Raw genomic sequence first — 144,179 nt, forward strand, 5'->3', positions numbered from 1 at the left:
TCTTCAAGCATTTTAGGGTATTTCATTCTATTAATGTGAATTAACTTCATACAGGAGGCTCAATATATGTGCGAATCCCAGCTTTCAGCGATCTTATGACTCTGTGTAAGTAAAAGTTTTCAGTCGTGTGAGTGTATGTAGCGGGGTATGGCTGCAGTCCACGAGCGTGACAGTGTTAACACACAAACCATATTGTAGAATAAGGTGTACGCATCGGACCGATACAAAGAACCTCTATAGGAATATGTAAGTATCCTACTGCATAATATCCGGAACCAAAGAGAATCACGTCACCCCTCAACGTTGGTTGCCTATAAATGTAATTCCCACTGACTAGGAATTACCCGGTCCAGGCACAGAAATGTTTATTGGGGAAGCAGCTACGCTACGTTGTGAAAACAGCTACTCGCGCTTGAGAATACTCTGTGCAGATTTCCAACAGTCTGTATTTCAATATCTATAAACGGAAAGCACGCCGCTCCCTCCTCACAGCAGAAAAACCGCAAGAACGAAACGTTATTTGAGTTGACCTTAATTTCCATCCGGAACAGAAATTTCGATTATGATCCCGTTATTAGGTTTGCTACGTGGGCAGTTGCTTCAGTCTCTCTTCTGTTTGTACTAACATGCCATCCGCCTAAAGAATGAAAAATCTTGTGTTTAGGATGCGTATAGAAAATGTTCGTTTTAACGCAACCCGTTTTCTTATTCCTTAAATTCCGGATACGTTCATTCTTTTCCGAGATATGTTCCATACACCCTATCATTAAGGGGAACCTCCAGGAATGTGGAACGAAATATCTTTATATTAACAGCTAGAAGCAGCCACGCCAGGCTATCTGCAAATTATACTAACAACGTAGACTAGCAAATCTATGTACATTGTTTATTTCTTACTGAACGAAAATTGGTCACTCTCAGGCGGCATAACGCATAGCAAATTATTAACTGGGTACAGCTGAGTGAAACCTGACACGTGCATGGCTAAGGCACGGGTCCCCATATGCAGGTCAGACCAGGGCTAACCGAACGTTATTTCGTCGTGGACTGCTCCTGATACAAGGAGAATTACGCTACGACGGCGGGTCCTTACCAGTAAGTAACGCAATATTTTTTCTCTGAACACAGATTTTAATATACCATATTATATCCCACTCTTTTGGCTAAAAAGTCCGCCCCGATAGCTGAGTGGTCAGCGCGGTGGCATGTCATGCCAAGGGGCCCGGGTTCGATTCCCGGCTGGGTCGGAGATTTTCTCCTCCCAGGGACTGGGTGTTGTGTTGTCCTCATTATCATTTCATCATCATCAGTGGAAGGCAGCGGGAAACCACAACTGGAATCACTTCCCTAGACGCTCATGCGGTGGACCTCTCTGACAAGTCTTCCCCCATGACAAGACCTTCCGTAAGGCAGAACACAAAGTTAAAAAAAGTTTGGCTAAAATAACCCTATTATTCAACACAATCTCCGTTCAGTGCGACGGCCTCACGCCACCTTACTGAGAGGAACCACACTACTGGTCGATGTCGGAGCCAACGTCTTGCTGTATCAATAATCTCCCCATCATCCACCTAACTGCTCCCAGCAGAGTGCCCAACCAAACAGATGAAAGTCGGAAGGTACGGAATGCGGGCTGTTTGCTGTATGACGAAGAACAGTCCAATGAAGTTTTATAACCTCGTCTCGGGTGCACAAACTTGTTTGAGGATCTGCAATGTTACGGAGGAGGAGAAGTTCGTTTGTATATTTGTGGCGACGAACACGATGTTGTCGTTTCTTCCTTTTCATGAAGGTAGCACAACACACTTCAAAGTTGATCGATGCACCATGACAGAAGACATGAAGCAGAATAACCCCTTCAGAGTCCCAGAAGGCCGTCACCATGACTTTACTGGCAGAGGGTGCCGCTTTGAACTTTTCCTTCGGAGGAGAGGTGAATGTGAATGTCGTGTGACTAGGGTCTCCCGTCGGGTAGACCGTTCGCCGGGTGCAAGTCTTTCGATTTGACGCCACTTCGGTGACTTGCGCGTCGATGGGGATGAAATGATGATGATTAGGACAACTCAACACCCAGTCCCTGAGGGGATAAAATCTCCGACCTAGCTGGGAATCGAACCTGGGCCCTTAGGATTGACACTCTGTCGCGCTGACCACTCAACTACCGCAGGTGGACTTCGGAGGAGAGGAGATGTGGCGTCCATGGATTTTCGTTTTATTTGTAACGCGCAAACAATTCCGAATGTTCCAACAATGCAGGAGTAACAGCTGGGCACGGTCGGCAGCCATGCGGAACGTCGGGCAGGTTCGCGCGACTTTTTTGCGATGACAGACGCTTCGCTCAACGATTCACCGTGCTTTTGTCCACTGCCAGGACTCTGTAGACATTCTGCAAGCGCCTGTCAATACATGCGATGCTCTAGTTTTCCGTCAAACTCAATGACAGCGTTGTGCTTGGAACGCACTCCATTACAGACGCCATTTTGAAGGCTACGCACAGCACCGGTACGAGTCGGAACTACAGATGCTAAAGCAGGAATATTCCACGACGTTCCACAACTAATTCCACATTTTTTCACCCGCTATTACCCGAGAAAAAACTGCTGCTTTTCTTATTAAATGCCCCTCGTACGCTGCAGGGCCCAGCCGGAGTGGAAATATCAATGCTGCAGCTTGAAGGCAGTCATTGCAGCGTCGATGGCCCAGTTACTTCGCATCCGAGCCACAGACGTGCTCTCGCTCAGTTGATAAGAACCACTGCTTTAGCAAAATAAGGACGGGCCAAAACCGTATAAATACATATCATTTTTAATCGAAGGTATCGCAATCCATCACCCACCGGTCTCGAGGAAGAGACCAACATCGATCATGGAGTCCATGATTCTACACATCTAAGCGTCTGAGAGTCTACATGGCTCAACGAGTTACCCTTTCCACTCTCTGCCACTGCTAGCAACTGCCGTGCCAGGCCCTGTTCAGCTGTTGCCTGCCTTCCGACTGGACGTTTCAGGCTCTCGTCCATGGCCTTTCAGCAGCTGATCCAACGCCGCTTGAGCAGGCAAACACGTGGCTGCCAGCCACTGCTCGTGTCGGCAGACATTGCTATGGCTAACTGTCCCTTCATTACGTCCACGTCGTGATTTCGCATGGCACGGCGCGCCTCATCCGCGACTACACGACTATTTAGCCACCTCTAGGCAGCGCGCCTGCTGCAGAGGGACTTGCTTGTGTCTGAGACCTTGCTTTGCCATTGGCGTCATCGCCTCCTTATCTGCACGACACCACTGAGCCCCGTATTCATTAAAGCGCCTTGCTTCTTAGCTGTGTACGGCTTACAAAATGGTTCAAATGGCTCTGAGCACTATGGGACCCAACATCTTAGGTCATAAGTCCCCTAGAACTTAGAATTATTTAAACCTAACTAACCTAAGGACAGCACACACACCCATGCCCGAGGCAGGATTCGAATCTGCGACCGTAGCAGTCCCGCGGTTCCGGACTGCAGCGCCAGAACCGCTAGACCACCGCGGCCGGCTTACAGCTTACACACTGAGATAACTGGCCTCTCTGGACATGAACACAACTGTTGTAGTACTGCGTTATAGTACTGTACTTTATCAATGCTGTTGCACCGACGACATGTCGGACTTCTACAGCCCGCGTCACTACTACTCCACCTGGATGCTGGCCTACGGCACGGTTCCACCAGTTGCCATTGAGGCCTACCATCTCGGTCGCTATAGCGCTTAACATCATGTCTAGCACTGATAATGTCCTCGATTCAGCACGTTTCTTCAAGTATGCCATATCCAGCTGACGTCATTGATGATTACGTCCCGTTGTTGCTGTGTTTCACATGCGTTTAGAAACAGTCCTAGGTGTTTTCTATTGGATAAGTATCGCATGATTTCGTGTTTAAGTGGGGGAAGTATTCTTGCTGCCAAGTGAACACAGTTGTCGTCATGTTGCAAGATAGGAACTTCCACTCATCATAAATACGTAGAAGAAAGGGTCAAACTTCGTAACCGAGACTTTGAAGCAAATTGTAAAGGATGAGCCAGACAATAGGGGATTTTACTTTATTACATGAGCCTCAAACCGGTAACTTCGTTTTCCCATTACGGACAAGCCACGGCCGGCAGCGTTAGCTGCCTGTAAATTCTTCCGTCCCACGGTCTAGTAACAGGAAGTCAGCACCGATGAAGGGCACCTTGTTCACGCGCCTCTCTCATGTGCTGACGAGGTAACGCCGCCCCAGGCGTCGCTTAGCAGGCAACGCTCTGGAAAGTTCCATGCCGCCCGCACGGTTTGCTTGGTCCTGACCAATCAGGGCGGAGGAAGCCGCGTATGCGTCGAACATACCCGGCCGCCCGTCGCCGGGCCCGCTCTCTTGTATTCTTGCTCACCCGCGAGTCGGATGCGCGCCCTGTAGCACTGAACATCTCCCGCTTCTCCCGGTGCTGCGGCACTGTGGACTTAGTTTTGGAAGACAACAACTTTCGGTTGCTTCGCGAACAATGTTCGCCAAATTGTAAGCTCTGGCTCACCCTCACCTCCCTAGGCCTATGTGGCCCCTTTTCATCATGCTTTAGCCAATAAATGGCCTGTCTCTAAAAATTACCCTATTATTCCACAACGCCCACCGCCTGCCCATACCCGCCATCCTGTACAAAATATTCTGGTTCCTGCTCATGATAGCCTGAGTGACTGGGCCCAATTCGTAGTACTAAAAACACCCGAAAACAACAAGAATAAACTGAGTCTGAACTACATCCTCCAAAGAGATGTTTGAACCTCTAATGGGACCCTCTGTACACTTGCCTCTCAGCATCATTTGAAAAGAGGCAAAATCCCGACTCGCTGGATCACACTACACGCTTCCATCAGCTACTGTCCAGTTTGTATATTTCTAGCCTCATTAAAGACATGAAGTTGTATGTGCGGCTGTTTAGCACTGGGCTCTTGGGAGGTTCACAACTATAAAAGTCCTTTTGCAATTTCCTCTCCGGAAACTGATTAGGACGGATCACGATTCGCTGGCAGTAGCGACTCCTGTCGGGTTTGCAACCGATTGTAATTGGAAGAAATGAATTTACTCTCTGATGCCTGTCCGTTAGGATTTTATTACAACCACTGTTCTTACGCGTGTTTCATGACGCATTGTGGTACATTATTCTTTGTACACACAATGGACAGTCGGGTTTGATATACCGACAAGCCGTGTAATTTCATCCATGGTGTGGTTATGGGTAAGTCCAAAGAAGACGGTGTCCTTCTTCCATTCTGTCTCGGATCGACGTAGACACATCACACTGCGCCGATTCCACACAACCGACTCGTAGCACACACACACACACAAACACACACACACACAAACACACATCACTTCACTGAAAAGACCAGTTCTACACCATTAACAACTCTACAAACCGACCAATGTGCACTTTTAAATGGACAACTAATACCCTGGTGTGCAAAACTTCAGGCAGAAGTACCTTTTGCATCATGTGTCATTGACAAGTAACATACCTCCACGAAACGGGCCATACGTTGAAAGAACAGCCACACTGTAATACAGAAGGTGACATAAAGAAGTACGCTGTAAGGCGAACAGAAATGATGCTTTCATTCAAAGACAGTAATTCCATTGAAGTCACTGTAATTTACGATGGTCCCCTGGCCGTTACAGAAGCTGGAATGCGGTTCTCAATAGGGTGTGTGATCACTAGGGACGACAACGCATGCTCTGGAACTTGCTCCCATGTTGGCCACGAGGCTGCAAGGAGTTCCTGTGATAGGGCATTCCATTCCACCACCAAGGCGAGTAACACCAGCGGGGTGGTTGTTGGTGCCTTTGGATATGATGCGATACGTCTCTCCAACGCATTCCACACCCACTCGATGGGGTTTAAGACGGGGGAGCGTGCAGGCCAGTCTGTTCGACGAATATCCTCTCGTTCCAACAGCGGCTCCAATTGCGCAGTTAGATGCAATCGTGCATTATCATCCACCTAAATGAAGTCAGAGCCGAATGCAGCACTGGAAAAAAAAACGCACATGGGGAAGCAGTACGGTGCAACAATAATGTTGATGGGTGAGTGTGCAGTGTTAAAAGATTTGGAGGTCAGCACGCCCGTGCAACATTATGCCTCCACACACCGTAACGCCTCAACCACCAAAACTATCATGTTCAACAACGTTCTTGGTCCATTAAGTGTTCCTGCCTTTGCCATATGACGGAACGTCCAGTTTCATCGAACATGATCGTTTTGGTGGTCCAGGTGTGTGCGGAGGCATAACGTTGCATGGGCACTCTGACGGTCTGGACGTGTGTCTGTCAGAAAAAGGAAATTTGTAAGACTGGATGTCATGAACTGATATACATATATGACTTTTGAACAGTATTAAGGTAAATACACTGTTTGTTCTCAATCAAAATCTTTCATTTGCTAAGTATGCCTATCAGTAGTTAGTGCCTTTAGTAGTTAAAATCATTTATTTAGCTGGCAGTATTGCCGCGCGCTGAATTGCAGTAGTTTGAGTAACGAAGATTTCTGTGAGGTAAGTGATTCATGAAAGGTATAGGTTATTGTTAGTCAGGGTCATTATTTTGTAGTGATTGTATTGTATTGTATATAAACCGGGGACCTAGAAACGACGGAGAGGCTCCGACCCCGCCGCAGTCGCAGTGGTCCACAACCCCACGACGACTACCGCAGTCCACTTCACCCATCCGCCGCCCCACACTGAACCCAGGGTTATTGTGCGGTTCGGCCCCCGGTGAACCCCCAAGGGAACGTCTCACACCAGACGAGTGTAACCCCTATGTTTGCGTGGTAGAGTAATGGTGGTGTACGCGTACGTGGAGAACTTTTTTGCGCAGCAATCGCCGACATAGTGTAACTGAGGCGGAATAAGGGGAACCAGACCGCATTCGCCGAGGCAGATGGGAAACCGCCTAAAAACCATCCACAGACTGGCCGGTTCAACGGACCTCGACACAATACCGCCGAGAGGATTCGTGCCGGGAACCAGGCGCTCCTTCCCTCCCAGAAAGTCGTGCGTTAGACAGCACGGCCAACCGGGCGGGCTTTGTAGGGATTATTGAAAGTCAGATTGCGTTGCCCTAAAAAAAATATTGTTTGTCAGTTTACTGTTGATCAGAATAAGTAAAGAGAGAAACGTCTGAGTACGTTCAGTTTTGCTCAGCTGTTTGAAAATCAAATAACGTAAAAGGTTTACCAGCAATGTCATTCTTAATTTTTCTAAGGGGATGTTTCACACTGTAGTATTTCATCCGGCGACGTAGGTGTGAGGGAGGGAGGGATTACATGAGTTACACTATATACATTACTATTAGTGCAGTCTCACATGCAGATTAGCATTTATAAACTATTTGGATACAACGATAAATGAGGCAGACCAGCTGATATAAAATCATTGTCACAAAAATTAAGAAACAACTGCTCTCCTGGTAATTCTTTTCCATGAGATATGTAAAACCGATTCCAGTGGTTCACAACCGGCCACCAGATAGCGCTGTCCAAGCAGTTCACACACAGTCCCACGGTATAACCACTCATTACTGCTACGATACAACTTAACTATTACTGCTTATCAAATACCCATGCAAAGTGTGGTGTCACCGCCAGACACCACACTTGCTAGGTGGTAGCTTTAAATCGGCCACGGTCCATTAGTACATGTCGGACCCGCGTGTCGCCACTGTCAGTAATTGCAGACCTAGCGCCACCACATGGCAGGTCTAGAAAGACGTACTAGCACTCGCCCAGTTGTACGACGACTTTGCTAGCGACTACACTGACGAAGCCTTTCTCTCATTTGCCGAGAGACAGTTAGAATAGCCTTCAGCTAAGTCCATGGCTACGACCTAGCAAGGCGCCATTAACCATGTCTGGAGAGAGTGTCATTTGTATAGTCAAGAGCGATGTACCACAAGGATGAATTAAAGTTAAGTAAACAGACGATACGTACTTTTCTTTATAGCATTAATTACGTATCCTGTTCCAGAATTCACGCCAGTCGGCGTGAGTTGACGCGTGCCCTTTCGGTAACCTCACCTTGTGTCTAGACTGTCTTGTCTAGACACAACACAAAGAACACTTTCGCATCAACTTACTGTACATACTATGCATACTACACCTACTATACATACTATATTTATTATAAAGTACGTCACTTACAGAGTATAAACATCTGAAGCAAAGGCATTATCCAAAAAAATTGCTGTATTCTATAGGTGGTTTCCAAGCATAGTAGATGACGTATTTGATGCAGTGCTCTATAAATCCTGTGCGGCCTATTCACACACCATGATGGGTGTTGTGTATGTATTATGCTCGGATATTTCTTAATTTTTGTGACAACGATTTTGTATCAGGTTGTCTGCCTCATGTATCATTATATCCAAATAGTTTGTAAATGTTAATCAACATTCAGATATGTGATACTGCACCAATAGTAATGTATATAGTGTAACTCATGTAAGCCCTCCCTCAAACCTGTCATGTTATATCTTCACAGATCTGATGATGGCACCTTTAGTGTGTTGAAACCGGTTATCCAGGAAATAGTATTTAAGCGATGTTGGCTTTTGAATTAAGTCTACTACTAGCTGTTTTTACACAGTCAAAATTTACATCCGTTTAATATGAAGATAAATAATTATGCGGTATTTACATTTAAAACCCTGTAGAGTTATGGTTATATATATGTTGTAGCCCCTGAATTTTATGTCCTTGCAGAATTGACTCTTCTACCATCTTCTACCATTTACCATGAGTGAGTAAATATAGTGTGTTACAAAAAGATACGGCCAAACGTTCAGGAAACATTCCTCACACACAAAGAAAGAAAATATGTTACGTGGACATGTGTCCGCAAACGCTTACTTTCCTTGTTAGAGCTCATTTTATTACTTCTCTTCAAATCACATTAATCATGGAATGGAAACACACAGCAACAGAACGTACCAGCGTGACTTCAAACACTTTGTTGCAGGAAATGTTCAAAATGTCCTCCGTTAGCGAGGATACATGCATCCACCCTCCGTCGCATGGAATCCCTGATGCGCTGATGCAGCCCTGGAGCATGGCGTATTGTATCACAGCCGTCCACAATACGAGCACGAAGAGTCTCTACATATGGTACCGGGGTAGCGTAGACAAGAGCTTTCAAAGGCCCCCATAAATGAAAGTCAAGAGGGTTGACGTCAGGAGAGCGTGGAGGCCATGGAATTGGTCCGCCTCTACCAATCCATCGGTCACCGAATCTGTTGTTGAGAAGCGTACGAACACTTCGACTGAAATGTGCAGGAGCTCCATCGTGCATGAACCACATGTTGTGTCGCACTTGTAAAGGCACATGTTCTAGCAGCACAGGTATAGTATCCCGTATGAAATCATGGTAACGTGCTCCATTGAGCGTAGGTGGAAGAACATGGGGCCCAGTCAAGACATCACCAACAATGCCTGCCCAAACGGTCACAGAAAATCTGTGTTGATGACGTGATTGCACAATTGCGTGCGGATTCTGGTCAGCCCACACATGTTGATTGTGAAAATTTACAATTTGATCACGTTGGAATGAAGCCTCATCCGTAAAGAGTACATTTGCACTGAAATGAGGATTGACACATAGTTTGATGAACCATTCGCAGAAGTGTACCCGTGGAGGCCAATCACCTGCTGGTAGTGCCTGCACACGCTGTACATGGTACGGAAACAACTGGTTCTCCTTTAGCACTCTCCATACAGTGACGTGGTCAACGTTACCTTGTACAGCAGCAATTTATCTGACGCTGACATTAGGGTTATCGTCAACTGCACAAAGAATTGCCTCGTCCATTGCAGGTGTCCTCGTCGTTCTAGGTCTTCCCCAGTCGCGAGTCATAGGCCGGAATGTTCCGTGCTCCCTAAGACGCCGATCAATTGCTTCGAACTTCTTTCTGTCGGGACACCTTCGTTCTGGAAATCTGTCTCGATACAAACGTACCGCGCCACGGCTATTGCCCCGTGCTCATCCATACATCAAATGGGCATCTGCCAACTCCGCATTTGTAAACATTGCACTGTCTGCAAAACCACGTTCGTGATGAACACTAACCTGTTGATGCTACGTACTGATGTGCTTGATGCTAGTACTGTAGAGCAATGAGTCGCATGTCAACACAAGTACCGAAATCAACATTACCTTCCTTCAATTGGGCCAACTGGCGGTGAATCGAGGAAGTACAGTAAATACTGACGAAACTAAAATGAACTCTAACATGGAAATTAAACGTTTCCGGACACATGTACACATAACATCTTTTCTTTATTTGTGTGTGAGGAATGTTTCCTGAAAGTTTGGCCGTATCTTTTTTAACGCCCTGTATATTTGGCACGTAAGTGTAAGAATCCCTCCGTCACTCAAGAAGTTTCGGTTATCAATTGAGCACAATATTTGAACCTCAGGATTATGTAGAAATAAACTTTTTGTGACCTACGCTATATCGCCTGAGAAGGCATTTCTGCACCTGCCTCGGAAAGCTCAGAAAAATTTTCTGAATTCATGCTAAACTAACTATTTTAAATAATCCTGATAAGTATATCTCGTTCTAGCCCATACACTCAGGTCTTGCAACTCTCCCAGTGAAGATCAAGTTTACGTGCTGTTGCCAAAGAAAGTATTTTTTCTCTGCCCGCTTGTCTTCAAGTTTGTAAAAGACATCTTCGATGGCTGTTAGCGTCTCCCTCAGCCTCCTCTGCAACTACACAACCAATCTGACTAGTAAACTCTTAGCAGACAGTCTATACACGAAGAAATATTCACTGAAAAATCCCTATGTAAACAGATCTGTGACGTCTACAGTTCATAATCACTCTCAGCCAACATTATGACAAAGTAATTATTGCGAAGTTTGCTACAAAATGTCGACTAAACATTGACAAAATTTCCGGATGCTATATGTGAAAACGTGTAATTAGCTAATCTATTGTCAATTCCGGAAGACATGATAGCTAAATTAAAGTTTACTCACAAATATGTCACCAAACACCTTCTCATCTTTTGCGCTTTTCTACGAGGGTGGGCTGAAAAGTAATGCCTCCAAAATTTTTATGTGAAAACTCTTACAGATTTATGAATAGAACAAACATTTCTAACATTATACATCTTTATTCTTCATGTCTACAATTTTATTTCTCAACAGTGACCATTGCGACTAACACATTTCTCCTAACGAGACACCAGTTCGTTGATACCACCATTGTGTACTGTTTGACCTTTTTGACGGAACGACCACCACACGTCTTGCACCGCTTCGTCACTATCAAAGTGAAGTCCTCGAAGATGTTCTTTAAATATTGGAAATAAGATGAAAATCGAACAGATCCAAATGGGGACTGTACGTAGGATGGTCGATGATAGTGCACTCAAGGGCTCGGATTATTGCATATGTCTACTTTGGCATTGTCGTGCTTAAGGAGAGTGTGCTCCATGTGTGGACGAAATCTTCGAATTCGAAACTCTATTACAGCTCGGTGTTTCTCACGCATCAACATAGTTACATTACAGACCTCCATGGCCGGCCAGAGTGGCAGAGCGGTTCTAGGCGCTACAGTCTGGAACCGCGCGACCGCTACGGTCCCAGGTTCGAATCCTGCCTCGGGCATAGATGTGTGTGATGTCCTTAGGTTAGCTAGGTTTAAGTAGTTCTAAGTTATAGGGGACTGATGACCTCAGACGTTAAGTTCCATAGTCCTCAGAGCCATTTGATTCATTTGAACAGACCGCCATGTTACACGCTACAATTCGGATCCCTCGAGCGACGAGAATGCTGCAAATATGTAGACATGAAGAACAAAAATTTAGAATGTTAATAACGTTCTTTTATTTATAATACTTTAAGAGCTTTCACCTACAAATTATGGAGGCATTAACTATCAGCGCGCCCTGGTATATTAACCAACAGAGTTATTGTCCTCCGTATTTGCTTCATCTTGTGAAATAAGTAACGCTTCCGTTACATACGATCTACATCTACATTTATACACCGCAAGCCACCCAACGGTGTGTGGCGGAGGGCACTCTACGTGCCAGTCGCGTATGGTTCGCGGGAAGAACGACTGCCGCAAAGCCTCCGTGCGCGCTCTAATCTCTCTAATTTTATATTCGTGATCTCCACGGGAGGTATAAGTAGGGGGAAGCAATATATTCGATACCTCATCCAGAAACGCACCCTCTCGAAACCTGGCGAGCAAGCTACACCGCGATGCAGAGCGCCTCTCTTGCAGAGTCTGCCACTTGAGTTTGTTCAACATCTCCGTAACGCTATCACGGTTACCAAATAACCCTGTGACGAAACGCGCCGCTCTTCTTTGGATCTTATCTATCTCCTCCGTCAACCCGATCTGGTACGGATCCCACACTGATGAGCAATACTCAAGTATAGGTCGAACGAGTGTTTTGTAAGCCACCTTCTTTGTTGATGGACTACATTTTCTAAGGACTCTCCCAATGAATCTCAACCTGGTACCCGCCTTACCAACAATTAATTGTATATGATCATTCCACTTCAAATCGTTCCGCACGCATACTCCCGGATATTTTACAGAAGTAACTGCTGCCAGTATTTGTTCCGCTATCATATAATCATACAATAAAGGATCCTTCTTTCTATGTATTCGCAATACATTACATTTGTCTATGTTAAGGGTCAGTTGCCACTCCCTGCACCAAGTGCCTATCCGCTGCAGATCTTCCTGCATTTCGCTACAATTTTCTGATGCTGCAACTTCTCTGTATACTACAGCATCATCCGCGAAAAGCCGCATGGAACTTCCGACACTATCTACTAGGTCATTTATATATATTGTGAAAAGCAATGGTCCCATAACACTCCCCTGTGGCACGCCAGAGGTTACTTTAACGTCTGTAGACGTCTCTCCATTGATAACAACATGCTGTGTTCTGTTTGCTAAAAACTCTTCAATCCAGCCACACAGCTGGTCTGATATTCCATAGGCTCTTACTTTGTTTATCAGGCGACAGTGCGGAACTGTATCGAAAGCCTTCCGGAAGTCAAGAAAAATATCATCTACCTGGGAGCCTGTATCTAATATTTTCTGGGTCTCATGAACAAATAAAGCGAGTTGGGTCTCACACGATCGCTGTTTCCGGAATCCATGTTGATTCCTACATAGTAGATTCTGGGTTTCGAAAAACGACATGACACTCGATCAAAAAACATGTTCTAAAATTCTACAACAGATCGACGTCAGAGATATAGGTCTATAGTTCTGCGCATCTGCTCGACGACCCTTCTTGAAGACTGGGACTACCTGTGCTCTTTTCCAATCATTTGGAACCTTCCGTTCCTCTAGAGACTTGCGGTACACGGATGTTAGAAGGGGAGCAAGTTCTTTCGCGTACTCTGTGTAGAATCGAATTGGTATCCCGTCAGGTCCAGTGGACTTTCCTCTGTTGAGTGATTCCAGTTGCTTTTCTATTCCTTGGACACTTATTTCGATGTCAGCCATTTTTTCGTTTGTGCGAGGATTTAGAGAAGGAACTGCAGTGCGGTCATCCTCTATGAAACAGCTTTGGAAAAAGGTGTTTAGTATTTCAGCTTTACGCGTGTCATCCTCTGTTTCACAATGCCTTCATCATCCCGGAGTGTCTGGATATGCTGTTTCGAGCCACTCACTGATTTAACGTAAGACCAGAACTTCCTAGGATTTTCTGTCAAGTCGGTACATAGAATTTTACTTTCGAATTCACTGAACGCTTCACGCATAGCCCTCCTTACGCTAACTTTGAAATCGTTTAGCTTCTGTTTGTCTGAGAGGTTTTGGCTGCGTTTAAACTTGGAGTGAAGCTTTCTTTGCTTTCGCAGTAGTTTCCTAACTTTTTTGTTGTACCACGGTGGGTTTTTCCCGTCCCTCACAGTTTTACTCGGCACGTACCTGTCTAAAACGCATTTTACGATTGCCTTGAACTTTTTCCATAAACACTCAACATTGTCAGTGCCGGAACAGAAATTTTCGTTTTGATCTGTTAGGTGGTCTGAAATCTGCCTTCTATTACTCTTGCTAAACAGATAAACCTTCCTCCCTTTTTTATATTCCTATTAACTTCCATATTCAGGTATGCTGCAACGGCCTTATGATCACTGATTCCCTGTTCTGCACATACAGAGTCGAAAAGTTCGGGTCTGTTTGTTATCAGTAGGTCCAAGATGTTATCCCCACGAGTCGGTTCTCGGTTTAAATGCTCGAGGTAATTTTCGGATAGTGCACTCAGTATAATGTCACTCGATGCTCTGTCCCTACCACCCGTTCTAAACATCTGAGTGTCCCAGTCTATATCTAGTAAATTGAAATCTCCACCTAAGACTATAACATGCTGAGAAAATTTATGTGAAATGTATTCCAAATTTTCTCTTAGTTGTTCTGCCACTAATGCTGCTGAGTCGGGAGGTCGGTAAAAGGAGCCAATTATTAACCTAGCTCGGTTGTTGAGTGTAACCTCCACCCATAATAATTCACAGGACCTATCCACTTCCACTTCACTACAGGATAAACTACTACTAACAGCAACGAACACTCCACCACCGGTTGCATGCAATCTATCCTTTCTAAACACCATCTGTACCTTTGTAAAAATTTCGGCAGAATTTATCTCTGGCTTCAGCCAGCTTTCTGTACCTATAACGATTTCAGCTTCGGTGCTTTCTATCAGCGCTTGAAGTTCCGGTACTTTACCAACGCAGCTTCGACAGTTTACAATTACAATACCGATTGCTGCTTGGTAACCGCATGTCCTGACTTTGCCCCGCACCCGTTGAGGCTGTTGCCCTTTCTGTACTTGCCCAAGGCCATCTAACCTAAAAAACCGCCCATCCCACGCCACACAACCCCTGCTACCCGTGTAGCCGCTTGTTGCGTGTAGTGGACTCCTGACCTATCCAGCGGAACCCGAAACCCCACCACCCTATGGCGCAAGTCGAGGAATCTGCATCCCACACGGTCGCAGAACCGTCTCAGCCTCTGATTCAGACCCTCCACTCGGCTCTGTACCAAAGGTCCGCAGTCAGTCCTGTCGACGATGCTGCAGATGGTGAGCTCTGCTTTCATCCCGCTAGCGAGACTGGCAGTCTTCACCAAATCAGATAGCCGCCGGAAGCCAGAGAGGATTTCCTCCGATCCATAGCGACACACATCATTGGAGCCGACATGAGCGACCACCTGCAGATGGTTGCACCCTGTACCTTTCATGGCATCCGGAAGGACTCTTTCCACATCTGTAATGACTCCCGCCGGTGTGCACACGGAGTTCACATTGGTTTTCTTCCCCTCTCTTGCTGCCATATCCCTAAGGGGCCCCATTACGCGCCTGACGTTACATAATCATGCTCCATTTCACAGGAAGCGGAAGCATTTGTTAACCGTATGGGCCTGCCGTTCAAAAACCAAATATTTTGTGAAATTTTAATGCTACAAATTTTTCGATCCACTCGCTTTACTCGTAGACCATTTTTCAGTTGTTGAACGCATATTGATACTTTCGTGTCCATTCTTCTCGGAGTTATATTTTTCCTGTTCTTTGTCTTTCACTACGTTTAGTACTCTGATGCCGAACTGTAGCCATTGATTTACTGCCAGTTTATTTTCTTTATTTAACTTCCTCGTGGGTCTAACTTAACAATTTATCGAACGTCCCACACGTTGTGCGTTTGTAGTTCAGACATTATGAAATCAGATATAACACATAGCTTTATAACAGTGTAAATGTGTAAAAGACATGACGAAACATATGAAATAAAATTTTCAGGGAACGATAAGAAAACGAATGATGTGTTGAACACAGTCAGAAAAAATGTAAGACAGCCAGAACTTAGGACGACAGGATATAAGAAAGAAACTTATTTCCCTGGTGGCTCGGGTGGAAATGGGCACGTGCAGCCGAAAAATCTCTGACATCGGCAACGTGGAACTGCGACAGTTCGGGAGGTAAAGGGGCTGATGGAGTCACCACGCATCGTTGGCAGACGTTGACCCCCGATGGAAACGGAACGGATAGAGTCGTTTGCTTTTACATTCCCTTGCAAACGGGTGAGGTGGGACTTCTCCGGCACAAAGAGTCTAAAAGCACACATAGGACACTGTGAACTGTGTCTCTGCAGCACTGTGGGCGTTTCGCACCAGACGGTTTGTTTTCATTACGCTCTTAATTGCTTCAACTGAAACATGGTTCTCAAAAAAATGGTTCAAATGGCTCTGAGCACTGTGGGACTCAACTTTTGAGGTCATTAGTCCCCTAGAACTTAGAACCAGTAAACCTAACTAACCTAAGGACATCACACACATCCATGCCCGAGACAGGATTCGAACCTGCGACCGTAGCGGTCTCGCGGTTCCAGACTGCAGCGCCTAGAACCGCACGGCCACTTCGGTCGGCAAACATGATTCTCGTTTCCAATTAGATTTAATCAAGTTGAATGAGATAGTGTGATATTTAGTAAACCATCTTACGTGTTTCTCCACCGCGCCAAAAAGGAAAATCCTTTTATCAAACATGCGACCTATAACTAGCTAATACGACAATTGAATAATTTCCTGAAGCGATTATAAAATGTGAGAGAGTTAATTGCCCGAAATTAGAGAAGTAACAGACCGAAAGAACATTATAAAACTGCACTTCTTATTAATTATCAGCATCACATTTACCGGGATGGTTTGCATCAAAGCTTATGCCAAAGGTTACGAAATAAATCTTCTGCAATAACGATCACGTAATATTACAAGAGACTGTTTAGTGTTCTGTACGTTACGAAGAAAACCACTGTTTTATCTGATTTTTTAAATGCTTAACAACCGTCATTCTGAGGGAACAGCTCCAAATGATGACGATAAGGTCGTATTATTTTTACAAAAAAGAATTTCGTAATAATAATTTTCCTGTACAAGGGTAAAATATTTTCCTTGTCTCGAAAGCGAACTCATGGACTCCTGTGACGTAGTGTCTTTCGATCAATTAATACCGTGGTGCACTGGCTATTTCCAGTATCGGCTAGCTTCTGCGTTAACGGCAGTGGCACAACGCAGTCGCGGAACACATAACCTACTTTGTCATATGTCCTATCGGTCGCAGAATTAAATATTTTTATACTTTCTTCATCAAAATGATGATATTCACGGGGAAAAATACCGCGCGCCACTACGGTAAATTTTCAATCTAAAGAAGTCATACGTTTCATAAGCTAGTCGTTGGTTGGTATGTGTACAATTTTGCAGATTCCCTAAGTTTATGATGGTAGTTGGAGACACGATCGATGCAAGCCAGGAGAAACTATGGTACCCGTAGTTCTCTGAGACACAATTGGCAATTCTCGCCTATATTACCGATAAAAAATAGTTCAAATGGCTCTGAGCACTATGGGACTCAACATCTGTGGTCATCAGTCCCCTAGAACTTAGAACTACTTAAACCTAACTAACCTAAGGACATCACACACATCCATGCCCGAGGCAGGATTCGAACCTGCAACCGCAGCAGCCGCGCGGTTCGGGACTGAGCGGCTAGAACCGCGATACCACCGCGGCCGGCTATTACCGATACTTGTGCTATAATAATGAAGGATTGATTGTGTCTAAATGAACTGCTGACATACTTGTCAAGAGCTGCTGACTTTACAAAAACCAATATTTATACCATATTAAAATTAGGCTTTAAAAGTAATTAAAATTTGGATAGAAACTGTTGTCTTTCACTTTCTCTTTTTAGCAGCTATTTGTACGACTTAGTTGGAAATAGCTTTCAAAAAATGAGAGGTGTTGCAATATCAGCTACGAGAATCAGTCCAATGTAGATGACTTACTGATGACACGCTGTATAATTTATTACTAACTGAAAAGATAGTTAACAATACATTAAAAGAACCAAGCACCAGCTGTGACGGATATCGGATGAAGATGAATGTGGGGTAAAAACTAGAGCTATGACGTCAAAAGGCATTGATGGACGGCAAAAGTAAAAATTTGTATTAGGTAGTGGAACATCGATAGCTTCGGGTATAAGCAAGAAACCAGCAACATGACGTGAAAAAAAATTAAAACAAAATTTAAAAAACAAGCAGACGAGTGATATTGCAAAAGAAGGAGTATTTTCTCTGGGCCATTAAATAGCAATTTAAGGAAAAGATCAATGACGTGTTTTGTATGGAATGTTTCCCTTATGAGCGCTGTAGCGGGGAGAGAAGAAATTCATAGAGGCTTTTGAGCTGTGGATTTAGAGAAGAATGGCGGGTGTGAAATGTACAGCTAAAACAAGGAATGCAGTTGTGCTACACAGAGTGAATGTGAAATAAGAGAAAAAGAAAAGGAAAATCGATGGGACTCAGGATGCGGAGTGACTGCATAATAAACGGTGCACTAAAAGTAATAATGGACCACCGAAAGAAACAGTACCAGCTGATATCAAGAAAAAATGCATCATATGTAGCTTCGAAAGGGATAGTGGAAAAGAAAGATGGCTGAAGTTCTGAACCTGACTAACGCGCTTAACACATCACCGTCATACTGTGCTTTGCTATCACATATGTGAAAATCTCAGTTTATCCTGAACACATCACTTCTGTTACCGAGTTTAAAGCCTCAAACTGTCAAGTAATTTTGGTTCACGTAAGGATTTTGAGGCAGTAAATGTTCTGATTTATTTCAAATGGTTCAAATGGCTCTGAGCACTATGGGACTTAACAGCTATGGTCATCAGTCCCCTAAAAATTAGAACTACTTAAATCTAACTAACCTAACGACACCACACAACACCCAGTCATCACGTCTGATTTATTTCACTCAGCTACAAACGTGTAATAAGTGTTTGCGCCTCTTTATTATAAACAAGTCTACACAATCGTCTTGAAAATTTAATAGAAGTCCCGTTAGTTGCGTAAATTATATAAATTTTCCGGTCATGCCACATAGTGTACCTTGATGAGAGATGAGATTTCACAGTCTGATTATGTCAAACGAGATAAATTATAATTCACTTAAGATAATAAATTGTTAATGTTAACAAAGAGAATTCCGGGTTCCCTGAAATTAAGTAAATCTTAACTGTGAAAATACAGCCATGTAACAATGAGAAGGGGGCACAGTGAAATAGAGGCAGGAGCGTGATTATTTTATTGCTCAGTTTTGAGACACTGCTGAAATAATCAATGGGCAAATGAGCTTATATTTTTTCGGTATTCTCTCAGAAGCATCTCACCCTAACAGCTTACAAACTTTAAAATTGGTCGTGGTTAGAAAGCATTCAGTGTGCATAGTGAGAAACCTTCATTAACCACAGTGCAATTAAGTATGTGGTGTGTTCTCATTACGTATATAGTGTCGGATGTGAGAACATCACACAGCGCTATGCGACGTGAGTGTAAACGCAGAGAAATCCCGTGCGGGTCATGGTATGCGACAAAGCTTGGTTGCTAATCCATTATTACCATTCACAGCGGAGATCCATTAGCCGGATGTTCATAGGACGGCTGGAAATACTCCGCATCAGCGCAAATGGACATCGCTACTGAATTAAATAAGCGCTCGCTACCTAGGCACAATACCGCGCTGAAAATAGTAACGTGTCCGGCAATAATTGCGTTTTTCCCTATGTTAAATACTTGTCACTGACTTGCTGCTGACCCTCCCGGATATCCGAGCGCGTTAACGCACGGTTTCCGTGATTCGGGGAGACAAAACTGCCTCAGATCGAAACCGTCTCGCGGACTGGCGACGAAGATTGGTAAGCTTGACAGCCTGGATATGGATTTTAGGTGGTTTCGCACATCCAAGTACGTTAATATCGTGCTGGTACCCACTCCCGTCTCCGATACACGCTACTTAAACTTTTAGAATACGTTTCTCACACAGGGCCATGATATGAAATTTACTCAATCTGCAAACAGATAAATACACATATTTTTGCTCCTATCAGAAAGTTGTGACAGAAAAAGTGAACTAACGTGTTTCTGAGTTATGCACGAGAATTATATTCACGAAATTAATGTGTCATTGCAAGTCTTGTAGCCAGTCTTTCAACTGTCGTCTTCAATTTTCTGGAAGGTACCACAAATATTTACAGCGAGGAAGCTCTGTAACAAATATATCTGAAAAAGCCGTGCATAGAATCGCAGTTTGGGGAGGGACTTAGTACTCAATTCACACTTGAGCTGGGAACATGGGGTCAAAAATTTTTGTTCACCCCGACCTAGCGACCGTTTGTACAGCAGTTCGAACGTCTGTCATATGTGGCTATGTTGTGGTATATTAAGCAAGGCCTGAACGACGGATAGCAGCTAGCGCCTTAACAAATTGTGTGAATCGATTAATTACTTTTTCAAGAGATCTTAATTGGCCTGAAATTAATGTTCAGTTAATGCCACCATTTGCAGGTGTACCGCTAGGAATTTATTTCCAAAAACATTCTCCCTTGCTCGGATTTTAAGAGTAAAAACAGTCATCCTTAAACAACTCCAGACTGGAGAGAGACTAATGGATCAAATTTGGTCAAACGGCTGTTTATCGAACGTTGGCCTAAGACGAGTTTTAAATATTTGAAAAAATCTTCTTTCGTTTGGATTTTACGTACAAAACACACGTTTTCCTGGGAGGTTTCTGAAGTGCGCCATTTCTATACTTCTACGAATCGGTTCAAACTTTTCACGGTGGTGGATGAGTGCACAACACGAAAATGAAATTCATTACCGAATAATATTTGTCTGCTACGAAATAAGAGGTTTTAAACTCGCAGTAAATGTAGCACTTAAAGTTCTTTCTTACGAGAAATGAATGCGCGGAAGTGGTTTAAAATGAATCAAATAAATTAAAAAAAAAAGGATTCTTACGATATACTTGAAAATTATCTTTGAAAAATTTAGCTCTATTCGACTTTTAAGGACGAAAAAATCTTTTAGGCTCAAATTTTGTTCTAAAGTAGATAAATATGTGTAATTAATGGTTGTCCTGTTGTTTCATGAAAGATTTATCCGTTGCCTCGACATGAGGAATATGATTCGAAAGACAGTAAAAATCCTATACCAGATCGGTTCTCCCCCGATTCAACAACAATTTTCATCGGTTGCTAAGTTATGGCAATCTAATGTCGAAATTATGATAGAGTAAAAGTTGGGAACCAGAATAGAAAATGCTCCTATCTAGCACAAAAAAGGCGAATATGTCATGGGCAGAGTTAGGGATCTAAAAGAAGAGAACAAGCTTTTCGATTTATCTGGCAGCTTCAGAAACATTTAAATCAAACGATTTTGACATATTCGATCTCTCTTATGAATTAACCCTAGTTCCCGTCACAGCGAGTTCTTAGACTCACACCCTGTTACATATATGGTAAGTAGTGTAATAACAGACACAAATTTTATGTCCCTCTAGAAAATGTGATGCATCTACAATTGTAAAGTATCCGGGCGTGGGTGCATATATGATAGGAAATACTCCATGGGGGAGGGGGCGGCGGGGCATGCTAGACAACCTTTAATGACACGTTGTGTCATACTGCGTGACATGATAAGTACCATGTTGGATGACATGATGGCATGTGTCGTTTTATAAGACATGACATAATGTATCACGTTGCTCCACTTGACATCATGCATTATGTTTCATGACGTGGGAATTAACACTAAGAACAAAAGAGCGCGAATATGGCAAGATGTTCTGAGTCAAATGTCTTTGAAGCTTCGAGATAAGTCGAAAAGCTAGTTTCCTCCTTTTATATTCCTATCTCTGCCGAGGACATATTCGCCTGTTTTGTGCTACGATTGGAGTACTTTTCTTTCTGGTATGCTTTTTGTTGTTAGTAGCGCTACGCCATAAAACACTAAAGTAGTTTCCACTAAGAGCGATCAAAGTATTGACACTACCACCATTGCAGATATGCTACCTGTTTGTGCGATATCTGTGTTTAGAAGTTCTCCGTGAGTTTGCGCAAGTAGACACAAAGTTGCACTATGCTTGGAACGAAGTGTACTGTTAATGAGAATGGAATAAGATCAGGACCATCAGGGAATGTAAGTGGCTAAGAATAATAGTGATGTTACTGCAACGCAGAATAAAATGAGTTTAGTAGAACTATAGAACTGGAACTCTCTCTAATAGCGTAAAGACATTAAATAAACGATGTGCTCTGCCGTACTTCTGTCAGCAAGTGTCCTGAAGTAGACCACAACATTTTTTTGTGAGTGATTCGTCTATTACTTTCTTGTGCAGCCTCCACAGAGGGTAGCTCGACCGTCAGAAACGAAGAGTACGTTTTTCACGTTTTACGATATATAGTGCACCAAGAACGCTAAAAAAAGTAAATTTTGGAACGTATGAAACCCTGTCGATGGTTGAGCAGTGACTGTTACGTCAAGGTACTAGTGACAACTTTAGCTTCCGTTTAGTGATCTCACCTTGAACCACAACAGAACGTAGAAAGCTTTGTTAAATCAATTCCCTTCGCCTCTGGACTCATAGCGGATCATTAATTCAAGTGGAGAGAAATGTGGGGGAGAAAATATGCGGTAGTGTTTCTGAAGGATTTAACCTAACATCTACCTAAAGAATTTTGAAAAATCACAAAAAAAACCACATCAACATGATTGAATGAGTGTACTGTAGTGACAACAACTGCATGACAGTAGAACTGTCAAATGTGGCCAGTATTGCTGCTGGAAATAATACTCTTTCGTTTAATCATTACAGATCATATACCTCACTCATTCTATCAGATGGATTATGTGGTACGGTACAGTCTCTAAAAAATGGGGTCGTCATGGTGGAAGACTGGTTCAGTAACGAAATCCGTAATCGAGATGTGACCGCAAACACATCCGGGAAAGATACACAACTCAGTGACTCGTTTTAACCAACCAACGAACACCGTGGTAGCAGTACCACGTCATGAAAGTAACTTCCACCTGATTTTTCAATATCAGCCAATAAGACAATTCAGCTCTCAAAATTTTCCTCTCCAGAGATCGAAAGGTATAACGACTTCTGCAACTTTCTCACTGGTTTGTAGATTCACAAATATAAGTAAGTACAACAGAGCCCAAGTGGCAAACACCGGTGAACTGCACTTTTGTAAAGTTAGAGAAACAAATCTGTTCTTACAAAGTATATACACTTTCGTAGCGCTTAAGGAAAAAAATGTTCAAATGTGTGTGAAATCTTATGGGACTTAACTGCTAAGGTCATCAGTCTCTAAGCTTACACACTACTTAACCAAAATTATCCTAAGGACAAACACACACACCCATGCCCAAGGGAGGACTCGAACCTCCGCCGGGACCAGCCTCACAGTCCATGACTTCAGCGCCTTCGTCCGCTCGGCCAATCCCGTGGAGCCTGCGCTTAACGGTTTTCAAATGTAGAGAAAGCTTCTACTATGTGGTATGGCCGGAGGACCTAATACCCGAAGACTTGTTGCACACAAAGCAAGACACAACCACGAGACGCACAGTCTACTTTTAATTGATTAGTAACTCTCCAGTAAGAAGCATCTCTGATAATCTGAGTCACGGTTGTCACGCCATTTCTCATGCCATCATCTCTTCACTAGTAGCATGTTTACAGTAGCAATAAATTTTTAATACAACACATTTTTAAATCGGACTAAAAAATATAAAATAATTCCCCGTAGCCCCATACAGGTTTCTATTTCCATACAAATAGTCCGCCAAATTAGTGTGTGTCAAATATTAATAGCTATGACAGGAGCGCATGAAGTATATAATTAATGCATGAGTAGTTCAACTCCTAATTATTATCTACTGCATGCGCTCCACGTTTGTCGTTCAAATGGCTCTGAGCACTATGGGACTTAACTTCGAAGGTCATCAGTCCCTAGAACTTAGAACTACTTAAATCTAACTAACCTAAGGACATCACACACATCCATGCCCGAGGCAGGATTCGAACCTGCGACCGCAGCGGTCGCGCTATTCCAGACTGTAGCGCCTAGAATCGCTCGGCCGCCTCGGCCGGCCGTTTATTGTTATAAGTGTTACAAGCATTTTCATAGATATCGAAATTTCACGATCACAAATTTTCATATCGAATTGCATGGGGTTAGGAATCTGTATGAGGCTAGGAGATATTATTGTATACTTTTTAGTCCTATTTAAAAATCTATTACATTTATATTTTATTTTTATTTAAATAATTACTTTATGCTTTCTAGTCTTGTGTGTCTGAAATTTCTCAATGCATTTTAAAAATTTAGGTGACAATTATTTATACATTGTGCCGATTGTATTACCCGACCACTATATTATTGCACTTGATCTCCCGTGACGCAGAGTGAGGTGGCGCAATGGTTAGCGCACTGGACTGGCATTCGGGAGGACGACGGTTCAACCCCGCGTCCGGCCATCCTGATTTAGGTTTCCCGTGATTTCCCTAAATCGTCTTAGGCAAATGCCGGGATGGTTCGTTCGGAAGCACACGACTGATTTCCTTCCCCATCCTTCCTTAAACTGATGGGAGCGATGACCACGCTACTTGGTCCCCTCCTTCCAAATCAATTAATCAATCAACGTTCCGCGACCGTTATCAGAAAAACGCGGTGACGTTGCAGTGAGTATGTATTGTGGTGACTAAGGAAAATTTATCGTGGTGTGAACCTATATCGAGAGAGTTGTGCGTGTACTATCAAGTGGTTTAGCGTGTCCTCGTGAAAAATAACGATAAAAAATCGCGATAAGCTGACCGAAGCGCCGTCTTTTCCAGGTGCAATAATATTATTGTCAACTAACAGGTACATTCTTATTGTAATGAAGATCTTTGTCTCTCTGTAGTGGCGTCACCTGTAAACCTCTCGAGAGCAGTGTCAGAAGGTTGTGGACAGGATAGTATGTAGTGAGCCGCGAAGCGGCATATTCCGACAGTCACTTGTAATATGGGACCTCGTTAGACTAGGAGGCAATGGTAAGCGTGTTGTGGTTGTGTTCTGCCGTGCTTACGGTACTGGGACGCCGGCCGCTGTGACCGAGCGGTTCTAGGCGCTTCAGTCCGGAACCGCGCTGCTGCTACGGTCGCAGGTTCGAATCCTGCCTCGGGCATGGATGTGGGTCTTGTCCTTAGCTTAGTTAGGTTTAAGCAGTTCTAAGTCTAGGGGACTGATGACCGGATTTTAACTCCCATAGTGCTCAGAGCCATTTGAATCATTTTTGCATTTGAATTTTCTTGACGAATTCTACTTCTCGGTTAAACAAATTACTGATACAGTCCTTATACGTGGTGTCTCTATTTAGAAGTCGGTAATTATTCTTGTACAAGACGTGAAGCATAATAAGGCACTAATCTACGTAAGTTTAACTTTATTGTTTAGCGGACATAGTGCGGATAGTATCTCAAAAGTTGCTGTTTTAGTAATTTGATTTCCTTTAATCACGTGCTGAGAGCTTTTAGAAGATAAATGCATTTCCATTTGACAGTAACTTCATGGGATATAGTTTTAAATTCTGTGTGCTCCGGTTTACTAAAAACTGTAACTTGCTTAGTGTGAGTTAGCAAACATATTATGGTACCTAATAATAACATTGAAGAATTTACTTAAAATTTGTTGTTGTTATTTGGAGAGCAGTTTTGAGTACCTTTGGTTCATTATAACTAGTGTTGTGGAGCAATCTGATGGAATAATAAGCATAGGTCCAGAATGGTGCGATACCAATAGTAATGGTTGTTTGATGGCGGTACATACTTGTTATTTTTCATATGACGAAAGTTATTGTCTTATGTACTCTGCTATGATGGCCAAGCCGAAATTATGCATAGAATGTGGTTCCATGTTGAGGCTCTCCAAGCAGTTCGTAGCATCATTTGTTGTAGTATGACGCTGTGCAATTGTCTATAGTGCTTTCGTTGGGCCACTAACCCCAGTCGTCTAAGTTTATTTCACAACCTAATTCTATTTTCTTAAACTGTCAAATAGTAGTTGGTTCTTAAAATCAATTTATTACTTTTAAAATAATTTCTTCATTCTGCACCTGAAATTGTTATTAACTATTTGTGTTGGTTTGTAATTGTGCAAACTTTTGGCTGGCTATTAGACAGATAAAACTCATTTTAAAAATTTCTTTCTTTTTGTCAGATGTTTGTTTGTAATTAATAGATCATCCAAATTGTGAATGTGCACATTATTCACCCACACTTCACCCCATCCACCCCACTGGTCAATATACGAGTATATACTAGCTTTTTACCTGCTGCTTCACTTTGTGTATGTCACATATATTGAAACCATCTCCGCCCCCTCCCTATATCCAACTCTTATTGCCCACTCTCTCTGCTCAGCCATGCACACCTGCTCGCATACCATCTGGAATGCATTCTGTTACTGGCCGCACAAAATAACATTCCTACAGGACAGCCGAGATATCAGACGGTACCAAACTTTTTTTACTCGCACCCTGTAACAACAACGACGTTGTACTATTGTACATATAAATATTTTTTTTCCATCTGATTTTTCGTTAAACTAGTATAATTGATGTTCTGATTCCATTTCTTTTTTGTTTCATGTCATTGTGTTAATAAAACTGTAAACAAGTTTCAACGTGAAGATTAACGTTTATGTCAAATGTCAAGCAATATTGTAATAGATTTGAAATGTAACAAATGTTGAGACTGTTGTAAGATGTTTAAAAATTGTAACTGTGCGTCTGGTCCATACGTAGGCAATGTGTTACGATATGTAGAATGCAAAACCTCGGGTGAATACCCTGTCCGTAAAGGAGCGGTAAGAGGTGGATGGCAGGCGAGCGCGGGAAAATGCGCACGGGCACTGCACGGCACAACGGGCTCAGTAGAAGTTGGAGTTTGGCATTGGTCTGAGCAACACATTCTGGAGCGAGGAGGCTCTCCTGGAAGACGGAATTTCTCTGAGCCTCGGGTATGCTGTTCCTACACCCACACACCATGGCAAAATTCCATAGGCACTAAATGGAAAAGTATTACGACGCTAAGAAGAATTAAAGTGCCGATACGTCAAGAGCCATAGCTGTGGTTGTATGTGTGCTCTGTGCCTCGCCATCTCGCCGCTCGCCAACCGCCACATCGATACAAGCAGGTTGAAACTTTTAGTACTGTATTCGTACGGACCATAGAGTGAACTGTTCAATAATAACCTAAATTTTACCAGAACTTTCCCCTCATTTAATTATCCTCACAACTAACCTAGACAGGGTCCTTTCCAAATGTTGTGCAATCCGAGTGTCCCGAAATGAAAAATTAAATTTTGTGTTAAGAATAATTACTTGCAGATCTAGCTATGTTAGAATGGTGTTTAAAGAACTGTTTTGTTAATGAACCAGTAAATGAATAACGAAGGTCTAATGAAGTTGAAAGATAACTTTAATATTGATATAATAATGAAGTTTAATTATTTCGAGACAGGTATAAAGATATTTAAATGATTAGTAAATAAGATAAAAAGCGTAGTAACTCATATACTGGAAATCTTGAACGCATAATAATTTCAGTAATCAACTATTTTAATACAGTGATCATAACAGTTTCAGGGTGGCCCCCCCCCTTTTTTTTTATTCATTTGAATTCTGAAGTGTTCTAAATTGATTTGACCAGCAAAAGTTAAAGCCAATATAAAAGCCAAAATTTATCAGTGTTTTATCTTTATCAAAATTGACATTTTGTGTGTGACTCGAAAGTGCTATTTCTAGGGTAACCTATGCCCGATTTTAATCAGATCAATAGACAGTACGAAGTTTTGTAGTATACATTATAGTGTAGTGTTATGTATTTATGGTTTTTCTATATCAGTACAGAACGTGAAACTATCAGTTCAATAGATTTTCTGGTTCTAAAATTCTACTATATTATGCAGTGTTACTACGTGTTGTTTTGCATGAATATATACCAACTTGTACAGGGAAGAAACTCAGTTAATGCCTAATTAGGCTGGCGACCGTATTATTATCAAATTGGTGGCCTCTTTAGTATTTCTTTTGGTCCATTTTGACGTGTAATTGCATTTCGAACTTACTTGACATATCATTGTTATTACAGAGTGGGTGTAAGTCAGATTTGCCACCATTCAGGTACACACGGTCGATATCTATACAAAAATCCTTTCTCATAAGATGAACCCCGCTCACTTACTATAGTACGGGCTTTAACGAGTATTGTGTACCGCACGCGCACGTTACAACCCCCACCCCAGTCCAACAGACCGACAAGAAAGCGAGTTAATCTTGAACTGTCATCCAGTTTTAAGATAAAGTATGCTTAATATTTAAAGTCTCAACCTGATGAGGAAGTTAGTTTAAAATCAACTGCAACAATAGCACTGAAAAGATAGACAGACAGGAAAGAGATTTAATAAAAACTTGTTAAAATGCGTTTGCACCTCATGAACGCAAAGGAAAAAATTATGAAACAGCATCCGCGTAAGAGGAACAAATAATCTTCCGACAGACAGATCAGGAAGAGCCAATAGGGAGAGAGACGAATGGAGAGAGTGTAAATATTTTTCCTCGTATTGTTACGTTACCATTGCCTCTCTCAGATTTATATTGCTCAGGATGATACAACCAATGCTAAAAACTAGTAATGCAGTGATAATGAGGCCCATTACACGATAGTTTGTCCATTTCCTAAAGAGCTGTCTGCTTGGCAGATTTGTTGCAGAACGCAGCGTGCCGCCGACAGAGATCAAGTTAACAGAAACGCGGGCCCGAGACAACAGCGCGTCGTTGCTCTCTCTCTCTCTCTCCTCTGCTCCCAGTTCCAGGGTGGGCGGGGATTTCCCGACTGCAGTGCTGCCATCTGAGGCGCCACGCCAGCCTGCGGTAGCGCGGCGCGCGGCCAGCCCATAAATTATTAGCATCTCGGCCCGCCGAGGCCCACGCCGCCTCTTTGACTGACGAGCCCATTAAAGTTTGTGTGCCGTGCTGGATACGCCAGCATGCTATGCACGTTACGCCCGTCCAGTTCTCGCGAGTGCATTGCTTGTGTGGGTCAGGGAAAATTCCACAGCAGCTTTTCTACATACTGGCATAAAATTATTGCTTCATTTTCTTCTTCAGAAATGAACCACTGCACTGGTTTATCTTTCATCAGAACTGCCTTTACCTTTTGAGGAGGGATGTGATTGACTTAATGCTACTCCCTCTGGAAAATGTGGAGAAGGTGCCAGTAGTGAGAAATGAGTAGCACTATTCACGGAAAGGAAGGAAAAATGGCAGAAAGTAGATGACGACAATTTGGCAAAGGACTAGATAAATAAGGTTACAATAGTGCAAAGTGAGTATATTTAAACAAAGACACGTCGATGTCCTGAACTATGGGAATAAAGTGAAACCGGCTTACGATTTCGTGTGCGTTAGTCTGTCAATTCTTGGGTGATGCGGTTGACGATGAGAAGGACCACAAACGGAAATGTAAATATCGTATAGCATATCCTCTGGAGTGGCTTGAGACGCCTGTCGAGATCGGCGTTCTTCCTCCGTGTACAATGACCCTTTTCCTTCACGGTATGTGAGAGTAGCAACGAAATTTGTATTTGTAGACTGTAAGTGAGTGTAATGCATGTATATAGGACCACCAATCATAACAGATTTTTTGACAGCTGTAATGACTGCAGTGCCGAACAAACAGGAGTCCAAGAAATACAGGAAGTTCATGACAGTGAGCTCCATATCACATGCAACAGAAGTTACGAATCATGACCGAAAGATTGGGAAAAGTAATGCTAGAAGAATTTGGCTGAGAAACTGTTTGGTTCTAGAAGGAATACAGACAGAACAGGTAGTGTAGGACTCAAGTAAATTCTGAGAGGGCAGTTCAGGGGAGATTCTTACGCCCGGAAAAAGATTTGACGGTATGGCCCCGGATACGCTTGCAACTATAATCAGAGAAAAGAGAATGGAGGGGTAAAGCAAGCATCGCTGACGTTCATATTTAAACTAAGAAGCGTCAGGGGGAGCGAGGGAAAAGAGATAATAATAATAATAATAATAATAATAATAATAATAGTTTCGTGTTGCTCAATGACATGGTGCAAGTATCTCAACTGGACACATTTCAGCGATCTGTGTCTCCCGATCTTACCCCAGCTATCCAGATATGGAATGGAGGCTTACAGTTTAACGTGAAATCCGAACAACGTGTCGGTTCTGGCAACTCTTCGCAACGTTGAGAGGTGAAGTCTAGATAAAAGGCAGATTGAAAATTTTCGTGGGCCGATACGGATTCTATCGTGCTTCCTCTCCCTTTAGAGACAGACGCTTTGGCGCTTTATCTTTTTTCTGTGCAGATGTGTAACAAATTCAATCGATGAGAACTTCATGCAGATTTTTTATTACAGACGGTGGTCAGTCTCCCGACAGAATACGCTGATCGCCCTTGCCAGCATTAGACCACCAGACTCGACAAGGAAATGATTAAGACAAGGTTGCTGTCTCCTATCCTTCTCCGTCAGTGCTTAGAGAAAATGACAGAGCACTGATCACTAGATGAAAAAGTGATCAAAACTGAAAGAAGGGGAATATTAAAGTATTTGAGGTTTGCAGACGAGATGATCTTTCGAGAAAAAAAAAAATGGGACAGAGTTGTGGAAAGTACTGAATGTCACATAAACTCAAGTGAAGGGATATGGTATAAAAATCATTACAACGAAAAAGTAATAGCACTAGGAGGAAACAGAAGGGTAAAAATGATGCTGAAATAAGAAACATTAGAACGTGTGCAAAGCTTTTCATACCAAAGGAGTAGAACAGAAAGCGACGGAAAGCGCAACACGGAAATTAAAACAGGTGTTGCAATGGCGAAAGAAGCGTTTTGTAACAGAGTTTTCGGCCTCAATACGGAGCAAATAATGAGAAATAGTTGCAGTGAGATGAGCGAGGGAACTCAACATCAGTCCTGATGACAACGGAGTAGACGAAGTTAGGGAATTCTAATACGTTGGAAGCAAAACAACACACGATTACCGAAGCAAGGGGGACTTAAAAGACAGGTTAGCACAGGCAAAAAGGGCACTTCTGGCCACAAGAACTCTGCTAGTATCATAGGCCTTAACTTGAGGAAGAAACGTCTAAGAATATACATTTGGAGCTACGGACTGTATGGTAGCGAATCATGGATTATGAGAAAAACCGAAAAGAAAAGAATCTAAGCGTCTGAGTGAGATATGGTGCTACAAAAATAATGTAGAAAATTAGGCGAATTGATAAGTTAAGGAATGAGATTCTCTGCATAGAAACATACGGGAAACACTTAAGACGCAAAGGAATAACTTTCTTGGTACTACAGGTAGCCGTAGAGGGCAAAACCTGTAGAGGAAGACAGAGATTGGAATATATTCCACAAATAAGTGAGGACGTACGGTGTAAGTGCTACTCGAAGAGATCAGAGGAGAGGAATTTGTGGCGGCCGCATCAAACCAGTCAGAAGATTGTTGATGCAAAAAGGAAAGACAAAGGTTCTCAGAAACGACTAATGAAGTATTTTGTATGAAGCGTCCTCCTGTATGTTTCTGAAGTGTCAGGTATGAGGTAGAAACAAAGAGCAAGGCCGGAAGCTTTTGAGATGTAGAAGAGGCAGAGGATGGATAAGTAAGTTGGGGGTATAGGGTGCAAAATGAGGATATATCGAGAAGAGTAGGAGAGCAGAGACGGTTAATGTAAAAATATGTGGCTAGGCCGTATATTAGGAAAGAAGGAAAATCTTATAAAAATGTTCATAGAATGATATATTGAAGGGAAGAAGACGAGAGGGAGGAAGAGAGTTCAGATCCTGGATGATGTGCTGGACGGCAGTACATACAGCAGCATCAAGAATGAAGCGGTGGGCACCCAGAAATGAAGGGGTGAACGACCTACTAACAAAGCAGAGTCAACCTACTTGCCTCCATAGCCGAACTTTGGAATGTGTGTTAGTACTTAGACACTTCAATGTAGTAGGTTCCAATGCTTATGATGGACGTAATTTTGTCCTACAATGGGTGGGAAGCGTGTAACCACAGTTTGAATATGAGTAACAAAATGGTTCAAATAGCTCTGAGCAGTATGGTACTTAACATCTTAGGTCATCAGTCCCCTAGAACTTAGAACTACTTAAACCTAACTAACCTAAGGACATCAAACACATCCATGCCCGAGACAGGATTCGAACCTGCGAACGTAGTGGTCGCGCGGTTCCAGACTGTAGCGCCTGGAACCGCTCGGCCACTCTGGCCGGCAATATGAGTAACACTACGAGTAGCCAACTGGGGTACATGCATTCCACATCGGTTGTAACAAGGTATCAACAGAAAGGTCATACGGCACTCCCTTAAATTAACCATTCCAAATCCGTTAATAACGATGTCGACACTGTGCCCACGTGGAACAAAGGCAAACGAAAAAGAGAAGATGCTGATCAGTCTGATGGGTGTCGATACGAAGTCCTTGCTCCTCCTCGTGAGTAGCACGCTATATCTCAGCTTCGTGTTTTTTCCCCTCATTTCCTTTCATATTAATGTATAATAATCTGGTCGCAATACTACGCTACACATCAAATGATCATCCGCACAACAGTGGTACACCCTAACCAAAGAAAGGAAACGGTTTCTTAGAACATTAATGTAATTTCACGAGCAGGTGCTAAAATTAATCAGAAAAAAAAGTTCAAGTGTGTGTGAAATATTATGGGACTTAACTGCTAAGGTCATCAGTCCCCAAGCTTACACACTACTTAACCTAAATTATCCTAAGGACAAACACACAACCCATGCACGAGGGAGGACTCGAACCTCCGCCGGGATCAGCCGCACAGTCCAGGACTGCAGCGCCTTGGACCGCTCGGCTAATCCCGCACGGCTAAAATTAATCACATTGCGTAGTTGGATCTAATGACATGGCAACAATTATGCGACGGATATGCGTAAAAGCTTTACATAAACCCAAAAATAGTCTTCATAGCCCTACCAAACATACACAAGGTCCATGTGCAGAAGAGGTTAATGGGAAACAGAAGAAGAATAATGTGGAGGATTTGAAAATATTTACCGTAAACTGGTTTTCAAATGTTTCAAATGGCTCTGAGCACTATGGGACTTAACATCTGTGGTCATCAGTCCCCTAGAACTTAGAACTACTTAAACGTAACTAACCTAAGGACATCACACACATCCATGTCCGAGGCAGGATTCGAACCCGCGACCATAGCGGTCGCGTGGTTCCAGACTGTAGCGCCTAGAACCGCTCGGCCACCCCGGCCGGCAATTCACGTTTTCACGGCACTGTAAAACAATACAATTTTCTTGAACTTGCAGCCGCGAGCTTTCGGAAGAGTGATCTTCTGCCATTTAAAACGGCGTCATAAGGTCAAGATGCGCTTATTCGAAAGCTCGTGGATATACCACCACTTGACGCGACTGGAAGCTCGAGATAACTTTTACCATCAGTGATTAGAGGCACCGCCTTGTTGATGTACCAGTCCTTCTCTGCACCTCACCATCTGTACCATTTGGTTGGTGTAGCTGCAGTTCATTCCACTGACTGGACTTTGTAATATGGAAGTTCTGGGACTGGTTTTTGATTTTTTTGACCCAGAACTGCTACATGGAATTAGGTGTGCAATTAATTTATATTGTTCTCTTTGTATTTCAGCCTCTTTTTCCGCAGTTTCAGTTTACACTTGTACAAGTTATACAATTAGGTGACAAAAGTCATGGAATAGTGATATGCGTATACCATACACAGATGGACGAAGTATCGCGTACACGAGATATAAAAGGGCGGAGCATTGGCGGAACTGGCTTTCTCTGAATCAAGTGCTAAATTTAGGACATTCTGAGAACAGCAAACGCTAGGATGATAAGTAACGTGCCAGAAAGATAATTTTTTTCATTCTTTTCTTTTTAAAAATCTTTCAAATACAAACAATTGAAAAATCTTTTGTGAAATATCTGATAATAGCAAGAAATAAAATATGTTATAGAAACATTTTACGTGGCTTTGAATGATGCTGGAAAACAAATACAGCAAATGAAGGGATGTTAAATACAGTGTTCAGAAGAATCAAGGGATTGATTGATTGAGTGGGGTTATGGGACTAAGCGGCGATGTCCTCAGTGCCGGGAATTAGGGAAACACGTATGGCAATGTCCGGTATGTTAAATCTATTTTGATACAGGCCGTACCTGTGAGATTATTGCATAGCTTGAGATCTTCGATTTCAGTGTAGACAACAATTAAAATCATTCACCATATATTGGCTGTGATATTTACTGTAAATACTGAAGTCTCTCCACAACATTACATAACCTTCGAAATTTAGCAGGTACTGCTCATCACGGATTCATTTGTTATATTGAGGTACACAGATGGCAGCTGTCATTTGAAGACGTTTTATTCAATCCAGTACTTACAGTGTGACGTCTTAATGCAGTGCAAGTTGCCAGGGCGGTTTATTTGACCCAGGAAGGATGGACTTCCGGTTGTGTTGCTGCAGGTGCCAATACCTCTTCGAGTGTAATCCACAGCTTGTGGACACGCTATAGGGAGCTAAATCAGCGCATAAAGCGAGTCGGGCAAGGTCGCCGACGTATTATAACCGCAAGTGAGGACCGATATCTGGTAGTTACTTCGTTGCGGCGTCGTACGAATACCGCCAGATCACTACCAGCCGATCTCAGAAGGACCACTGGAGCTTCTACGTACGATCAGACTAATGAACCGGTTACGAGAAAGCGCCTTACGACTCAAAGGCCCCTTTCGAGTACCCTGCTTGACACGACAACGTCGCGCCACTCGCCTTCAGTTCTGCCGCTCCGATGTCAACTGGGAACTTCGTTACTGGAGAAACAGACGAGTCAAAATATCCTCTGACGGAAGGTAATGGGCGTGTTCGTGTGCTGAGACCCGTGGTGAGCGGTATCTGCTAAATTTCTAAGGTTGTGTGATGTTTTGGGGAGAGTTCAATATTGACAACTATGCGGTTTTTGTCGTTGTCCACGGTCGCCTTACCACCAGGCTGTACATCGAACAGCTTCTGTTGGACAATGTGGTGGCTGCTGCTTACGATGGTGGCCCATGCGGCGGGCTTCAGTAAGGATGTATTGCGAAGCCAGGACATTGAATTAATGCAATGGCCGGTGGTGAGCCCCGACATAAGCCCCATCAAGCATAAGTGGGACGTGTTTGACAGACGTGTTCGTGATTGTCCTGTTTCACTACAGACTCTCATTGAAGAATGGGGACGGATACCATAGGGTGACCTCCGTAGACTTACACAGAGCGTACTACGAAGGTGTAAGGGTAGTGACAACGTTCACGGAGGGTATTACACACTATCGAAACTCGCAAAATCCAATAAAAAGCATCAAGGACGACAGTATGAACGATTACTTCCATTTTGTTCTCGACACCTGTAGGACATTTTTGGTTCCTTTCATGCGAACGATACAAGATGTAATGATGTTCTGTTGTTTACTTAACTTCTGATAGGTAAGATACAACCTAGTAACATTGTATGTATTATATGTTAATCGGGGACCTAGAAACGACGGAGAGGCTCCGTCCCCGCCGCAGCCGCAGTGGTCCACAACCCCACGACGACTACCGCAGTCCACTTCATCCCTCCGCTGCCCCACACCGAACGCCGGGTTATTGTGCGGTTCAGCCTCTGGTTAACCCCCCCCCCTCCCCCCCTTCCCCCCCCAGGAAACGTCTCACACCAGACGAGTGTAACCTCATGTTTGCGTGGTAGAGTAATAGTAGTGTACGCGTACGTGGAGAACTTGTTTGCGCAGCAATCGCCGACATAGTGTAACTGAGGCGGAATAAGGGGAACCAGCCCGCATTCGCCGAGGTAGACGGAGAACCGCCTAAAAACCCTCCACAGACTGGCCGGTTCACCGGACCTCGACACAAGTCCACCGGGCGGATTCGTGCTGGGGACCAGGCGCTCCTTCCCACTCCGGAAAGCCGTGCATTAGACCGCTCGGCTAAACGGGTTGGCTTCTAGTAACATACCCAGTCAAGAGTTACTGTTCAATGGAGTCTGGCAGAAGACCAGCCATGTTCCCTTAATCTTTTTGATCCGTGTATTTCTCTCAATTGTTTTATTTCTTACTTTCACACAAATCACTCGAAGTTTTTCCAATTTTTAAAAAATTTTTCTTAGTGATAGTTATAGCTTTATGACCGCCCGACGTATAGGACACGATTCCAAAAATCTGTGCGTAGGGTCTCGGAAGCTCCGCGTCCAGTGTCTTAACCAGTGCGCAGAATTTTCCACTGTCGACATTTTTGTGGATTCCTGCGTGGCCACGACGGCGGTTAGCACCTAAAGGGAAATCGATGGAGCCATAGTGAGGCCGTAATGAAATTCCTGGCGGCCGGCGACAGCAGGCACGGCTCGCGCGCGCTCGGCCCTGCCTTTCAGCCTGTGGCAGTGGCGCCAGTGGTGGTACCTGGCGCCAGATTAGCGCCGCGCACAACACGCTGCATTCTCTTCGCGGCTGGTAATTAATTCGAAAGCTGCCGCCGGCCCGCGCTTTGTTGCCGCCTTTAATTACGGAGAAAGCAGTCTGCGGCTACTCGGACAGCCATCAGCCATTGACGTGCCAGCTTTTTACGATCTAACTGCAGCGCTCAATTGTGCACAGCGGGAGTCTGCCTTCGCTGCAGTGGGGTAATAGCTGAATCGATTATAAATTGTTCGACGACAAAATTCGGCATTGCACAGTATGTACACAGTCTGTTTATCCGGCCTTCGTCGTTCGGATCCTTTTTTATAAAAAAAAATTCTTATTTTATTTATATACACCGCAGTGATTTACCTGTAAATCAACACCTACACTTCACGAAGCCACCTTAGGTGTGCAGCGGAGGGTTCATTCTGTACCAGTGTCACATCCCTCCGGCCGGCCGAAGTGGCCGTGCGGTTCAAGGCGCTGCAGTCTGGAACCGCAAGACCGCTACGGTCGCAGGTTCGAATCCTGCCTCGGGCATGGATGTTTGTGATGTCCTTAGGTTAGTTAGGTTTAACTAGTTCTAAGTTCTAGGGGACTAATGACCTCAGCAGTTGAGTCCCATAGTGCTCAGAGCCATTTGAACCATTTCACATCCCTCCTTTCGTGAATTGAGCACGGAAAGAACTACACTAATGGCCATTAAAATTGATACACCAAGAAAAAAAGCAGATGATAAACGGGTATTCATTGGACAAATATATTATACTAGAACTGACATGTGATTACATTTTCACGCAATTTTGGTGCATAGATGCTGAGAAATCAGTACCCAGAACAACCATCTCTGACCGTAATAACAGCCTTGATACGCCTGAGCATTGAGTCAAACACAGCTTGGATGGCGTGTACAGGTACAGCTGCCAATGCAGCTTCAACACGATACCACAGTTCATCAAGAGTAGTGACTGGCGTATTGTGACGAGCCAGTTGCTCGGCCACCATTGACCAGACGTTTTCAATTGATGAGAGATCTGGAGATCATTTCTGTATCCAGAAAGGCCCGTACAGGACCTGCAACATGCCGTCGTGCATTATCCTGCTGAAATGTAGGGCTTCGCAGGGATCGACAGAAGGGTAGAGCCACGGGTGGTAACACATTTGAAATGTAACGTCCACTGTTCAAAGTGCCGTCAATGCGAACAAGAGGTGACCGAGGCCTGTAACCAATGGCACCCCATACCATCACGCCGGGTGATACACCAGTATGGCGATGACGAATACACGCTTCCAATGTGCGTTCACCGAAATGTCGCCAAACACGGATGCGACCATCATGATGCTGCAAACAGAACCTGGATTCATCCGAAAAAAATGACGTTTTGCCATTCGTGCATCCAGGTTCGTCGTTGAGTACACCATCGCAGGCGCTCCTGTCTGTGATGCAGCGTCAAGGGTAACCGCAGCCCCGGTCTGCGAGCTGATAGTCCACGCTGCTGCAAACGTCGCCGAACTGTTCGCGCAGATGGTTGTTGTCTTGCAAACGTCCCTATCTGTTGACTCAGGGATCGAGACGTGGCTGCACGATCCGTTACAACAATGCGGATAAGATGCCTGTCATCTCGACTGCTAGTGATACGAGGCCGTTGGGATCCAGCACGGCCTTCCGTATTACCCTCCTGAATCCACCGATTCTATATTCTGCTAACAGTCATTGGATCTCTACCAACGCGAGCAGCAATGTCGCGATACGATAAACAGCAATCGCGATAGGCTACAATCCGCCCTTTATCAAAGCCGGAAACGTGATGGTACGCATTTCTCCTCGTTACACGAGGCATCACAACAACGTTTCACCAGGCAAAGCCGGTCTACTGCAGTTAGTGTATGAGAAATCGGTTGGAAACTTTCCTCATGTCAGCACGTTGTAGGTGTCACTACCGCCGCCAACCTTGTATGAACGCTCTGAAAAGCTAATCATTTGGATAGCACAGCATCTTCTTCCTGTCGGTTACATTTCGCGTCTGTAGCACGTCATCTTCGTGGTGTAGCAATTTTAATGGCCAGTAGTGAAATTTTGATAAGCTCCCGTACGAATTCTAATCTCACCAATTTGATCTTCAGGGCCTTTTTCCGAGACAAGTGTAGGAGTAGGATACATTTTTGTTGACTCTTTCAGTAACGTAAGTTCTCCGAATTTTAACAGTAAGGCACACCGTGATATAGAACGTGGTCCGTTTCGGTAGCTGCGCGGCAAATTGCTAAGCGAGGGGGATACAACTTGCCTATTGTTCCTTTCGACAATACTTTGGATGAGCGTCTACAATACGCTTTCGCATTTACTATATCAACAAATCAAGAAACGTTCGGTTCTTCTATGGATCTTCTCTGTTTCTTTTCTCACTCCTATCTCGGAAGGTTGCCAGGCTGACGAGCAATACTCAAGGATTTAGTGAGCCACCTCCTTCGTGGGGAGACTGCACCTCCTCACGATTTTCCCAGTCAACCTCAGTTTGGCACGTGCGTTCCTACCATTAATTCTATCTTGTCACTCCATTGTAAATCGCTCGGAATGAATACTCCGCTATATTATAATGGATCCGACAATTTCGAGTGAGTGTTCGACAGTCCTGTAAATGAACACTACTTTGCGCCATAAAATCTAACTCCTTCATTCTGCCGAGTTTCGAAGCGAACAGGGTTACTCTCGTGACAGACTGAAAGTCTTAGTGGATCAGTAAGTTGCCCTCGGACGGCGTAATTCGTAGCGCGCTGCCTGCGTGTCGTATTGATCGGAGTTCGAATCTCGGTCAGACACATCGTTTTCCTTGTCACTTTATCTATCTCATACAAGAAGCAGCAAACGAAGATTTATTTCAAGTGTTAGTCTATGACATTGTCACTGAGGAGATACGGGGCCTGTTGATTTGATACACGTCTCGATAAAAATCCTATGTCAAGATCGTAAATTTCCCATCTTGATTACCAGTTTCGGCTCAATCAATTTAAAATCAAATCATTCTAAAATGTTATTCAGTGCTGAAAATCATTACACATCGTCGTATCCTTAAAGCTGAATCTCCCTACTTAAATAAACCACACAGTCATAAAGTAAAAAACATTAAGACGTGACACGATAGAAACATACAAAAATATATGGTGATTGATAAGAAAGACGTTACCTAAAATGAAAAATCGTAGTTGATTGTGCGAATTGACAACGTTAATCACTAATCAACGCATGTCTGGCAATGTGGGCACTGTAAGAATATTTGATTAGTGATTAAACACGTAATTTTCGTCTATATAACAAATTATGATTTTTCATTTTAGGTGAGGTATTTCATAGCTCTCAAGATTTATATTTCTGCATGCTTTTATTGAGTCACTTTTTAACGTTTTTCCCGTTATGCGTGTATGGTTTACTTAACTCGCACGAATAAGCTCCAAGAATACGATGTGTAATGACTGTTGCTCTCTGAACAAAATTTTAGATTGATCTGAAGATGACTCGTCAGTGAGCCGAAACCAGTAGTCAATAAAGAAAGTTTGCGATCTTCTCGTAGGGTTTTTTACACACATGTTTTTCTTTCAAGCGGTTGATGGCAACCGTATATAAATGTCATAATGAATAAATGTAAGCAAATATGATATCTAATGCGTCAGTGACAGTCTCTAAGACCACAACCACGGTAGCTACGTTACCACAGCGAAAGAAAAAAATTGTCGAAACGCTCTCATCTAGAACGCACAGAAATTCTTCTCAGGTTACGGATGCGGATGACATATCGCAGGAGACAGTACACGCAGATGCTAACCCATGTCATGGCGTATTTGGAGTGACACTCCAACACCACTAAGGCTGAAGTTTAAAAATAAACATTTGTCGAATGTGGTGTTGTCAAATGTCCTATTGGTTTTAAATTGAGCAATGAAAACCAAGTCTCTGTTACAAATTTGTAAATAGAAGTCAGTTTTTATTCCCTGTAAACTGGAATTTATTTTGATGCTGCTTAGGACAACAGAGTATCCTCTAGTCTCACACGATAAGGGTGTACGGGAATGTGCTGAAGAACGGGGAGTTTCAAAAAGAATGACCTGATTTCAAAACTCCATATTTATTGATAAAAGCAATACAGACATGGGAAGAATTCCAAAATACACACAAAATCTTAAAGTATTAGCTATGCTATTACACTTTCTCTGTGTGTCAACCAGCAGCAGCATGAGTAACATCTAGACGACACGTCATAAACTTTACACGACGTATCCAGTTTAAGAGAAGGTATGGCAGCTGCTATTCTGTTCAACACTACTTCTTTGTCACGAGGTAAATGGGGGATCAACACTCTTTCCTTCATATATTCCCCACAAGAACAAATCTCTGGCGATCTTGGAGGCTAAGAAAGAAGGGCAGTGTCTCGGGTTCCCGTGCGTCCTTCCAGCGTTGAGGCAGAGTGTCACTGAGAAACTGACGTCTGGTGTTGAGCCAGTGTGGTGAAGCTCCATCCTGATGGAAAATGAAGTCATCGGAGTCCTCCTGAAATTGTGGGAGAAGCCGACTGTGCAGCATTTGAAGGTACTATAGTTCAAGGCTGAGTAGGGCGCACGGAAGCCCGGGAGACTGCTCTGCATCAAGGCTGGCAAGATCGCAGGACAGTTCCACAGAAAAGTGTGTTCATCTTCCCTTCACCTCGTCACATAGAAGTGAAGAATAGAATAACAGTCGCCATAACTTCTCTAAAAGCGTACATACTGTGTCAACTTTATGACGAATTTAGTCATCCCCTAGATGTTGTTCGCGGTGCTGTTGGTGGACACATACAGAATTTGTAATAGCACAGCCAAAACATTAAAATTTTATGAGTGTTTTCCAATCCATCACATGTTTGTAGTATATTTTTATCAATAAATATAGGCTTTTGAATCCAGATAATTCTTTTTGAAACACCAGTATTCTTATTGCCTGAGTTATAGCGGGATTGACTTTATGGTATCAAAAAATAGATATATTTATTTTTACATTATTAACCCCTCCTCTAGGATGACTATCAAAGATCGCAGTGGTTAAGTAACCGATAGCTAATTTTACATTCGTTATTTAATGGCCTCTTAGTGTTTATATGTCAGATTTATTAATTTTCGCCACTTAGAACGCTAGATGGTGATTATCTGTTCCTGTGCTGGAGAAGTTGGCGGTCTATTATCTGGAATAACAATCTGTTTAAGAAGTTAGTGTCCTAATATTATACTTTCCTAATCAAAATTAACCACAACACTAGCTGTAAAACATCAATTAAAGTCCCCTTTCTAGGTAGCAGAGTACATTTGCAATAGCTTATCAGAAACTGAAATATACTGTATTAATGTTCTACAATAATATTTGTTTTAAATTTCGTTGTGAACAGGCTTTCGGCTTCCTGGACCGAAAACCTTAAGATGATGGTGTTTAAAGTGGAAATCCGGTTGACAATAAAATGTAAACAGAGTAAGTTCTTCGAAATACCGACGAAATGAATCCTGCCTCGGGCATGGATGTGTATGATCTCCTTAGGTTAGTTAGGTTTAATTAGTTCTAAGTTCTAGGCGACTTATGACCTCAGACGTTAAGTCGCATAGTGCTCAGAGCCATTTGAACCATCTGAAGCGACGAAATTTTCCGTGACTTTACAATAACTGCTCACAGATTTAGGATGTGTGGAGGCAGCCTTCAACTTTACTCATCTCCTTTGACAAGCTGTATTCCATGTTTCGACCTTCGATTTATATTTTAGCGGTTACAATAGCAATCGAAATTGTTGAAATTTATCAGGAGCGACCGCTGTGAAACTTAGATGGTTAGGTAGATGGCAAGGAAGGTGAACTACATCAGTTACATGACGCAGGTATCGCTGTGGTCCTACGTCACAAGAAGGAAGAAAGAGAGAGATGAGAGTCAAGATGATAATAAATTCAGAAGGAATTCTTCAAGTAACCAAACACAGGAATAATGAGGAGGAATAGAAGGTGGTAGATGATGGGAAATTACAAGGAAAGGGTTATAAAGAGCGTCAGCAGTCGTGTGTTATTGAATTTCCGTGACAAGTGCCAGTGTCGTGCAACTTTAAACTCATAAACATATTCCACAACATATGACGAAATCATAATTGATGAGGTGTGATAATTATGATACCCTACCGCGAATTACATGCTTGTTTGTAGGGGGTTACTCTAAGAATCTGTACTTTGAAACTGGAAACTTCTCATTATCTGCACCTCGAAACACGTTTTTTGGTGCAACAAGAAGTGTAAAAATAGATGGTAATATCAACCACGGTAAACTTCTTGGATGTATTCCACATGCCAGAATATGAGTACCGTGTGGTGCAACGACAAAGCAAACCTCTAACACGTCTTATATGGATATGGTGTCTGTCCTTTCGGACATGTCCGAAAGAACAGACACCATTGATGACCTACAGCCGTCTAGAACGAAATTAGAATTATATCAATACCTTCAGCGGCTAACGGGCGTTGATATATATCAACGGGGACAGATGTGCCCCGACCGGGAGTCGAACCCGGGATTTCCTGCTTACATGGCAGACGCTCTATCCATCTGAGCCACCGAGAGCACAGAGAATAGCGCGACTGCAGGGAATATCTCGCGCACGCCTCTCGCGAGACCCGCATTCTCACATTGTATGTCGACACACTACATTCGTAGTGTCCCACCCCAACACGCTCATTACTCGTGGAAGACATTCTTACAAAGTCCCGTAAGAGTTCGGGTAATATGTGTGCATCCGCACAGAAGAAGAAGGTCATGGCCGGTATTGCCAGACTGTATACTTATATGGATGTGGTGTCTGTTCTTTCGGACAGGTCCGAATGTAGTGTGTGGACCTACAAGGTCAGAATGTGGGTCTCGCGAGAGGCGTGCGCGAGATAGGCCCTGCAGTCGTGGTATCCTCTGTGCCCTCGGTGGCTCAGATGGATAGAGCGTCTGCCATGTAAGCAGGAGATCCCGGGTTCGAGTTCCGGTCGGGGCCCAGATTTTCACCTGTCCCCGCTGATATATATCAACGCCCGTTAGCAGCTGAGGGTATTAATATAGTTGTAATTCCTAACACGTCTGGTCCGTGCCCCTAACACCTGACTTTGGTAATGTAATTCTGAACTGACCCCACGGACAGGCGTCATTATTGAACCATGCGATAGAGCAACGGTAGTGAAGTCTCATTTTCGGCCAAAAGTGGACATATCTAATAGAGTCCTGCATGACCGAGTAAGCGAGCACAAAATACACTCCTGGAAATGGAAAAAAGAACACATTGACACCGGTGTGTCAGACCCACCATACTTGCTCCGGACACTGCGAGAGGGCTGTACAAGCAATGATCACACGCACGGCACAGCGGACACACCAGGAACCGCGGTGTTGGCCGTCGAATGGCGCTAGCTGCGCAGCATTTGTGCACCGCCGCCGTCAGTGTCAGTCAGTTTGCCGTGGCATACGGAGCTCCATCGCAGTCTTTAACACTGGTAGCATGCCGCGACAGCGTGGACGTGAACCGTATGTGCAGTTGACGGACTTTGAGCGAGGGCGTATAGTGGGCATGCGGGATGCCGGGTGGACGTACCGCCGAATTGCTCAACACGTGGGGCGTGAGGTCTCCACAGTACATCGATCTTGTCGCCAGTGGTCGGCGGAAGGTGCACGTGCCCGTCGACCTGGGACCGGACCGCAGCGACGCACGGATGCACGCCAAGACCGTAGGATCCTACGCAGTGCCGTAGGGGACCGCACCGCCACTTCCCAGCAAATTAGGGACACTGTTGCTCCTGGGGTATCGGCGAGGACCATTCGCAACCGTCTCCATGAAGCTGGGCTACGGTCCCGCACACCGTTAGGCCGTCTTCCGCTCACGCCCCAACATCGTGCAGCCCGCCTCCAGTGGTGTCGCGACAGGCGTGAATGGAGGGACGAATGGAGACGTGTCGTCTTCAGCGATGAGAGTCGCTTCTGCCTTGGTGCCAATGATGGTCGTATGCGTGTTTGGCGCCGTGCAGGTGAGCGCCACAATCAGGACTGCATACGACCGAGGCACACAGGGCCAACACCCGGCATCATGGTGTGGGGAGCGATCTCCTACACTGGCCGTACACCACTGGTGATCGTCGAGAGGACACTGAATAGTGCACGGTACATCCAAACCGTCATCGAACCCATCGTTCTACCATTCCTAGACCGGCAAGGGAACTTGCTGTTCCAACAGCACAATGCACGTCCGCATGTATCCCGTGCCACCCAACGTGCTCTAGAAGGTGTAAGTCAACTACCCTGGCCAGCAAGATCTCCGGATCTGTCCCCCATTGAGCATGTTTGGGACTGGATGAAGCGTCATCTCACGCGGTCTGCACGTCCAGCACGAACGCTGGTCCAACTGAGGCGCCAGGTGGAAATGGCATGGCAAGCCGTTCCACAGGACTACATCCAGCATCTCTACGATCATCTCCATGGGAGAATAGCAGCCTGCATTGCTGCGAAAGGTGGATATACACTGTACTAGTGCCGACATTGTGCATGCTCTGTTGCCTGTGTCTATGTGCCTGTGGTTCTGTCAGTGTGATCATGTGATGTATCTGACCCCAGGAATGTGTCAATAAAGTTTCCCCTTCCTGGGACAATGAATTCACGGTGTTCTTATTTCAATTTCCAGGAGTGTACGAGGTGGGGCGAGCACACACTAACTGAATAGGCTACCCGCACTAATTCTTGTGACCGAGCATAGAAGCCGTGACCGAATACGTAGCACATAACTTCAAACACATTACACGTGTTATTATCCGTGTGGCACTGCAGCCAGGACGGGCTTCTTATTTGTGGTGTGTCTCGCTCTGTAATCACGCAGCGCGAAGAAGCCAGTGTAGTAAGACGTAAGATTGAAACCAATGTTTACACACTAAGAAACGGGAAGGTCTAAAAACCCAAGTATGGAGTACATTTCTGTTGGTTGTAGACGAAAACATTGCGTCTACTGGGTACGTATCGTGCATAAACTATTCCACTTTATTGTTTTTCCAGTCGGGAACCACTCATTTAAAGAAACACAGTAGCAAGAAACCTCACAAAGATCGTTTCTTTGGCCGTCCTTCCGTTATCTTAATATGCTTGAAATAAGTGAAAAGCAGGAAATTCTTAACAATGTGCGACAAATGTGTGCTACGTACGCAGGTACAACATTCAATCATTAACATAATCGTTTTTGCATAGTTAGTGGAAAGTGTATTATAGAGAAACGGGAATGTTGTGACTCGTATAATATTTCATTAACGTAAAACATCTCGTTTTTACGGGAACGGGGGTCGGGTTGTTTGGGGGGAGAGACCAAACAGCGAGGTCATTGGTCTCTTACGGGAATGTTTCGATGATTTCCATATCAGTTCTGTATTACTTGTCTCTTTTGTTTATTATCATAGATCCTTCAAGTACTGTGTCATCACCACTCAGAAAGAGAGCTCGTTTCAAGGAATGGAGGAACAACAGATCATCCGCAGCAGATGAAGTAGATCTGTACATTTTAATGCACCCCGGAGATGATGATGATGCTGACATCTTAAAGTGGTGGAGCAGACATGAATCAGATCTGGCAGGTTTGGCTGCAGTAGCAAGACGTATTTTATGTATCCCAGCAACAAGCGCACCTAGTGAAAGGTGCTTTAGTAAAGCCGGCATGTTACTAACAAATTGCCGCAGCCAATTAAATCCGGAACGCGTTAGTGATTTCCTGCTGATCAACAACAACTATAATTTTGTTTATGTTGCAAACAATTGAAACGTATGACAAGTTACGTCTGTAAATGTTTAATGTTCTTTGTGTGCTTTCTTTATGAAGATGGTTGTCTTCTAGATTACAGGGAAAGCACTTATTTAATGTTTCCTATAAATGAAAGGAAAAATATCTCTTTTGTTTGGAAATGAGACTCGTCTTCTATCCGATTTTGTATTGAAATATCATTTTACTTTCCAGGTGCTTTATGAATTTAGCTGTGTCACGTACCCGTTCTTGGAAACGTTACTTTTGTATTAAGAGAGAGAGAGAGAGAGAGAGAGAGAGAGAGAGAGAGAGAGGCGTTGGATTTGTACAGTAAAGCACAGTGCAGCGAGCCGGGGCGAGGCGAGGTGAGACGTCAGCGGTGACCGGTCATGCTCGGTTATCCGCGTGTCCGGAATCCGGACATCAGACATGGGGCGAGTACGTGACCGAGCCGAGTCGTGTGGGGCCGGAAACGAGCGACTCGGTCCCCCCGTCAACAGGCGAGCCGTGACCGGTCAAACATTGAGCGTTACAGCACTCTAATATCTAATTATTTCACCAATTCGTTCAATTACTGCAGCGATGGGAAAGAAGGCGCCAAGCTCTCGGTGTGGGAGGCACGCGATCCGTGGCCTCCTTAAAGGTGCCGCCTGCGGAGCCTGTCACCAGTGCGCCGCAAACGCGGCTAATTAATGTACTGGTAAGGTAATCTCTCCCGTCAGAGTTTTCGCAGGCAGCTGGCCAGCCGTGGGGTCCAGAAAAAGAGCCGCCTGCCTGCGTTCTCCCCTCCCGCGCTCTGCTACAAGCCTACAGGCGGGGTGATGGATGGTCTATCGCCGGCCGATATTAAATCTGCGTCCTTAATCGGACGTCCCTTATTGGCAGACTGACGTTGCGGAAAGCGGAGCTCCAGTAAGAAACCCGCTGCTGCAGGCTACTGCTGTGCCTGAGGGCCCGCTGGGCGATGCCAGGGGTGGACGGCTTTCTGCGTTACCAGTTAGACACTGCCGAAACTGAAATGAGTGTGCGTTTATCGTGAAATGCTTTCTGAAAATCGTGGGAGGTGACGAAGAGAGGGAGAACTAAAACTGCCTCTTCACTCATTATTGTGAAATTAATCGCATATCCATATGGTGTAGGACTACATGCGTCGTTCACAAAAATCTCAAACATCAAGGTATTCGATGTATAATTGCTGAGATGTGATCAACTAGTTTTCGAAGCACAAATCGGAACGACGCCCTTACAATTCCCTATCTATGACCTGATGTGTACAATTAACACTTTTTACAGATCACAGTGCCTCCATATTTTTCAAATCGTACGAGTCTTATGATTTACGGAGACGTATTACTCCATTTGCGTCCTCGTTAAACCGATCTTGGATATTATCTGCCCTTTAGTATTAACTGATTTGAAAACTGTAGTCCTCTGTGCGAAACAGAGTCTTTACTAATGATTCAACATGGCCACCTATGGTGGGTTTCCTTAGCAACAGCACACACCTTTCGTTGCACATCGACCAATTCATGGAATTCTGTTAGTCTGAATTTATTGATGGAACGTCGAAGTACACATCCTCGCGGTGGAGGCTTTACATTGAAGTGGCAAAAGTCATGAGATACCTCCTAATATCGTGTCGGACCTCTTTTGTGCAGACTAGTGCAGCAATTCGACATGGTACGGATTCAATCAGTCGTTGGAAGTTGCCTGCAGAAATACTGAGCCATGCTGACTGCATAGCCGTCCGTAACTGCGAAAGTGTGTTCTGTGCGAGGCTTTGCGCATACGATGACCTATCGATTATGTGCCACACATGTTCGATAGGATTCATGTGGGCGAAACGGGTCTCTAGATCACCCACTCGAATAGTCCAGAATGGTCTACAAACCATTCGCGAACGACAGTGACACTGTTACCAAGCGCAACGTTGTTTGGAAACATGAATTCCATGGATGGCTGCGAATGGTCTCCAAGTAGCTGAAAATAACCAATTCCAGTAAATGATCGGTTGCTGGACTAGAGGACTTAGTCCATTCCATGTAAAGACAGCCCATACCATCATGGAACCACCGCCAGCTTGCACAGTGCCCTGTTGACAACTTAGGTCCAAGCATTCGTGAGGTCTGCACCAGACTCGAAGCCTATCGTCAGCTCTTACCAACTGAAAACGGGACTCACCTAAGCAGTCCAACATTTTCCGGTCGTCTATGTTGCGACCGATAAGGTCGCCAGCCCCAGGTGAGGCGCTGCAGGTGACGTCATGCTGTTAGCAAAGGCACCCGTGTCGGTCTTCTGCTGACTTAGCCCATTACTACTAAATTTCGAGACTTCTACGGTCGCAGGTTCGAATCCTGCCTCGGGCGTGTATGTGTGTGATGTACTTATGTTACTTAGGTTTAAGTAGTTCTAAGTTCTAGGAGACTGATGACCACAGATGTAAGTCCCATAGTGCTCAGAGCCATTTTTGAAACACTAAATTTCACCTTACCGTCCTAATGGATACATTCGTGGTACGTCCCACATTGATTTTTGCGGTTATTGCACGCGTGTTGTTTGTCTGTTAGCTCTGATAACTCAACGCGAACGCCGCTGCTGTCGGTCGTTAAGTGAAGGCCATCGGTCACGGCGTGGCGGGAGGTAATGCCAGAAATGTGGTATTCTCGGCACGCTCTTGACACTGTGAATCTCGGAATATTAAATGCCCTAACGATTTCAGGGCTGGTATTTTCCATGGGTCTAGCCTGAAGTACCTTTCCACGTTCTACGTCCGTTAAATCCTGTCGTGCGGCCATAATCGCGTAGGAAAATTTTCTTATGAATCACCTGAGCCCCAATAACAGTTGCGGCAACGCACTGCCCTTTTGATCCTTGTGTGTGCGACACTACCGCCATTTGTATATGTGCATATCGCTGTCCCATGACTTGTCACCTCAGTATATGTCACTCGTTTCTATTACTGACTCTGATGACGGCGTTACTTGTATATGGTCATTGAATAAATTGCGATAAATGATGTAGAAGTAATGCTGAAAGGAATAAAAAAGTTATGCACCATTTGTCATGCATTCAGTACTGATACTTTAAAGTAACTCACGAACGACAAACGAGACTAACCTAAAACTGACTCATGTGTAGAACAACATATCATTAAGATTTAGCGAGACTGTTTGGTCTGAATAAAGATCGTTTGTCTCAAAATGGACAATGAAAACCCCAAAAGTTCCAATAGTGAACCAAGTGAAACAGAAGTAGTGTCTCTGTGAGCATCGTCCTTCACCAAGAATTGGTCCGCAGCGTAATCCTTGTACTTGTATTCGCGTGTGCCTCTTCCAACGTCCGCGAACAGCTGTCTGTTCCAGCCACTGGCAGTTTTCGAAGGCCCTTCCACTAAACAAGAAACTTTGACGTTATATGGCAGCTAAACAAAAAAGAATGGGAAAGCAGTTTTTTCCTCGATATTGTCTGTATTTTCTGCGAGCGACGTTTCAGTATGCATGGAAAAGTCACACTGCATATTAGGTGAAGAAAATTTCGCCCGCTCGGACTTCACACTTCGATTTCTTGCGTACCGGCAGTAGAGAAACGTAACAAAAGTTCGTACTGTGCATATTTTCGGTAGAAAATAAAAGCCACAGAAATACCATTTGACACATGTTATCCGGTATTTGTGGCCGCTGGTGCTTAAAATAGTGTTAATTGTTAAATGATGTTCAACACCTTAACATTAATAAGTTTCGGAGTAATTACAGTTTAACTCTTCATGAATGCATCTACCTTATGTGACGAATCGTTACATTTACCACTGAAGAGTCTGTATTGCGTATTTGTGGGATATTTGTGGCTTAGGCAAGAACTGATAGTAATAAACATGCCCATCCCTGGAATCAGATCCTCCACCTTGATCATTCTAACACAGTATTCTATACATTGAAATTACGCCGTAGCGCTGTTATATCATCTGGAATAATGGTAACAGTGGTGTATGTAGTTATGTTGTTTTCAAAATGTTCTAAATGGTCTTTCTTTTTACGTCCATTTGCTACCCGAATATATGCATGCCCGCGCTTGTGTGTGTGTGTGTGTGTGTGTGTGTGTGTGTGTGTGTGTGTGTGTCAGTGTAGCAAGTACAATAAATGAAGAAACTCATGTGGGGCTACTTCCAAAGAATGAGAAACTTCGAAGGCTATGATGGTGGCAATTGGTGTGGTGATTAAAACTGCTTATTTTCTTAAAAAGTAGAACCTATTTAAAAAATGGTTCAAATGGCTCTGAGCACTATGGGACTTAACATCTGAGGTATCAGTAACCTAGACTTAGAATTACTTAAACCTAACCAACCTAAGGACATCACACATCCATGCCCTATTTAAAAAGCAGATGTCGTTGGTGACATAAGATGTATGAAATGCGATTCGACGGAGCGTTAATATCAGATACGACGCCTTCAAAAGTCTTACCAGGCAAAGTACGATACACACGCGCTGATGCCGACAGTAAACATTCTCTCAATTAAGCTCTGCCGGAATAAAAACAATCTACGTATGATTACTAGTAAAATCTGCTGAAGCGTCTCGTAACGAGAAGTCAAATATGGTTTATCAAATTATTCCAGAAAATCCATAGCGTTTGGCAAATATACGAAGACAGTGACTAGTACCTTTCGACATACGTTTTAAATACGTTAACACGTCCTGCGGAAGGGAGTAGCATCCTATTTCCCCGTTGCTCAGTAACTTCAAGTATGTTCTTTCGCACCATGCTTCGCATTTTTCAATTCAGTGGGGGAAATTAATTGTGAGAGTAGGCTCATTTCTCAGTACAATTGCTTTCTATGTTCTCCTTAAATCGATTAAGGCGAATGTTAGGATATCTACCTTTTCCCTCAACCAATCTAGCTTGGGCTCCTTCTGTAACGACTTCCCCAGTCGTAGCCTGCACTCTCTAATGATATGATCTAGAACCGTACGTCAACCACTAATGTTTGCGTTATACTTTACTGGGTGATTCAGCTGACCCTACCGATAGATTTTGTGCAACCTGCAGTGCCTTCAGAAACAATGTGCTTGATTTTCATATTCTCTTGCTTACTTCATGCAAACTATTAGTACTACAAAAAAATAAAACATGACTTTTTTGTAGAAAATTTAATCTAATATTAAATTTTGTACTGGGATGCGTTTTCGCTGGAGGCCACATTTTTTGAAGTTATTCAAGAGAAATGTGCTTTAAGATCACTTTTGTACTTTTTTCCTTGAATAATAATAAACTACTGTCTCTATCGAAAACATTAAATTTCCTATAGAAACATCCAGGTCATATTTGCTGTAGGACTAGTAGTAGGCTCTTAGCAAGCCATATATATATATATATATATATATATATATATATATATATATATATATATATATATATACCTATGTGTGTGTGTGTGTGTGTGTGTGTGTGTGTGTGTGTGTATGAAAACCTTGCTCGTGGTATCCGAAGGCTTTGCGGACTGCATAATACGCATGGGGAGGGGCACCTGAATCACCTTGGATACAAAAGGCTTGCCTACAACAATTCATGAACATATTTTTATTTATGCTGTTCCCGACACACTAGTTTCATTAACACTACGTTCCCTGGACGCACATTAATCACAGCAGTCATTTCGGAAAGCTGTTTTGTTAAGATATAACAATACTCTTTTAATGGCCTTCTCTCTCTGTTAATAAGTTAATGAATCCTCCACTATTGTGCTTAACAGGCCAAGTTTCCCCATTAAACCTGTACGTTGAACGGTGTCGTGCGCAGAGATGCAGTGGCTGTTGATACCCCAAGTACGTCCGAGACGATCATCATACATACACCAACTAAGCAGACCTCAATGGAAACCGTACGTGTCTGACATGATGGTGTATTAGCTCAAGATAACACTTTTATCGGAAATAGCTTGGCAGCATTCGACGCTCCCAGAGACAGCGTGAAACGAAAGATTTGGAGCTGGGTGTGTCTACTATTTCTCCAGTTCCTTCAATCTTCTGCTTTTGGGTATAATGGAATACAAACCAAATTTCTGGTATACAGATATTAATTTTTTCCATAAAGCTCACTGGTCCTTTTGAGAAATCGCAATGTGCAATCAATTTTGGATGAGCTATTCGTTGATCGTACCTAGTATTTGTAAAGTTGAAACTGGAGAATTTTTTTGCGTCTACGTGACCGGTTAAAACTTCATTTCGAACTTAGTCTTAAAAAAATATATCTACTTTTCGTGATATCTACACTGTGTTAATATTCCTATCCAGCTGACAGTGTCAACTTCGCACATGTAATCCCCACAAAATACTGCACATGTAAATGGCATAAACTATACACGTTTTACACTGAATGTCATACAAATCACGGGTTGATGAAGCTGTTGGAAGGTGGTCTTCGACAAAGATCTTGATTTCTTTCGTAGCCACTAACTACATTACAGTTCCTCATATACATCACTGTAAATGTATGCTAATGAGTCAAAACATTACGACCATCTGCTTCGAAATAAATACAGCAGCGATTTTGCGTTGCATGGATTTCACAAGTCCCAGGTAGACTCCCAGAGGTATGCGCCACCAGATCTCAACGCACAGGTCACGTAGTTCCGGTAAATAACGGACCGATGGTTTGTGGGTGTGTAGATGCTGCCCGATAGCGTCCCACAAGCGTTCCACTGTGTTCTTATCACGCGAATTTGGTGGCCAAGACATCAACACGAGTCCACAACCCTGCTCCTAAAAAGTCTGTAACACCATTCTGGCCTTGTGACCTGCTGGAAGATGCCATAGTCATCAAGCACGAAAGGCAGCAGGTGGTCCGCAATAATCTTCACGTAGGCCACAACTGTCGTGGGAACCTCGATTACTAGCACAGGTTCAGTGGAACACAAAGCGAATGTCTGACATACCGTAATAAAGACTCCCCCCCCCCCCCAACCAATGTCCCCTCCAGCCTAACGCCGTGGAGTGTTGCATTTTTCGAGCAATCTCAATGACGGCATATCCAGAAACGACCATCAACCTGTTGCAACAAGAAGAATGATTAATCCGACTAAGCGAAACATTTTCATAGACCCAAGTTCAAGTTACTATAATACGGTGCCCAGATCAATCGTAATTGACGTCTTTGGGTCAACATGGAGACACGTAGGAAGCGGCTACTGCGGAGACCCGCGTTCAACAACGTGCGTGCTGGTAGGTGGGATCTGAAATACTTGTGTCTGCGCCAGCATTGAACCCTGTCGTGATATCTGCCACAGATCCCCGCTTATCTTGCCTTACAGAGCAGGAAAGCGTCCGACCTCGATGTTCCGTAATATGGTGTGGTCCTCCTACATCCTGTGGCGTATTCATGGTCTCACCGTAGAGCAACCGCTCTCCATAGCTGCCCAGGACAGTAGCATTGAGCAGCGGACCACCTGCGCCGTTTCCGAGATGCATGTACCAGGCGCCGGGCCATATCAAACGCCCTTTGCCAGAGTCGCTTAAGTCACTGAGTTTTCCATGTGTGCCGGCCAGAGTGGCTGAGCGGCTCTAGGCACTACAGTCTGGAACCGGGCGACCGCTGCGGTCGCAGGTTCGAATCCTGCCTCGGGCATGGATGTGTGTGATGTCCTTAGATTAGTTAGGTTTAAGTAGTTCTGAGTTCTAGGGGACTGAGGACCTTAGAAGTTAAGTCCCAAAGTGCTCAGAGCCATTTGAACCATTTTTTTTCCATTTGTGGCCCATGTCGTCACTAGAATTGTAAGTCTCTGTCCCGCTTACATCCTTTTCTTATCGCGTCACGCTCCTGTAGCGTCAAACGTGTTTGGTTCAAATGGCTCTGAGCACTATGGGACTAAACATCTGAGGTTATTATCAGTCCCCTAGAACTTAGAACTACTTAAACCTAACTAACCTAAGGACATCACACACATCCATGCCCGAGTCAGAATTCGAACCTGCGACCGTAGCAGTCGCGCGGTTCCGGACTCAAGCGCCTAGAACAGCTCGACCACTGCGGCCGGCCGTTTGGCAGTAGTCAAATCATTTTAGCTCATTAGTGTATTCTCATACACTGACGGAACCAATCAAGTGAATTACGTCAGTAGTACGAGGGGCGTTCAATAAGTAACGCAACATTTTTTTCTCGGCCATTTTCAGTTGAAAAAATTCGGAATTTGTTTTGAGACATTGTGGAATATTCCCGCTTCAGCTCCTATACTTGTAGTTTCATGAAGTTCCGACAGGTCGTGGAGCTAGGAGAGAGATGTAATTAAGTTCATTTTGGTGGAAACGACAGCACTTCAGTTATTAATAGATGCTTGCACAATGTCTGCGGAGACCTAACACTGAACAAAAGCACGGTGAGTCGTTGAACGAGGCATCTATCATCGCAACAAAGTTGCAAGAACCTGTCAGAACTCCCGCGTGCTGGCCGGCCGCACACAGGTGTGACTCCCGCAATGCCAGGACGTGCGGACTCTTTCATTCGAGGTAATCGACGGATCACAATCAAATACCTCGCTGCTCAGATGAATATCTCTGTTGATAGTGCTGACACATTTCGTCCACCAGATGAGGTACTCATAGGTGCGAGCCCACTCTGTTCTTCGACTCGTAACACAAAACGATAAATAGCAACGAAGGATCATCTCTGTGGAATTTCTTGCACGTTGCGAGGCTATTGTGGAGCTTATTGAAGCAGCAAGATGTTGGCTTCGATGTCGACCAGTGGAGTGGTACCGTGCGGCGTTCCTAGTTAGGTGGCGTAAGGCCAACGCATTGAACGAAGATCACGTAGTAAATAGAATATTGTAGCCAAAAGAGTGAAGAATGATATGGTGTATCCTGGACAGAACCAACCTGCTTCCAGAAAAAAAACGTGTTGCGTTTCTTATTGAACGTTCCTCGTACACCCGCGTCCGATCTGAGCCACACATATTCGGTACAGAACACGTACTTTGATCGTGATGGCCAAGGGAATTGACCAGCGATCTTGGACAGTGCTGGGTGACGCAGAAAGTGTGTGCACAAACTGTGTCCTGTGTAAAAAGATCTTCTCCCTGCCAGGGAAGTAACGGGAACACGTCTGTTTTTGTCAGAGGTGAATAGGTGTCGTAAGCTACGGTCCCTCCTGCCTTGAAGTCGAAGTTTGTTCCGCATGTAGCTGGTTGTCTCCCGTGGTTACCGCTCACTTGCTTGAGACCAGTGAACCATCACTGGATCCAAGGCACAGCCTGATCTTACCACTAAATATAATTTTCGACCACTTTTTTTGCTCCATTTTCTTTCGTCACTTGCAGGACTATGAGCTGTAAGAGAAAAGCTTGTTCTTGCTCTTGCTCTTGACATATTACCCACAACAAGATTTATGATGGTCGTAGTTGACAATCTAAGAGGAACTGTAGTCATCATACGTCCTACGAAAGCCGACGATCAGCAATAGGTGCTTACCTTATCCATTCGAAGCGTGATTACCTTGTAATCTTGGCTGACGATGAGATGTCTTGGAGCAATGGCTGACAGCTCGCGTGCATCATGTTGACTCAATATTCGGATCAATCTTACGGCTTTCTACAACACCACTACTAACTGCACGATTTGTGCTCACCGCTACGTCTGTAATGTCCAATGGTCTAGTACAGTGACCAAAGCAGATTACTACTCCTTCGAATAAGTGATAAATAGGTGTAAGAGCACACAAATTTTCAGCTCAGTAAGTAATTCCTACTAGTTCCAAGGAACAGTGCTACGAATTAATGACTTTACTGCCTTCCATCAGTGTCCCATACAAATAAGAAGTTCTTCCGGCTGTCCCTTAGAGTGTTCTCGCTTAATTTATTACCAAATAAGCAACGACAGTCAGGAAGTGACGGATAGTCTAAAGAAATTTCTTTATAGTTATGAGTGAAAATCACTCATTGACGGCAAAATAAACTATGTTTATACAAAGAAATAGTCTGGTAATCGAAATGTGTAATTATCATTACACTTCTTGCAAATATGCGTGATGGAAAGGTCTTACAATACACCTTCACAAGCAGAGGATGAAGATATCATGTGCCACCTACCATTCATTTTGAACTAAAAATCAATCCACAGCTACGCTGATCAGTAACTGCAACCTTGCTAGTTAATCGACGAATTGTGCATCTGATTTATCTGGCGTTGGATAAGAGCGTATAGCAACATGCCCTTGCATAATTTCCCTAGTGTAGAATACATGTCCCTGAACACACAAAGTCTTCAGTATCATTACTAGAACAATCTCCTTGTGAACTGACTTTTTGTACCCCAATCCTCTGCGGTACTTTCACTCAAAATGATTGGTAGTCAACTAACAAATTCTACGCGGAGTTTCCTTGCTTAAGTACACTGTGGAAAGTATAATGTTTTATGTACCATTCTACAGTTTTGTTTAGGTCTACGTAATAACAGTGCTGTGAATTTCACTTTTAAAACCATCGCACCATTGAGCTATAAGTCTGTTTGGCAGGAAGAATGTGTTGACAGGAATCTTTGAAGTGAATCAGTGCGTGCCTGACATTGCGCACATCTTTCCTCCTCTGTGTACTTACGAAGACGGAGCTATTGAAAATCTTACATTCCTTAAGCTCTACAAAACGAATACAATAGAATAAACAGGAAGACGCCCTGAACATTCAGAACTTCAAGTACTGAGTCACAGTCTTCATTGTGACACAACTTATTGCATCATGCTGTCCAAATGTGTTTGAAGTGTGCTTGCCCTTGCCAACAGGAAAGGTTAGAGGTTTTATTTCAGTGAATCTGCATTAGCAGTTCTGCTTCCTGCTATTACATCTGAGTAGATAAGTATGCATACTCACTTTTTGTGTCAGAATGAGAATGATATCATACTTTATTTGCCACTCGTTGTTCCTTTTGAGACAGAATTGTGAGGAATGTTTGCTGTTGCTGATCCTGAAATTTTCAATCTATTTCAGACTTATCTTTCTATAAAGTGATGAGCCGTGTGTAACTGGTTGTATGGTGCTTGAAATTCGCCAGGCAAGATTCGCCCCTATAATTCAGCAAATTTATTTCGACGAGATGATTAACAGAAGACTCGAACTGTTTATCAGTTTAGGTTGTTCAGGATGTCCTTGGTACGGTAAGAGAAGATACATGTACTGTTAATCACTAGGAATTTAACATAACAAAATCAACCTAGGCCGACAAAGAACTCTTAGCTCAAAAGATGTTCCAGCACAAGTCGATGACGTAGGCAGCTTCTTCTGCTTATAGAATGCTCTTTCCTACCTTCTGGATCCGTAAAATACAGTACTCCATACTTACTACGACATTTCGTATCCGTGCACATTCTTCCTTCAGCGCATTTGTGTCAAAGGAATGACGCCACCATCCCCAGAGATATGTATTCATTTCGTAATAAAAGGTCCTACCAGATTTTCCGCGTAGGAGGATACAACTCTTAAATATTTATTGACTTTGGTATCAGTTACTTCACCGCAGTAGGATACTTCAGAATGATGACTGTATTTTAAATTAGCAACACGGTATTTCACAGAACTGTCACAGGGAACAGGGTAACACTTACATACAATTGTGTATTTTAACTCATTAAAGAGGATCTAAACTATTAGTATTTGCACCTCATTAAATACGAGTTCCTGTTCATATTCATTTGCGTGTCACCTGTACGCTGCGCTTGAAATACTTGTAGATATATGTTACATCACTGATAATAATTTTTAAGGCTCTGCAGTGTCTGTCAAAAATACAGAAATTGCCTGAGTGGCAGTAGGAAGTACTAGAGAGCGTTTTTTATTATAGACGTCGAAAATACCACAGACGGCACACATTGTCAGCGAAACGTGAAATAACGTGAAAGCAAGTAATTAGGTATTACAATTACCGAGACCAACATAAACACCGATAAAATAATCGAAAATTTTGCAACACAATGAACAAATGAGGAGGGGCTGCTATTAAATTACGAGGACAATGAAGCAGACGATAGAACTCATTCGGGTAAACATAGCTCTCGTGTTCAGGCGAGATTAAAAATGTGCGGGAAGCCGGCCATTTATGAAATGGAAAGTAGCAGAGGATGAAAAGAATTTATAACGAGAGGGTGCCGCTCATAAGATAAATAAAAAGAATATGGAAGATTTAGTCCAAGTAAATCAAAACAACGGTGCAATGTAATGGATTGTCTTTAGAGGAAAATTTAAGGGTATAAATAACTTTTTTGAGACACAGCGTATTGCATACATAATTATTCCTATTATACCTTCACAAAGTGAAGCTCATCTTCAGCCGGAATATCGAATACTTCGAAAACGACATTTTTGTTAACTGTGTAACATGTTGTTCATTCTGTTGGTAAAACTATTCCTTATCTTTTATATACACTTTGCCGTACAGTGCAGATAAAAAGTTGTCTATAGTGTCGCAATAAAATGAACAACAAGCGAGTTAAGGACTTCATCTGTGTTTTAAATGGTGTTAAATCTGAATACTATGTAATGGAGAGAGCTAAAATAATTACCAGTAACGTCAAATAAATTTAACTTTTGTGTTTGTTGAATATCTCCGAGGAAACTACCGAGTCAGAAAAACCCGCTGTTATGAAATGAAGGGTCTACGTCGCAGATTACAATTGTATGAATAGGTGAGATAGTCTCACGTGAAAGAGTACCAGTGTCGTACTTTGAACAAACAACTGCGACTTTTCTAAGGCATTGAAGGCACCCTTTCGGTAACACTTCAGGGCAGCAACTGGATTCAATTCATAGTTTCTTATAAACCAACAAACTGCACTTTCTATTTAAAAATAGTTGCCATAGTCATATTAATAATTATATGACGATTTTTGCTTTTTTGTTTTAAATGAGGACGACAATCGTGAGCCGTATTAGTTATGCGAAAATGGAATGCATTAAACCAAAAATATAAAGTTAAAAATTTGCTAAGACCTTTGAATGCCCTCCAGATACCATTTAATAATATACTTTACACCTTAAAACTACATTAACGTTTTTAACACTCTTCTTGGAAGAATATTCAGGCTAGTTAAATTTTCATTAATGAAAACACACATTCAAAATCATACTTCTCGTTGTCTTTATTCTAGAACGATATAAGTGAGCAAGATGAGTAGCGGAGGATCTGATAAGACAGGTTTTCCGTCACTTATCCATAAGAAACACTTACCACGACAACAAAATATAAAGCATCCTGAATCAAGACATCATCTTGCGTCTAACAAAATCTTTCAAGTCGCCATGGAACTGAAGACAGTTCAATTGCCACAGAATGTTTCATTGGATCACTGATGTTTATGACAATAATTATTATAGGATTTGTCAAGTAGCACAAATAGCATTAGTAATGAATTAAGAGGTTATAAGAAACTTCACTGACATACCCGAAATTTTTATGGATCTATACGTCTTTCAGCGCTGTGGTAGGACAGTCCACTATCTTTCGTTTTCATTATATAACTTCCGCTTTGTAAACGATTACGTCATTTTAATTGCCTTACATTAAAAAAATAGATTGATTAAAAGCATAAGAATTTATAAGATAATTTTATTTCAAACGTACGTCAAATGAGGGTAACCAGCTCATTGAAAGAGAAAGAAAATGAAAAAGAACCGTGTGTTAGTGAAATGTTAGCACACTGCGCATACGTTAATAGTTTCAGAATTTGTACTTGGGCAGAAGAGACACGCTTAGCTATAGGTAGGTAGCTAAAACATTCATCACCTTGTGGCACTCTCCGTTCCATAGGGCCGTTACAAAACTCTTTAGCTGTAGGAATTAACATGACAGCGTTGTATGCCATGTGTTTGTTATTATTATTTTAAAATACTAACTTTTGACACACAAGTATCGTCACTCATTTTAGTTGTCACACCACATTATACTACGAAGGAGGGCTATACGAAGCTATCTAACCAACACCTTGCGTTCGAAATTATGGGTACCTGCTGCTTTCCTTGGACTTTTAAAGGAATGTGGGTTCATTTACACACTTATGAACGTAATGGATATAGAGTAAGTGTTCCGTGTAATTCACGGCCTTTTCACATGAAAGAAAGAAATATTGTGACCTTTTTAATTTGTCGCTATATGACAACTGGGCGAGTTTCACTCGTAATAACGAAGTAACTTAACCGGTTATCGGACTGTCAAATATACCGAACCGCTCACTATGCCAACAAGAATGATAGATAAAGTTCTTTGGAGTGAATTCTGGTAAAAATGTACTTGTAATAAGTTAATGTATTTCTTCTGTAGTTTGGAGCCAATTACCTAAATAGGCAAAATGTATGTAATGCGAGAGAGAACGTTGTTAAAATGACGTTTGGTATTCACTCACTTGCGTGTAGCACGTGTCTGTTTTAGCAACTGCGATTATTAACTTAAGCTTCACAGAACATTTATTGAGTGATAAATATGTTATCAACAATCCATTTGAGTTTGAGAGCATCAGGGGTAGTTCCATGCAATCAGTTTAACGAATCTAACATCGATAAAGGAAGAAGTGAAAGAAGCAAAACTCTTTTACACCACAACGTACGGGAGTAAAATATCAGACTGGCAGAAGAACCGTTTTCAAATAAAGACTAGTTTCTTCTCTTCGACAAAACTTTCTATACAATAGAGGAATACTTAAATAGAAACAAATACACTCCTGGAAATTGAAATAAGAACACCGTGAATTCATTGTCCCAGGAAGGGGAAACTTTATTGACACATTCCTGGGGTCAGATACATCACATGATCACACTGACAGAACCACAGGCACATAGACACAGGCAACAGAGCATGCACAATGTCGGCACTAGTACAGTGCATATCCACCTTTCGCAGCAATGCAGGCTGCTATTCTCCCATGGAGACGATCGTAGAGATGCTGGATGTAGTCCTGTGGAACGGCTTGCCATGCCATTTCCACCTGGCGCCTCAGTTGGACCAGCGTTCGTGCTGGACGTGCAGACCGCGTGAGACGACGCTTCATCCAGTCCCAAACATGCTCAATGGGGGACAGATCCGGAGATCTTGCTGGCCAGGGTAGTTGACTTACACCTTCTAGAGCACGTTGGGTGGCACGGGATACATGCGGACGTGCATTGTCCTGTTGGAACAGCAAGTTCCCTTGCCGGTCTAGGAATGGTAGAACGATGGGTTCGATGACGGTTTGGATGTACCGTGCACTATTCAGTGTCCCCTCGACGATCACCAGTGGTGTACGGCCAGTGTAGGAGATCGCTCCCCACACCATGATGCCGGGTGTTGGCCCTGTGTGCCTCGGTCGTATGCAGTCCTGATTGTGGCGCTCACCTGCACGGCGCCAAACACGCATACGACCATCATTGGCACCAAGGCAGAAGCGACTCTCATCGCTGAAGACGACACGTCTCCATTCGTCCCTCCATTCACGCCTGTCGCGACACCACTGGAGGCGGGCTGCACGATGTTGGGGCGTGAGCGGAAGACGGCCTAACAGTGTGCGGGACCGTAGCCCAGCTTCATGGAGACGGTTGCGAATGGTCCTCGCCGATACCCCAGGAGCAACAGTGTCCCTAATTTGCTGGGAAATGGCGGTGTGGTCCCCTACGGCACTGGGTAGGATCCTACGGTCTTGGCGTGCATCCGTGCGTCGCTGCGGTCCGGTCCCAGGTCGACGGGCACGTGCACCTTCCGCCGACCACTGGCGACAACATCGATGTACTGTGGAGACCTCACGCCCCACGTGTTGAGCAATTCGGCGGTACGTCCACCCGGCCTCCCGCATGCCCACTATACGCCCTCGCTCAAAGTCCGTCAACTGCACATACGGTTCACGTCCACGCTGTCGCGGCATGCTACCAGTGTTAAAGACTGCGATGGAGCTCCGTATGCCACGGCAAACTGGCTGACACTGACGGCGGCGGTGCACAAATGCTGCGCAGCTAGCGCCATTCGACGGCCAACACCGCGGTTCCTGGCGTGTCCGCTGTGCCGTGCGTGTGATCATTGCTTGTACAGCCCTCTCGCAGTGTCCGGAGCAAGTATGGTGGGTCTGACACACCGGCGTCAATGTGTTCTTTTTTCCATTTCCAGGAGTGTAGTTACAAACTCGTAAACGGTCAACGTTCAGCCACGAAAATACATTTTTAAAATAACTGTGTGCAAATTTAATTCAGCTGGTGCGTTCTCCAATATAACATTTCTCTGCAATATTGCGTGTGTAATGGCGAACCAAATTAAACTCGACTCTATACAGGCAAAATGATGTCCAACGGCATCGGATGAATATTTTATAAAGTTCAAAGAAGCAGGATTTTCTTTTGCTGACAAAAGTCTCTCAGTGGCCCGGTTTCTTAGTCACAGAGGTTCGGGCGTGGCTTCTCAAAATTATAGAAACTTAATTCATCTTAGTAATTACATCTCTAATTAGGGACGCTTAAGAAAAATTGTAGGAAAAGGTATAGGACGAAAGTGGAACTAAGAAATACTGTAACAACTTATAATGTAGTTATCTACAAAGTATTATGTGCAATTATATCCTTACTTACTAACGTTCGTCGGTTTCTGTAGTTCTTTACTGTTGTCATATTTTTGACGAATTTTTCCATATCATTTATTGTGTCATAAGTTGAACGATCATGAGGAGGAAAATTAATCTCTTACCTTTCTTGTCATCCAGACATGTTCGCTGAGTCTATGTTTCGTAAAGCATTGAATCCTTTTAGAGAGACAATAGCTATGCTCGTATCTGTGTGAACTTTCAAATCTCGGACAGTCACTACATTTTGCGGAGTATATACGAATAACAAAATATACGATTAAAGCAAATTCAGAAGTGTACAAAGGTAGCTTGATATCGATTTATATTTACGTTTCGAGACAAAATGAATCTACAGCCAGACTGTTTTCTGGAAATGACACTCTTATAAAAGGAGAGTCGGAACTCCACCTATTAAGTTTCGGAAATTGTTTAGGGACATTTTCACAGCATTTTGATATCAGGGACCAGTGGGCTTCAGGTCTTCGTTACGTTTAATTATGATTTCTTCGATTTGTTGACGTAATTACCTTTGTTTCTGTGAGAATACCTTGACAACAGGAAAAAGTATATAACAAGCAATCATTCTAAAGCCAAGACAAAATAAAGAGTAACGAAACATCATCCAGACGTCATTGCCGTTCGTGTGGAACAGTCCACCATATCGTCATCATTTAATTTTGTGAACCCATACACGAGGTACGGATGGGCCATCCCTCAGCACTAAACTTATATGTATTGTTTTGTATCACTGCTGACGTACAACCAACGCAACTGAAAAACAAACCCGTCACAAATCCGTAGAAAACAGTGCTAAATGAAAGCTTCAGGGTGAAGAATAAAGTGAGAAATGCTATTGTCAGTACCAAGTATCACGAGAAAATGAAACGGGTTTTTTTCCAAGCAAGATGTACCGTGTAAACCGTCGTTAACTGCGTCGTCATGTAGGTATGTTCGGTGCAATACAGATAAATGGGGGTACGAAATAAGAAGAAATTCAAATCGTGTGAAAAACACTACCGGAGACTAGGGATCCCGCATGCCATAATTGACAGCCATGATGACCGAGTGGTTCTAGGCGCTTCAGTCCGGAACCGCGCGACTGCTACGGTCGCAGGTTCGACTCCTGCCTCGGGCATGGTTAGTTAGGTTAGCTAGGTTTAAGTAGTTCGAAGTTCTAGGGGACTGATGACCTCAGATGTTAAGTCCCATGCTTTCTTTAGCCAAACATCTTTCAGGACTTTTCGTTAGATTTTAAGTGGGATTTTCTCATGTATCGTTCTTCCTACATGATGGTAATCAGCTACTTTTACACTAGCATCTTCACAGCTGCGAGACATTTCTCAGCCTGTCGTGATTTTAGGTTCTGTGGCCTCGTATGCAGTTATTTTGGATGCATCTAGCTAGATGGCAACTGCAATACTGCGTACCGTGCCAAATTAATAAAAATACGTATGTAGCGATTAAAACTTCCGTCAACAAAGGAAATAATGTGTGTCCTAATATATCTGAAATAATGAGAAACAAGGCTACAGAATCAGAAATCGCGACAGGTTGTTAAAACTTGTGGAACTTACAAAGCTACCATCATAAATGTAGCTTGTTAGCATCATGTATGAAGAATAATAAACAAAAAAATCTCACTGAAGTGGTGGAACGTGTTTGGGTAAAGAAAATTAAGGAAACAAATATCTGTTCAGTGCCACGATGGATGTAAGTAGGCTGATTAGGTTTTTATATTGGTAACACCACGTAGCGCTCTGTATGAAAATCACTGGCTGTGCTGTGTGCAGTCTGTGGCTGGTTAGCATTGTTGTAATATTCGCTATTGTAGTGTTGGGCAGTTGGCTGTTAAAAGCGCGTAGCTTTGCGCAGTTGGAGGTGAGCCGCCAGTAGTGGTGGATGTGGGGAGAGAGATGGCGGAGGTTTGGTGTCCATCAGAGACAGTAAATTTGTAAGACTGGATGTCATGAACTGACATATATATATATATATATATATATATATATATATATATATATATATATATATATATATAATGACTTTTGAACACTATTAAGGTAAATACATTGTTTGTTCTCTATCAAAACCTTTCATTTGCTAACTATGCCTATCAGTGGTTAGTGACTTCAGTAGTTAGAATCTTTTATTTAGCTGGCAGTTGTGGCGCTCGAAATATTGCAGTAGTTCGAGTAACGAAGATTTTTGTGAGGTAAGTGATTTGTGAAACGTATAGTTTAATGTTAGTCAGGGACATTCTCTTACAGGATTAATGAAAGTCAGATTGCGTTGCGCTAAAAATATTGTGTGTCAGTTTAGTGTTGATCAGAATAGGTAAAGAGCGAAATGTCTGAGTACGTTCAGTTCTGATAAGCTGTTTGAAAATCAAATAATGTAAGAGGTTTATCAGCACAGTAATTCATTAATTTTTCTAAGGGGATGTTTCATGGAGTTCGGGTATGGCGTGTGCAGACGGATCAGCATGTAGCGTACAAACACAAAAACGAGATGCAATTGAAGAAAATGGTTCAAACGGCACTATGGGACTTAACATCTGAGGTCATCAGTCCCCTAGACTTAGAACTACTTAAACCTAACTAACCTAAGGACATTACACAGATCCATGCCCGAGGCAGGATCCGAACCTGCGACCGTAGCTGCAACGCGGTTCCGGAGTGAAGCGCCTAGAACCGCTCGGCCCGCGAAATGCAATTATTTATCTACACAACTGCTCGCTTACTGAGATTTTAGAGAGTGAAAACTATGAGATTTGGTAACTGATGCCACTTCATAGATTTTTCTCACTCAAGTTGTTCCCGCTAATCTCAGTTCGACTGTACATTAATATTTTCCCTCAGGCTCCACTACAATCTAGGACGGTCATATATTTTTGTTTTGCATCTTCAGGTAACAACTTAACCATTGCATCATTGCATTTCACTGTACTAGAAGGGAATACCATTGTAGAATCTTTGACCTCAGCATATTACTTTCTTCTGTGAGAATCCCAGAAGTGGATGGAGGAGGGTGGTGGGGGTGGAGGGGGGGGGTGGGAGAGGAACCGATTAGTTACGAGAGGCCAGGTCCGGAGCAGCGAACCTGGGGGATCGCGCAGCACGTGCGACGCACCATCGATCGTGTTTACGGCCGGGCCAGAAAGCTGTCGTTAGGAGGAGAGGACGCCTGTCCTCGTGGCCAGCACGTGCTGTGCGGTCCGCGCACACACGGCCGCGGCCGGAGCCACCCTGTCTGGCCGGCTACCCGAGCCCGCTTGGCTGCCGTCCCACTGAAGTCCCTATCCTCCCCCGTTATCTGAGACGCAGCGTAACTCCTTAAATGTCGCCATGTACCACGGACAGGCGTCACGTACAACGTTAAGTAATGAAAACGTATTCTACAGCAACTCTCATAAGAGCCTACAGCTTTTTATTTAAAACTGCTCTCATATCAGCACCTACCGCTTTTTACATTGAACTGTTATGTGAACACCCCGCGCATGACAAATACCCATCAGAAAATAAAACTGTTCCGTAATCGTGTATAGAAGAATAATGCAATATTTCCACGGACTACACACTGAGTTTGGAACTTGACGAATTACAATTTCACTTATTCAAATCATCTGATAACGACTTGGTAATCAGTCGAAACCGTAGTAGCCACACCTTTCCAGTGACCTCTGCCAGAAATATGTAATGTAAATGAAATATTTCTACACTTCTCACCTCGACAGCTCGACTTAAGATTATATTTTTATTTATTTATACACTGTTATTATCCACTTATGTATTAAACATTCAGAGGAAATACGTGGCAGCAGAGAGTATGATGCTAATTTTATAGACTCGACACACGACGTATGAAGTAAAAATACTTGCTGCCTACATTACTTAGCGTACAGCTGAGGAAAATAAAGCTTTGCATCTGGTTGAAACAAAGGAAGCTGCCACCTCAAGGTAAGCTATTTCAAATGTTAATTGGGACTGACTGTGCTAATAATCTCTGACGGCCGTGTAAAAGGGTGTAACTGAAACATATCGATTTTAAATAAACTGTTTTGTTGAGAGACGGTATATCAATGGGAAGGACGAAATTTTTAAAGAACAATTTGTTAGAATTGGAAATTACTAAATCACGAGAAAATAACTATGGGCCGAGTTATGTAAATTCCCGCAAGGACTCCGTGGGTCGATCCCACGAATGACCTAGTTTGCAGCTCCTTTCCGACTTGGAATGAAGCACCTAAACTGTATTCTTCCGTTATACTATTCCAAGTTAAAATTTAAAGATAAATTGCGAGATAAAAATTAATATAGGATACCAGCAAATTTCAAAAGTCGTATGTCTGACTTCCATGTCGATGCACTTAACTTGTGGCTGTGATTCAATAGCTGTTTTAGATCTGAAAACGGCTACATAGATTGTAGAAATTTCGTGTAATTCCTTGCTGCACTGTTGGGCATTAAAGGTACATAGAATTCGGTACATTTGTATTTACTGTATTTATTGTGAATTATTTGTAGTGTAAGATTATAAATGGTGCTGGTGGTACATCAGAACATTCATTATTGCTTAAAAAACTAGAATTTTAACGAAGGAAAGAGTAAATTTGTTTTACTCTTACAGTCAATGTTTCACATTGTGGCAAATAATTAATCGTTTATCTCTCGATGAAATGTTAACGTGAATATAAAAAAAAACATGTAATGAAGTATTGTAATGCGGAGACAATAAAAAAATCTTACAAGATAAAATTCGAATCTTGGAGGCAGAAAATTCTTCTCAAAGTGTACCTTCGTGTTACCTTTGTGGCCTACAAATGTCCAAATAGTTTTGTAGTTCTGTTTTGTAGTGTAACATGTTTATAAAGCTGAAGATGCACCAGAATCTCCAGTATTGTTACCATTATGTTTGTCGAAAGTACTAGAATGGTAACACAGGTACAAGAGCTCTTTTTATTTTGACACTCAAGTTATCACATTGTGGCGTCAAGTAAACCGATTATCGCTTGATGAAATACTGACGAGAACGCGAAAAAATAAAAAAAAGAGACCAAGTGTGGAACGAAGAAAGTGAAAAAGGCTAAATAATATTGCAAATTTTGAAGGAAGCAAAACCATTTCAAATCATTGAATTTAATTTTGTTGAGCGTAATGCTACAATGCCCGTCATATTGCTGCTAAGACACGTTGTTACAGCCTAAAACAATTTTCTGGAAGAACGGAATGATAGTGTTGTCTGTTTCATAAAGCAATAGTTCTCACTTTGCTCCCCCTTTCAGACGTCCTCGCCAGTGCGCACGGCAACAGAGCAGTGATAACTCTGTTCTCTCGGTGTGAAGTAAATACGAGCGACGAGGGAGAATCGCTTGGCAGGGGAGTGGCGTGGCCCGCAGCCAGGGATGTGGACTGGGTCGGTCCAAGCTGCGCCATGCGGAAGCTGCAGCCCCGCGCTGCCATGTGGCTGCAAGGCATGCCGGCGCGCGCACAGCGGGTAGCGGGTAAACACTAGCTCCAAAAAACAGGCGCGCCCGCATAAAGAGAACTGAACAAAAATAAGTACTGTTGCAGCGATGGCTGCACATCGACTCTCACCTGGCCAGGGCGAATTCGCCAAAATACTCTGTCATGGCAAACATGTCGAACGGGTGTTAGTGTCATCTCAGTCTGAGGCACGGCGGTAGTTGGACGGGTTATGACGGCACTCGGTCGTTGGTCGTTGTAGTTGTAGTTGTTGTAGTAGTTGTAGTGGTGGTGTTGATTGTTGTTGTGTGTCACGGCAGAGAGTGAAGCGCGCAGGTTGGCATCGCGGCTGGCCCGGAACCCTGCCCCTGACAACTAGTCCAGCAGCGGCGCGCGGACCGGGGGTCGGCGCTCGGGAGCGCTCGGCAGGACTCGGATGCGCTCGGCGCCGGCCCGGACGCCTCGTTATCACCTGCAGCGCCCCGCAGACGCCACGGCCGCCCCAGTAAACGCCGGCTGCTTCCTTTCGTTTGTTGTCGAGGGCCCGCCGCGCCGCCAAGAATTATATCCTGGCCGCGTTCCCGCTCGTGACAACCCCAATGCGAAGACAGTTCTCTGCGCCATCCAGATGACACGCAAACGTTCGTGCGCCGGCGTTATCGCTCACGTCCGCTGTTCTCAGAATAACTTACGCGAAAGACAGGCGATATTGCTTTAAAATTCATTGCGGACTGGACCGTCAGTCTTGGAAAGTCCGAGGACAACCTAACCGAGAATTCCGATCTTTGCCTCACAATCCACAACCGCCCAATCGATCTATCTAAAAACCTAAAATATGTTACACTAACATGGAAACCACTATCTTGTATGGAGGCCAAAATCAACCGTAAGTTGAATAATAACCGCTTGAATGTTCTTACAAACTATTTAACAAGCTGTTTCGTTGCCTAGTAGCTACATGATTAAGTTAAGTCTGTTAATTAACAAGAATTATCAATTGTAATTGTTGTATTGTGTTATTCTGGGCAGGATCCTAACACGTTTTGTCTATGAATGTGACCATGCCGCGAGAATTTCTATAGGTCATATTGCCCCACTGCGTATGCGCAGACCCGATTTCTGCCGCTGACACGACGTATCGCTCAGTCCAAAGTTGGCCACTTTCCCGCCTGCATCTTCATGCACTGCTGTCTGTTGTATTTATGGTGTGTGATTTTCACAGATATTTTCCGCATCAACCATCGCTTTTATATTGTTTTCGTTATAAAGCAGATTCTTGTTAATACTTCCTACTTTCTCATTAAGTTTCAGGCACTCTGAATGGCCTGGGCATCTGTACTTAATGTTTAACCGGTAATGTTCGGCCTAGTGTCGTCCATTTTGATTCTTGGTAGTTGGTTTTGATTTTTAATTTCTGACTGGGTGTTCCAGCCGGTATTGGTCTTTTATCGCGTTAGGTTGGAAGAATGTTTCTTGGTGGTTCCTACTGTTTTTTTTTTAAAAATTTAGGCACGCTTGAGGAACTGCAGATCCATGTTTTCCGTTTATCTTACGATCCGCTAATTGAGCTTTTTATTCATAGAAAAGGAATGTTCGATCCCGTCCATGTTACAAGTTAACGTCATAATTCACCACTTAAGTAATTTGCTCTATTTATCACTATGGATTGTAACTATAATTCGACCACAATTTTAGCGAACGTTTTTCGTAATGTTTAATCCGATGATGTGGCTTCTAGTCTCAGAAACCGGTTATTAAATAAATTACTTATAAGAGCAGCCAAGCGATTATTACTCAAGATAACACGGAACCCTCACCTATAACTCTTCAGAAGAATGCCTACAACAGACGAAAGTTGCCAACCGGCTGAACATGGCCACATTATTTTCAGTATCCCACACTGCTGAGGAGAGTGAACGGCCGTTTTAGTGTCGGACATTTAATCGTTCTAAATTTTAGAAAACTTGCTTCGTAATTACTAACAAATCTGAAATTTTGTTTAATATATCATGTGCTATTCATGTGCAACATTCGATCTGTTCTTTTTACAGGTAACAGACTATTAGAAAATAGTAAATAAATAAATAATAATAATTTTAGAAAATATGAAGATTAAGTTACGGTTTGGCACGTTTTTTTCTTTCTTTTTTTTCTATTAGGTGCTTGCACTGGCTTTGCGTTCCCTCAGTTTAAAAAATCTTTCATTATATCAAAGGTGGCGAAATCGGCTGTGACGGAGCACGCACTGTGTGAGACCGGTCACGCAACAAACAAAATTCACCGACATAGAAGTTCTTTCTGCAGCGAAGAGCTACCAACCCCCGCTCGTTCGTGGAAGTCATATAAATCCACAAAAAAGACAATAGCTTCAACAAGAAGGAGGGAAGACTCAAGCTAAACGAACCGTCGATCTCCGAGCTGCACCGAACGAACGATGCAAACAGCAGAGAAGGATCCACAGCGGTAACGATCAGGAAAAAGCCCTCACACATTAGATGGACAGCTATACATAACTCGCTGCAACGAGTTCGAGTACAGTCCGCCACCAGCAATGAAGGGTAAAGCTTTCACAATGCCAGCTACTCTTGCTGTCGGAACATAGGAAAAATCGTCAAGCAAACATCTGCCGGAGAGCTCGGGACAGACGCCAACAGCCAATATGTCTACAAGTGGGCACGGAAACCTCAACAACCTTGTCCTTTAATTCTTTTTTCGTCCTGCAAATGCATTGAAGACACGGGGAAATAACCTCAAAAACTCATCTGAAATAACCTATGAACACTATGTTGAAGTTTTACCTAATGCAATGAGTTCTCATATACACTACTTGTCTACCCTAAATTATTCTCATTCCACGTAAAATTTTGTCTAACCTCACTAATAATCACTATTGTAGTAGGTGATCGTGAGAGTTTCAGTCGTGCATCTAACCCACGATCATCATCCATTTGTATAAAACAATCAACCGCGACGTCCTTACCTAAGTCACTGTGGCACAGACTTCCGAGCATACTAAGATTTATCGATACCCTCCCCCCCCCCCCCCCCCCCATTACTGAAACGACATACACTGCCTATCACTTTCCGTATCTGACTACATACTCCCGCGTTAATCCTGTACCAGCTCACATGGTTCCCACACCTCGTCAAAAAGGTAGAACACGTTCGCCTCTCCTACATCTCCTGTAAACTTGAGTCTCAACACCCTGTAGCCTTCCCTGTCCTTGATAAAGTTGGCCATTTACTGTATCTCTATACACACTTCCAAATTTCCCTCAATATACTAACTCTCCATGTCCTTTCCCATTGTAATTTCAACCGCCTGTCCCTCCTAAAACATCAACTCACCTCTGAAATCCACACTACCACCTGCACCATCCCAAAAGAAGATCTCCCACACACTCTTTTCTTCCCCAGCTAGCTTCCTATTTATGACAGTTCCTCTCCACGTTAATCTCCCACACTATTATTTATGTAAAGTCCTCCCCAGTGCTTTTCGCGTCACCATCTGTACCCACGTTTACCAGGAGCCCCATCAGATCATGGCCTTGAAGCTACACTGCGGGCCATAATTTATCATATTGTGTAGGACGTCACTAGTGTAGCTATGTGAGCTGCTAGGAGAGGTAGATTATCCATTCGAAAAGTGATAGATGCTCAAGCTATAAGGAGCGGGGGTGTAGGAAAACGATGCCAACAGTCTTTGTTGTCCTTCAGCAAAGAAAGGTAGGAGGGAATCCTGTATCAGATTTTGGGGCCAAGATGTATAACTTCTAGTATAGATATTTAAATCACTAAGAAACCAATGTAACTATGCTGAACACTTTACCTATACGTTCATACAACTACAATTTCAGTTATTAAAAATTGTCCTGCCAAGATTACCAAAAAGAGGGGAGGAGAAGGAGGTAAGTGTTTAAGTCCCGTCGACATCAAGGTCATTAGAGAGAGAGCACAAATTCGGATTAAGGAAGGATAGGGAAGGAAAGCGGCCATGCTCCTTTAAAGAAATAATCCTGGCATGTGCCTCAAGTGATTTAGGGAACTCACAGGAAACCTTAACCTGGATGGCCGGGCGCGGGTTTGAATCATCGTCCTCTCGAATGCGAGTCCAGCGTGCTACCACTGCGCTGTGTCGCTTGGTAAGTGTTAATATAATGTTACGAGGGTTGGCAGACTTGAACGACCAATCATAAAAGTGCCCAGTGCGAGCAGGTGGGAGAGCGTTAGGATAGCTCATCCCGGTCTAGTACCACCATCCACACTGTCAATACATACAGATCACGCGTGCCACATTTCAGTTAAGAAGTAACTTATCTGAATAGTGCGACGATTTGAACTGAATAAACATGGAAACAGACACAGTGCTTTGTTTTGTTAATATCATGCTGCTCTAAGGGTTATAATCAGATTCCGACACCGTTACTTTTACGAGTTCAGATTGGCTCTCATAAAGGGTTGATTGTGGAGACTATTTTACTCAGGTTTGAATTAATAAATGATGGAGAATTTCATGTACCATTATTATATCATTATTGTAGTAGTGTAGTAGAATCCATGAAAGCCATTCCAAAATACACTGTCTTTAAATCACGTATTCGGACCCGCAGCTTACAGAGTAGAAATTCAATGCGGACATCGAGACAGCTTTAGAAGAGATGAGGTGAGGTGAGTGAGCCTCCACCTGATTGTCTAAGGAAGAATCAAATGCAGTTGTTGGAATTTACCATTGCGGTTCATTTAACATAGCCCTCCACATGCCACTTTCTGCAACCTACAACTTGTACGGTTGGTGCGTCCGAGGTAGTAATGCGCCATGGCAAGAACTCCTCATTTTAAGAGGGGAAATGTTACAAGATCGTGCTCGTAAGAAAGAGACTATACGTTATCCCACTGTCATCTTATTGTAACCATCATTTCTTTACCTGCTGAAATTTTTTATATTTGAATTGTTAACTAGGTAGTGCCAACAGCCTTGCCGCAGTGGTAACACTGGTTCTCGTCAGATCACCAAAGTTAAGCGCTGTAGGGCTTGGCCAGCTTTTGGATTGGTGACCTCCCGGGTCTTCTGAGCGCTTTCGGCATACGGGGTGCACTCAGCCCTCGTAAGGCCAATTGAGGAGCTACTTTGCTGAGGAGTACCGGTTCCGGTAACGAAAACTGACTACGGCCGTGAAAGCGGTGCGCTGAACACGTGCCTCTCCATGTCTGCATCCAGTGGCGCCTGTCGGTTGATGAGGATACGGCGGTAGGTTGGTACCGTTGAGGCTTCTGAGATCTGTTTGGACAGAGAATTAGTTACGCAATGCAATGGCTGCATAATGACAATTAGACCGCTGTCCGCCCGCGCTGCAATAGGGGTGTGTCAATACCTGTTGAATAGTTGAAAACATGTGATATTCAACACTTTCATTAAATGGCTCAATCGATAAGTTGTATAATAACGTTTACTGTCAGACCAAAAGGAAAAATTTTTCATTTGCCTGCTTCCGGAACACTTTTGGTGCTTTCCTGCTGGATGATTTTGACATAGGCTGACGTGCCCCAGACTTTTTTTTGTCTCCAATAACTACAATTTAGTGGCACTCCAAATTTTCGAAAAAAAAATGCTTAGTCAGTACTCTGTGACCTGGTGGGACCTACAGATGCCAGGAATGATCACTAAGTTTCACGGAAAGGTACTACACTGGTTGCCTTTGTGGCGTTATAAGGACAGCGGGTGACAGTAGCTTGCCGTAGATTAGTTTTTGGGTACATTACATTTATGACACAATTATAGTAATGTTAGCAATTGTCTTCGATTATTCTTTATCTCTTACGTATTTCTCCTCAAACAGATGGCTTTTCCCGCCTTTCAGTATTCAAGAGAAAAAATTTGAGACTAAAATATATAAACAAGGAAAACAATTAGCAATTTTTACAATTACTGTTAATTTTGTTCCCGTTTGGCCCCTAACGAGCCAAGCGATTTATTTTAGAAACTTATTTTAGCCTTTTTTTGCTATATTACTTTCGTTGTCACAATGAGCGCTTTTCCTACTACCAAACCAAGTGATTTGGTTTTCTGTGTGACAAAATCGCCCGAGTTATCTTTCTCCACATCTCTTTTTTATGTTTAATGTTGTAGTATCTCTTCTTTCAGTTCTTCTTTTACTGCTGCAATCCATGTAAATGCTTCAATTCTAGCTTTACAGCAAGAATGAAATTCTTAATCTATTTGGTTCCATTCTTTTATTGTTCGATCCATTACACTTCTAGGGCGATAGATTACTAGATCATGAGCGTCTTATCGTACTTTTAGTAATGTCATAGTACATTAACGTCACTTTTTAAAATCCGAGTAAATGTTAGTCTGCTTTTGAATTACCTCATTTGCTCTCTGTATGTATATTCCATCTTCAGTGCACTTTTTCTCTAGAATTTTGCTGGTCGTTCTTTCTCCTCTGTTTCGGAATTCTCTCTTCCCCTCTCAAATGAGCTTCAGGCCCCAAAAACACTGTGGATTGATGGTAGTGTTGTAGTGGCTGTATTGTTTCAAATGTCTTTTAAACGAGGGCCTGGTGAAGTGTAATGCCTCCGAATTTTTTAATGTGAAAACTAGGAAAGCTTATTAAATACACTCCTGGAGAATGAAAAATAGAACACATTGACGCAAGTGAATAAGACCTGTTATACTTGCACGGGACACTATGAGAGGGCAATGCATGCGATGATCAAACGCTGCCGGCCGCTGTGGCAGAGCGGTTCTAGGCGCTTCAGACCGGAACCGCGCTGCTGCTACGGTCGCAGGTTCGAATCCTGCCTCGGGCATGGATGTGTGTCATGTCCTTAGGTTAGATGGGTTTAAGAAGTTCTACGTCTAGGGGACTGATGACCTCAGATGTCAAGTTCCATAATGCTTAGAGCCATTTGAACCATTTTGATCAAACGCGCCACACTGCGGACACACCAGGAACTGCGTTATCAGCCGTGGAATGGTGGAAGCTGTTCAGCGGTTGTTCACCGCCAGAGCCAGTGGCAGCCAGTTTGCCGTGGTATACGGAGCTCCTTTGTCTTCAACATTGTCAGCATGCCACGACAGCGTGTACGTCGACCGTTTGTGCAACTAACGGAGTTTGAGCGTTGTTGGCCTGCTGAAGGCCGGATGGACACACCGCATAATTGCGCAACACGTGGGGCGAGAGGTCTCCACAGTGCATCGATGTTGTCGCCAGTGGTCAGCAGAAGGTGCACATGCCCGTCGACTTGGGTCCGGACAGCGGCGACCCACAGATGCACGCCAAGACCGTTGCATCTTACGAATTGCCGTACAGGACCACACCGTCACTTCACAAAAAATTAGGGACACTGTTGCTGCGGGGGTATAATCGTATAATCGAGAACCATTCGCAACCGTCTCCGTGACGCAGAGCTACGATCCCGCGTGCCGTTAGCGCGTCTCCCGCTCACGCCCCAACATCGCTGAGGCCGCCTCCAGTGGTGTCACGATAGGCGTTTATGGAAGGACGAATGGAGACCTGTCGTCTTCAGTGATGAGAGTCGCTTCTGCCTTGGTGCCAATGGGTCGAACGCGTGTGAGGCGTCGTGCATGGGAGCGCCAAAATCTGGAGTGTGTACAACAGAGGCACACAGGACCAACACCCGGAGGTGCGAACGGTACATTGAAACCATTATTCAACCGGTATTGCTACCGTTCATGCACCAACAAGGCGACATGCTTTTTCAACAGGACAATGCACGTCCACACGTCTCCAGTACCACCCAACGTGCTCTTCAAGGAGTACGCCAACAACCCTGGCCAGCACGATCCCCAGATCAGTCCCCCATTGAGCATGTTTGGGACCGGATGAAACGTCATCTTGCGCGGTCTGCACGACCGGCACGGAATCTGGCCCAGCTGAGGCACCAGATGGACACTGCATGGCAGGCCATTCCTCAAGACTACATTCGACACCTCTACGATCGTCATAATGGGATAAATGCACCCTGCGTTGCTGCAAAAGTAGGGTATACACAGTACTACCGCCCACATTGCGCACTCTCTGTTGACTTTTCTCACGTGGGTGTGGCTCTGTCTTTGTGATCGTGTGTTGTATACGTCCCAAGAGTGTATCAAAATTACCCTCTGTTGGGTCGACGAATTCATTGTAATCTGTTTTCATTTTCCAGAAGTGTAAAACTCATTTTATTAACATTCCCAGTCTTTTGTCTTCATGTTTACATATCTGCAGCCTTCTGCCGTTAGAGAGCTCCAAATTGCAACGTGTGGCGTAGCGATGTGTGTGTGAATTCCTATCAAAAATAACTGCCATGAGAAACAAAGGTGTAGATATACTCAGTGTAGCAAAGCATCTTAAATCACTTAATAAAGGCGAGGCCTCCGGTCCAGATTGTATACCAGTCAGGTTCCTTTCAGAGTATGCTGATACAGTAGCTCCATATTTAGCAATTGTATACAACCGCTCGCTCACAGAAAGTTCCGTACCTAAAGACTGGATATATGCTCGAGTCACACCAGTACCCAAAGGGAAATAGGAGTAACCCACTGAATTGCAGGCCCATATCACTAACAGCGGTTTACAGTTGGGTTTTGGAACATATACTGTGTTCGAACATTATTAATTGGCTAATAGCTCTGAGCACTATGGGACTTAACTTCTGAGGTCATCAGTCCCCTAGAACTTAGAACTACTTAAACCTAGCTAACCTAAGGACATCACACACATCCAAGCCCGAAGCAGGATTCGAACCTGCGACCGTAGCGGTCGCGCGGTTCCAGACTGTAGCATCTAGAACCGCTCGGCCACCACGGCCGGCTGAACATTATTAATTATCTGGAAGAAAACGATTTATTGACACATAGTCAGCAAGGATTCAGAAAACATCGTTCTTGTGAAACACAACTAGCTCCTTATACTCACGAATTAGTGATTGCCAAGGACAGGGGATGTCAAATTGATTTCATATTTTTAGATTTTCCGAAGGGTTTCGACACCGTTCCTCACAAGCGTCTTCTAACGAAACTGCATGCCTATGAAACATTGTTTCAGTTATGCTAGTGGATTAGTGATTTCCCGTCAGAAAGGCCACAGTTCGCAGTAATACACCGGAAGTCCTCGAGTAAAACAGAAGTAATATCTGGCGTTCCCCAAGGAAGTTTTACAGGCCCTCTATTATTCCTGATATACATATATTAACGACATAGGAGACAATCTGAGTAGCCGTCTAAGATTTTTGCAGATGATGCTGTCATTTACCGTCTTGTAAAGTCATCAGATGACCAAAACTAACTACAAAATGATGTAAGTAAGACATCTGTATGGTGCGAAAAATGATAATTGACCCTGAATAAAAAAAAGTGTGAAGTTATTCAGGCGAGTACTAAAAGGAATCCGCTAAATTTTGATTACGCGATAAGTCACACAAATCTTAAGGCTGTAAATTCAACTAAATACTTAGGGATTACAATTACAAATAACCTAAATTGGAACGATCACACAGATAACGTTGTGGGCAGAGCACGCCAAAGACTGCGACTCATTGGCAGAACACTTGGAAGGTGCAACAGGTCTACAAAAGAGACTGCTTACACCACACTTGTCTGCCCTATTCTGGAGTATTGCTGGGCGGTGTGGTGTGGGATCCGCATCAGGTGGGACTGACGGATGATATCGAAAAAGTTCAAGGAAGGACGGCTAGTTTCGTATTATCGGGAAATAGGGGAGATAGTGCCACAGACATGATACGTGAATTGGAGTGCCAATCATTAAAACAAATGCGTTTTTCATTGCGGCGGGATCTTCTCATGAGATTTTAATCTCAAGTTTTCTCCTCTGACTGCGGAAACATTCTGTTAGCACCCACCTACATAGGGAGGAATGAACGTCACGCTAAAATAAGAGGAATGAGAGAACGCATAGAAAAATTTAAGAGCTTGTTTCCTCGCGCGCCGTGGAACGGTAGAGAGACAGCTTGAAGGTGATTCATCTGCCCAGCACTTTATTATGAACAACAGAGTAATTACGTAGATGTAGACGTGACTACATAGGTGCGTGAAAGACAGTTGGCAGCAGTCGAGTTTCGATTCGAAAAGTTCATCCACACATGAATTATCCTCACCTTCAGCATTACAATGCCAGACCTCAGACGAGAGTTACGACTTCTACAACAATCCGACGCCTTAGATTCACTGTCATCGATCATTCTCCATACAGACTCAACTCGAGCCCATCCGATTTTTAGAGGTTTCCAAGACTTAAAGAACATCTTCGAGGACTTCGCTGTGATAGTGATGAAGTGGTAAAAGCTAAAGTGAGGTTGTGTCTCCGTAAACAAAATCTAACATTCTACAGTGACAGTATCAACAAACTAGTCTCTCACTGGGAAAAATATGTTAGTCGCCAAGGAGAATATGTCAAATAATAAATATATAGATATGAAGAATTAATACATTGTTCACTTACAGTAATGTGACCACCGCCTGATCAAAAGTATCCGGACACCACCAAAAACATACATTCTTCATATTAGGTGTATTGTGCTGCACCTACTACCAGATACTCCATATCAGCGACCTAAGTAGTCATTAGACATCGTGAGAGAGCAGAATGGGGTGCTCTGCGGAAATCACGGACTTCGAAGGTGGTCAGGTGATTAGGTGTGACTTGAGTCATACGCCTGTACGCGAGATTTCCACACTGCTAAACATCCCTAGGTCCATTGTTTCCAATGCGATAGTGAAGTGGACACGTGAAGGGACACGTACAGCACAAAAGCGTACAGGCCGACCTCGTCTGTTGACTGACAGAAACCGGTGACAGTTGAAGAGGGTCGTAAAGTGCAGACATCTGTCCAGTCCATCACACAGGAATTCCAAACTGCATCAGGATCCACTGCAAGTACTATGACAGTTAGGCGGGAGGTGATAAAACTTGGATTTCACGGTCGAGCGGCTGCTTATAAGCCACACATCACGCCGGTAAATGCCAAACGACACCTCGCTTGGTGTAAGGAACGTAAACATTGGACCATTGAACTGTGGTAACGTTTTGTGGAATGCCGAATCACGGTACACAATGTGGCGATGCGCTGGCTGGGTTTGGATATGGCCAATGACCGGTGAACGTCATCTGCCAGCGTGTGTAGTGCCAACAGTAAAATTCGTAGGCGGTGGTGTTATGGTGTAGTCGTGTTTTTCATGGATGGGGCTTGCACCCCTTGTTTTGTGTGGCACTATCACAGCACCGGCTTACATTGATGTTTTAAACAACCTCTTGCTTCCCACTGTTGAAGAGCAATTCTGGGATGGCGATTGCATCTTTCAACACGACGGAGCTACTGCTCCTAATGCAAGGCCATGGCGGAATGGTTTCACGACAATAACATGCCTGTAGAGACCTGGCCTGCACAGAGTTCTGACCTGAATCCTACAGAACACGCCGGCCGGTGTGGCCGTGCGGTTAAAGGCGCTTCAGTCTGGAACCGCGTGACCGCTACGGTCGCAGGTTCGAATCGTGCCTCGGGCATGGATGTGTGTGATGTGCTTAGGTTAGTTAGGTTTAAGTAGTTCTAAGTTCTAGGGGACTGATGACCACAGATGTTAAGTCCCATAGTGCTCAGAGCCATTTGAACCTACAGAACACCTTTGGGATGTTTTGGAACGCCGACTTCGTGCCAGGCCTCATCGACCGACATGGATACCTCTTCTCGGTGCAGCACTCCGTGAAGAATGGGATGCCATTCCCCAAGACACCTTCCAGCACCTTGTTTAACGTATGCCTGTGAGAGTGGAAGCAGTCATCAAAAGCGTGGGCCAACAGCGTATAGAATTCCAGCATTACTGAAGGAGGGCGCCACGAACTTGTAAGTCATTTTCAGCCAGGTGTTCGAAAACTTTTGATCACATAGTGTATATGAAGCGTGTTGCGGGGGATTCGAGTACCATTGCAATCGTTGCTATAACGCAGAATCGGAGCAATTTATCTGACGTAGCAAAGGGCATGATCATTGGCTTTCGGCTTAAGGGTGGAAGGATTTCCAAAACGGTGTTTGTAAACAGTTCGCCTGCCACCGTGGTTAAAATTAACCATGAACTATAGAATGGCACTATCCAAAACCTGCGCGTGCGCAATTATGTTGCATCATGGGTCATAGATGACAGGTGTGAGCGACGGCTGCGGAGTTGTGTACGTTCGAATAGACATGCAACTGTTGAGCAACTGACCGCCCAGGTGAAACGAAGGGCTACCAACAGGGTCTTCTCAACGACCATTCAGCGGAGGTCGGTGCGTATGAGCCTCCGCAGTCGGTGCCCTGTTTATTCTCATCGGCAACCACGGCTGGAATCTGCACGCCAATGCCGCAACTGGACGTCCACTGGCTGCAGGCGGCCGTCAAATCCTTTACATATCGAAAATAAAGTAGCTTCTAACATCGGAGTCTGATAATCGGTGTACATAGACAAGTGCCGCATATGTGAAAGACCATCAGCTGAGAACGGCTTGACGAATTCGGTTGATTGTTGTCTTTGTTGTGTTCGTAGTTGGGGACGAGGTTTGTATGGAAGAAAATTTTTGGAAAATCCACCAGGAAAGTCGGAAATTAAAATCAGTTGTGAAAGATCATCACTTGAGAACGGGTCGACCGATTTAGTTTTCTTATTTTGTTTTTTGTTCGTAATTATGGATCGTAATAGTATTTTTGGTATGAAAATAGAAAAAATTGCGTTCAGTTTGAGAATTCGACTGTCATATGTTTACATAAAAGAGTCAATTTAATATATATATATATAATGGGGCAACGTTGTTACCTAAAGATTCTTGACCGATTTACTGAAAGTTTTTACTTGACACTAATGAACGTTCGGACAGAAATAGGCCATGAAGGGAAAGCGTATTCATTGCAAATCTCGAAAAGATCTTGAACGATTTGCTTCAAATTTACACGATACTCTAATTGACATTCGGACGGACACAGACAGATGAGCAATACATTTTTGTAATATACTTAGTACACGTAATATATACAATATGTAATAAGGGGGAAGCGTTGTTACACAAATCTCCAAACTTTCTTTGCCGATTTACTTCTTATTTTTACACTACACTTTATTGAACATTCGGACGGACATAAGCTATGTATTTTGTAACATATTACATACATAAATACGTGAAGGGGAGGCGTTGTTACCAAAAAGCTCGGAAAGATCTTGACGGATTTACTTTAAGCTTTTACACAATATATTGAGACGGAAGTGGTCAGAGAGGGGGAAGGAGGAGATGAAGAGAGAGTGACGGAGGAGGAAATGGATAGAAAGAGCGGGGAGGACGTCATGGACAGAGAGATGAGGAGATGAAGAGATGTACGGAGAGAGAATCGGGATGAGAAGATAGGCAGAGAGGGGGGGACAAGGAATGTAGTACGTATTTTTTTTTTTTTGTGGTTTTAGGGCGCAAAACTTCTATGGTCATTAGCGCCCACAAAAAAAAGAATGTAGTATGTGTATGCGATTCCCACATGTATTTAGCAATTGCGAAGATTGCCAGCTTCGCAAGTGTTGCAATAGTACAGGGTGTACGGAGAATAGTCTGCGACACTACACTGCACTGCGCTACACGACAATACGGTAGGCACTGGAGGGAGCAGCGGAGCGATTGACATCAGTTTGAAGTCGAGGTCTGACCCACGCCAGGAGTGCTCTTCATGATGACGTTACCGTGGTAATCAGCGACGTACACGTTGATAGCATAACATAGGTACGACGTGGGCTATGCTTTCCTAATTAATGAAACAGTTTCAGCTCTTGACTTTACTTACGGAGGGTGTTAGGAAAATCCCATTACAAATTTCTGGGACTTGTAAAGGGGAGTAAGAACATTATATTTTGAACAGGAACTCATGTCTGGAAATGTCATACAAAGACAGTACAGAGCGTCAAAGCTATAGATGCCGGCGTTTGCAAATGTATGTACACTCCTGGAAATTGAAATAAGAACACCGTGAATTCATTGTCCCAGGAAGGGGAAACTTTATTGACACATTCCTGGGGTCAGATACATCACATGATCACACTGACAGAACCACAGGCACATAGACACAGGCAACAGAGCATGCACAATGTCGGCACTAGTACAGTGTATATCCACCTTTCGCAGCAATGCAGGCTGCTATTCTCCCATGGAGACGATCGTAGAGATGCTGGATGTAGTCCTGTGGAACGGCTTGCCATGCCATTTCCACCTGGCGCCTCAGTTGGACCAGCGTTCGTGCTGGACGTGCAGACCGCGTGAGACGACGCTTCATCCAGTCCCAAACATGCTCAATGGGGGACAGATCCGGAGATCTTGCTGGCCAGGGTAGTTGACTTACACCTTCTAGAGCACGTTGGGTGGCACGGGATACATGCGGACGTGCATTGTCCTGTTGGAACAGCAAGTTCCCTTGCCGGTCTAGAAGTGGTAGAACGATGGGTTCGATGACGGTTTGGATGTACCGTGCATTATTCAGTGTTCCCTCGACGATCACCAGTGGTGTACGGCCAGTGTAGGAGATCGCTCCCCACACCATGATGCCGGGTGTTGGCCCTGTGTACCTCGGTCGTATGCAGTCCTGATTGTGGCGCTCACCTGCACGGCGCCAAACACGCATACGACCATCATTGGCACCAAGGCAGAAGCGACTCTCATCGCTGAAGACGACACGTCTCCATTCGTCCCTCCATTCACGCCTGTCGCGACACCACTGGAGGCGGGCTGCACGATGTTGGGGCGTGAGCGGAAGACGGCCTAACAGTGTGCGGGACCGTAGCCCAGCTTCATGGAGACGGTTGCGAATGGTCCTCGCCGATACCCCAGGAGAAACAGTGTCCCTAATTTGCTGGGAAGTGGCGGTGCGGTCCCCTACGGCACTGCGTAGGATCCTACGGTGCATCCGGAGTGCATCCGTGCGTCGCTGCGGTCCGGTCCCAGGTCGACGGGCACGTGCACCTTCCGCCGACCACTGGCGACAACATCGATGTACTGTGGAGACCTCACGCCCCACGTGTTGAGCAATTCGGCGGTACGTCCACCCGGCCTCCCGCATGCCCACTATACGCCCTCGCTCAAAGTCCGTCAACTGCACATACGGTTCACGTCCACGCTGTCGCGGCATGCTACCAGTGTTAAAGACTGCGATGGAGCTCCGTATGCCACGGCAAACTGGCTGACACTGACGGCGGCGGTGCACAAATGCTGCGCAGCTAGCGCCATTCGACGGCCAACACCGCGGTTCCTGGTGTGTCCGCTGCGCCGTGCGTGTGATCATTGCTTGTACAGCCCTCTCGCAGTGTCCGGAGCAAGTATGGTGGGTCTGACACACCGGTGTCAATTTGTTCTTTTTTCCATTTCCAGGAGTGTATATGTAGGTGATTTCATGATGATGTTAGCAACTTTCTAGGATGATGGAAAAGGATAAATGTATCAATTTGAGGTAAGAGTCCCTGTACCGAAAATGTACGAGTCGAAACATATAAGTGAAAACTGTTCTAGTATATCTGTCTGTGGAATACATCAAGTAGTACTGTTGTTGTTAAGAGTGTGGGATAGTCAACTTTCGAAACAAGAAAAAATATCTAGTAAACATGGGCTCTGAAATGTATAGCTTAAGAGTTGTGAGCACTTGTTCAGTAGGAGAGACATGTTTCACATAGTTTCTCACGTAAGCCTTTTACAGCTCATGTCTACGGAAAGGTTTTCCTTGTTTTGGTCCACACTACCATCTCTGAAAGTTGCCTTACCTACACTCTCAGCAACAACTGTTACAGTATATGTGTTCCACTGTCAGAGGTATCAGAACGGTGTTCGCTTATAATTTCCAACATGTTCATTTTAGATACAGGAACCCTTACCATAAACTGATACATTTACCTTTGTCCATCATCCTAGAAAGTCTGTAACACTATCACGGAGTCACCCTGTATACACATATATTACAGGTGTCGGCGCCTACAACATTGACGTTCTGTAGCGTCGCTGGATGTCATTTCCGGGCATGGTTCCTATTCAAACTATTATGTACTCACTCCCCTCTACATGTCCTAGAAGTTAGTGATGAGAATTTCCGATCACCCTGTATAACTGGTAGGTCTTACTGCGACGTTATCGGACTGATTTCGTATCGTGCCAAACGGCGCACACACCCACTGCCTAACCAACAGATCGCAGTCCTGACTGATCAGATTCACTCTCACTCTGCTTCCCATTTTATTTGCTCACTGCATGTTGCAAGCCTATCTAGCTGGCACAGTTTCCAGTATGTGACAAAAATAGCCATCTCGCGGACAATCACTGCTGTCACAGATTTGTGCCACTGAGTTACGCCAAAACTTCAGGATGAATCGTTAGGCGTTGCACGCTGTGTACAAACCCAGTATTTCCTCCCTCGACTCTGATCCATGCCCCGCAATAAGTCAAACAAGCTACTGACGTCGGTGCTGTATTCTGTGATTCACTTTCGGTCGGTATATAATTCTCCTTTTCGATTCGTTGCCCGTTACTTCATTCAGCTCTACTTGTGACGTCAGACTTGTTGCAGCTTCTTCAAACAATAGTAATTAAGTTCAGTAACAATTCTAGACATCCACTAATGCGCTAACCAAGCTTATTTAGGCGGCATCAGTCACATGCCTGTGTGCGACAGCCAATAACGTACAGCATCACTTGCGACAGACCCTAGAAATTAGCACCAATTTACTGATAACAAGTGAATGTTTTTCTTTTTTGTTACTGCAGGAATGTAGCTTTGCAGAAACAACATGGTGCTACATGCCAGAAAAACATTTACGCGATTACATGCCGAATTGTAGGGTGATTCAGCTGCCCCTACCAATGTCGTTTAATGCAACCCGTAATGTTATTCCTAGCCTTCAGAACCCATGCGCGAGACTTTCATATTCTCTCGCTCGCTACACGAATTTCGGAATCTTTTGGTTGGAAGTTTAGCGCAGTTCAATTCTGCACTGGCATACGTTTCAACTAGAGGCCGTAGTCCTCGAGCTATTCAAGAAAAAACCTGCAAAAGTGACTTTCAAACGCACGCCTACTTCCAGACTCAAGTCCCACCGATCAACATTTCTAGTATATTGCTCATGGCATTCCATCCTACCACTGTAACAAAATTTGAGACTGCACGAATTATTTCCCTCATTTGACCTTCTTTAGTCTTCATTGGCTGGCCTTATTATGCCATCGGGTTCGTTGAGCACTTAAAAATTGTAAAATCCACGTTTGTGCAAATTGTACCTAACAATTTTGGGAATTTTAACAGCATAAAATAAACAATTACTTCATCGTGTTCGTCAGGCGGTCTGACTATTGTACTATTGTACTTGTAAGGATTAAGTGTGGACTGAACTGTCAAAGTAATTTGTTTCAGCAGTAATGTTTACGAAAGTCGATTTTCTTTCACCAGCCTCACTCGCACATTTAAGTTAATAATATTAACGAAATAGCAGACCATGCTAGTGGCGTAATAGCCCAATCAATAGAGATCATAAAAGGTCGAATATCGGGAGCAATTCATGTAGTCGGAAATTTTTGTATAGCTGTAGGAGGCAGTCCCATGAACAACGTACTATAAATCCTGACTGGTGAGGGATATGTGTGAGGTGAAGGTGCATCTCAGGATAACTTTTGCACGTTTTTCTTGAATAACGCGAAAACCGTGGCCTCCAGCGAAAACGAATCCCTGCACTAAATCGAACTACATTAAATTTCTTACGAAAAGGCCCTGTTCATTTCTTCTGTCGGACGGACTATTAGTTCGCGCGTAGCGAGAGAGAGAATATGAAACTCTCGTGTGTGGGTTTTGAAGGACAGATGTAATATTACGAGTTGCATAAAATGACCTTGGTAGGGGCAGCTAAATCACCCTGTATATAAAATGATGTGATACGCTAGACAACGTGAAATGACGCGTAAATAACATTTTGCAGCAAATTCGATTGTGACCCATGTGGAAAGCGAACAAATTACATTCTAAAGCGTAAAATGCTTCAACTAAAATCTTCACTGACTATTTACAAAGAAATAATTCTCTTCCTTAACGACTTACGAAGTGGAACACCGCGTCCAAAGCGATTACAAGCGTATCACAATGGTGCGCTGCAACTTATGTAATTTACATTTGCCTGTAAAATTCTTCCACTGACAATTTTGATTTTATTAAGAGTATAACTATGATCTGCCATTCCTAAATGTTCAGCTAACCTTATTTTATTTTCTGTTTAGAATTTCCTGTGTAGTTTCATTTGTTTTCCGATAGAAACTTGATAGTTATATTCTGTTAGTGGCGGTTTATGTGATGTGCTTGCCAATTTCGCGCTATGTATTAAAACTTCGATAGTACTGGCAGTAACATTCGCACCAAATATTAATATTGAACTCGCGGGTTTGCCGCAGCTTCCATTTTGCGCAGTAGAAGCTAGTGGCCGGTAAATGCCAAGCACTCTCATTGCCAGTAAATCAAGATAACAACACAGACAAGAACATATCAAAGGCAATTTGTAAAAAAAAGTTTAAAACAGGTAGAGCAATTCGAGGAGTGGTCAGAATATTCTACTACACCCTGGTGAGACTTGTCTGAGGAGAAACTTGCTATACAGCAGCTCAATATTGCTAAAGTAATCGTATGAGCAAAACCCCTTTCTGCATTCGTAGACGAAGCAGATAGACACTATCTATTCAGATGTCGACATTGGTTAAAATTGGAGCGATGTGTACTCGGTACCTGCGTTCACTTCGATATCAGTAAATGTGGTGGAAAATCCTTGTAGCTCGAATTACCGGACTCTTTGGCACACCGAACCAGAGGCAGGTTGCAGAAGCAAACGCCTCAAAGTGTAAATCTTTTTATCTGCTTTTTAATAACGACAAACATCCGAGGAGGAAGATTTGACCAAAGACGTACACGAGTAACAGCAGTTAAAAACAATGCTAACCTTTGATACACAATCAGTCTGAGTAAGGGTCCGGAGGCAGAAACAAGGTCTCCAAGTACAAACAATACTCTTCTGAAAAAGTTTAATACCATGTTTTGGAATGTGTATAGGACTTCAAATACCTGCGACAGGGATGTTTATTTTTATTTTACAGAGTATCCCAGAACTGTTGCGACAGCTTCGAGGGGTTTTAAAGGGTGTCTTGAGAAACAAATCGAGGATAGGAACCCGTGTCTGGGAAAGTCATCCAGCACCACTACAGAGCGTCGAAGCTATGGTCGCCAGCACCTGACGCTAGATCGCCCTACGGCAGCAGACGTGATGGATCATAGGCAGAACGTCTCAGAACGTCGTTGTTATTCTGTGATCGTGACTGATCGCCACAGTCGCTAGTGGAGTAGATGGAGCTAGATTGCAGCGAAGGAGGGTCTTGTTTCCTAAGAATGCGATGCTCTGTTCTCTTGGTGGAGGCAGTCGCCGTGGACGAGCGGTACTAGGCGCTTCAGTCCGGAACAGCGCTGCTGCTACGGTCGCAGGTTCGAATCCTGCCTCGGCATAGATGTGTGTGATGTCTTTAGGTTAGTTAGGTTTAAGTAGTTCTAAGTCTAGGGGACTGATGACCTCAGATGTTAAGTCCCATAGTGCTTAGAGCCATTTAAACCATTTTCTCTTGGTGGATTGTAGTTTAGAAGGTCTCAGGAGAAAAATATTTCACTGAGAACTTCAGCTTTGCAACCAACGTGCTTCTGGAGATATGTGGATGATACCTTTTTCGCCTGACCACATGTACGTGATGCTGTTAATAGATTTGTGGACCACTTTAACTGTCTTCAGGATATACTGGCTGATTTGTGCAGATCGAACGAATGTCACGTCCTATGCCTACAGGAAACGCACCGAGGCCCAAACAGCAATAGACCTAAAATTGCGGGCATGAAACTGGCAATCGAACGGCCTGACGATCAATACGGAAGTGCAATTTTCATACGAGAGGGATTAGCCTACGACGGGTTTCAACTTTCAGACAAAAACAACATTGAACTTCTCAGAGTTGAGACTAATCATATGACAACAACATCAATATATAAGCCTCCAAATACGCCATTCGAATATGACCTGCCGCGCAATATTCCCCTTCCCACGGGCAGTATTGTAATGGGTGACTTCAATAGTCACCATACACTCTGGGGATACAATGAATCTAATGTAGACGGACTCAAGGTGGAGACATGGGCAGATGCTGAATCACTCTGTTTCATACACGACACCAAACTCCCCCCATCTCTTAACAGCGGCGGGTGGCAAAGGGGATACAAACTTCGTCAGGCAGAGCTTGGTAACTGAGTGCGTGAAAGATGTCCTGGGTCCTATTCCACACTCCCAACATAGACCCATCAAACTCAGAGTTACTTCAGCAGTGATGCCAGTGCGGGTTCCATTTCGGCGAAGATTTAATTTCAAGAGGGCAAACTGGGAAGGTTTCGCAATTGGAATCGACGAAAAGCTGCAAACTCTAGAACCAACACCCAGCAACTAGGACAAGTTCATATAAATCGTCCAGAATGTATCAAGAAAGTCTATCCCTAGGGGCTGCAGAACGGAGTTTGTACCGGGCCTAACGAAAGACAGCCGGCAACTATACGATGCATATAAGGAAAATTATGAGGAGAACCCATTCTCTGAAGAAGCTCTTGAACTTGCAAATGCACTTACCGACCAGCTAATCGAGAAGCGCCGAGAAGAATGGCCACATCTAATTGAAAGTGTAGACATGAAACATTCTAGCCGGATTCCCTGGAAGACAATTAAGAAGCTAAATAATGACCCTAAGCAGCAAACGGAAGCACCAAGAGTAACAGCCAACCAAATAGCTCACCAACTCGTTCTTAATGGGAAAACGAAGACTCCAGCAAAAACCATCCCAATAAGAAGTGGCGAAAGTGACACGAACTACTACAGACGTCCATTTACCATCGAAGAGCTAGAGTCCGCACTTAAATCTCTGAAACCTGGCAAAGCAGCAGGGCTAGACGACCCCTAATTAACAGATCCTTAAATTTGGCGAGTACACGAAAAACTGGCTGCTCCTACTTTTCAATACCTGTATCCGGCCAAATAACATCCCGAAAATCTGGAGAAAGGGCAAGGTCATAGCCATTCCAAAACCCGACAAACCATTGGACGAGCAAAAAAATTTCAGACCGGTAACATTACTTTGCTGCTTGTACAAGGTGTTCGAGCGCATGTTGCTGAATCGACTTGTGCCTAATATTGATCATCAGATAATTCCGGAACAGGTGGGGTTTCGCCCTGGGAAAATTTGCACTGGACAGGTCTTGAATCTTACCCAGTTTATAGAGCATGGGTACGAGAACCGTCTAATTACTAGAGCCGTACTTGTTGACCTCTCATCCGCATTCGACACTGTAAATCACAAACTGCTACTCTCTAAAATATACGCTATGACTAATGATTTCGCGCTGATACAAATTATAACAACTCTTCTCAGCAACAGACGGTTCATCGTAGACCTAGGAGGGAAGCGAAGCCGATGGCGTATCCACAAAAATGGACTACCTCAAGGCAGTGTCCTCGCACCCACTCTTTTCAACATATATGCGAATGCTCAACCAGTTGCACCAGGGACTAGGAGCTTTGCTTACGCGGATGATCTTGCAATAGTCGTGCAGGGTCGGAACTTCAACGACATAGAAATTAGCCTTACGAATGCCCTCAACGGTCTAACGCCATACTAAGAAGCCAACTGCCTACGCTCGAACGCAGCAAAAACATTATCCTGCCTATTCTATCTTCGAAACCGAGACGCCAAACATACCCTAAACACCACGTGGAACAACCAACGGATCGCGTTCAGCAGCACTCCTTGTTACTTAGGCGTCACCCTTGATCGCACACTTACTTACAGACATCATGTAGACAAGGTCAGGGGCAAACTATCAACCAGAAACAACCTCCTGAGTAAGCTCACCTCCACAACATGGGGTGCCGACCCACATACTTTACGCAGGCCGGCACTTGCACTCTGCTACTGGGTTGCTGAATACGCTGCTCCAGCTTGGGAAAGATCAGCGCATGCGAAACGAGTGGATCCTCTGCTGAACGATGCCTGTCGCGTAATCACGGGATGCCTAAGACCCACCCCGGTTAGGCAACTTTATTTGCTTAGTGGCATAGTTCCACCCAACATGAGACGAGCTATAGCAAGCGAAGCAGAGCGCCTCAAGCAGCTGCGCGACCAGCGCCATCCTCTCTTCGGACAAAACCCTCCACACACACGTCTTAAATCAAGACGGAGGTTCCTCAGCTCAGTTCAACCGCTCGAAACCTCAAAACAAAAGGCCAGATTGTCAAAATGGAAAACAACATTGCCTACCGGAGACCAGGCACCTCAAATCTCACCCAACGAACAATTGGCCTCTGGAAATGAACTAAAATGGCCATTATGGAGAACCCTCAACCGCCTACGAACTGGGGTGGGCAGATGCAACGTAAACATGTGTAAATGGGGATACCGAGACGGGACGGACACGTGCCAGTGCGGACAGACCCAAACAATGGACCACCTCCTGGAATGCAGCAACATGGGGGAAGCGTGCAGGAAAGAAGATCTGGCAAACGCTACGGCAGTGGCAGTTAAATGCGCTGAATTTTGGCGGGACGTGATATGATATATAAACTATGTTTGTCTTTATATTGTAACGTGACTCCCCATTTTGGGTTTGTTTTACTTATACATATGTGTATTGTATTTGTATTTGTATGTATATGTAATATGTGGCTTGTCTATGGCTTGGACACAATTAAATAAATAAAAAGCCCCGCATTAATTTTACATGGAGGTTGAAAGTGATGGGATGCTTCCATTTTTAGACGTTATGGTTTATGAAAGCCAGATGGTACTTTGGGACAGTTTGTTCACCGACGCACATAGATCGCTATCTGCATTCAAAGAGTTGTCATCCACCACACCAACGCAGTGGCGCCCTAGGGACTTTGGTACGCAGAGCATATGCCATTTCCGTCGCGGACACATTAACCCAAGGACTTTCGCATTCTATGGCTGTTTTTAAGGAAAAAAATGCTCTGAGAAGCAGATTCGTTGAGGAATGGAGTTTCGACCATCACTGAGGTACATGAAGAGGAACATAGTTCTGTGGCCTTTATTCCCAATGCTGGGCGCATGTCGTTAAAGACTGGAAGAATTTTAAGGGGTTTTAACATTAAAAGTGTGTTCCGTCCACCTTCTATGATTAGGGCAGTACTCAGCTCTCTGGAAGATGATCTGGGGCTTAGGAAACCCTGTGTATACAAAATTCCGTGTCAGTGTGGGAAGGCTTACATCGGCCGTTCGATTCGCACAGTTCATGACAGGTGTGTGGAACATCTCCGTCATACGAGGCTACAACAACCGGAAAAATCGGTAGTAGCAGAACACTGCTTGAATGAGCGACACGGCATGAAATTCGACGAAACTGTGATGGTTGCCAACATTTCCGGTTTTTGGAGCAATATCTATAAAGAGGCAATTGAAAATAGGTTGGCGGATGATTTAATTAACAGAGACAATGGGTTTCCTCTCATCAGGACGTGGAATCCTGTACAATCCCGCATCAAAACAGAACGTTCTTCGGTGCGGCCAGTCCGAGTGTTCGAAAATCGTCCCTGAGTGCGATTTATCGTTGCCGCCAGTGTTCTACTAAGGGCGGCGCCACCTGGGCAGTCTTGGAGGTCAGCAACCGTTATGGGCGGCGCATGCGCCATGTACGGTATGGTTGCCTATAAAGGACGTCGATTTGCAGCCTGGCGACGGTTCTCAGTGGGGCTCATCAGCAGAAGCAGCATTCTCCTAAAGATGGCGACCAGTTGGATCGCCGAAATATCGAATCGAGTTGGTTTTAGGATCCGGCAGCAAACCCAAAGAGACTTTCAGGAGAAAAATAAACTGCGGATGGAATCCCAGCAGATCAAGTTTTACCAAGAAACTATGCCGGGAAACGTCATTCAACTATGCTACACAGCGTCCAAGTTATACGCGCCAGCGCGTGTAAAAGTATGTACATACAGCGTAATATGTTGATGATGTTACAAATTTTCGAGGATCATGGACATGGATAGATGTATCAATTTGAGGTAAGGGTCCCTGTACCAGAAACGAGCGAGTGAAAACCGTTCTACCTCTGACACCGAAATACCTGTACCAGTACTGTTGTTGCTATGAATGTAGGGTAGACAACTTTCAGAGGAGTAGTATGGACCCAGGCAAGAAAACATGTCTAGTAAACATGGTCTCTGAAATGCATGCCTGAGGACCTATGAGCACATGTTCAGCTTCGCTAGTGTGAAGCACGTGTCCTATGTGGAACAAGTGCTCATAGCTCCTAAGGTATGTAATTTAGAGGTCATGCTCACCATACATTTTTTCTTGTTTTGCTCCATACTCCCACCCCTGAAACTTGCATGTCCTACGTTCTTAGCACCAACAGCACGGTACACGTTTTCCTCGGTCAGAGTTATCAGAATGGTCGAAAATTTGTAACATGGTCATCCTTTCCATACATACATTTACATGAGCCAGCGCCTATAACTTAGACGCTCTGCAGCATCATTGGATGGCGTTTCCGGCCGATGTGGCCGAGCGGTTCTAGGCGCTTCAGTCTGGAACCACGCGACCGCTACGGTCGGAGGTTCGAATCCTGCCTCAGGCGTGGATGTGTGTGACGTTCTTAGGTTATTTAGTTTTAAGTAGTTGTAAGTTCTATGGACTGATGACCTCAGATTTTAAGTCCCATAGTGCTCAGAGCCATTTGAACCACCTTTTTTTATGGCGTTTCCGGACATGGGTACCTCTGTAAAACTTGATCCACGAAGTCCGCTGTACACCCTCTAGAAGTGCGCACCACGAACTGTGAAACAAACTTATAAGTTTCTGTATGGATATACACGTTACATAATAGCTGAAAACAGGTTACATAAAAATGATTCAAATGGCTAAAAGCACTATGGGACTTAACATCTGAGGTCATCAGTCCCCTAGACTTAGAACCACTTAAACCTAACTAGCCTAAGGACATCACACACATCCATGCCCGAGGCAGGATTCGAAACTGCGACCGTAGCAGCAGCGCGGTTCCGAACTGAAGTGCCTAGAACCACTCGGCTACAGCGGACGGCAGGTTACATAACATATCTTTGTAATTAACAAGAACTACGGTTCGTTTAGGTTACTGAGGAAAACGTGGTACAAATTTACTAACATGTTCAATAATGGGAATGCTGTATAACCTCTACCGTACATGACGAGATGAAATAAATTATTCAGTTGGCTAAGAAAGGCGAAAGTTTAGTAGTGATGGGGAACTGTAATCTGATAGAAAAAAAGGAACAGAGGGAAAAATAACAGGAGGACGATGACTGGGATAAAGGACTGAAAGGGAAAGCAGCTGTTAGAATTTTGCACAGAGCACAGTTTAATCGTTTCAGACATTTGGTTCAAGAATCATGGACAATATTTGTAATTTCGAAGAGACCTGAAGACCCCAAAAGGTTTCAGATTGATTATATAATGGTAAGACACAGATTTAGAAGCCAGATTTTAAACTGAAAAACATTTCGAGGGCAAATGTGCACTCCGACGACAATTTACTAGTTATGAATTGCAAAAAATGGATCAAATGGCTCTGAGACTATGGGACTTAACTTCTGAGGTCATCAGTCCCCTAGAAATTAGAACTACGTAAACCTAACTAACCTAAGGACATCACACACATCCATGCCCGAGGCAGGATTCGAACCTGCGACCGTAGAGCTCGTGCGGCTCCAGACTGTAGCGCCTAGAACCGCTCGGCCACTTCGGCCGGCTTATGAATTGCAGATTAAAACAAGAACTTACAGAAAGGTAGCACATTAAATTGTAAGATCCAGTGGTCGTAAGATTTTAAAGACAGTCACTGAAATTAGTGAAGCAAATAAAGTGGAAGATGAATTTTTAGCCTTGAGAGACGAATTAGTGAAGGCAGTTGAAGATCAAAAAGACAAGACCCAATAGAAGTACTTCGCTAAGACGTGGGCTGTTGGATTCAAATGACGGGAGTAGAAAATATAAAGATGCATAAAACGAAGCTGAAAAAAGAGGTACAGATATCTAAAACAGGGGAATGGCAGAAAATACAGAATGGAAAAGCAGAAATGACTATTGGAGGACGAATACAAAGATACAGAAAGATAAACGTCGCACACGGGAAAATTAAAGAAACCTCTGTAGAAAAGAAGATCAACTGTATAAAAGTCAAGAGCTGAGATGCTAAAGCAAAGACGTGAAGATTGAAAGATATCTGTAAAATTTTGTAAATAACCTTTGGTTTGTGATACGATGAGTACTAGAATCTGTTCGTGTACGACAGAGCACAGTACCAACATCTTCCACAAAGCCTCAGGCGAAAATGCAGTCTCTGGTTCTGTTGGTAATGGAAGTAATGGGTCAAGTGTTTCTGATAGTTTCTGGCCTAGCGATCAATTGTTCACCTATCGGAAGAACGGACATACTGTAGCTGTCCTACAGTACAGGACCAAAATTTAATCACTACACACTTCCTCCAGACCAGGCAAATTGAGCAAATCGTTTGGGTCTTTAGCATTCTACATCTGCATCAATACCTGACGGTGTGTGGCGGAGGGTACTCCTGGTATCACTAACTAAACCTCTTTCCCTTTTCCACTCCAGAATGGGACGTGGGAAGAATGATTGTCGGTAAGCCTCTGTATTAGCTGTAATTTCTAAAAAATTTTGACGTGGTCGTTTCGCGATATGCACTTGGGCGGAAGTAATATGTTGCCTGATTCTTCCAGGAAAGAACTCTCTCGAAATATCAGTAGTAGTACTCTCCGTGATTCACAACGCCTCTCTCGTAACGTCCGCTTTGAAATTTATTGAGTATCTGTGTAACACTCTCGCTCCGACCAAACTATCCCGTGACGCAACGCGCCGATCTTCGCTGGGTCTCCTCTACCTTTTATCAGTCCTACCTGTCGTAGATCCCAGATGGGCGAACGGTACTCATAATAGATTGAACAAGCGACTACTTGTAAGGCACTTCTTTCGTGGACGAGTTACATTTCCTTAACATTCTTCCTGTGAATCTGAGTCTGGCATTTGTTTTTCCTACTATTTGTATTTCTTTTTGCCTTTCCACTTAAGATCGGTCTTATCCTAGGTATTTTATCGTAGATAACGTTTCCAGCAGTTTGTCATCAATAGCGCAGTTGAGCAAAAGTTGATTTCTTTTGCTGGGTCCACGCAGTATATTACATTTATTGACGTTCAAGGTCACCCACCAGAACCTGTACCATTCACCAATTTTCTGTAGGTCATTTAGCAAATCGATACTGTGTCTTCACGTTGCTGCCGGCCGCTGTGGCCGAGCGGTACTAGGTGCTTCAGTTCGGAACCGCGTGACTGCTACGGTCGCAGGTTCCAATCCTGCCTCGGGCATGGATATGTGTGATGTCCTTAGGTTAGTTAGCTTTAAGTAGTTCTAAGTTCTAGGGGACTGATGACCTCTGATGTTAAGTCCCATAGTGCTCAGAACCATCTGAACCATTCCTTCGGTCGGAAAGGGTATGGTGACTGTCTATTGAGATTCACAAGGGGTAATGCTCATCGAATATCTGGAAAAGGGTAAAACTGTTACAGGTGCATATTATTCATCGTTGTTGGACCGTTTGAAAACCGAGCTGCAAGATAAACGCCGGCGACTGGACCGGAAAAAGTCCTTTTCCATCACAACAATACACCAGCACACACCTTAGCAGTTCTGGTCGCAAAATTAATGGAAATAGGATTCCAACTCGTTTCACATCCCCCGTATTCTCCAGACGTGGCTCCCTCGGACTACTATTTGTTCCCCAATTTGAAGAAATGGCTGGTGGGACTAAGATTTTATTCAAACGAGGAGGTAATTGCAGCAACTAATAGCTACTTTACAGACTTGGACAATTCCTATTATTAGGAAGGGATCATCAAATTACAACAGCGTTGGACGAAGTGTATAAGTCTAAAAGGAGACTATGTCGAAAAATAAAAAAGGTTTACCCCAAACAAGTATGTAGTTCTTATTTTTGTACGGACTTTTCAAACGCCCCTCATATACCGTGTATGGCAAAGTGGCGCTATTTTAAAACCGGCGCCAAGGCAATTGTGCTGCACAACGGACCACTGATGACAGGGGTGAAGAAGACTGCGGGAATGTGTATGGGTGAATAGACGTGCAACTGTTCAGCAACTGACCGCCCAGATGAATCAAGGGGCTACTAACAGTGTCTCCTGACCGTCTTAGCGATGCTGGCCACAGCAGTGGCATCGACATGGATTCACATTCCTTTCGGTATCTTCCGAACGTCATGGACTCTCTTCCTGCAAGTTTCGCAGCAGTTCGCGCTACGAAAGATGGTAATTCTGGTCTGTGACGTGATCACATTATTGTGACTGGGCAGTGTATAAGTCGTCCTAGTGACGCCAAATCAGAGTGCCGCCAGGTGACGGCGTATACTGAACAGTGGAAAGTCCTTACTGGCGCTCGTCTAACTGATATCAAGGAGACGTCCCCATAGCTATAACCGCGGCTTTCTACAGTTTGCAGGAAACAGGAGGAGAAATATAGTAGCTGAAGAACCAGGGCTAATAGCGTGTGATAATCACAGTGTAACGTCATTCCTTTCAAAATCTTCGGAATCGACGTTTCGGCTATTGCTAAGGTGCTCTTCTAGAAACCTGCCTCTACAATGTGGCACACAGATTTCTTTCAATTTTATTTCAACTAGCCACAGAAGGGTGGTTTGGCAGCAGAGAAAATCGCTCTTCAGCCAAAGATTGTACACATGTAAAAGAAGTTTTAAAAATACATAAAAGCCCTCAATAAATTATGTTTCTAGAAAACACATTTTTGGACAGTATTTATGGTTTTTAAAATTTTTGGAAAATCTTATTTACAGTCAAAACATGAAACTGATTATAATGTTAATGAAGCTATGGCATAATGGTGATGTTTGTGGTGCATGAAAATGATCATAATCATGGTGGAGGTGGAATTGTTAGTAGGACTATAGGGCTCTGTTGAATCACAGTCAGTGACTGAATATCACTGACGAGGAAGAAGGGGTAGAGTGAACAATCTGGGAACGGATTTCATTGATGGTAGTGGGAACTGATTGTAATTCCGTCGACAGAGTATAGGTAGGACAAGAAAGCGCATGGGAGGTGGGATATGGATGTAGCGGCGCAGCAGGGTAACGAGATTGGTGATAAGTGGGCCGTGACTGGGTTGGGGTTGTTTGGGGGAGGAGGGCAGACAGCGAGGTCATCGGTCTTATCGGATGAGGGAAGGACGGGAAAGGAAGTCGGCCGTGCCATTTCAAAGGACCCATCCAGGCATTTGCCTGGAGCGATTTAGGGAAATCACGGAAGACCTAAATCAGGACGGCCGGACGCGGGATTGAGCGGTCGCCCTCCCGAATGCGAGTCCAGTGTGCGTGCTACTGCGCCACCTCTCTCGGTCCGGCACTGGGTTATGCAAGTAACTGATAGGGTCCAAGGATGTTCCAAGAGGAGATGAAGGTGCGAGAAGCGGATAAGGTGGTATAGGATGCGTGCTGCGGAGGCGGAGTGCATGTCTTTCGCGGATTTCAAGGAACTTGTATACTTCAGGGCAGGCAGAGATCAGGGCTCTGTTGGCGTAAGGATTGGGCATATGAGGGATTCATCACTAACGACAGTTGTAGAAGGATGTAGACACTAGTGCAACCAGTTAGTAGTAATTTCCAATCCGTTTCGGGCTGTTAGTTGGATTGTATGGGGGTAGGCATTCCATGTTAGTTCTATTTCGAGGATTATTCGTAAATATCTTACTATTTTAATGAGAGGGATGTGTTGCTTGTAATCTAGCTCACTGTTCAGACGTTTGTGACGTCCTTTGAATACTGCGACCGGTGACTAAGCCACTGCCACAGCCCAAAACCGTCGTCACGACTGAGGTTGGTCGAACTTTCAACAAGCTCGACTGCCCATCTGACTTTTCGCTGACGCCGCCTTCCATGTCCGTCACACTGCACTGCGCACTGAGAGAGCATTGGCAGTACAATACCAGTTTACAACTACGGCTATCGACGTGGGTCTTATACACTGAAGTACCAAAGAAACTGGTACGCCTGCCTGATATCTTGAAGGGCCTCCGCGAGCACGCAGAAGTGCCGCAACACGACGTGACGTGGACTCGACCAATGTCTGAAGTAGTGCTGGAGGGAGCTGACACCATGAATCCTGCTGGGCTGGCAATAAATTCGTAAGATACGAGGGGTTGGAGATCTCTTCTGAACAGCACGTTGCAAGGAATCCCAGATATACTCAATAATGTTCATTTCTGGGAAGTTTAATGGTCAGTGGAAGCGTTTAAACTCAGAAGAGTTTTCCTGGTGCCACTCTGTAGCAATTCTGGACGTGTGGGGTATCGCATTGTCCTGCTGGAATTGCTCAAGTCCGTCGGAATGCACAATGGACATAAATGGATACAGACAGGATGTTTACGTATGTATCACCTGACAGAGTCGTATCTAGACGTATCAGGGGTCCCGTACCACTGCAAACTGCACACGCCCTACACAGAGCTTCCAGCAGCTTGAACAATCTATTGCTGACTTGCAGGGTCCATGGATTCATGAGGTTGTCTCTATACCCGTACACGTCCATTTACTCGATACAATCTGAAACGAGATTCGTCGGACCAGGCAACATGTTTCCAGACACCAACAATCCAATGTCGGTGTTGACGGGCCCAGGAGAGACGTAAAGCTTTGCATCATGCAGTCATCACGGTACACGGGTGGGCCTCCAGGTCCGAAAGCCCATTTCGATATCGTCGAATGATTCGCACGCTGACACCTGCTGATGACCCAGCATTGAAATCTGCAGCAATTTTGCGGAAGGGCTGCACTTCTGTCACGATTATCTTCAATCGTCGTTGGTGCAGTTCTTGTAGGATCTTTTTCTGGCTGCAGCGATGTCGGAAATTTGATCTTTCATCGGATTCCTGATATTCACGGTACACTCGTGAAATGGTCGTATGGGAAAATCCCCACTTCATCGCTACCTCAGAGAGTCTGTATCCCGTCCCTGGTGCGCCGACTATAACACCACGTTGAAACTCAGATCTTTATAACCTGCCATTGTAGCAGCAGTAACAACTGCGCCAGACACTTGTCTTTTATAGGCGTTGCCGACCACAGCGCTGTATACCGCCTGTTTACATATCTCTGTGTTTGAATGCGCATGCCTATACCAGTTTCTTTGCCGCTTTAGCGTACGTCCGTCACAATGCACTCCGTACTTGTACAGAGAGGTGACAGGTGAACACAGTATATAGGAGCACCATTCGCTGTCCGCCAGGAGCCTCAGACAGCAGAGACAACAGCTGTTGTTACCAGGGCAACCACCAGTCCATTAGCTGGCAACTTGCTCAGTGTGGGCGTCAGCCACAGCAGGGTGGAGCGCGAACTCCACCTCCCCCAGAAGCTGTAGCGCGCCCCACTCCCTGCTTCAATACATAGGAGAAACGCGTTAAGAGAAATCTGTCTTCTGAGGCTCAGAACGTTGACACCAAGGTCCTTTTCGAACTCATCTCTAATTTTTAGTTTTGGAAAATACACCTTATTAACCAGTAACGTTTCTCTCCAGGAATGGATCTTACAACAACTAATAAAATTATGTTAGTTGTTCTAAAAAGAGCTGCCATAGCAACGCTGTTAAATTATGTGTTTAAAGTACCATAACGTAATTTACAAGCGTGTAACTTCTGAACAGACGTCTCCTAAAGGTATAGTTTAATTTATCAATAAAAATAATAAATACATGGCTTCCTAATGTATGTTCTTAATAAAATGTGCCCATATGTATGAGAAATAGTACACAGAATGTCTCATTTATCTTGAACACCGCAAACAATTCTTTTTCTAGATGCAAAATAGAAAAAAGTGTCAAGGAAATGTTGCTTAGCTACCTGTGAAGGTTAATCAGTATGACTGCCTTTCTTCTAAAGTTCTTAAGTGTGGCTGCCATGTGGTGCAGTTAACTATTCTGGTTGACTACAATTGAGTGCACCAGCGGAATTTTCTGCCTAGTGGTCTTAAGTGTTCTGGTTCCCTGCCCCGGCCACTATCGTAATTTCAGTCAGCGTCCTTTCTTCGCCTGTTGTCGCTGTCCAACATGATGTGTAATTTTGACAGCTAATACATACTGCATCGTGGATTATTACGTTTGTAACCTCTTCTATTTGAGTTCTCATGTACTGATTGGGGGGAAGCAAGCCGTTGTGTCGGTCGGTCCGTGGCTGTCCCCTGACTGGGCTCACCACCTGTCTCGCCGAAGTGAACGAGGGCAGACCACACTCCCTGGAGGCTTCTGAGTGCCACCGGTGTTTAATTATCTGTTTACAGCTGATTAAAATTTAAGGCTTATGGTTATTTTTTTCTTTTTCTTAAAAATTTTTTAAAAATTAATTCTTTAATTTATCTTCCAAGCTTAAGCATTGCGGCCTTCTGCCTTTAAAAGATTATGATAATATATTCTAAAATTTTGAAACTTAATGGTGGACTTGAGACGTTGGTATTGCACCTTGCATATGTTTGTTCTATCTACTTTGCCGTGATGTTTTTGGTAATTATTTCATTGCTATTATATATGAGCGATATGTGGGAAAACTATCGCACAATCTGCTGAACATTTCAAGCATTTAAGTTTTAGACGATAATAACATACAGAAGAATGGAATAGAAAAGTGAGCATCTGTTACATGACGATCGGTTTGGCTTTAGGAAAGGTAAAGGCACGAGAGGTACAGTTCTGACTTTGCACTTGGTAATGGTAGAAAGTCTGGAGAAAAATCAAGACTGGCTTATAGGACTTCACACGACCTAGTAAAAGCGTTCCACTGTCTAAAATGATGCAAGACGTACCAAATCCTGAGAAAAATATGAGAAAGATACAGGTAAAGATTGGTAATGTATACTTCCATACCACCATCAGGAAAAGTAGTGGTTTAATACTGTCACCGAAAATCTGTAAAAATTCTTACTCAATTTACTTTAGATTTTTACGATTTTTACGCGATACTCCTACAAACATTCAGATGGACATAGGCCAATATTTTATAATATATATGGTATATGAATATGAATATAAAAATTTATAATTCATACAGCAAAAAAAATTTTGCGTCACCTCGACTCCAAGAGTTCCGGAACGTGTACAGAAAATTGGAGTAGAGATCAACATAAACATCATTTCCGCCCTTTTTATTGCTCATGAAAACCACACATTGCATCTTGTACCACCACACACCCAGACCTTCAGAGATGATGGTCCAGATTGTTGTACACACCTGTACCTCTAATACCCAGTAGCACGTCCTCTTGCATTGATGCATGCCTGTATTCGTCGTGGCATACTAGACACAATGTCATCAAGGCACTATAGAAATTCTTCCAATCCATATGTGGCATACAGCAAACCAGTGCTTAACAGGATTGGTTAAAAACAGTCTTGACTGCGATTTTTTTTTTTATTTTTCAACTACGCGTTTCGCCTTATTTAGGCATTTTCAGGTTATCTAAATTTGGTATTTCTCAGAAGGATCTTTTAGTCAGTGTAGCCAAATTAAGATAATTTGAAGATGCCTAATCAGGAGTTCTGGGAACCGGGGTGACACAAAAGTTGTTTTTTTTTTTTTTGTTTTTTTATTGCGTGTTTACTACATAAAGACAAGTCTTTATCTATCGTTGTTACCAAAACTCTCCTAAAGCTGTTGACTTATTTACTTCAAATTTTTACACGATACTCTAATAAATGTTTGGACGTAAACTGGATATATATATACTGGATATATATATATATACAGGTTGGTCCATTGATAGTGACCGGGCCCAATATCTCACGAAATAAGCATCAAACGAAAAAACTACAAAGAACGAAACTCGTCTAGCTTGAAGGGGGAAACCAGATGGCGCTATGGTTGGTCCGCTATATGGCGCTGCCATAGGTAAAACGGATATCGACAGCGTTTTCTTAAATAGGAACCCCCATTTTTATTACATATTCGTGTACTACGTATAGAAATATGACTGCTTTAGTTGGACCACTTTCTTCTCTTTGTTATAGATGGCGCTGTAATAGTCACAAACATATGGGTCACAATTGTAGACGAACAGTTGGTACGAGGTAGGTTTTTTAAATTAAAATACAGAACGTAGTTACGTTTGAACATTTTATTTCGGTTGTTCCAGTGTGGTACATGTACCTTGTGACGAACGGAAGGAATACTGCTACTCGGAAAGCATAATAACAGTACAGACAAGGTGGCTGTAACTAGCAGACTAGCATAGGCAAAGAAGGCATTCCCGCGCAAAAGAAGTCCTCCAGTAACAAACACTGGTATTTTTAAAATTTTTGACACATTTACTTTCCTATGACACGATCTTAATCAGTTTCAGGCTTCAAGAGCCATCTTCAAATACCGCTCACAGCGTCTGAAAATGGCCTTTGAAGGCCGAAACAGGTTGTGATTTTATCATAAAATAGTGCTTATGTAAAAAATTTAAAATGTAGTTGCTTACAGTAAGTGTCACCGTCCCCGTTAACGGAATGTCGTTTTTCCAAAAACATTTGTCTTCATTTGAGGAATAAATATCTGACAATATACGTTTGGAGCACAACGTTGTATGTATTGCATCGTAAGGTGGAGAAAACCGGCACAGAAGAGAATCGAAGAGTTTGAGCTGGCGTACTACAGGGGGTGGAGAAAAATTGTGTCACAAAATTTTAACCCTGGATAGCTGGTGCCAGTAGGAACCAAAATTACTGATGTTGGGTACGTCGACAACGCACCCTTTTTAAACTACGGAAACTTGGCGCCAAGCACTCCGATGGGCCGTGGGGTTGCCCTGTTGCCCTTCGTCGGTTGACGGGAAGTGATATGGTTGTCGGTTCACACATACAAACGTCCCGTCACTGCCCCAACGTGATACGCACACTTGGATACATCGCGATCTACAGCATGCAAAGCATTCGCTGTCATGCGTTGTCAAGAGCATCCGGCAAGAGGACAATCCCGCGGTTAATCGGAGCGCGTGGCGTCAAGTTTCCATAGTTTAAAAATGGTGCGTTGTCGACATACACAACATGAGTAAATTTGGTTACTACTTGCATCAGATATCAAGGGTTAAGATTTCGTGACACAATTTTTCTTCGCCCTGTATAAGGATGCTGGAAATTAGGTGGACTGATGAGGTGAGGAATTAGGAATTTCCTCACAGAATCGGCGAATAAGCCAACATATGGAAAACAGTCACAAGATGATAGGACACGTGTTAAGACATTAAAGAATGAACTCCATGGTACGACAGGGAACTTTAGAGGACAAAAATTGTGGGGGATGATAGAGATTGAAACACATTCAGCAAAAATTGAGGATGAAGGGTGCCAATGCTAGTATGAGATGAAGAGTTTTTCACAGCAAAGGAATTCATGGCGGGCCGCATCAGAAGACCTATGCAGTATAACGTAACCATCAGCCAAAACATTATGATCTCATAGTTAATAGTCGGTATCTCCTTTGGCACGAATAACAGCGTGGCATGGAAGCAATGAGGCCTTGGTAACTTGTTGGAGAGGGCTGGCACCGCATTTGCACATGCAGGTCACATAATTCCTGTAAATTATTGGGAGGAGTGCGATGACCTCTGACTCTATATTCAATCAAGTCCCAGATGTGTTCGATCTGGTTCAGATCTGCGAGTTGGGGGCCAGCATGTCGACTGGAATTTGCCGTTGCGTTCCTCGAACCACTCCATCACACTCCTCGTCTTGTGGCATGGTGCATTATCTTGTCGAAAAATACCACTGCTTTCGGGAAACATGATCATCATGAAGGGTGTACGTGGTCTACAACCAATGTACGATACTCCTTGGTCGTCATGGTGCCTTGCACGAGGTCCACTGGACCCATGGATGCCCACGTGAATTTTCCCCAGAGCATAATGGAGCCTCTGCCAGCTTGTCTTCGTCCCAGAGTACTGGTGCCAAGGAGCTGTTCGCCCTGGAAGACCACGGATTCGTGCCCTCCCATCGGTATGATGAAGGATGTATCGGGATTCATCAGACCATGCAACGCTCTAGCACTGCGTCAACGTCCGGTGCCGATGGATACGTGCCCTTTTCAGCCGTAGTTGCCGATGTCGTAGTTTTGTCATTAGTACATGCATAGGCCGTTGGCTGCGGAGGCCCATCGTTAGGAGTGTTCGATGCACTGTGTGTTAAGACATAATTGAACTCTACCCAGCATTAAAGTCTCATGTTAGTTCCAACACAGTTCGCCACTTGTCCTGTTTTACCAGTCTGCCCAGCCTACGAAATCCGACATCAGTAATGAGGGGTGGTCACCCAAGTAAACGACGTCTGGACATGGTTTCACCTTTGGTTCGCCACGTGTTGAGGAAACACACTACAGCACTCATCGTGCCGAGCCTCTGGGCCATCACAGTATGCTCTCGATCAGACTTTGATAGATCGCACGCCTTCCCCATTCTACGCACGGTGCGTGTGTCTCATCGCCTGGACGGGTCTATATCGATTGTAGGCCGGAGGTCATAATGTTTTGGCTGATTAGTAAAAGAATTAAAAAGTACAGAATTAATAATAATAAGTCAGTGGCCCCACTTACAGCGGGGTAGGTGTTACATTTGAGTAATCTGAGAGTACAAAGTGCTTGTTATCGTAATGAATATGGGAAATTTTAAAACTGGTGTAGCATCGTACGTTAGCGGCATTGTGGAAGTGGAGAAATGGTAAGAGGATAGCAGGCAAGCGTGGCAGGGTGCGAGCTGCGGGCGCGTGCACGCTGCCCGGGCAGCGGGCAGCGGGCGTCGGGCGTCGGCGTCGGCGTCGGCGTCGGGCGTCGCTACGCTGTCTTCATTGATCGCGGCAGCGGCAGCGGCCACCTTGGCGCACTCGCACGTGCTCCGCACCCACGTGGTCGCCGGCTGCGTCCGCGGGCGCTGCCGCCGGCCGAGCCCGCAGTGTCGCAGTGTCACCGCCCCACTTGAAACATTTATTCCCTCACGTATTTCACATCCCAGCAAGAGAGTGCCATCACAGTAACTCGACTGCCTACATCTGAGACTGGCGACAGTCAGTACGTAAGACATCTGTGCTGCTTCTTGAGTAAGCATCCCACTGTACCACCGACTGTAAGAACGGGAGTTACTCGTGAGAAGTGTCCAGTAGAGGTGATGCCGGCACCCGTCATATCCTGCATACACTATCTCATAAAAAGAATTTGGACACCCCCATGTAAAGAGAAATTGATCACTAGACGTCACTAGAGGCGGACCTGTTTGTATAAAAGGAGGAGGGGGTATTGTGTTGTCAGTAGAAAAGCAGTGAAAGCGCAACGTGTCCGTCAGAATAGCTCAGTGACTTCGAAGGTGTTACCGGTAGGTTAGAACAAAAACGTAAGTGTTACGGAGATGCTTCGGGACCTCACATGGGAATCCCTGAAGGTAAGGTGGTTTCGTTTGGGGAAACACTATTTAGAAAATTGAGAAGCTGACTGCCGAACGATTCTACTGCCACCAGCATACATCTTGCGTAAGGACCAAGAAGATAAGATACGAGAAATTGGGGCTCATACGGAGGCACATATATTGTCGTCTTTCCGTCGCTCTATTTGCGAGTGGATCAGGAGGGGATATAACTCGTTTGTACAGGCTCCCCTCCACCACACACCTTATGGTGGCTTGCGGGTTATCTATGTATGTGTAGATGTAGATGTAGATGCAGATGTCGACTAGTCATTGGATGTCACCAGAGTAACAAAACAATGGGTATGCTTTAGCACTTCTGAAGCTTCTCATATTGACTGTTGTCGACGTGCTTATGATGTGAAAAGGCGAAGGAAGAACCACAGATAAAAATGGTTCAAATGGCTCTGAGTACTATGGGTTCAAATGGTTCAAATGGCTCTGAGCACTATGGGACTCAACATCTTAGGTCATAAGTCCCCTAGAAGTTAGAACTACTTAAACCTAACTAACCTAAGGACATCACACACACCCATGCCCGAGGCAGGATTCGAACCTGCGACCGTAGCAGTCCCGCGGTTCCGGACTGCAGCGCCAGAACCGCACGGCCAACGCGGCCGGCTGAGTACTATGGGACTTACGATCTGAGGTCATCAGTCTCCTAGAACTTAGAACTACTTAAACCTCGCTACCACATCCATGTCCGAGGCAGGATTAGAACCTGCGACCGTAGAGGTCGTGTGGTCCCAGACTGAAGCGCCTAGAACCACTCGACCACAACGGCCGGCAACAACCACAGATAAACAAAGACCAGGCAGTCCTCATTGTTGATGAACAAGAACTATGGACAACTACGGAGGCTGGCTGTAAAAACACTATGAAATCAGCGCAAGTAATCACTCGTAAGCTTCAACGTTCTACCAACAGTCCAAGTAGCTCATGACTGTGCGTAGGGAGTTAGAAAAGAAAAGGATACAATGACTGAGCAGCTCCTTATAATGCCCGTAACTCTAAAGTCAATGATAAGCGACGCTTCGAGGGATGTAAAGACTGACGTCTCTGGACGGCAGATGACTGGAACGAGTGATGAATCACGCTGTAACACTGAAGCAATCCGTTGAAAGTGTTGGGGTTTGGCGGACGCCATCAGCACGTTACTTGACATCATGTCTAGTGGTAACATTAAAGTATGGAGGTGGTGGTTTTACGGCATGGGGGTGTTCTTGGTTAACGCCTAAGAAAACACTAACAGCGGACGGATGTGAACACATTTTACACTATTGTTTACTGTCTACAGTAGACGAAGAGTTCGGAGACGATGATAGTATCAGCATGGCAATGCGCCGTGTAATAACGCAGCAACTTTGAGGCAATGAACTGTGGACAGTAACCTTTCTGAAATGGACTCGGCTGCCAAAGGCCCCAACCTGAACCCAATGGAACACCTCAGGATGGGTTGGATCATCGACTTCGCACTAGACCCCAGAGTCTAACACAGAGTCACTGAATCCAACCAAACGTGAAAATGCTGTTATCCTGCCTACACGACATACTCACATGCCGCAGATGGACAGAAGACACCTAAGGTCGGCGACCATCGAATGAAACGGTTTCTCAATAATTTAAATGACGTTGCTGGGAGTGATCGTGAAAATGTGGAATGTAAGACGTAATACTGTATTGTGGAATTGCTTGTTATAGTGGAACGGTGCTAACGCGCAAGAAATCACAGCAGATAATGGCTGTTGTGCGGGGTAGTATGAGTGTGGATACAGTAGCTCAAAAAACCATCTACAGGTTAAAAGTCCCTAAATAAATGAAAAAAAAGAAAAGCGCCGAACAGATTCTGTAGTGCTGACAACAGCATTGGATAACTGGTTAAAGAGGGTTCATTGTAGTTTTGTGGTAGTAGAGGTAGTTGGAGTATTAAGAAAAATTAAGTATCAAAAATAAATAGTTGATATATAATTTATAATTATACAAGAAATTGTGGTATGTGTGGCCTATTTTGCTTTTCAGATAAGAGGCTGTAATTGTGAGGAATATATAAACAAGTGGAAAGTAAATCACTATCTTCTCTGGTTTCGGCTCTAGAGGAAAGGTGAGGAGCCATTCCTCTACAGACATTCACCGTCTTCGTTGGAAGTGCCCCAGCAGAGTTCAAGCTGTCATAGAGGTAAAAGGTGGACACAAACAATACGTATTTAAGTGTCCGGAAGTTTTTGATCAGAGAGTGCACTCCGACATAAAGATCATTTCTCGACCTGGCAGTGAGACACTGATTTTTCGATTACAATACACTTCAATTACAAATTATTCACTTATAATTCATTTAACTTTTTCCAAAAATCCTACAAATGCTTAGATTCAAATCCTGAGCTATAATCTGACAATATGAAAACATTAGACTGATATACTAGCAGTGTACGTGCACCGTGATGCAGGGACTATAGTTGAGACTACCTGCCGTTCTCGAGTTAAAAACTAAAGTATAAGCTCAGTATTGTTAAAAAAAATCGTCGTCACCTGAATCACTGACCTGAATAGCCATTTGTTGTCACTGCAGTTAACCGGTGGCCAAGCTCATATTCCGCCTTGTTTGAAGTAGATGAAGCGTCACATCCAGTTCTATACTCGCTGCAGTAAGCTGGCGACATACGCCTGTCAGTGAAAAGAACCTTCTGCAGGTGTAGCCCCCATACAGATCGACAGTTCTTCAGACGTGAAGCCTCCCCGCACACATTGTGTCAGCTGTTGATGGACTAGGAAGATAGAGACATTAGGACCTTTGTAGAAAGAACCACGAACATTTTTGATGAACGTTTGAAGACAACTACCTAGCGTTACCTCACATCTTCAGCAAAGTCCCTTTACCTCTACTGGTCGCAAATGGACACACTAACATGAAACCTCTCGGAACGCCCTAACAGCGTAAATAACTTATGTATGGAAGTTGGAAAGTTAGACTGCAGAATATCGCAGATAAAAGGGCAAAAGGGAGCCACAGAATCCAATAGAATGGTAGGGAGAACAAAGGGAATGTAAGGAAGTGCATGACTGGCGAGGAAATGTAACAGTTCCAGCCAGTTGCAGTATATTGAGTCTCGCTGCTACAGAAGGAAGATGGTGGTGTTAGAACCGAGATTTCATCGGTCTATGAAGATGTTTCTTATTTGACTCGGAGTCCAGTTAAGGACCAGGCTATTAAAAGCGAAGAGCCAGCTCGGATTGAGGAAGACCTTTTGAATGAACCATAGCGACGTTTACCTTGAGCAATTCAGGGGAACCATGCAATGCGTAAATTTGTACGTTCGGAGGGAGATTCTAACCGACGGTCTCCGAATTCGAGACCATTTCGCTCCGTCATACAAACGATACAAGTGAACAGATATATTTCGTCATTCTAGATTATCGGAAGACGTTCCACACTGTACCACATGGTCGTCTAATAACAAAGTTACGCTAGTACCAAGATGAATATAAACAGTCACGATGGTCGTGGTGTTTAAAGGCGTCCATAATGGATGAGATTAATCGTACGGATATGCTATTGGATTCACACTTTGTTACCGATAGAAACTAATACGTCATACTCAACGAAAATATACCAGCAGAAAGAAAAAGAACATCAGGAGTAACCCAAGGAAGCCTACTAAGTCCGCTGATGTTCTCGGTATACATTACCTACCAGAAAACGGGAGTAGGAAACGAAATCGAGATTCACGGGTTGAGATGGTATATTATGTTGATTCCCTGATTGCAAACGCGAGTCAAATTTACAAAGAATTTGGCGGTACGTGCCCCCTTATTATGTATAACGTTGCACAGCTTCTGGCCACGATGCATAAACTGATTCAGTTGGGAAAGGCGTGAACTGTTCGCACACGTGTCCAGTCCAGGATGCATTTGTGATCTTGCTGGCCACAGGAGACTTCAACGTCACGCAGAGAGATCATAGAGACACGAGCCACTTGTGGATGAGCACTGTTCTGTTGAAAACTGCCACAAAAATGCAGGACGACCGTAACGAATCATTGTGCTGTCCGATGACAGTGATCCGGGTGCTATAGAACTGCGATCCATCACTGAATATTATGCGACGACGTTCATCAGCGGCCCATGCTTCCTGGTCACCTCAGCAATCAGAAGGCAGCCTTTAATGTTCTGGTGGTAAGGGTAGCCTGCGCGTGGAACGGTAATTCCATATTCAGGCTGCTGCTGTTCTCCGGGATGATAGAGAATATTGCATGGAGTCATTAGTTATTCTCGGATAGCAGGGACGAATCTGAATGGATTAAGATGTGCTTGGTGTATACTACGGCGGTCCTCCCTTATGTAGTCAGACGTGGTCGGTATGAACCTTGACAACGAGTATGGCCGCCCTCACGTTCCCATGCCATCCATTTCGGGCCAGTGTCACAAGCGAACGACCCATATGCCTGGATAGTGCACGAATAGACCAGCCGGCGAAATCGAGACACACATTGAGGCTACTTTCAGACTCTGGCAGGTGATGATAACGCTGTGTGACATGTGCGTGACATCTCCACGTCCTTCACAATGATCGCTCAACATCTGACGCTGTTCACGCCCCTTATACACCTTGCCAGGTAGACACGAGCCAACGGCCTTGCCGCAGTGGTAACACCGGTTCCCGTCAGATCACCGAAGTTAAGCGCTGTCGGGCTGGGCTTTGATGGGTGACCATCCAGTCTGCTGAGCGCTGTTGGCAAGCGGTGTGCACTCAGCTCTTGTCAGGCAAGCTGAGGAGCTACTTGATTCATAAGTAGCGGCTCTGGCCTGGGAAACTGACATACGGCCAGGACAACGGTGTTCTGACCACTTGCCCGTCCCCATTCGCGTCCAGTGACGGCTATGGGCTGAGGTAGACATGGCGACCGTTGGGTTTCATGCCCTGTTCGGGAGGAGTTCAGTTTCTTTTGGCAGACACGAACAAAACTGATGCACTAAGCTGGCCATCCAACCTGCTACAGAAAATTGCAACTGTAATCATTAACGTACCTGTCGATGGTGTGCATTGACATTCGACCGTGTCCTCTTGGCACTTCGCTTTTCTTGGTTCAAATGGCTCTGAGCACTATGGGACTTAACATCTATGGTCATCAGTCCCCTAGAACTTAGAACTACTTAAACCTAACTAACCTAAGGACAGCACACAACACCCAGCCATCACGAGGCAGAGAAAATCCCTGACCCCGCCGGCAATCGAACCCGGGAACCCGGGCTTAGGAAGCGAGAACGCTACCGCACGACCACGAGATGCGGGCACTTTTCTTGGTCAGCGAGTGTACATAATCGCTTCTTCACATAGGGTCAGCGTGTGGGCCGTAGCCCTCAGTGATTCACAACCCTACAACCGGCCACAGGGTTATTGTGCAGTTCGGCCCCCAGCGCAACCCCCCCCCTCCCCCCGTGGGAACGTCTCATACCAGACGAGTGCAGTCCCATATGCTTGCGTGGTAGAGTAATGATGGTGCACGCGTTTGTGGAGGCACTGTTTGTGCAGCAATCGCCGACATAGTGTAACTGAGGCGGAATAAGTGGAACCAGCCCGCATTCGCCGAGGTAGATGGAAAACCCTCTTAAAAACCATCCACAGGCTGGCCGGCGCACCGGACCTCGACAGTAAACCGCCGTGCTTCCCGCTCGGGAAGCAGCGCGCTAGACCGCCCGGCTACCCGGGCGGGCTCACAGAGTCAGTATTAGAATCACGTTTTTCTGCTGACGAAGAAGCTGTCTACAATAATTGGAGAAATGGATGGTAGCTGTCTTTGAATGTGAATAAATGCTAAGTGGCGAGCTTATGGAGAACGTCAAAAATTTTAGGTATTTAGGGATTATGTTATCAAGGGATGTGTACAGTAATAGATAAAGTCAACAGAAGAGAAATCACATACACTGCGCTAGTGCCATTGATTGCAACTACTGTTCTAGCGTATGAAGGCCTTACCTAGTTGATATGACAGCAGATATCAATCGAACTCAGAGACGCGCTGCTAGGGTTGTGATAGTTCGGTACAGCCTGGTTCAAATGGTTCAAATGGCTCTGAGTGCTATAGGACTCAACATCTTAGGTCATAAGTCCCCTAGAACTTAGAACTACTTAAACCTAACTAACCTAAGGACATCACACACATCCATGCCCGAGGCAGCATTCGAACCTGCGACCGTAGCAGTCCCGCGGTTCCGGACTGAAGCGCCTAGAACCGCACGGCCGCCACGGCCGGCCGGTACAGCCTGTATGGAAGTGGAACAGAGATCGCCGTGGAAGTGTAATCTGCATGAACATCTACATCCGCGTACATACTCCGCAAGCCATTGTACGGTGCGTGGCGGAGTTTAGTACGTACCACTACTAGTCATTTCAGTTATTTCCTTCACTGTTCCATTCGCTAATATAGTGAGGGAAAACTACTGTTTGCAAGCCTCCTTGCGACCCCTAATAGCGCGCATCTTATCTTCGTGATTATTGTTCTAAATGTACGTTTGCAGCAGTAGAATCGTTGTTGCAGTCGGCCTCAAACGCCGGTTTTCTAAATCTCCACCATAGTGCCTCGCGAAAAGAGTGTTGTCTTCCCTCCAGGGATTTACATTTGAGGTCATAAATTGTCTCCGTAATACTTGCTTGTTGACCAGAGATACAGGTAACGAATATAGTACCATGTCTCTTATTAGATTCTATGTCTTCATTTAATCCGACCTTGTGGGCATCCTGAACACTCGAACAATACTAAACAACTTGTCGTATTAACGTTCTTTATGCCGTCTGCTTTATAAATGACCTACACTTACCCAAAATTCACCCCACTACCAGCCTGGTGTACCCATTCCATTTCATTTCTCTTGCAACGTTACGGCCGACGTGACTGTGTCAAGCAGCGTCTAATAATGGGGCATTCGAGTGGTACAGTATTGTTTTTCCTACTCACCTGCACTAACCTCCATTTTTCTACATTCCGTGGTAGCTGCCCTTCTTAATATCAGCTAAGACACTGAAAGACGAATAGCGTTATCAGCAACAGTCGTGGATTGCTGCTCACCCTGTTCGCCAGATCACTTATGAACACAAAGAATAAGAACCTTACTATCACACTCCTGGCGATATCCTAAGTAGGGAGTGATGAGTAGTGAGAGATGAAAAGACACTACATAGACGTCTCACAGAAATGAAAACAACAAAAAATGGGCGTGAACTATGTTACAACAAATGAATTCAAGAGTCAAAGCTTTGAAAGCGGAACGCAATTTTGACAGAGCACGGAGAGACTGTGTGATTGCGAAACTGTTGCGTTCATTTGTTGCAGCTTATGTAACAAACTATTATGTTCTCATCATTTCCTTGGTAGTGACAACGTTCACTTTCATACGAACACGTAAATCGGGCAAGGAGGCTTATCTCACTCACTTACCAGGCGTACAAACTAGGTACGTCGATAAGAAATTCCCAACGTATGACACACATATTGTCACTAACGTCGTATATGACACTCGAGACGTGTTTTACGGTGGAGGATTCGGATAACTTGTCGCTTTGTCATCAAATGTTTGAGGTTCCCATTTTAAAGCCACTTCCTTTCGGATGCTAATAGAGTAGTTGTGCAGAACCAATTGTCATTATAGATCCCTTCTTTACGCCTCGCTGTTGCAAACGGACGTTACACCACGACACAGAGACAAACCTGAATACAGCGAACAGTGGAAAAAAAAATAATGACACGAGGGAGGTTTCAACAGCGCTTGCCCACTTCGCAGTCCAACAACGTGACCATTTAACCACGACACCGTTGATCATACAGGCTGCGCTATCTTGCACTTGTTGTCCTTGCACCGTTCACTGTTTCTATTTTGCTTGTTCTCATAGTTCAGTACACCTTCTTCCTGTTCTTATGTTTGATCTGGGTCCGGTTTAGACGTGCTGTCCACTGGGTCCTCTTACTACTAAATCTGAAGGAAGTGCGATGGAGAGTTTCCCTTGCAAGTAAGAAGCCAGTGCCGCTGTGTACTCTCTGTAAAATCGAACTGAGATTCCATATGAACCTGCAACTCGTTTGTTTTCAGCTCTTCAGTTGCTTCTAAACGCCACGGAGGTCTATTTCTATATGTTCCATGCGGAGGTCTGTGCTACACTCAAACAACGATATTTTTGTGCGATCCTCCTGCCTGAATGATTTCTTAAATGTGAAATGTAAAGCCCCCGTCAATTTAAATGGGAAACTTTTGAAGAAAGACAATGATGATCTCTTGAAACCATGTTGAGTAAATCGGTATTTGATGAAGACCGTGCACCATTTATCCTCACACCATAGTATTCTCACGTAGCGACCTTAAGAATAAGAACACCGTTATTAGGAAGCGATCAGGGACGTGAAGACGTTAGTGTGCGAGTCTACGAGAAAGGAAATCGCTAAAATTGATACGAATATTCTACACAACAAACTATTCATTGTCTTGCGGGCAATGTAAGTAGACGTGAAAAAATTTCACGTCATCAGTGTCCACCTCTAAGTACGGCAAAGGGACAATGAAGTTCCGGTCCTGCCGTGACTTGCAAGCATTCTGGCGCAGAAGCGTCGAGACGTTCAGCTGCAGTTAGAGTGTGCCGGCTCATTATTGCCGATAGCAGACCAATTGCAAGGTATCCCAAGTCGGGATCTACACTGAAACAGCGTGATAAGGCGATCTGCACAAGCGCTTCTAATGACATATCAAGGAGGGGTCTGCCAGAAGCCTAGTATAAGGATAGTCACACTGCCATGCCAACCAATTGCTGTCAACTACGTCACACCTACCTAGATCGCCACCAACATTACGTTGCGTTGATGATCCCACGGCTCGGCTGATAAATAACGCATTGATTACATACAAATAATCTACGTTCGTGGAGGCCATATATTTGTGAGATACACTCCTAGAAATGGAAATAAGAACACCGTGAATTCATTGTCCCAGGAAGGGGAAACATTATTGACACATTCCTGGGGTCAGATACATCACATGAACACACTGACAGAACCACAGGCACATAGACACAGGCAACAGAGCATGCACAATGTCGGCACTAGTACAGTGTATATCCACCTTTCACAGCAATGCAGGCTGCTATTCTCCCATGGAGACTATCATAGAGATGCTGAATGTAGTCCTGTGGAACGGCTTGCCATGCCATTTCCACCTGGCGCCTCAGTTGGACCAGCGTTCGTGCTGGACCTGCAGACCGCGTGAGACGACGCTTCATCCAGTCCCAAACATGCTCAATGGGGGACAGATCCGGAGATCTTGCTGGCCAGGGTAGTTGACTTACACCTTCTAGAGCACGTTGGGTGGCACGGGATACATGCGGACGTGCATTGTCCTGTTGGAACAGCAAGTTCCCTTGCCGGTCTAGGAATGGTAGAACGATGGGTTCGATGACGGTTTGGATGTACCGTGCACTATTCAGTGTCCCCTCGACGATCACCAGTGGTGTACGGCCAGTGTAGGAGATCGCTCCCCACACCATGATGCCGGATGTTGGCCCTGTGTGCCTCGGTCGTATGCAGTCCTGATTGTGGCGCTCACCTGCACGGCGCCAAACACGCATACGACCATCATTGGCACCAAGGCAGAAGCGACTCTCATCGCTGAAGACGACAGGTCTCCATTCGTCCCTCCATTCACGCCTGTCGCGACACCACTGGAGGCGGGCTGCACGATGTTGGGGCGTGAGCGGAAGACGGCCTAACGGTGTGTGGGACCGTAGCCCAGCTTCATGGAGACGGTTGCGAATGGTCCTCGCCGATACCCCAGGAGCAACAGTGTCCCTAATTTGCTGGGAAGTGGCGGTGCGGTCCCCTACGGCACTGCGTAGGATCCTACGGTCTTGGCGTGCATCCGTGCGTCGCTGCGGACCGGTCCCAGGTCGACGGGCACGTGCACCTTCCACCGACCACTGGCGACAACTTCGATGTACTGTGGAGACCTCGCGCCCCACGTGTTGAGCAATTCGGCGGTACGTCCACCCGGCCTCCCGCATGCCCACTATACGCCCTCGCTCAAAGTCCGTCAACTGCACATACGGTTCACGTCCACGCTGTCGCGGCATGCTACCAGTGTTAAAGACTGCGATGGAGCTCCGTATGCCACGGCAAACTGGCTGACACTGACGGTGGCGGTGCACAAATGCGGCGCAGCTAGCGCCAATGCGACGGCCAACACCGCGGTTCCTGGTGTGTCCGCTGTGCCGTGCGTGTGATCATTGCTTGTACAGCCCTCTCGCAGTGTCCGGAGCAAGTATGGTGGGTCTGACACACCGGTGTCAATGTGTTCTTTTTTCCATTTCCAGGAGTGTAAATTAATTCCCGAACAAGGCGTTATTTCTTATGTCTTCTGTTCAGAAGGTTTACGTTCCAATGTTGAAATTAAAACAGTTCTCTCTTCCTGAATATAATTACAATTCAATCGTTCACTGTTATGTGAAAATACATATCCAATATAAATTGTCATTTTGTAAATGTCACTGATGAGTTAAATGCTTAATAAGTATTTGTTAATTTACAACGCCGGCCGCGGTGGTCTCGCGGTTCTAGGCGCGCAGTCCGGGACCGCCCGACTGCTACGGTCGCAGGTTCGAATCCTGCCTCGGGCATGGGTGTGTGTGATGTCCCTAGGTTAGTTAGGTTTAAGTAGTTCTAAGTTCTAGGGGACTTATGACCACAGCAGTTGAGTCCCATAGTGCTCAGAGCCATTTGAACCATTTTTTTAATTTACAACACTGAAAATCAGGCACGTGACTGAACTATTAACACTGTCAATATAATACTGAAATTTTCATTAGTCCCGACTCATAGCACTTTCTAAATGTATTCTATACACACGAAGAGACTTCAGCGTGTGATAATGGAAGGCTCCAGAAAGGTCGTTATAATACGGCCGTAACGTGAGTTTTATAGTTTATACCTGTTTAAGTATTTTATATTTCATACAGTGACGCAGTAAAACACCCAGAAGAATTTTAATATCTTGACACAGGCCACATAAGCCTATGTAGTTAACATTCTCTCTTTCGATACAATATTGTCCTGTGGATTATGGTTGTACTATAAAAGGACTGGTAAGCTTGTATGTGGTGACCGAGGGAGTGTAGAAATGTGATAAGAGTTTAGTTATACTCGCGGTCGCCCAGACACCTCAGAATATTAATACAACTTAGGTCAACTAAATAGAAGTCGCTACAAGTTGTCCGGTCTATACGTGTCAGTATAGAATAATATTATCTTGGAACTCTTCCATTTTGTGCATGTTTGCGTAGAAAAATAGTAATATCACAAATTGAGCCCGCCTTGATGCAAACACCGTGTTATTTGTTTATTTCTTTGTTATCCCAAACTAGTTTCGGCGACAAATATCACCATCATCAGTGGTTTTTTTTTAATCTTACACTCCTGGAAATTGAAATAAGAACACCGTGAATTCATTGTCCCAGGAAGGGGAAACTTTATTGACACATTCCTGGGGTCAGATACATCACATGATCACACTGACAGAACCACAGGCACATAGACACAGGCAACAGAGCATGCACAATGTCGGCACTAGTACAGTGTATATCCACCTTTCACAGCAATGCAGGCTGCTATTCTCCCATGGAGATGATCGTAGAGATGCTGGATGTAGTCCTGTGGAACGGCTTGCCATGCCATTTCCACCTGGCGCCTCAGTTGGACCAGCGTTCGTGCTGGACGTGCAGACCGCGTGAGACGACGCTTCATCCAGTCCCAAACATGCTCAATGGGGGACAGATCCGGAGATCTTGCTGGCCAGGGTAGTTGACTTACACCTTCTAGAGCACGTTGGGTGGCACGGGATACATGCGGACGTGCATTGTCCTGTTGGAACAGCAAGTTCCCTTGCCGGTCTAGGAATGGTAGAACGATGGGTTCGATGACGGTTTGGATGTACCGTGCACTATTCAGTGTCCCCTCGACGATCACCAGTGGTGTACGGCCAGTGTAGGAGATCGCTCCCCACACCATGGTGCCGGGTGTTGGCCCTGTGTGCCTCGGTCGTATGCAATGCAGTCCTGATTGTGGCGCTCACCTGCACGGCGCCAAACACGCATACGACCATCATTGGCACCAAGGCAGAAGCGACTCTCATCGCTGAAGACGACACGTCTCCATTCGTCCCTCCATTCACGCCTGTCGCGACACCACTGGAGGCGGGCTGCACGATGTTGGGGCGTGAGCGGAAGACGGCCTAACGGTGTGCGGGACCGTAGCCCAGCTTCATGGAGACGGTTGCGAATGGTCCTCGCCGATACCCCAGGAGCAACAGTGTCCCTAATTTACTGGGAAGTGGCGGTGCGGTCCCCTACGGCACTGCGTAGGATCCTACGGTCTTGGCGTGCATCCGTGCGTCGCTGCGGTCCGGTCCCAGGTCGACGGGCACGTGCACCTTCCGCCGACCACTGACGACAACATCGATGTACTGTGGAGACCTCACGCCCCACGTGTTGAGCAATTCGGCGGTACGTCCACCCGGCCTCCCGCATGCCCACTATACGCCCTCGCTCAAAGTCCGTCAACTGCACATACGGTTCACGTCCATGCTGTCGCGGCATGCTACCAGTGTTAAAGACTGCGATGGAGCTCCGTATGCCACGGCAAACTGGCTGACACTGACGGCGGCGGTGCACAAATGCTGCGCAGCTAGCGCCATTCGACGGCCAACACCGCGGTTCCTGGTGTGTCCGCTGTGCCGTGCGTGTGATCATTGCTTGTACAGCCCTCTCGCAGTGTCCGGAGCAAGTATGGTGGGTCTGACACACCGGTGTCAATGTGTTCTTTTTTCCATTTCCAGGAGTGTATTTATTGTATGCTACAGCATGTTTTAAGCTATTATTGGCGCTGCTTGTGACATATTTTCTGTGCTCTCTTTCTGTTGCCGTCTTTCTATACTTAGGGAACATCGTGTCATGCTCCTTGGATGGTGTGTGGCTGGATCAGAAACAAAGTGCAAAAGTTTTATTTTTCTGTGTAAAAAGCAGCCACACACCATCCAACGAACATGACATGATGTTCGCTAAGTATAGAAAGACGGCAAGAGAAAGAGAGCACAGAAAATATGTCACAAGCAGCGCCAATAATAGCTTAAAACATGCTGTAGCATACTATAAATAAGATTTAAAAAAACCACTGATGATGATGATATTTGTCGCCGAAACTAGTTTGGGATAGTAAAGAAATAAAAAAATAACACGGTGTTTGCATCAAAGTGTTAGTACACTTAAGATAATGGCAATTCATGATCTGCAAAACACGAAAAGTTATAGTGAAATTTTTAACTACATTCACTTACTTCTAAGGTATCTATGCTCTAGTTTTTTGTGTTACAGTCCTATAGAAGGACGAAAGTTCCATATACGGATAATGAGTTAGTGACGACATCAGCTTAGGTGGCCTACATTCTTTTATTTCTCCGAACTGCTAAATCAGAAACTGAAATTCTATAAGGCGTGTATGCCTATCAGGCCTATTCATTGGACTGGAAACTATGTTCAGCCACATATTCAATTAGAAGTGGGGCTCGGCCGGAATCGGATACTTCAACAATCCGTACATGAAAAGTCTGTCTCCCATTAACTATGCAACTCTGTAGGAAGGTGCATGGCCCCGTCTTTCTTTCCGGTCAGAAATTTTCATATGTTTTTTTATATCCAGTTGGCATAAAAGTCGTACAAAAGTCCTGAAAAATATACTTTCTATTGCTGAAGAAGCAGTGACAAATTGTCTCACAAAATTACTCACTATTTTTAAAATTATGTACTTGTATTTGCCATAAGACCACGGGGTATCAACATTTGTGAGTTACAGTATAATACTTGAACTCACTGCCACAATCTCGTATCATTTATCAAAGTTTGACCTGTTAAGGCTGTGAATCAAGTAATACGTTAATAAAAATTTTGAGAAATTAATTTTTGTATTTGGCTTTAGTAGGGATTCAACAAAAGAGCCACCCATCTTGTTCATAGTTTTCATGTAGTTAATACTTTCTGTAAAACCCATCCTCTAATATACGTATGCATCAACTGTCTCATTCACCTACAATTACTGATCGTCCAATCTCATATTGCGCAAATTATTGGTATTCTCATCTGTTGTTGAAAAGATAGAGTAAATTAAGCTGTTAATATCTGATTCAAAATGAATGCTTGAATTGGAAGCGCGTACAAAGTAGGGGTGGCGAGTAGACTTGTCTTCCTCCCCCTGTTCACCACAAGGAAGAAACTGTTGTCTTCGTAAAATGACGTCGTATCCTGCTGCTACGCGTCCCTATTCAACCTCAACTTGAAGAAAATGAGAACATGCACTGAATATTGGCTTCTACTAATTGCACATAGAGCCATTTGCCGTGAAATTTATCTCACCGGACGGTGCTGCTCCCTTTGTAATTAACAATGGCTCTGGATTCTAGAAGATTCCAGTATCGCTGTACCTTAAATTTTGAATAGTTCTTTCTCGTGTCTCCAGCCAAATTCGAAAACTACTAAAACGTAAATATCTAAACTGGCCGCATTTAAAATTATGCTCATTCAGTTAAGAACACTGTAGGTAGAAGAAACCTGTTATAAAGCATGTAATTATAAACATAAGGAAGTTTAGTGATTAATGAACATAGACTTTAACAGTTTTAAGATGTATTTCAAAAGACAATCTGTTTCGTTCTCTCCATCTCACCCCTTCCTTAACATTAATATGAGTAGCTTCTACGAACCCCCACCCCCATCTAAGATCCGAAATATCCGAACCCCACCCCCACCCGCCCATCTAAGATAAGAAATATCCTCATGTTAGACCACAAATGTTCTTCACCGACATTGAGTGATATTATGTTGCCAATAAAACGTCCACAAAAAAACATTCTAATCGAATTTATATATTTGAACCAAACCGACAGGACTATTTCAAAAAGACGCTTAAGCACAAATATTCCTTAGGGTCAATTATACATCTACGTCTACGTGACACAGAGGGATCATAGAACCCCTTTCAATCTTTTTTCCGAAAGTTCCACTCTGGAATAGCACAAAGGAAAATTGAACATGAAAATGCTTCCGTGTGAGCTCTGATTTCTGATATTTTATTGTGACGGTCGTTTCTCCCTATTTAAGGGACATTCAATAAATATTTTCACATTCGGAGAGAATGTTGATGACCGAAGTTTCGTGAAAAAACTCGTTGCGGAATGCCTTTGTTTTAATTATTTTTCACTCCTATCATATCCGTGACAGTATCTCCTCCCCTATTTCATGGTAACACAAAACGAGACTGGGTTCACTGAACTTATTCGACGTAGTATGTCAATTCTGATAAGGATCCCGTACCGAGTAGCAGTACTCCAGAAGTGGACGGAAAATTACAGTGTAGGCAGTCTCTTGACTTGCCCTATCGACAGCAGTCATTACTTCGTGTGAATAAGGAGACAGTTATGTTTTACAAGAACGATATTTTCTGAATCCGTATTCCTTATACTTTGGTGTGACTTTTGCAACTTTTCAGTCTTTAGGCAATGACCTTACGTCAAGCGAGCGGTTGTAGAAGATTGTTAAAAATGCCGCTATTTGTCAGCATATTCCGAAAGGAACCTAACCAGTACACGATCTGGATCGTAAGACTTGTAATCATTGGGTGGCTAACGTTGCTTCGCTACACCGTAGGTATCTGCTTCCAAGTTCTTCGTGTTGACAAGTGTTGTTGATTCTAATTCTGGAATATGTAATGCTGCTTCTTTGGCGAAGATATTTCGGGAAAACATGTTTGGTAATTTAGCTTTAGTGGAGCTGTTATCGATACATTTCCGGTCCTATCGTGCAATACAGACACTGATTATGTCATACTGCTGATATATTTTACACATTACCAGAATTTCAGTGCATTTTGTGCCAGTATCTAGACAGTGTTATGTTGCGGAAATCGTTACAAGCACCTCGCACTGAAGTCCGCTCTATTTCGATCTTCCGCAAAACATCGCCAGTCTTAGAGATTTTTATTTTCTTTTAATAATGTCATTCTTTTGTCGTTGTTTCTATAACAATAGCCTGACTTGCTCTGCGTACCAAGGGGGATCTTTTCCGTTTATTGTTAATTTAGTTGGCATGCAACTCTCAATTGCCCCCAGAACAATTTCTTTTAATGTAAGCCACATCTGGTCAACGCTTACTTAGTTAGTTTGGAAGGAGTGGAGGCTGACTCTTAGGAAGATATCTAAATATTGATCTGATTTTGTAAATAAATATAGTTTGTGTTCATTTTTGATAGATTTGGATGTTACAGAGTTCTTTCTCACTACAACGACCTTGTGGTCACCAATATATAGTTTATGACACTATTCTCTCTGAATTCTTTGTTGTTAAGGGGAGTAGAATTTTATTACAGACACCTTTAGTAAATGTTCAAAATAATTTTCTCAGGAAGCATTTAGTAAGATTTCGGATGACGTTTTATGACTACCATCGACTTTATAAGTGCATTTGCGCCAACATCTAGACGGCAGATTGAAGTCATCATTAACAATGATTGTTGGAGACGGGACCATTTCGAAATGGGACTGAAGTTTTCTTTGAACCTTTCAACAACTACAACTGGTGGTCAGTTGAAGGAAAAAATTACTAACGAATTCCGGTTGTCGAGTATAACTGCTACCCTTACTAACTCACAACAACTGTGTACTTCAATTTCGCTACAGGACAAACTACTATAGCAGCAACAAACAAGCCACCATTGCCTTAATTTAATCTATCCTTTCAGAATACAGCTGGCTGTGTAGTAAAAACTTCAGCTAAACCTAATAGTTGCTTTAGCCGGCTTTTAGTGCACGTAACAGTTTCTGCTTCAATGATTTCTATCAGCGCTTGGAGCACCGGTTCTTTCCCAACATAGAAACACAAATTTATAAATATAATCCTGATGGTTCACAGGTTTACCGTCGTCCTGTATTTTACCTGTAAGCTTTGAGACTGAACCACAGTTCTCACTTTTCGGAGACCTTCTTACCTAAGTAACTGCTCACTCCACTCCATGCAGTGCCCTGCTACCGGTGTAGCCGCTTCCTGTGTGTAATCCACACTTAGTTTGCATTACTGTGCAAAATTTACTGACAAAATAAAAACAATATTTGATTGTTCTCAAGTTAATCTCTGATAAATGGTTTCTGGTCCTTGTATACAGCCGGCCGGGGTGGCCGAACGGTTCTAGGCGCTACAGTCTGGAACCGCGCGACTGCTACGGTCGCAGGTTCGAATCCTGCCTCGGGCATGGGTGTGTGTGCTGTCCTTAGGTTAGTTAGGTTTAAGTAGTTCTAAGTTCTAGGGGACTGATGACCTCAGAAGTTAAGTCCCATAGTGCTCAGAGCCATTTGAACCTTGTATACAGAGTGCTCAGAAATTCCGACGATGAACTTGTAGGACTTGTATAAGGGACTGAACACACAATATTTCGAATAGGGACTCATGTCGGGAAAGATATTGTTTCTGTTCTATTTCAGACTGAGAATTTAACTAGGCGAGGCTCAGTACATTTGACCGGGTGATCAAAAAGTCAGTATAAATATGAAAACTTAATAAAGCACAGAACAATGTAGATAGAGAGGTAAAAATTGACACACATGCTTCTAATGACATGGGGTTTTATTAGAACAAAAAAAAACAAAGTATTTCTAGACACTTGAAAGATCTCTTGCGCGCGTCGTTTGGTGATGATCATGTGCTCAGCCGCCACTTTCGTCATGCTTTGCCTCCCAGGTCCCCAGACCCTCAGTCCGTGCGATTATTGGCTTTGGGGTTACTTGAAGTCGCTAGTGTATCGTGATCGACCGACATCTCTAGGGATGCTGAAAGACAACATCCGACGCCAATGCCTCACCATAACTCCGGACATGCTTTACACTGCTGTTCACAATATTATTCCTCGACTACAGCTGTTGTTGAGGAATGATGGTGGACATATTGAGCATTTCCTGTAAAGAACATCATCTTTGCTTTATCTTACTTTGTTATGCTAATTATTGCTATTCTGATCAGATGAAGCACCATCTGTCGGACATTTTGCGAACGTTTGAAGTTTTTGGTTCTAATAAAACCCCATGTCATTTCAAGCATGTGTGTCAATTTGTACCTCTCTATCTACGATTTATTCAGTTTTCAAATTTATACTGACTTTTTGATCACCCGATATTTCTACCAACCAAACTAAAGTAGTTAACAGTTCCAATGGCAAAATGGAGAAACTCATACATTTAGCAAGCAGCTCGACGTGACGACCACCACCGTCGCTAAACACATTCTACCTCGTCAAGATGTTTTGCAACTCTTTTTACGACCCGACAACCAATGGTCAATTGAGTTAATTACGTCGACCGTGGGTGCCGCGCACTTTGACCACCTTGGCCTCTTCATCTTCTTCCAGATCAGTGGTTGAGATTCCCCAGCATCAGATGATCGTCTGATCTAACTAACCTTCACCCTGTCTGCCCTATTGCGTAGTACAACATGCAGCTGAGAGAAATTGCTTAGTGCCTCAACAGAAATGGATAACACGACCATGCGTTGCTTGTAAGGGGAACGGCTGTTGAAACTAAGTTTTCGAAAAAAGCCACAAGTCGCACTTTGTGTTTTTTTATTGGCCGATTTCGCTCTTCAAATCAACAAGAGCTTCATCAGAATTTTCATTGAAAAAAAAAATACAAATTGAGACAAGACGTAAAATTTCCTTTGGCATTATGTAAAGTACATATTCTACTTCCATTATGGTGACTTTCGTTTAAAGTTGGCTGTTAGGATGATAGGGCAGGTATTATAATATTTTTTTAAATGGTTGTTTTGAATGCATTTTTGTATCGCACTTCTAAACATGTGTTTCTTATAATGTATTTTGAAAGATATTTTAATTTTTACAGATGTACTCGTATTTTTTTAAAGATAAGCAGACATGTACATATCTGAGATGTCTATACATACGCCCATGAAAGAGGCGATTAACGTAACTTTCGTTTTCTGTAGTTGTAAATTATCTTTGGATAGACTATACCATGGACGTTGCAAGTACTATTGTGCAGTTTGGCGCTATCAGTGTCAGTGTTACCATTCACTACTGTACTTTAAACGTACTTTAAATGTACTTTAAACGTAAGTTTAAGTATTGTAGTAAGTAAGATTAATCTTTAGAGGTGTCAGCTAACTTTAAAGGCGATATTTAATGCTGTCAGCCAACTTTAATCGTAAATCACCACAATGGCAGTAGAATATGTACTTTACGTTATGTCAATGTACGTTTTCCGTAATTGTCTCAATTTGTGTCTTTTACAATGTATATTCTGGTGATGCTCTTGTTCATCTGAAGAGTGAAACCGGTCATTAAAAAATACGAAGTGCAACCTGTCGCTGTTTTCGGAAACTTAGAGACGGATAAGTTAAGAACATGATTACAAATGGTTGTAGAATGAAACGAAGAGGACGAACGAAAGAAAGAACGAGGAGGACAAGCTGTTTGACGGCTTGGTAGAACAAGAAATGTGCGTTCGTATCGAAAAGATAGGCAATCCAGTATTAGAGCTATTGTTTAAAGAGTTTTGGAGCTTATGAGTTCAAATAAGGCGGAAGATATTGGTAAGTCCGTCGGGTTGTATAAAAGAACAGCAGAAAGCAGCAACCAAACGAAGATTCAAGCTGGTGTGGAGACTTTGAGACTGGAGGCATACCATTAGATTTTCGGACAAATATCGTCCAAACAATCCCAGGAATAGTAAGGGTACTAAGTGCGGAACTAATGCACAATCAGCTTAACATCTCACATATCCAAATTCCTAACAAGAACAACTTATAGAAGAATGGAAAAGAAATTCATATTTTGTTAAATGACGATAAATTTGGTTTTAGGTAAGTCATTCTTAAGATTTCTCGTCTTGTAAGAAGCACTGATAATGTAAAATGGTACAAGATTTTGGAAATTCTCAATAAAAAAGGGGTACGCTTTAGGGAAAGAAGGGTAACACACAATCTGTACAGGAACCGGGACGGAAATCTAAGGATGTAAGATGAGGACCAAGACTGTCGGATTAAAAAAATGTAAGGGATGTAATTTTTCTCCCTACTGCTCAATATATACATCGAAGAAGCAATGACCGAAAGAAGAGAAGGACTCAGAAGTGAAAGGTTTGAGGGAGAAAGGATATCAATGATGAGATTTGCTGATGATTCTGCTATCCTCAGTGGAAGTTAGGCAAAACTGTAGGACTTGTTGAATTGAATGAATAGTCAAATGCGTGGCCACTGTGGATTGATAGCAAGTCAATGGAAGAGAATGAGGAGGAGCGAAAATGAGTTTTCTGATAAATTTAACATAAAAAATGTGGACCATGAAGTAGAAGTAGTGACGGTATTTTGCTACCATGGAAGCAGATTAATACTTGACGGACGAAGCAATGACAACATAAAGACTATTGAAGCAAAGGTAAAGAGGGTATTCCTGGCCGGAAGATGTCTACTTTTTTCGATCATGGAACTGAATTTGAGAAATTGCTGCGAATGTACGTTTGAAGCACAGCTCTGTATGGTAATGAATCATGTACGGGATAAAAATGTGCTAAAAATTAAGCGCACTGATAAGAAATGAGGTTCTCCACAGAATTGGTGAACAAAGGAACATAGGGAAAATACGGAGAAGAAAAAGGGACAGGATAATATGGCATGTTATAAGACATCGACGAGTAACTTGGTCTTGAGGGAACTGTAGAAGACAAAAGCTGTAGGAGAAGACAGAGATTGGAATGTATCCGATGTATTCCCCAGGGAAGCGTCCTGGGACCTCTGCTGTTCCTGATCTACATAAATGACCTGGGTGACAATCTGAGCAGTTCTCTTAGGTTTTCGCAGATGATGCTGTAATTTACCGTCTAGTAAGGTCATCCGAAGACCAGTATCAGTTGCGAGATTTAGAAAAGATTGCTTTATGGTGTGGCAGGTGGCAGTTGACGCTAAATAACGAAAAGTGTGAGGTGATCCACATGATTTCTAAAAGAAATCTGGTGGAATTAGATTACTCGATAAATAGTACAATTCTCAAGGCTGTCAATTCAACTAAGTACCTGGGTGTAAAAATTACGAACAACTTCAGACCACATAGGTAATATTGTGGGGAAGGCGAGCTAAAAGTTGCGTTTCATTGGCAGTACACTTACAAGATGCAACAAGTCCACTAAAGAGACAGCTTACACTACACTCGTTCGTCCTCTGTTAGAATTTTGCTCCAAAAAAATGGCTCTGAGCACTATGGGACTTAACATCTATGGTCATCAGTCCCCTAGAACTTAGGACTACTTAAACCTAACTAACCTAACGACATCACACAACACCCACTCGTCACGAGGCAGAGAACCCGGGAACCCGGGCGCGGGAAGCGAGAACGCTACCGCACGACCACGAGCTGCGGACAGAATATTGCTGCGCGGTGTGGGATCCTTACGAGGTGGGATTGACGGAGGACATCGAAAGGGTGCAAAAAAGGGCAGCTCGTTTTGTATTATCACGTAATAGGGGAGAGAGTGTGGCAGATATGATACGCGAGTTGGGATGGAAGTCATTAAAGCAAAGACATTTTTCGTCGCGGCGAGATCTATTTACGAAATTTCAGTCACCAACTTTCTCTTCCGAATGCGAAAATATTTTGTTGAGCCCAACCTACATAGGAAGGAATGATCATCAAAATAAAGTAAGAGAAATCAGAGCTCGAGCAGAAAGGTTTAGGTGTTCGTTTTTCCCGCGCGCTGTTCTGGAGTAGAATGGTAGATAGTATGATTGTGGTTCGATGAACCCTCTGCCAAGCACTTAAATGTGAATTGCACAGTAGTCATGTAGATGTAGATGTAGATGTAACTGTGGATGTTGGGTGCTCGTCTGAGACGGACGGAATTCGTGGCTGGCTGCCTTCAAACCATTCAGGGAACCGATGAACCAAAGAAGATATTATGGAAATGGTGAATTTATTAGACACATATTCGTATTCAAAATATTGTGCACTCAGTCCCACCTACAAGCGTAGCAGTATATAACCGGAGTATCTGAACACCATGCCATGAGTAGACCTGAAAAGATATACTCCGAAGAGTAATTGGCTATGGATAGTGCGAAATCGATTTGGTAATAATGAGTTAAAATATTATCACTGTAATAAAGCCGTTTAAAAGCATTTAGTTAAGTAAATAATCTTGTCGAGGCACAGGTTGCAACAGTGGCAGTGCGTATGCACGAGCAACACATGTCAGCCACTTTCACCGGGCCAATTACACGCGCCGGCAGGTTATCGGTGTCAGAGGACGCGGCTAATGGCTTTTGTAGGACCGCCGCGCTCTCTCATTAGGCACGTTTTAATCAGCGCCCTGGCCGTGTCCCGCGTCTCCGCCGCATCACAGGTAGCTGGTAGCTGGTGGCTGGGGAGCTGGCCGCATGTCATCGCGTAATTGCTGCTCCCGTCGCCTCGTTGCCCCGTCGATCTAGCTGTAATCATCCGCGTCCTGTTGCCGGCATCTCCTGGTCAGCACGCTAACCGCGCGGACGCTCTACAACTATTCGGAAAGTAACCTCCATTTTCATGTGGTGCGAGCAGTGGAGCGAGGCCCTCGATGCGGAGGGGTTGGGGGGGGGGGGGGTCGCTAATGAAAACTCGCTACATTGACTCAGGCACACAGAAGGTTAGAGTGCTTGGAGCTGCGATAACTCCATCTACATTACACTCCGCCACTTGATGGAGTTCTGGTACCACTAAGTGACCTTCCCTTTCCTGTTTTCCACTCACGAAGAGCGCGTGGGAGGAGTGACGATCGGTAAGCACCTCAATTAGGTATAATTTCTCGAATTTTCTCGTTGTGGTCATTCCGCGAGTGGGAAGACGTTACATGTTGTCAGACTCTTCCCGGAAAGTACTCTCTCGAAATTTCAGTAATAAACCACTCCGTTATGCATAGACCCTCTCTTGAAGCGTCTTCCACTGGCGTCTGTTGGGTATGTCTTTAACGCTCTATTGCTGTCGCCGCCGACTAAACGATCCCCTGGCGAAACGCGTCGCTCTACGTTGGATATTTCCCCCCCCCCCCCCCCCCCCTTCTCACTCTGTCATTCTTTTTTCCTTCAGACCCACCTAGTAAGGATAAGGATCTCAACGAATGAAGTTGGATGACAATATTCAAGAATCGGTCGAGCAAGAACCTTTAAGCCATTTCCTTCGTGGATGCGTTGCGTTTTCATCAGATTCTTCCTATGAATCGCGGTCTAGGATTTGTTTCTGTACTATTTCTTTTACGAGATCATTCAACTTAAGGTCGTTCTGGACCATTATTCCAAGATATTTTATGGCACATACTGTTTCTAGCGATAGTGTGGGTTCACAATAGTGGATTTCTTTTCCTATGGTTGCGTGATATTTTACATTTACTTACATTCAGGGTCACCTGCCAAAGCCTATATCGTTCATCAGTCCTCTGCAGGTTATTCTGCAAATCGATACTGTGTTCTGGCGTTGCCACTTTGTTACAGACAAGCGAATTGTCTGCGAACAGTCTTAAAGAGCATCTGACGCTTTCAAATAGATGTTTATATAAATTGTAAACAGTAACGGTCATATCACACATCCTTGACGTACTCCAGAAATTACCTTGTAAGTAGTGATAACGAAGCCCTGATACATTCAATTTATGCAAATGCATAACAATTCGGAAACATTATCTGACTTGCGAAACTGATAAAAAATAATAACACACACACACACACACACACACACACACACACACACACACACACTTGGACTTTCATAAATTCAATGCAACGGAAAAGAACTGGGCTTGCATAGTTACTGTTTGTATACTGCAGAGTAAGTACTAACTAGTAAAGGCAATGAACCAAATTGAATATACGTTAGCTTTCTACTTATAGTGTCAATATTTGCAGTGAGGATGTATCGTAAATTTTGTAATCATCGATCTGATATGCAAAATAATTAAATCTGAGTGAGCATCTAAGTCCTGACAATCATTCTTATGTAACATCTTAATAGTGAGCGAGACTAGGCAGCACAACGTTTGCTGAACAGCAATCAGCAATACAGCACCTATCGACCTACCTGTATTAGCACCAGAAAATTAACAATATGCGAGGAAGAGTCGCTTATTACGGCTTTCATATGAAATGGAAGATCGCTGGTTGGCCGGCCGAGGTGGCCAAGCGGTTCTAGGCGCTACAGTGTGGTACCGCGCGACCGCTACGGTCGCAGGTTCGAATCCTGCCTCGGGCATGGATGTGTGTGATGTCCTTAGGTTGGTTAGGTTTAAGTAGTTCTAAGTTCTAGGGGACTGATGACCTCAGAAGTTAAGTCCCACAGTGCTCAGAGCCATTTGAACCATTTGAACCATCACTGGTTGTTTCCGGCCACATGTTTCAACAAGAAGGTGCCAATGCTGCGTGGCACACTCTAGTGACTTAATACAAGGAATGATAGGGTGTTTTTCGAAGACTATCGTACAGAAGTAAGACTGACAAGTTATTATATTTTCAGTCAATACAAGAAAGCAACTTTTTACCTCTGCAGGGATTCTCAAACCTACAAATACAAGATTTAGTTGAGACAAGCAAAATGAACACTGTTTTCCCATGTCTCAGTTCTTGAATGAGTCAAACTTTCTTTATACTTCAGTAGAGGGCAACATTTTTTAGTTATACTGTACGCCATAGTGAAACAATAATGTACGGCGCTACAATCAGTTCCACTCAATTTCGCGTAAGCACGCCGCCCGATCCCTGCTCGCAATCTAGCAATGCCAATCTAACTTCGGCACAATAATCAAGCAAATAAGTTGATATGATCTCACCCGATATTATAGCGTAGACTTCCACCAGGCCGGCTGCGGTGGTCTAGCGGTTCTAGGCGCTCAGTCCGGACCCGCGCGACCGCTACGGTCGCAGGTTCGAATCCTGCCTCGGGCATGGATGTGTGTGATGTCCTTAGGTTAGTTAGGTTTAAGTAGTTCTAAGTTCTAGGGGACTTATGACCTCAGAAGTTAAGTCCCACAGTGCTCAGAGCCATTTGAACCATTTGAACCATCACTGGTTGTTTCCGGCCACATGTTTCAACAAGAAGGTGCCAATGCTGCGTGGCACACTCTAGTGACTTAATACAAGGAATGATAGGGTGTTTTTCGAAGACTATCGTACAGAAGTAAGACTGACAAGTTATTATATTTTCAGTCAATACAAGAAAGCAACTTTTTACCTCTGCAGGGATTCTCAAACCTACAAATACAAGATTTAGTTGAGACAAGCAAAATGAACACTGTTTTCCCATGTCTCAGTTCTTGAATGAGTCAAACTTTCTTTATACTTCAGTAGAGGGCAACATTTTTTAGTTATACTGTACGCCATAGTGAAACAATAATGTACGGCGCTACAATCAGTTCCACTCAATTTCGCGTAAGCACGCCGCCCGATCCCTGCTCGCAATCTAGCAATGCCAATCTAACTTCGGCACAATAATCAAGCAAATAAGTTGATATGATCTCACCCGATATTATAGCGTAGACTTCCACCAGGCCGGCTGCGGTGGTCTAGCGGTTCTAGGCGCTCAGTCCGGACCCGCGCGACCGCTACGGTCGCAGGTTCGAATCCTGCCTCGGGCATGGATGTGTGTGATGTCCTTAGGTTAGTTAGGTTTAAGTAGTTCTAAGTTCTAGGGGACTTATGACCACAGATGTTGAGTCCCATAGTGCTCAGAGCCATTTGAACCATTTGAACTTCCACCAGATAAAAGCAGTCTTCTCTCCAAACACGGCTCGACCAACAAGCACTTAATCGATGCGCACCAGTACACAGACTCGAATGTGAAACAGTAATGATGAACACGCTTTCAAATGAGAAAGATCACTTCGGCTGCAATCCGCGAAAGATTACCATTGGTAAAGCAAACTGACTCGCGAAAGATTAAAAAGTTTGCTACAGTGCTTGTACCGATTAATCGAAACTGATTATAACAGACTCGCGGAAAGTACGGCAAGCATAAGTATCGCAATTTACTGCGAACAAAATATAATTACAAGAAATAAAAGTGCTGATGAAAAATCATCTTGAGGTGGAAGGTGTAATGTGCATGATGATGCCGGAAGTGGCCGTTAGTCTGAAGTCAGCAACGAGCTGAAAAATAAAAAGACAATAAAATTCGTAATACGGACGATATCACAGCTCTCGGATAACTTTCGTCAGATTCCTCGCAGTCTTTTTCATGGGATTGTGGATAAACATTTAGGCTAAGAGAAGTTCTGGACTGGTTGGGGTCCAGATCTCCTTTCCGAGTATTAAAAAACGCATCTCGTAACCGCTTTTCCTGGACGCTCTTTGCTCGTTACAATGCAGAAGGAAATCTCATATTGAAGATGACTGCAGTTGTTGGGGAGACATAACTTTAGTTTTGGGTTTTATGGACGGTGGAACGATTTTAAATTTGAAAGGCTTGGACGTTAAGGAAACATGAAAGAAGTGTTCAAAACTATCGACGTGGTCTCTTGAGGATTGCTTTGTGGAGAGCGAGCGCACTACATGGCGCGCGATTCGCGGAAGCGCGTGCCACGCCCGCGCGAGATTTGCAACGGTCGGTCTCCGCGGCCGGGCGGTCACGTGGCCTGCAGCGTTGCGCATTGTTTACGCGAAAACTATGTAACTTACGGTGAAGAGTGATGCGGCAGTGGATTGTGGTCAGCAATATGCACCTTCTGAAAGATCGATCTTTATTTCAAGTCACGAGACGCAAAAATTACAGTAACCTCAAAATCGGTTAATATTACGAATACTGAAAGATTAATAAAAATTGTACATTTTACAGGGATGAGCGAGCACTTATTAAAAACGTTTCGTCATAGCAGATCGAGTTCCGTAGTCATATGTTAAGATTCATAAATAATTAAGCCTGTAAATAGCAATAAGTTTGATTGAAAATTGGTTGTAAAATTCAATAGAAAATTCATGACGTAAGGAACGGCACTGTATAATATTTTGGGTGGCATCACACGTATTTTGAACTAGTTAAGTAATACTATACACTTAGCTTGCAGTAGTTTTCTTGTTTGCAAATTATTATTAACATTTATCGCCCACAATTAATTAATTATTCTAGATATGAAGATTTTGAGCAGCGCAATGTGTAGATCGCTATAGATTACGCCTAGAAACGGTGCCATATGCAGTTCTATGTAAAAACTTTGCAGCACATATGTCAACAAACAAATTTACGCTAAGTGGCGAAACTTTGCAAAAACTAAAACTTGATTTACGGGCGATAGAATAATCCTAGAAATTAATAGCAAATAAGATGTACTTTTCGGCGCGGTTCCGATGGTGTACTTATTTCTTTAGAGGGATGTATGTATCAAAATTTGTAACCTTAACTGGTGAGATTGGTACTTGCATAACAAGGGGGTTGACGTCCGAGTTATACAAGCGAGCGGCCATCTTGGGCAGGGGTCAGTCGTTGGTCAGTCGTTTTGGAGGGTGGGTGGCGAGCAAGTCCCACTTGAGGGTGGCCTATGTGGTCGTTTGAGAATTCTTTTTCGCGCCGATTTATTTCGATAAAGAATATTGTATAATAGTGCAAGTGTGCAAGCACATAATTGGTGAACTGGAAGTGCTACGATTATTTGTGTGAGTACGATTTAAGAGGTATACATCGTCATACGTGAACATGTGGCGAACTGTGATTTTGCGCCAAAACTGCTAGAACAAAGGACAGTGGGACTTGTGGTTCTGTACGTATTATTTGAATTAATTTCGTTTATAGCAGCCTACATTACTGCTATTGAGGGGTCAGAGTCAAATTATTGTTAAAGTAAAACTGTAAACCGTCTGACCAGTGCTAATTTCATTGTGTGAAAGAAAAGGACAACTCCAGTACATACTGATTAAACTGTGTCGTTAAAACTGATTTTAATATAATAATCGCCTAATTCTTGCTCCCTAGCATAAACTGTACTTATGTCTGAGTGATTAATTAATTAAAAACTATAACAAATGCGCGGGTGTGGAAGTGTACTAATGCACCAAGTGTGGAAATCATCCCCTGAGACTCACGTGAGAGCCAAAATTTGCAATAATATTTTTTTACCAACATTTGTATATGCACATTCGTGTGAAAACGCTGCAACCACACTTCTTTATTTACCGCCCCGTCGCAATGCTCGACAACCAGCAACATAAGAATTACAGCTGTATTGTGAAAAGGATAGATTACTACTCACCACATAGCAGAGATGTTGTGTCGCAGATAGGCACAACAAGAAATATTGTCAAACATATAATATTTCCTCCAAAAAGGCTTTCTTCGGAGTCAGACGACATGCACACAGAGCCGCATGCAAACACAACTCCCTCCCTCCCTCCCTCTCTCTCTCTCTCTCTCTCTCTCTCTCTCTCTCTCTCTCTCTCTCTCTCTCTCACACACACACACACACACACACACACACACACATGATCACAATCTGGTCATGGTCGTGGGTGTGTGAAGTGAGTTTGCGTGAGTGTGTCTGTGTGTCTAATTCCTACAAAGATCTTTCTGGCCGAAAACTTACTTGTTTGACAATTTTTTTGTTGTGCCTATCTGCGACACAGCATCTCCGCTATTTGGTGACTAGTAATCTATACTTTTCATAAAATGGTATTGTTCCTTCCTGGATTTTCTATTGCCTGACAAAAATAAATTATCACGTCAGTTCAAACGGTATCATCTTAAATGCCCTATTCGCCAAGTGTTTTCCATCTCTTCAAAGAAGTAACGTTCCTGAAATTTTATGTGAAATAAACGATTTACGTCACTGCATTATAACGACTAGGCAGTTTCGCCCCGTTCAGTATTATCATTCCATATTGAATAGAAAATTATGGTAACCTTACAGCAAGTGATGAGTCTCGTAGCAGAGTGGAAAGAAGAACACACAGTGGCGTCATGAATAAAATTCAGCACTATCTTTTCAAGTACAAGTGGAGTTCTGTATGTAGAATGAAATAAAGTGCATTGCAATTTTTCATTCTGCAAATAAAATTTCGCTTCTCTGATACTTCTGCCACAGGCTGTCCGCAGAATCTATGAACTCGTTAACAAGTATGAAAACAGTTTAAATTTGAATTGTGATTACATTGGGAAGACGTACAAAGGTGTCTTTCATAAGGTCATTATGTTAAATTTGCTTTAGCTGTTTCAGTACTTTATTTATGGGCAGACGGACGTCACTTTCTGACCTGCCCTCGTACCTTGTTAGAGTTGTAATGTCAGTGCATACGCAAAGACAATATCTTGATAGGGTTAGTCTCTCGATGTCGGTAGATGTATGGTAACAGTATGTCTCCTCTGGTTTAGCTGTACATTACTTGACGCAAGTCACTCGACCGTGTGTGTCTCATGTTCTACTGTTAGTCCTTTTGTTTATTCACCACATACGTCTCCCGCGTCCTCCTACACCAGATAATATTAGGGCGAGTCATTCTGCGCCCCGTTTGTGCTCCGTCCGCGTTTCAGCAACGGGACGAGAAATGTGTGACTGCGCTGGGACTAGCAAAAGCAGCTTGTACATATGTAATTACAAGTTTTTAGTATAGGCCTAAATAAAGCTTGGAAGTGTCTAACGTTCTAGGCGCCATATCTCACATTTGGAGAAGAATTAAAAAATGCATCTCTTTTTGTTTGTAACTTACTTGTATCCAGAAAGACTGAGAGAATATTCTGACGCCACAGAATTACACTGCTCACTTCAGCAAGGCAAAAAGTAATGAGACAAATTAGACAATAAATATTTTATTAAGATTGTTCCAGGTGCCATACCAAGGAAATGACTGGTTCTAAGTGTCAGTAAGGTAGTTTTTGTTTCAAATACTAAGACACTAAGTATTATTTGTGATAATGAAGTACATAAATACAGAAGTGATGTTTTAACTACTAGAACTGTAGTCAACAGAAACCAATCCCCACACCGTTTAAAGTTTTTAAAAGAGAGAATAACAAAGTTAAATTCAAGAAAATGTCTCTCACTATTTTCTCTTTCTTACACAACTCCGTTCTTGGAATCAAATTTTGTAAAGTGTACTATAAATCACCGTGTGCTAATCAAGAAGAAAATACGTCGTCAACGTGTATTTCGGTTTTGCAACTGATAAACGTGGCTGGTCTTTCAGACGAAGCAACGCGAGCATATTGTACATTGTCCAAGGTCTTTCCTCTTTTGAATACATTCACATTTTTCCATTCTTGTGTTTCAGAGGAAGAATATTTAATAGCTATTTGAGATTGACGAATGTGAGACACTTTTATCAGTACTGCATTTGAAGATCTTACATTCCTGCTTTGACAACAGTGTTTGAGCAGAAACTTTAACATCAGAGAAGCCAGTTTATGTATTGGAATTACTCGTACATGGAACGGGTTCATAGCTTTGGTCGACTCAACAGCTTGTGTAAATCTTGCGGAACAAAGGCGTGTCTTACCATCCTTCGTTCCTCTATAATTGCTAAATGTTTATTAGTACAAACAAAAGATTACCTACACTCTGCTTACCACAAAAGCTGTGCTTCAACTAAATGGCCCGAAGACTTGACGCATGCCGCTTGGAGGGGGAAGCACTGCTTGCCACAGAGACTGCCTAGTAACGAATATTTGAAGCACTTTCTCTACGATGTGTCATGGAAAAGAGTACCGAAGACATGATATCACTGAAAACGAGTTTTGTGAAAAAATGTCGTTTCGAAAAAAAAGACAGAACGTTTTACATTTCCACTTTTTATATCTTACATGCAGCAAAAGAAAAACGTTGTCAAATGAAAACAAAATCAGAGAAACGAAGCCGAAATAGGAATTTGAATACAAATAGAAAAGAGCCTAAAGATCCGAAAAAGAACCAATCTTAATTGAGTTCATAGTCGCAGGTGTCCTCTATCTTTTCGTATAACAAATACCTGTCATCATACCATAACTAGGAGCAACTTGCCTGTAAATATACATAACAGTAAATCTTCCTCCATCTCCTTCTCAGTCCCACCCAAGCAAATCTGCAGAAAACTATCGAGTAGTGTATGACTAATCCCAGATCATGTTGCAGTTACAAGGAGAATAAGTTTTATCCTGTTTTCATCGGCGTAGCTTCTCTCTTAACTTACCGCAAGTGTCTTCTTTGTGTCCAACAGGACAGGGTTCAGTAACTGAAAGATAAAGATAAGGTAACATCTTTGCAGAAGAGGTGGGTGAAAGTGGTGAAATAAATGTGTATTATTTTGATGAAATTGATCATTTGTGCAGACTCAATACTTAGTGTTTACTGTGATTGATAACCATCTGGAAGTGGAGGTCTATTCAAACGGTGATTCACTAAACAAAAATCTAATGAACTGAATTTGTCCTTTAAATTGCACTGTTAACAGAAAATTGTGTGGTACCACAGACTGAGATGTCTAAGTGTTTTTGTATAGAAATATTATTTGGAAAAGCGTGAGTATTTTACTAAATGATTACAGCACATTTAAAAATGCTCTAGGTCATACCCAAGAACATAATGCATTTTTTCAAACACCTGAGCAGCTTTATTTACAAATGAGTTGGTCATGTCGAATATGATACGCACCAAATTAGTTGCAGTTACTCGTTGTAAATCGTTTTTGTGTCACTACCACTTCAGCCACTATATATGCTTTCTCTGTTAACTAACCTCATTCAAGTATCATCTCAGAAATCGCTAATCTTACGAACCGCACAATTCTTTTGGTTTTGGCGGCATTATATTGGGATCGTCGCTTGGCCGTGACGTCACAGTACGGTTCTTTGGCCTTGTCTTTAGGTAGTACTGAGCGTAGCGAATTTAAACGGCGAGCGAATTTAACCGCACACCAGATTGTTTGCTGGGGATTGTTATTGCTTGCTGTCCCACATGGTAGCTAGTGCTGATCAAGGACGGAGGTCTCGCTCGTCATATGGAGCGTGCTCCGTAACTGTAATAAGTGTGCCTATGACATTCGAAGAATTACTGCTTCCCGCTGCCTTCGTGGTCGCGAGTTTGCGACTTCAGAGACGGCACGTTTCTCATTTTTACTGCTTCCGTTTGTGGATGCTTTGCTGCCAGTATTTACAACCAAGGATCGGCGTAGAAATAAAATGGTGAGAACATTTTGTTACGAGTGACTAAAGCACTGGATGTGACTCGCAAATACCCGTGTTCCTTGAACGAGGTCTTCTTATAGAAATTTAATTAGGAATCTCGCGTACAACACTGTCTAGCTTGGACTGGTGATTATTATATTTGTCTTAATCGTCAATATGAATTAGCATTCTGAGTAAGTAGAACACGCCCGTTACTCCGAAGCCCACTTGTAAACAGCAATATCTTCCTGAATTGAAGGTCATTTACTCTTAGATGCAATCGTGGCTACTTGCAGAATGAAGTAATCATTTTTAAATCGTGTGTTTCTTTTTTAAATCCTTATGTGTTAAAACCGTCATGAAAGATTAACCTTCTTGAATTATTTATTCCGTTTTAAACTATCGTATGTTGCACTGTCACAATATATTTTCATTTAAGATAGCCAATAAAAGATATAAAACCTTGTATTGTTCGCGGATAAGGCGTGAAAGGACCTTATGAAACCATTCGGCGTGCTATTTGTATTTGATTTCTGTTGTTGTCACCTTGTAGCTATGTGGTTTTAATTTTTACCCTGTGTGGTTTTAGAGGACACAATCTGAGCAGAACGAAGGGACAAGGCGATGTGTGGGCTAAGCTCAATCTGATAACCGTATGTCAACGTATGATTATTAACCAAATGCGTTTGCTTTCAGCTCTTTAAACTGTGTATTAATATTTTTAATGCTTTTATTGTTTGTGTGTATGCTGAGCATGTTATTAAATCACCTATTCAGCAACGAAAAATTTTTCTGTAACTTGTAAATTCTGTTGATAATTATTCTCTCAGAATTTATGGGCTTTAAAACTAGTATCTGAAAATATTAAAATTTTCCTTAAGTGTTTAAAAGAATAACTTGAATTCTGACTGTGTGATTCACTTATAACTTGGTGATATATTTTACACTGAAGAGTGGTTCAAATGGCTCTGAGCATTATGGGACTTAACATCTATGGTCATCAGTCCCCTAGAACTTAGAACTACTTAAACCTAACTAACCTAAGGACAGCACACAACACCCAGTCATCACGAGGCAGAGAAAATCCCTGACCCCGCCGGGAATCTAACCCGGGAACCCGGGCGTGGGAATCGAGAACACTACCACACGACCACGAGCTGCGGACCACTGAAGTGTCAAAGAAAGTGATACACCTGCCTAATATCGTGAAGGGCCACCGACAGCACACAGAAGTGCCGCAACACGACGTGGCATGGACTCCACTAATGTCTGAAGTAGTGGTGAAGGCAACTGACACCATGAATCCTGATAGGCTATCCATAAATCCGTTAAGTACGAGGGGGTAGAGACCACTTCTGAACATCACGTTTCAAGGCATTACAGATATTCTCAATAACGTTCGTGCCTAGGGAGTTTGGTGGTCAGCGGAAGTGTTTAAATTCAGAAGAGTGTTCCTGGACCACCTATGTAGAAATTATGGACGTGTGGGGTGTCGCTTTGTCATTCTGGAATATCCCAAGTCCGTCGGAACGCCTAATGGACATGAATGGATGCAGGTGATGAGACAGGATGCTTATGCACGTTTCGCCTGTCAGAGTCGTATCTAGAAGTATCAGAGGTCCTATAACACTCCAACTGCACACGCCCCTCATCATTACAGAGCCTCCACCAGCTTGAACAGTCACCTGTTTACATGCTAGGTCCATGGGTTAATGTGGTTGTCTCCATACCAGTACACGTCCATCCGCTCGATTCAATTTTAAACGAGAATCGTCTGACCAGACAACATTTTCCAGTCATCAACAGTCCATTCTCGGTGTTGAAGGGCCCTGGCGAGGCGTAAAGCCTTGTATCGTGAAGTCATCAAGGGTACACGAGCGGGCCTTCGAATCAGAAAGCGCTTATCGATGATGTTACGTTGAATGGTTTGCACGTCGACACTTGTTGATGACCCAGCACTGAAATCTGCAGCAATTGCTGTCCGTCCTCTGCTGGAATATTGCTGCGCGGTGTGGGATCCTTACCAGGTAGGATTGACGGAGGACATCGAAAAAGTGCAAAGAAGGGCAGCTCTTTTCGTGTTGTCACGGAATAGGGGTGAGAGTGTTACTGATCTGATACGCGAGTTGGGGTGGCAGTCACTGAAAAGAAGGCGATTTTATTTCCGGCGAGATCTATTTACGAAATTTCAATCACCAACTTTCTCTTCCGAATGCGAAAATATTTTGTTGACAGCAACCTACGGGGGAGAAATGATCATCATAATAAAATAAGATAAATCAGAGCTCGAACGGAAATATTTAGGTGTTCTTTTTTTTCACGCACCATTCGATAGTGGAATGGTACAGAAATAGAATGAAAATGGTTCAATGAACCCTCTGCCATGCACTTAAGTGTGAATTGCAGGGTAACCATGTAGATGTAGAATATGCGGTAGGATTGTGCTTCTGTCACGTTGAACGATTCTCTTTTGTCATCGTTGATCCCGTTCTTGCAGGATCTTTTTTCCGACCTCAGCGATGTAGGAGATTTGATGTTTTACCGGGTTCCTGTTATTCGCGGTACAGTTGTGAAATGGTGGTACGGGACAATCCCCACTTCACTGCTACGTCGGAGATGCTGCGTCTCGTCGCTCCTGCGCCGAGTATAACACCACGTTCAAACTCACTTATATCTTGATAACCCGCCATTTTAGCAGCAGTAACGTAAGAAGTGCACCAGACACTTGTCTTGCATAAGCGTTGTCGACCACAGCGCCGCATTCTACCTGTTTACATACTTCTATATTTGAATACGCACACCTCTACCAGCTTCTTTGGGGCTTCATTGTAAATTAATTGAAAAAAACTGTCTTCTAAGAAAGTCATTTGTTCTTATTGAAAGTCTAAATCGAAAAAATTTTGTAAAACAACTCTGTTCCCTCTGGGTACCTTGCGTTTAGTACATTATCACTCCCAGGTCCATGCTCTCTGTCATATCATTAAATCAACCATACAGTTTGTTGTGGGTTGGCAGGAGAGCCAACACCGTGTTACTAGAGGAAGCCGAAAGGCACGCGTTTTAGCTCACGCAGGCTGGCGTGAGGTCTGGAACAGGACAAGGAAATTAGAATTTAGAAAAAACGGACGTAGCTGGTGGAATACTTAACTTTAATCCATTAATGGTGAACGTAGCTTTTGACGGTACATGATTCAGTATCAATAGTAACTGGTAATGGCGCCTTGCTAGGTCGTAGCAAATGACGTAGCTGAAGGCTATGCTAGCTATCGTCTCGGCAAATGAGAGCGTATTTTGTCAGTGAACCATCGCTAGCAAAGTCGGTTGTACAACTGGGGCGAGTGCTAGGAAGTCTAGACCTGCCGTGTGGCGGCGCTCGGTTTGCAATCACTGATAGTGGCGACACGCGGGTCCGACGTATACTAACGGACCGCGGCCGATTTAAAGGCTACCACCTAGCAAGTGTGGTGTCTGGCTGTGACACTACACAGTTTCAGAAGACTTTTTGAGTTTAGTTTGTTCTTCAGATATGAAACGTAAGTCACGTAAAACGATTCACTGTAACGAAAACTTACCTCAGCAGCGGAGGTTTCCATTTTCTTAAACTGGGAAACTAGAACAAGGATAAACTTTAATGTTATATGGGTGCAACGTGTATGAACACCCTTAGTTTTTGTGATTTTGATAGCATTAGCCTGTAGAGCAGATAAACTTCAGGAGCTAATGATCTATTTTAATAGGGAAAGTCTGAAAGTAGTCATGAAATCCTCTTGTAATAAAACTATGTATAACCAATGTATCGAAAAGACAGTAATAGAAATTAACCAAATCTTTAAAGACCTGTGGATGATTTTGTGTTTATGTCATTTGAAGTCGACGAGTGAAAGTACAGTAAAATAGATATACAACGATTGAAGGAGGCATAGGATGCTTCTGCTGATCTAAATACGTTTTCAAAACAGTGTTCGCAAAATTGTCTGAAGAATAAAGATTTCAACTAGTGTACATTAGCAATTATGACGTGCGGCTGTGAATCATGGTCTTCTAACTCGAGAACTATTCAGTAACTTATCGTCAGTCATCGAGGAAGTAGACATCAATGACGACAAAATCCACTATTCAGGTAGTATTTCAAAACTATCATAAGTTTCTAGGATTATTTGATTTAGCTACATGAAGTATATTTTACACAATCTTATGGTATTACCAGAAAAGGTTGACTCTACATCTACATAACTACTCTGCAACTCACACGTAAGGGCCTGGTATAGTGTTCTCAGAAACACTTTCTGACTGTTTACCTACCGTTCACGTCTCTAACAGCGCATGGAAAAAACCAGCTCCGATGTCTCTTATTTAGTACAATGATAGTTTCTCCTTACTTAGTTTCGCGACAAAAAATGTTTTCGCTCTCATAGAAAAAAAGTTGGTAATTGAAATTTCGTGAAATGATCTCGCGGCAAGGAACAACACTTTTGTTTTCATGATTGCCACCCCAATTCGTATGTCATATCCGTGACTCTCTCTTCCAGATTTAGCGATAAAACAAAATGAGGTGTCCTTCTTCGGGCATTTTCGATGCCCTCCCTTATTTCTATCTGGTATAGATCCCATACCGCACAGCAGTACTCTAGCAGAAGACGGACAATCGTAGTGGATGCAGTCTCTCCAGAAGACATATTGTCTCTTATAAGTGTTCAAGTTGATAGAGCACAGCAATCAGTCGTCCATTTCTTGCAGGTTTTTATTCGGCAAATGTAGATTTCGCCTAGTGTCTGGCCGTTATCAATGTACTATTTAATAGTGTCAATGCATGTTCTAGTGCGTCAATCCCCTGTTGGTCGGGCTCCTGTCACAGAAGCTGTGCTCTATCATTTGAAAGTCATACCACAGTAGGTGACTGCACCCACATTCCTAGTGAAAGGTAATCTTCTAAGTCTTTGGTTTTCCTTCCCCGCAACACTATCTATGTTATCATTCCAATTTAAGTTGTTCGCAATTGTTATTCCTAGGTATTTAGTTGGATTGACAAATTTTAAATCTGTGTGATTTATCCTGTAACCGAAATTTAACGGATTTCTTTTTGTTCTCATGCGGATAACCTCATACTTTTTATTTTTTAGGGTCAATTTGTTTTGATCGTCTGATAAATTTACTAGGCGGTAAATACCCGTATCATCCGCAAAAAATTTAAGAGGGTTGCCCAAAATGTCTACTTCATCGTTTACACAGATTAGGAGCAGCAGAGGCCCTATAACATTTCCTTGGAGAACGTAGATAGCACTTCCGTTTTACCAGGTGATTTTCGTTTGATGTGACTTTTCTGACAGGAAATCTAGAATCAACTGAAGCGATATTCAATAGGCACGCAATTTGCCTAGAAATCTCTTGTGAAGAACAGTGTCGAATGCCTTCTGAGATCTACAAATATGGACTCAAATTTTGATCCTTTGTCGATGGCACTGATTACTTCGTGCGCATAAAGAACTGGTTTATAAGAATATTTTCTGAATTCGTTCTGTCTATGCGTCATAGACAGTTACCTCTGAGGCAACTCAAAATATTCGAGCTTACTATTTGTTACAAAATCCTACTGAAGATCTACGTCAATGATATGGGTCTGTAATTCTTCGGATTACTCCTGTATTCTTTCTTGAATATCACTGTGACCCATCGTTTGTCACTGATTACTTCGTGCGCATAAAGAGTTGATATATAAGAATGATATTTTCTGAATTCGTGCTCTCTATGCGCCAATAGAGAGTTACATCTGAGGTAATTCAAAGATGTTCGAACTTACTTTATGTTACCAAATCCTACTGAAAATTCACTCATCAACAGCTGTGGGGTACTTCCTATTGGCCTAGAACTACGAAATTTGGCAAGAAGCAAGATTTCACATAATAGCCGGGGTAAAAACGGAACTCTTGTAGGATCTCTTTGTTTACCGTCCGTGTCTGTGTCTCTGTCTGACAATTAAGAACCCTTTTTCTCAGGAATGGATAGAAGTGTCAAGGTGAAATTTATATCGCGAACTAACGAAAAACGGAAAAATTTAAAGTTCTACATCAACGCAATCAAAACATACGGCCAT

Source organism: Schistocerca cancellata, chromosome 5 (genome assembly GCF_023864275.1).
Source record: "Schistocerca cancellata isolate TAMUIC-IGC-003103 chromosome 5, iqSchCanc2.1, whole genome shotgun sequence".
NCBI classification, from domain to species: Eukaryota; Metazoa; Arthropoda; class Insecta; order Orthoptera; family Acrididae; genus Schistocerca; species Schistocerca cancellata.